This window comes from Dendropsophus ebraccatus, chromosome 1 (assembly GCF_027789765.1).
Source record: "Dendropsophus ebraccatus isolate aDenEbr1 chromosome 1, aDenEbr1.pat, whole genome shotgun sequence".
NCBI lineage: Eukaryota > Metazoa > Chordata > Amphibia > Anura > Hylidae > Dendropsophus > Dendropsophus ebraccatus.
In genome coordinates, this window is record NC_091454.1 from 73604515 (window position 1) to 73748693 (window position 144179).

At 42.9% G+C, this 144179-nt stretch overlaps 3 protein-coding genes across 13 annotated transcripts; 2 read left to right on the forward strand and 1 right to left on the reverse strand.

The window, feature by feature from the left end:
• The first annotated feature begins 7745 nt into the window (after positions 1-7745).
• KDM3B (lysine demethylase 3B) lies at positions 7746-55176 on the forward strand. Its single transcript, XM_069973010.1, has 24 exons — positions 7746-8142; positions 14088-14255; positions 14765-14878; positions 14971-15079; positions 17955-18079; positions 19186-19260; positions 20018-20587; positions 22831-24025; positions 26883-27084; positions 27171-27385; positions 28305-28457; positions 29475-29588; positions 31101-31228; positions 37392-37650; positions 38481-38728; positions 40834-41097; positions 41204-41375; positions 41803-41893; positions 42778-42908; positions 44265-44384; positions 45121-45260; positions 45341-45517; positions 45855-45989; positions 53938-55176. The coding sequence occupies exons 1-24, from the start codon at positions 7978-7980 to the stop codon at positions 54016-54018; spliced, it is 5151 nt and encodes a 1716-aa protein (XP_069829111.1). The 5' UTR covers positions 7746-7977; the 3' UTR covers positions 54019-55176.
• Positions 55177-61621: 6445 nt separating this feature from the next.
• Positions 61622-87110, forward strand: REEP2 (receptor accessory protein 2). 11 transcript variants are annotated; one of them, XM_069973012.1, is made up of 10 exons: positions 61622-61882; positions 66908-66980; positions 70908-70984; positions 73791-73911; positions 75414-75527; positions 76282-76462; positions 78339-78496; positions 80183-80375; positions 83430-85055; positions 86416-87110. In XM_069973012.1, exons 1-8 carry the CDS (start codon positions 61851-61853, stop codon positions 80258-80260), a joined length of 834 nt encoding a protein of 277 aa, XP_069829113.1. In that variant the 5' UTR covers positions 61622-61850; the 3' UTR covers positions 80261-80375; positions 83430-85055; positions 86416-87110. The 11 variants fall into 11 exon arrangements, with proteins under 11 accessions (XP_069829113.1, XP_069829114.1, XP_069829115.1 ...); XM_069973013.1 differs by having other exon boundaries at positions 83430-85044; XM_069973014.1 differs by lacking the exon at positions 86416-87110 and having other exon boundaries at positions 83430-83503; positions 84959-85888.
• A 20476-nt stretch (positions 87111-107586) lies between these two features.
• On the reverse strand, positions 107587-125288 carry LOC138774499 (uncharacterized). Its single transcript, XM_069955423.1, has 5 exons — positions 125191-125288; positions 113372-113457; positions 109043-109336; positions 108620-108737; positions 107587-108530 (listed from the first exon to the last, which is right to left on the reverse strand). The coding sequence occupies exons 3-5, from the start codon at positions 109149-109151 to the stop codon at positions 108059-108061; spliced, it is 699 nt and encodes a 232-aa protein (XP_069811524.1). The 5' UTR covers positions 109152-109336; positions 113372-113457; positions 125191-125288; the 3' UTR covers positions 107587-108058.
• Positions 125289-144179: the final 18891 nt, after the last annotated feature.

Sequence of the window (144179 nt, forward strand, 5' to 3'; positions counted from 1 at the left end):
CTGACAGAAAAATAAGTGTGAACCCAGCCTTACACTGAGAGTGTTTTGTTGCCCAAAGCAACCAGCCACAGCTAAACTTTTAAATATTCATAAGCTCTGGTAGGGCTCTATTACATGGAGCTATAATCTGCTGAATCAGGCCGGTCTGGCACATTATCACTTTGTGTAATAAAGACAACGATCATCGTATAATATGGCCCTAAGACTGCTTGATAAATCTCAGAGTTTTTCCTTATCAAAACTCCTGACCAAAATAATGGACTGACAAAATAATTTGCCTTATTAAGGGGTCTGCCTATGCAGTGCCTGCAACTTCATAATAATTTTTTACCCAAAGATGTACTTAAGACCATTTAAATTATTTCATGGTATAACCCCTTTAATAGTCTGGAATGAGTACATTGGGGCAGATTTATCACACTGGTGTAAAGTAGAATTTTCTTAGTTGCCCCTAGCAACCAATCAGATTCCACCGTTCATTTTTCGAAGAATCTGTGAGGAATGAAAAGTGGAATCTGGTTGCTAGGGGCAACTAAGAAAATTCTACTTTACACCAGTTTGATTAATCTCCCCCATTGAGCTGTATGCTGGCACACAGTCCCAAAGTTTAAAAATTGGGAAAAGGCTTTTTTTTTTTTTCCTTTTTATAAAGCAATGTTACCTCCTGTCCCTGTACTTTACATATATTTGCAGTTGAGTGTTTGGTGCTAAGTTTCTTTATAATGTTGTATTTAATTGAAAATGGTTAGTTAAAATAAATGAAGCCTTTAATTTGCCAGGGCCCAGTTTGTGAGGGCATAGTTGTCGCTCAGTTTAGCCTATGGGCTACTAGACTTTAGTCTTGTCAGCCCAGGAAATATGGATTCTGATTGTCTTCCCCATAAACTTTCGAGTCTTAAAACACATACTTGCAAGGGCTGATACACACAAGTCAATAATAGCTCTATGCATTTGCTCATATGTACGGCCAAGCATGGGCTTAGATCCTCCCATCTTTTGGGGTTTTGCTAAAGCCTGTTACCAAAGGCTTGTCTTATGGGTGTGCACAATGTTACCATTAGGATTGTACAGATTACTACAGGTCAAAGAAATCCATTTCTCAGGTTGTATGACAGGGGGATACTCGAGGTGGGACCACAAACCGCACTTGCATCAAAGCACCATTAAAGCGTGTCTATCAGCATTAATATTTTCTTCATGATTTGTATTATTTGCTGCCATAAATGCATACATGTCTCAGGTAGAGGCCTGGTTTTTGCAATAAAAATTGTGACATATTTTTTTTAAATAATAAAAGCGAGCCATTTATTAAACTCATAGTAGGATATTGAGTAAGCAAGGCTCAGAAACTGGCTTCCCAGACTATTCTTGCATGCATCTATTAACAAGTGAGAGGGGTTGTCTGGACAGAACATTTTAGATTTTATGCCCTGAAAGGCATTAAAAATGCACATACTTGCCTTCATGGATCCCATGCTGCTGCCAGTACTAATGTGCTCCATTCAATGCTGTGCAGCCAGCTCCAGGCATGTGACATAACCGTCCCACTTGACGGGAGGTCCACCAGCAGGGTCAGGAGCAGCATAATAACGGTGTTAATGCAGGAGCCCGGAAGGTAAATGTATGTTTAGTGTCCTGCCCAGACAAAACCTTTCAATTTCTTAGTACAGTCATTTAGTCCAAGGGCTCATATATGGTTCTGTACAACTTCATACAGAGCCATAATAAGATATCTATAGACTTCTATGGGCCCTACTGTATCTCCTTACTTTCTGTTTCATTCAGAAGCTTGCATAAGTGGTGTATTTTTTTTGGTCCGATTCCACACAAAAAAATAGCTTCGAAAAAAAAACTGCAAATAAAGTAGCTTTATGATGTGTACAATACGTTTTACATTCTAATTGAGCAGAACTTGCAGTAACTTTTTTTTATATCACTAACGTATATATAAATACATCAGACAGAATTGTCCATATGTAAACCTTTTTGATTGGCATCTCTATCCAATACTTTTAAGATTTTTTTTTTTTTCTAGCATAAAATGTAACGCATGTATGTGAAGACTATGGCAGAATAACTTTTCCCTTAATCGTTATTTTAGCCCTTTAGGTTGAAGTTTAGTGTAATTGTTCATTTTGCCTTTTGCTTTAATTCTTACATAAGGAAAGCCTAACCTCTGTTTATGTGATAGTGATCACAACTTATGGGCAGTAAACTGTTGATTCTCCTGGTGTATGGTGCTTGTAGCAATACTTTTTCTATAAGGGAAATAGGAAGATGTGGTGATGGTTACTGCAGAAACAAAGGTCCTTCTGGGCAGTGGGTGGCTGCTGGAACCATGTGTGTCCATTTTTATTTTTTTTAGGGCTGCACCATTTGACTTTACTAATGGATGACTACAGCAATAGGTTTTGTGGCAAGTTTACAAGACGAGCTATAACCGTAGCAAGGGTCTTTATTGGCTTAGACACTGGTGGTTTAATTCATGTTGAGGAAGAAGATGGATTCCTATTGCCAAGGACATAAGCGGGTAGTTTTACATTAGTAATTAAGTTGATGTTACAGTGCAGAGCACAATATCCAAGTTTAGCGCTGTTTGGTAGTGCGGACACTTCTGACTGGGATGTCTTGGAAGCAACTCACCAAAGTCTTAAGATTTATTTTTTTTGTGGATTTTTATGTTGAACAGCAACCCAGCACACAGAAAATAATCGCATCCTATGAACTGACATATTTTATCCGCTCTCCTTTAAAAGGAGCCTTTTTTTATACTGTTTAAAATAAAACCAGCTTCATGAATCAGCTGAATGCAAAAGTTTTCTGCGCCTCGGTATGACATGCACATAGCAGGTTTCTTTTATTTTCATGAACCATATTTGTGGATAATTAGGGGTTCAGGTTACTACAGTGGAGTATGTGTAGATAGACTGAGGGCCCGTGGGATAATCAGTAAAAACCGAGAACAGGCCATGCATTCAATATCGGCTCGTAGCTTTAATTCGAGGATTTTGTTCCCGGTTCATGTGGGATTCCGTTATTTGCATTATTTCCCTGTACATCCCAAAATACATGGGTTGTGTTGGAGATTCCCTTACTTAACCCTCAGCAAGGACTCCTAGATTGGGGTCCTGTCTGGTTTATTTTCCTGTACTGGTGATGTCCCAATCTGCATGGAGAAGATATTAGAGCGTTTCTTTCCCTGTACAGTGGCCCCACATCTGCAATTGGGTGATCTTGTATTAACCCTGCATGGACTGAGCTGAGATGTGACCCTGTGTCCTAAAGGTGCAGTGTTGTGTGGTCAATCTTGTGTTGGTTTGTTACAGGTTATGCACAGCTGACCAGCTTTTTATAAATTACTCGGAGTGTCAGAAATATATTTTTGTAGACAATAAACAATATGCCTTTTTTCAGCTGGATAGCTAAAACTGTGAAACATTGAAAAGCTGTCTGTAAACAAGTGTTCTGTATTTTCATTGTTTTTTTTTTTTCCTTTTCATTTTTTTTAATTTGACTGCAAATACTTTAATTTTTCACTTGTAGTACTTAGAAAACAATGTTAGGATAGTTTTCTGTCTCCTAATCATTTCTCTATAATATTTTAATAAAGTCCTACAACCAATGTTTTGCTTCTGTCAGCTGATGTGTTCTTTAAGGCATTGTTCATTTTGAACAGAATGTTAAGGGCACAGTCACTTTGCCATCTTTTTTACTGTCCTGGTCTGGTATTCAAAAATGCAATCAAAGAGGAAAGTAGATATTTATGAAAAGATATCCACAAATGTACGTATTGGCGGCAACAGATTATTTCCGAATGTCAAGTAGTTCTTTGTTCCCATATTTATGATAGGGCAATATGACCTCTCCCGTGAATTACCATACTGCAACTTCAATGAAGAGACATAGGGGCAGATTTATCAAACATGGTGTAAAGTGTAACTGGCTCAGTTGCCCCTAGCAACCAATCAGATTCCACCTTTCATTCCTCACAGATTCTTTGAAAAATGGAAGGTGGAATCTGGTTGCTAAGGGCAACTGAGCCAATTCTACTTTACACCAGTTTGATAAATCTGCCCCATGGTGACTATTGCATTTGCATTGCATTTTAAATCCTCTGTATTTAAAGGGGTTGTCAGGGGTGCAGAAAGGGTCTTGCCTGTTCTGCTTCCCAGTGTTCAGTCATCATCTGTGAGACTTGGCAGGAGCCAGTCACAATATTGGCGTGCGGGCAAAAACAACGTCTGCACAGGATCAGTAGCTGCAGGACATCGCTGCATCATTGTGCAGCTGTTTTTGTATGAAAGAGTGGTTTTGTCCACCCACAATGATCACAACTGCCGACCATCAAAGGGAGCAGAACAGGGAAGGCCGGCTGCCCAGATAACTGCTTTTGAGCAGATCTCTAGCTCCTAATGTGTTAGCATTAACTGGCCATGCTGGTAACTTACCTGCCAAGCAGCTTTAGGGTAGGAGTTCAGATGGTCTTACTGTTACATGAGATGACCACAAATTAGACTTGCCAAATCGCACAGGGTCTGCCATGTTGTACTGGAAATTACTTCACTATTCACTGCTTTGGGGCTGGCATTAAACGTCCCATAGGAATGAACAGTTAAAGTGACTTCCAGTCCAGGGAGCAAATGTCGGATTTGCTAAGGCCAATGTGTGGTCTCAAGATGTAATGGCTGGTCTGACAGCCATCACTAAGACCTGAAGGAGAATGAGATAACTGCTACCCTTATAAGTACTGTACAGCAGACTTAAACCTTTGGGTACACTTTTTTTTTTTACTAGTCTGCTCTACAATTGTACAAACTGAAAAACTTCAAGCGAACCTGGTGCATTCACTAGTGGGTGGATTTTACCCTCTGATGTCTCCTATACACTGCACACACCAACGAGGGGGATCCTGCACTCTTATGTCTCTATACACCCTAAGGAACAGCAGCAGCATGGAAAACATTAGAGGGGTGATGAGGGGGATGAGATCTAATGTTTTACGCGCCTTTAGTTTATTTGCCTCTTCTCTCCAGCCACTCCTACCCATAGACTTTGTATGGGCAGCATGCTATCATATACCTTAGTGAGCTGATAGTCCGTCTCTACTCTCAAGACAGACTTGAGCTGTTTTTCAGAGTGAATGATGAGTTTAGAAGGGAGATGAATAAAAGGAGCCTGGTAAGTGGAGGAAGGGGTACCTGATAAGAAGCATTACAAGGTATCTTATATTCCCTTGTACTAGTGATTTATTCAGTTTGTTAAAACAATAGTGACTATTTTATTTGGCTGCCCTTTTATTCTTTCTTTATAATTACTATAGTGTAAATAAAAGCCTTTAAACATTTTCGCCACAGGTCTTTATTATAAATTTAGTCTTCATTAGGGATGGTCCGAACCTGCCGAGGTTCGGGTTCGTACGAACCTAAACTCTCGGCAATGATTCCCGCTGTCTTCCACCTCCGTGGAGAGGGTGGATACAGCCAGGGGACCGCCTGGAAAACTGGGATACAGCCTATGGCTATGGCTGTATCCCAGTTTTCCAGGCGGTCCTCCGGCTGTATCCACCCTCTTCATGGAGGTGGAAGACAGCGGGAATCATTGCCGAGAGTTCAGGTTTGTACGAACCCGAACCTCGGCAGGTTCGGACCATCCCTAGTCTTTGTACTACAGCCTCTTTTTCACAGACCTGTCCCAGAATGCACCAGATTTACTTTGGATTGTTTTTTGTTTAACTCCTAGATGACCTAGGATGTACCTGTACACCCTGGCTACCTGTCACCAGAAGACCCTGAGCGTACAGGTACATCCTCGGTTATGAAGCGTGCTCTGGAGTGGAAAGCGCTTCATAGCAGGTGGGGGCCGGCTGCATTCAGCAGCAGGGCCCTAACTGTTAATGACAGGCTGCAGCGATCGTGCTGCAGCCTGTCATTAACACCTTAAACGCAGCTCCTGTCACTTACCGATCGGGATCCCCCCAGGGTAACTGTGTCGGACCTTAGGAGGTCTCTTACCTTCCTCAGTGCGGTCCAATCGGCGCTCTGCTCATTAAAGGGAACCTGTCACCCCCCGTGCCGGGGTGACAGGCTCCCGACCCCCCGTTAGAGCCCCCTATACTTACCTAATCCCGCCGGGTCCCGCTTCTGGAGGTGGTCGGGTGACGGAGATCTCAGCCGCTGCAGCCCGGCGCGCGCGCTGAGAGATGAGTCCAACACCCATAGAGAATGACAGGAGAGTCCAGCGCTCCGTCATTCTCTATGGGTGTTGGACTCATCTCTCAGCGCGCGCGCCGGGCTGCAGCGGCTGAGATCTCCGTCACCCGACCACCTCCAGAAGCGGGACCCGGCGGGATTAGGTAAGTATAGGGGGCTCTAACGGGGGGTCGGGAGCCTGTCACCCCGGCACGGGGGGTGACAGGTTCCCTTTAAGTCTGCCACAGGCAGGCTCAAAGAGCAGAGCGCCTATTACACTGATCAATGCTGTGCCTATGGCATAGCAATGAACAGTGTATGCAATCTAAAGATGCGTAAAAAAAAGAAAAACAAATGTTTAAAATACCCCTAAGCCCCTCCCTCAATAAAGATTAAAATCACCCCCCCATCCCATTTTATAAAACATAAAAATAAACATATTATATACCCTAGTGTGAAATTGTCCGATCCATTAAAATATAACAATCGTCATTCTGTACGGCATAAACAAAGAGGGAAAAAAGTGTCGGGATTACCGATTTTTTTTTTTGTCACATTATAGATATATATATAAAAAATTAATAAGTGATCAAAACGTCTGAGCTACACAAAAACGGTATGAATAAAAACTAGAGATCATGGTGCAAAAAGTGACACCACTTACAGCCCGTAGGTGAAAAACTAAAACCGTTATCGGAGTCACAATAGGACCATTTTATTAATAATAAATTGCAACAAAAAAAAAAAATTAAAAAAATTAAAACATTAGAAAATCTGTGTAAACCTGCATATGGTTGTGTTCGGACTGACCTATAGAATAATAGTATAATGTCGCTGTTACCATATAGTGCATTACGTAGACACAGGAACCCCCCAAACGTTACCATATTGCATTCTTTTTTATGATTTCACCTATTTATATCTTCATAAATAATATATTTGGGGTTCCGTCATACATGTTATGGTAGAATGAAAGACGCCATTACAAAGTACACCTACTCCTGTAACAAACAAGCCCTTACATGGCCTGTAGATAGAAAACTGAGAGTGCTAGAGCTCTTAGAAGGGGGGGAGGGAAAAACGAAAACTGGCGCGGTCCCCAAAGGGTTTAAAAAAAGTATTTTCTTTATTTAAAAAAAACAAAACAAAGTGGTGGCATGTAACTGTGTGTCCATTCCTCAGCTCCTCCCACCCCCGGGCCCTCCCCATCCCCCAGCTTATTGTGCTCCAGGCACCGCCCATTAGGTATCCATCAGCCGGTTTAACAGATCGCTACATTCTGCGCATGCGCACACTTCCCAGGTGTGCAGACAACCTATGAGGGTAATACATGCCGCTCTCATAGGGTTAACGCAGTTCCGGAACGTGAATCCTCCCCGGACTCCTCCCTAGCTATATAGTATCCGGTAGAATCGTTACTGTTTTCTAGAAGAAGCAAGCACCATGCACGCCACACCACTAGGGGCGCTATGCAGTATAGCTCCGGTTTCACTACACAGTTAAAGGGGTGGGTTGCTTGGCATTTTACTGCGTGAGATCCCCGTCGAAAGGGGGCGCCAGAGCATAGATCGTAGAGTTCGGACGCCACTTGCCGTAGGGCGTTCTCAGTGCATTGTTTTGGTGGCTGTTCCCCTCCTTACCACACGGGGCGCTGTTGACTCCTCGCTATGCGCTCCCGACCGCACGGCGGCGTCGTTGTGTAACGCGCGTTGTCTCCGCGGGTGCTGCAAAGGCCACACTCTTCCCACGTCCGGTGATCGCGCTAAGCAGCCGGAGAGCGGTGCTGGCCATGGCGGCCCCGGTGTCCCCGGTAGGGAAGCGGATGAGGCTGCTGTTTGACGAGAGCTCTTCCGGACGGGAGGGAGTCCCAGATCCGTCTATCCCGTTGGGGAAGCGGGCCTGGGAGGGCGGAACTGTGCGGGGACTCAAGGGAGCGGCGCCCGAGGAGCTGGCGGTAAGTGGCCACTCCCCGCCTCCACCGGAACGCATCCTCCCGGCTCTGGAATCACTCGGGGCTCGGTGTTATGTCGGGGCCTAGTCCGGCCCACTCCCGGTGCTTACACTGCTGGCCCCGTGACTGCAGCCCCTCCCCCACATCAAGTGTAAACATCGGAGAGTGCGGCTCAAGGGCTGACGGCGTCCCCGTGCTGGGGCCACTACTGCTCGGGCAGCTGTCAGGACTGTACCATGTCCTTACCGGAGACGGGGGCCACACACTGCCTGCAAGCTGTCCCACCATGTAAACTTCTGCCATAGATTATAGAAGCGGCGGTCACATGGCAGCCAGGCACCTCATGTCCTCCCTGGTCAGGGCCCCCCAGAAGTGGTGCTGGCCGTCCTCCCTGGTCAGGGTCCCCCCAGAAGTTGTGCTAGCTGTCCTCCCTGGTCAGGGTCCCCCCAGAAGTGGTGCTGGCCGTCCTCCCTGGTCAGGGTCCCCCAAGATGTTGTGCTGGCCATTCTCCCTGTTCAGGGCCCCCCCAGAAGTGGTGCTGGCCGTCCTCCCTGGTCAGGGTCCCCCCAGATGTTGTGCTGGCCATTCTCCCTGTTCAGGGCCCCCCCAGAAGTGGTGCTGGCCGTCCTCCCTGGTCAGGGTCCCCCCAGATGTGGTGCTGGCCGTCCTCCCTGGTCAGGGTCCCCCCAGATGTTGTGCTGGCCATTCTCCCTGTTCAGGGCCCCCCAGAAGTGGTGCTAGCTGTCCTCCCTGGTCAGGGTCCCCCCAGAAGTGGTGCTGGCCGTCCTCCCTGGTCAGGGTCCCCCCAGAAGTTGTGCTGGCCATTCTCCCTGTTCAGGGCCCCCCCAGAAGTGGTGCTGGCCGTCCTCCCTGGTCAGGGCCCCCCCAGAAGTGGTGCTGGCCGTCCTCCCTGGTCAGGGTCCCCCCAGAAGTTGTGCTGGCCGTTCTCCCTGTTCAGGGCCCCCCCAGAAGTGGTGCTGGCCGTCCTCCCTGGTCAGGGTTCCCCCAGAAGTGGTGCTGGCCGTCCTCCCTGGTCAGGGTCCCCCCAGAAGTTGTGCTGGCCATTCTCCCTGTTCAGGGCCCCCCCAGAAGTTGTGCTGGCCGTCCTCCCTGGTCAGGGTTCCCCCAGAAGTGGTGCTGGCCGTCCTCCCTGGTCAGGGTCCCCCCAGAAGTTGTGCTGGCCATTCTCCCTGTTCAGGGCCCCCCCAGAAGTGGTGCTGGCCATCCTCCCTGGTCAGGGTCCCCTCAGAAGTGGTGCTGGCCGTCCTCCCTGGTCAGGGCCCCCCAGAAGTGGTGCTGGCCGTCCTCCCTGGTCAGGGCCCCCCAGAAGTTGTGCTGGCCATTCTCCCTGTTCAGGGCCCCCCCAGAAGTGGTGCTGGCCATCCTCCCTGGTCAGGGTCCCCTCAGAAGTGGTGCTGGCCGTCCTCCCTGGTCAGGGCCCCCCCAGAAGTGGTGCTAGCCGTCCTCCCTGGTCAGGGCCCCCCAGAAGTGGTGCTGGCCGTCCCTGAGTCAGGTTAGCAATATAAAAAAAGTCCAAATAGTCCTGAGAAGCCGCCAGAAATCTCATTGACACATTATCCTGATACGGTGCAGCCAGTGCTGTTCAGGAATAGAATATACACCAGGCAGGCAAATCCTTCAGGGCACCTGTAACAAATACTAATAAATGAAGAGTATCATTAGGATCTGCCATCACTCCCTGATCAGTACCGGGCTGATTTCTGCATTCCCTAACATCGGCTCAGAGCTTCATAAGGACACATGTGACCTTACCCTGATAGCTTGGTATAGGTCACTGAAGTCCAGGCTGTTTCGGCTACAGATAATTGCCTACACTGGATACAATTCTGAGAAGCAGTCTACTGTAAAAACTATTAAAGGGGTACTTCGGCACTTAAAAAGTTTTGATATGTTAACATTGTGAAGCTCTGAGCTGCAGGCAGCACAGCGGGCCCAGACTGAAGCTTCTATTTACGTATCGCTTCATTCGCCTCCCATTGAAGTCAATAAAAGTGGGTTTTTGACAGTGACACTGTGGTTTTTGATGATAATATTGGTGCAGTTTCCACATCAAAATCCATAGAGGTGAACAGACCCTAAGGGTTTGGCAAAAAAAACCCCTAAGAAACATGAACTGAAACCATGTGGTCTCAAAAACTCGCTGAAAAAACAAGTGATATGTCACTTAAAAAAAAACAAAAAAAAAACCCTACCTCAACTACATCAAAACGAGCACCAAAAGCCACAGGTTTTTTTGCCTATGTGACCATAACCTAGGAGAGAGTAGAGTTTTGTGATGCTGATACATCTAGCACAGACATTTTCCACTGATAAGTTGTTGCAAACTGTCAATAGAATGTAATAGTGAATGTTGCATTGTCTTTTTTTCTGGCGTCAGACAGTTATATAGAATTGTAATTGATCTTTATTAAAAAATACTTATCAGCTGCTGTATGTCCTGCAGGAAATGTTGTTTTATTTTCAGTCTGGCACAGTGCTCTCTGCTGGCTGAGACAGGAACTGTCCAGAGCAGGATAGATTTTCTATAGGAAGCCCCATAGAAAACCTCTCCTGCACTGGGCAGTTCCTGTCTCAGCCAGAGATATCAGCAGAGAGTTCTGTGTCAGACTGAAAATAAAAACACTTCCTGCAGGACATACAGCAGCTAATAAGTATGGGAAGATCTGAGTTTTGTTAATGGAAGTAAATCACAAATTTATATAGCTTTCTGACACCAGCTTATTTGAAAGAAAAAGATTTTCACTAGACAACACCGTTAAGCATCCATTACAGCCTCTGTTTAAAGTGGTTATCCAGCGCTACAAAAACATGGCCACTTTCCCCCTACTGTTGTATCCAGTTTGGGTGGGGTTCTGAAACTTATGGTGCGTTTACACAGGCAGATTTATCTGACCAATTTTGGAAGCCAAAGTCAGGAATGGACTTGAAAAGACAGGGAATCTCAGTCTTTCCTTTATGACCTGCACCCTGTTTATAGTCTGTTCCTGGTTTTGGCTTCAAAAATCTGTCAGATAAATCTGTCTGTGTAAACGCACCATTAGTTCCATTGAAGTAAATGGAGCTTAATTGCAAACTGCACCTGAACTGGAGACAACAGTAGGGGGAAAAGTGGCCATGTTTTTGTAGCGCTGGATAACCCCTTTAATGTTTATGTCAGGATGAAAACATCCATATCGTGTAAGCCGTTTGGAATATAAGGGAGGAGAGTACACATGCAGAGTCTTTGGAGGGAATCACATAGTCCTTAATATTCCAGTGTTAGGGACCATTTACACAGAAAGATTATCTTACAGATTATCTGCCAAAGATCTGAAGCCAAAGCCAGAAATAGACCATAAACAGATTAGGTCATAAAGGAAAGCCTGAGATTTCTCCTCTTTTCAAATCCATTCCTGTCTTTGGCTTCAAATCTTTGGCAGATAATCTGTCAGATAATCTTTCTGTGTAATTGGACCCTTAGAAAAACATGGCCACTTTCTTCCAACGACTCTTGTCTCTAGTTCAGGTGTGGTTTGCAATTAAAGCGATTGTACCATGAGGTATATCGCTATGGGTTTTTTACAAGAATGGATTGCCACAGGCGTGCCCAGTCCTTTTTTTGAACCGCCATCTGGTTCCTGCGCACAGCACTGGTCTGTTCCCAGGCAACGGGCTGGCATGAAAAAGACCCCTCCCCTCTGGACCACGCCACCAACATCCCTGCACCAATTCATTCATGTAAAAAACCCAAAGCGGTGTACCTGATGTTACATTCTTTTTAAAGGGGCACTCCGGCGGGGGGGGGGGGCTGAGGGAAACGACGTCCACTCACGGATCCCGCCTCTGTCACTGACTGGCTGAGCATACTCCCCCCCCCCCCCCCCCCCCCCCCCCCGCCAGAGTACCCCTTTAAGCTCCATTCACTTCAATGAAACAGTGTTGCAAAACCCCACCCAAACTGGAGACAAGAGTTGTGGATATAAAGGTAGTAACGGACTCCCTGTTTAATACCTAATTAGGAACCATTAGCAATTTTTTGCTGTCAATATGCCTTTAGGGTGCATTCACACATACAGGATCCGCAGTAGATTTGATGCTGTGTTCAGTTTAGATCGGATCTGCTGTGGATTCGCTGTGCATCCGCAGCAGAAGATCCGCTGCAGTACGGTGTGTGTTAAGCTACCCTTAAAAGGCATTTTTCAAAGACAAAAAGATTAACACATTACTATAACAGAAAGCAGTTCTATGCAGATGATATTCAGTTCAGGTTATTTGACTTGCTGGATCTATTTCCCTTAAAATTAAATTTTAAAGGGGTACTCAGACAGCAAAAAAAGGAAAGGAAGGAAATATGCTGCAATAATGTATAGTACTGTTTACCTGTCTGACCCCGTTTTGAAACCACCAATAGTCTCTAGTGATGTCAGATAATTACTGTACTTCCTGGTTGAGCAGTTGCACAGGACTACAATAGAACATCTCAGTTCACTGCGGAATCAGTCAGGTAGTAGCACCTGCTGGAAATCACTCTGTCTGCTCCTGTTTCTGTAGCTTCATTTAGCACAAGGCAGCATGCTGTATTCACACCTCATTTTGTTCCATTAAAGAGGATGTACCACACAGGGATAGAATGGCGCTGTCACGGGGAAGCCGATGCCGCGGTCCGTTTTTCGATCCGCGGCCCTGTTCCCCTGTACGGCGCCGTTCTTTCCACGGTTACCGGCCGGTGCTCAGGCACTGGAGGTAAGCCGGCCTGCCCCCAGTGGGAAGGAATTCCCTCCCCTCTATGACGCGGCTCCTTTGATTCTAAAGGAGCCTCGTCATACAGGGGAGGTAATTCCCTCCCACTGGGGGCAGGCCAGCCTACCTCCAGTGCTTGAGCACCGGCCGGTAACTGTGGAAAGAACGGCGCCGTACAGGGGAACCGGGCCGTGGATCAAATTACGGACCGCGGCATCGGCTTCCCCATGACGGCGCCGTTCTATCCCTGTGTCAGGTTAAAGAGGACGTACCTGGTGGTACATCCATTTTAAAGCTATGGATAGATAGATAGATATATGACAGGGACACAATTTCTGAGCTGTATGGTGCTGTAATATAGCCTATGCAGAAATATGTGGAGCCATGCATTACATGCCTCACGTTTCATACAGAGGCTTTTCTATGTCAGATTCGTAAGACATCCAACGGAAAAAAGAATGGTTGCATGCTCCATCAGATGACATATCCAGGAGCTATTTTTTAGAGGAATTGTTTTCAGGGGAGAATATCTTAGCAGCATGAAGCCATATGGCATCACATGGGAGTTCCTTTTCATATATCTAAGTGGGTCAGGTAAATTCTTACCCACCCAAATTATTATTTTACCATTTGCACCAATGTTTAATACTCTGGTTACGATAGAGAACAACTGCAACAGCACACATACGATTAAAGAAATCTTCTGGATGTGATGCTTCAGCTGCCTACCGAAGGTTTTTAGGCATTTTGACACATTTTTAGTGGGGATTTCCATGATTTTTTTCCATCCAAGACTCTGCAGCCAGAAGTCTTTAGTTGAAAATTAGGAGGTCTACATACACAGCATTTTAGTTTTCTCTGTTTTGTGCATGTCATTTTTTTTGGTGTTTTTTTTTCTTTCTTAGACTGAAATACCAGACAAAAAATACATACAAAAACATGACCAAAACCACTAACTGAAAATAAAAATAAAAAGAGCTATTAAAACACTTGCCATTTTTTCATGATTTTTAAACCACATGGACTTGGCCAATAAATCTGAACTGCTGTGTGAACAGAGCCCAATAAATGTATGGGCACCTGGGATGTGTCCAGCTCTTTAGTAAGCACAATATATATATAATATATATATACACACACTCCTATAGTAAGGAATGTCTACTTTATCTGCACCTTGAAAACTTCATTTCTCTTCCTTCCCCTATTAGGTGTATGTGGAATTTGATGAAAAAAGCTCTAGGCCCCATTCATGGGTGCAGGTCCATGGAAAAGATGTTCTGGTGATCTTGCTGGAAGGGCCACTTGTTTGGTCACCAAGAAAGGAGCCTATTATTATCCAGGGGACTCGTATTTGCCCCACACATTGGCCAGCACTGGTGAGTTTCCTGCTTGTTACATTGAATCGGATGTTTTGTAAGTTTTTTCTTCTTACATTAAACAGGATTATTCTTCAAGGACAAAATGTTTGTGTAAAATGGTCTTCTAGTAAAGTGACCTTGCAAAGACGAGGCTATATCACAGACCATGTGATATGCATATCACGGACAACTCAGACATACATCATTGTGGACATTAGTGGTATTTTACTGCTCTATGTTCACAGTATATAGTAGGTCTTCTCACCTGGGAGTATAACTTTTGCACCAGCCTTCACAGACAATCCCTCCTCTCTGCTTGTATGGTAATTGCACTTGCCAAAAACCTTGTTTTCCTGTTTTTTGTTTGTGTTTACAAGGGTGGAAGTTTCAGTAGTACTAGACTAGTAGTTTACAAAGATGGCTGGTTGATGGCAGTGCGGAAGATGGTGCATTAGGTTGTGCCTGTAAATAAGAACATCGATAATAAATCTGCACCTTTCTGTCTAACCAATATCTTTTATTTGCAGACTTTCACAACCTTGGTGGATAAGTTGGGCCTGGGAACCCTGGTTCCTATAGAGTTCCTGTTGGAAGAAATGTTACATTTCCTTCCTGATGCCAGCACTCTCCGTCTCTACCAGGTAGAACAGTTGTTTGGTCATTCAAGGCAAGGTTTCTGGCTTGCTTTTCAGTAACAAAGACATTGAATAAAAAGTTCTGTTTCCTATTGCAGCAGATGGGAGTTGACAGCCACAAATTGGTGTTAAAGGAACAGCCCATATTGCGAGATGCGGTTACTGACATTATTAACTCAAGGAAAATCCAAGAAATAATTTTAAGAGGTACATAGTATAGATGATTTTTTTATTCTTATTTTACTTTGCATAAAATGCATGAATTTATTTTCGCTTGTTCATAACTGAAATATATTTTTTACATAAAAAATGGTGCTGTTTTACCGCAGTTGTACAACTCCCAGCAAAATTGCTGGAAAATCATAACAAAAATGCCATGTGTGAACACAGCCTCAGTTTGGGTAAATTGCCCTTTCAGTCAGGTAAACGTCCACCCAAATTACAGCCTGTGTTTAAATGTCTTTAAATGTTTTTAATCTGAATTTTGTGCAATGCATCTGCACAAAATAGTCTTAAGTTGGTGAACTGAAAAGAATATCTATCTATCTATCTATCTATCTATCTATCTATCTATCTATATATATATATATATATATATATATATATAAAAATATAATTCCATAGCGGAACCCCAACTGCCTCTCTATTGGATGGCTCTCGCTCCTCTGCTTCTGCTGCTCTCTGCTTAAAGAATTGACATGTCAATTCATTGAGCGGAGAGCGACGGAAACGGAGGCACGCGAGCCATCCTATAGAGAGGCAGTTGGGGTTCCGCTACGGAATTATATTTATATATATATATATATATATATATATATATATATATATATATAGATATTCTTTTCAGTTCACCAACTTAACACTATTTTGTGCAGATGCATTGCACACAATTCAGATTAAAAACATTTAAAGACATTTAAACACAGGCTGTAATGAGGCAGGCGGGAATCTGTGGCGGGGAGCGCTGCCACGGAATTCCTCCTGTTTTACTCAGTGTGAATGGGCCCTTAGTGTCACATGGTCTGTCAGTATATACACACCTTTTCCGACAGGCCCCAGAGACTGCTAAACAATTAAGCAAGAAGCACCACTTACCAAACAACACACGAAGACCAAGAAGATCTCCAAACAAGTCAGGGACAAAGTTGTTGAGAAGTACAAGTCAGGGATGGGTTATAAAAAGATATCCACATCTGTGATGATTCCCTGTAGTACCATCATATCTTTTATCATCAAATGGAAAAAACATGGAACAGGCTAAGAGAGGGCTTCCTGGCAAAACTCTGGACAAGGAGGGCATTAATCAGGCAGCGCAGAGACCAAAGGTAACCCTGAAGGAACTGCAGAGTCCCCAAGCAGAGACTGGAAGATCTGTCCATATGACCACAATAAGCCCCTACACTATATAGAGCTGGGCTTTGTGGAAGAGTGGCCAGAAAAAAAACATTTATTTACAGCCAAAAGGCATGTGGGAAACTCCCCAGATGTACAGAGGATGGTGCTCTGGACAAAAGAGACCAACATTTACCTTGTTGGCCACAAGGAAAACTCTATGTGTGGTGCAAAATCAGCATATCTCAACACCCCAAGAGCACCATCCACACTGTGGGGAGGATTTTCATCAGCAGGGACTGGGAAACTGGTCCGAGTCAAGGAAGGATGGATGGTGCTAAATACAGGAATATTCTTAAGCAAAACCTGTTTGGGTTTGTCAGTGATTTAAGACTGGGTGGAGGTTCACCTTCCAACAGTACAATGACCCAAAGCTTATACTGCTACAGCAACACTTGAATGGATAAGGGCGCGTTCACATGTACAGGATCCGCAGCAGATTTGATGGCGCAGATATTAATGTAACTAAATAACTGAGCACAGCATCAAATCTGCTGCAGATCCTGTACTTGTAAACACAAGGGTGTGTTCACACGTACAGGATCTGCAGCAGATTTGATACGGTGTTCATTTATTTAGATCAAATCTGCTGCGGATCCGCATCATCAAATCCGCTGCGATACGGTACGTGTAAAGCAACCCCTTAAGGGGAAATGTGCAAATGGCCTAGTCAAAGTCCAGACCTTTAAAGCGACTCTGTACCCACAATCTGACCCCTCCAAACTTCTTGTACCTTCGGATATCTGCTTTTAATCCAAGATCTGTCCTGGGGTCCGTTCTGCAGGTGATGCAGTTATTGGCCTAAAAAACAACTTTTAAACTTGCAGCCCTGTGTCAAACGGCCGTGGCCCAGAGTTTGTATGCGTTAGGCTGGCACAACCTCTCTGATCCTCCTCCCCACCCTCTTCACCATTAGGAATGCTCCAGGCAGATTGTCTCCTATTCCCCACCTGTGTCAGCTCGGCACATGGGCTGGATCGTTAAGGCACCTGTGTAATGTTCAGACAGGAGAAAATGTTCCAGTGGCATTCCAAATGATAAAGAAGGTGGGGAGGAGGGGTGGTGCAAAGTTAGGGCACAGATATTCTAAGCCAAGTTTAAAAGTTGATTTTTAGGACAATAACTGCATCACCTGCCAAACGGACCCCAGAAAAGAACTTGGATTAAAAGCAGCTATCCGAAGGTACAAGTGGTTTTGGGGGGTCGGATTGTGGGTACAGAGTCGCTTTAATCCAATTGTGAATCTGTGGTCAGACTAATTTGAAGGAGCTGAAGCATTTTTGCTGTGAGGAATGGGCAAAAATCTTGGTGACAAGATGTGGCAAGCTCATAGAGGCTTATCTAAAGTGACTTGTACAAAATGTGGATGTACAAAGTACTGACTTTAGGGGGTGAATAGTTATGCAGTAAGAAGTTTTCTGGTATTTTGTCCTATTTGTTGTTAGCTTCACGATAAAAGAAAAACGAAATATTCAAAGTTTGTCAGCATGTTCTTTTCATGAAATGATGCAAACCCTCCAAAAAAAAATAATTTTAATTCCAGGTTGTGAGGTAGAAAAACATGAAAAATGCCAAGCCACTGTATATTACAAAGCTACTAGCTGGCTGCCGGAGTGGAAACCTTTACTTAATTCTCATCTGTTATATTTTTCCTTTACTGTATTCTTATGATATATGGTAATTGTTATAGGCATCTGCAGTATTCAAGGTCAAGAAGTCAGAGTATTCAGACCAGATGAGAATATAAGATGGATTTGTGGCATTGTATCCCATCAAGACCCTATTACTCGTATAATAAATGTTACAATGAATGAGGTAGGTATATAAGTTTTGATTTTGTATGTCTGTTTCGTTTTTTTAATGTCTGCCTGTAGTTCCTGAAACACAGGAGACCGCGGGTATAAGCTGCTGCCACTACAGGTGCTGACACAGGTGAAAAAAGGAAATGTCTCCTTGTAATTGCAAGCTATACCCATGGCCCCCTGATGAAGACAAGAAAGAGATTTTACAGTGACTACAAAACCCTCTTTGTATCTCTTTTGACAATATTAGTTTGTAATGGGAGGGGATCTTTTGTCATTGATGTAGGTGGTAATATTGATGCTCATCTTAAAGGAATTAAGTGGCAGATCATTATATAAAAAGAAAATAAATTATACTATTAGCCACCTGTAGACACATCCTTTATCCCCTTTGTGACATCTGCTTCATTTAAGTAATGATTCTGTGCAGTTAATGCCAAGTGCTGTAAGTGCATGGCTAAGGGGGTGGTGCAGGATTAGGAACTATGCTGCAATTACTGTATAATCCCTTAGGTGCCACAGTCATTAGCGATCACTGTATCTAAGTGATCAGAGTGGAGGGGGCTCCCTCTGTTATCCCATCAGTGCCCTTGCAATACAATTGAGATGCTTGTGGGTTTCCATGGCAGCCATGTACTGAATGCCAAAAGAGAAAAAAATGCCAGAAATGTGTTCCTTGATAGTACCTTCCCCAACAAAAAAGGGAATGAAAGTTAACAGGTCATATGTACCGCAAAAATGTGCCAATATGAACTACTGCGTGTCCTGCTAACTCAAAGCCCTGTCTGTGATAGAAATAACAAATGTCATGGCCCTCTGAATATGGCGGCCCAAAGAATAATGATAAAGAAAAAGTAGTGAACCTTGGAAAAAACTATTAATTTAGTATTTCTATGGTATTTGACCTACAGAATTTCTATAGTATCGACCTACAGAATAAATCTAAATAAAACTCCTACTGTTAGGCTTTACCCCTCCTGCAGACAGTAAGCCAGTTTGTGTTATAATAGGTCGATTGCACTATTATTATTTTGTCTGTATTTCTAGTATCTGTTAGAGATTTCTCTGTTTCAAATGCTCCCCAGTCTTGTACTATAACTACTTTCCCTTCGTCCGCAGGGAGGTGAAACTGTTATTATTGATCCTAAATTGGTACATGTGGTTCTAGTTGATGAGTCTGTCCTGGAGCCTGAGGTAATTGTATTCCAAGACTTATGGTTCTTTTAGACGGAGCAATAATTCGCCCGATCGCACGATTAACGATTTTGAATGAACAATGTGTTTTTTATAACGATCAGCGTTTAGACGGAACAATATATTGTACGGAAAAATCGTTTTGCGATCGCTTAAGCCTATGTCACACAGGTGAAATGGTTGAAAGACTGTTTACATGGAACGATCTGTGAATTTTTTGCAAACAATCAACGACTATTTAAGAACATGTTGAAAGATCAAAATGAACAATTTCTCGCTCATCGTTTGATTGTTCGCTGTGTTTACATGGAACGATTATCGTTTGAATTCGATCGTTATTGTGCAAATTCAAACGATAATCGTTCCGTGTAAAAGGACCATAACAAATATATTACTCTGATTGAGGGACAGAATAGAAATCAATGATGATAAAATAATGCCTTGTTCTTCCCAAACTACTAAAATATTATCTACATTTATACTAAAATATAGTTGAGGGGGAGGTAACTAGGCAAAGTGGGTGGCATTCTGCACTTGCACTCTGTGTTTTGACGTGTACATTATATTTCGGTCTTATTTTTCTATAAGCTGTAAATGTGTTTACAGTATAGGACACACTCATTACTTCACACACTTTTTGGCTTAATTTGTTCCAACATTTCTAACATATGTTTATTAGTAAATGTGTATACAGTGACATGCATTACTGTGAGTTCTGCAGCGTCTCCAACTTTTCACGTCTATAATTATTTTTCAGGACTCATTGTTAAAAGTTTCAAAAGCAACAAAAGGAAAGAAGAAGAAAGAAAATGCAGATGGAAGAGATGGTCGCAGAAGAAAACTACCAACAGATGCAGAAGGTGATACTTCAGGAAAAAAACAAAAAGCAGAAAAAAAGGAGTTGGATAGCAATGGCGGTGACTCAAGTGAACATAACCGAAGTTCTTGGAATAGTGGCAGTGCTGAGCCTGCGCTAGATTCTCGATCCAAACAGATGCTACATTTTGTTCCACAAATTAATCGCAATATTCGCTTTGCAACTTACACCAAAGAAAATGGACGCACACTAGTGGTTCAGGACCAGCCTGTTGGCGAAGGGGCACCTTTAGCTTTCCCAACCTTTTCGACAGTGGCTAGCCAAGGCTCACTACCGCCTGAAACAGTAAGACCTGTGAACAAAAGTACATTGCCAGCTGATATTCCTGTAAGCACAACTGAGAGTTTAACATCAAGTGGAGTAACACCAACTACAGTAAGAATCTCCGACACCAGTCTTTCCAATGTAGCAGCGGAGGATAGCAAAAAACCTAGCTGGACCTCTGGAGAGGTAATTATATACTCTGTGCATAGGTTTTCAAGCCATGCTGGGCAACTTGTGAAAAGACACAAGTAAGCTGGGAACAATTCGTACTGTGTTATCCCAAAATGTATAGGATAACTAGCTGAGCAGTGTGGATCTAAATACTGGGTCCCCATTTGTTAGAATAGAGATCCCTTGACTCTCTTGCTCAGCCAGTAAATTCATTGTTAGCACCAATTAGTCGTGCCTTTTAGAGGTACTATAAAGGAGTGCCGTCCTTGCTGATCTAATATCAGGCTGCCTAAAAGGAGTCTGTCTTGGTGCACAGAGCTGGGAAGAGAAGGCATGATCTCCTTGACGCCTTCTAGCAATCCAAGACCTTGACCGATCAAAACTTTTTGATTCTCTTTGTCATTTCTAATGTTTTTAAATTGACATTTAACCCCTTAAAGGGGTAGTCCACCCAAAAAAATTTTCTTTCAAATCAACTGGTGCCATAAAGTGCCAGAGATTTGTAATTCACTTCTATTAAAAAATCTTAAGTCTTCCAGTACTTATCAGCTGCTGTGTGTCCAGCAGGAAGTGGTGTTTTCTTTCCAGTCTGACACAGTGCTCGCTACTGCCACCTCTGTCCATGTCAGGAACTGTCCAGAGCAGTAGCAAATCCCCATAGAAAACCTCTGTTGCTCTCTAGACTGGAAATAATACAACTTCCTGTTGGGCATACAGCAGCTGATAAGTACTGGAAGGCTTGAGATTTTTTAATAGAAGTAAATTACAAATCTCTGGCACTTCATGGCAGCAGTTGATTTGAAAGAAAATTTTTTTGGGTGGACTACCCCTTTAAGGTCAAAGCCTATTTTGCGCTTTTGCTTATTCCATTTTAAGTTTAAAAGTCCATAGCGCTTGCATTTTTTCACCTAGAGACGTATATGAGCGCTTATTTTTTGCGAAACCAATTGTACTTTGCAATGACCGGCATTATTTTTCCATAACATATGCTGCGAAACCGGAAAAAAATCATTTGCGCTGTCAAATTGAAAAAAAAAACGAATTTGTTTTGATTTCGATGAGTTTTGCATTTAGGCCGTCCGTCCTATGGTAAAACTGACTTGTTATGCATGTTCAAGTTGTTACGATTACTATGATATATAACATGTATAACTTATATTGTATCTGATGGCCTGTAAAAAATTCAAACCATTGTTAACAAATATACGTTCCTTAAAATCGCTCCATTCCCAGGCTTATAGCGCTTTTATCCTTTGGTCTATGGGGCTGTGTCAGGTGTCAGTTTTTGCGCCATGATGTGTTCTTTCTATCGGTACCTTGATTGCGCATATACGACTTTTTGATCGTTTTTTATTACATTTTTTCTGGATTTGATGCGACCAAAAATGCGCAATTTTGCACTTTGGAATTTTTTTGCGCTGACGCCGTTTACCGTGCGAGATCAGGAATGTGATTAATAGTTCGGGCGATTACGCGCGCGGCGATACTAAATATGTTTATTTATTTATTTATTAATTTATATTTATAAAATGGGAAAAGGGGGGTGATTTGGACTTTTATTAGGGGAGGGGATTTTTTATTAATAAAAACACTTTTTTACTTTTTTTACATGGACTAGAAGCCCCCCTGGGGGGCTTGTATATACATAGCACTGATCTCTCATAGAGATCAATGCTGTGTATATACACAGCAAAGATCCATGAGATCGGTCATAGATTGCTATGGCCTACTGCAGGCCATAGCAATCTACTGCCGAGCCGGGATCAGCGTCATTCCGACGCTGAGGCCCGCCACGGGCAGAAGAGCGGATCTCCCCCCCGCGATCGCATCGCGGGGGGGAGATCCGACCCACTAGACACCAGGGATGTTGTGCATAAAGCACTTCAATGCAGCTGTCAGGTTTGACAGCTGCATTGAAGTGCTTAATTAGCCGTCGCGGCAACGGGACCCGCGCCGGCTAACAGAGGCACTGCCCGGCTGCACATGTCAGCCGGGATCAGCGCCGTTCAGAGCGGGGTCCCGGCGGGACCCCGCTCTGAACACCCCCCGCGGCGCCATGACGTATCAGATACGTCATGGGTCGCTAAGGGGTTAAGGGCATTGTATGTATCAACCTCATTGTGATGGTTTTTGGCTCTTTGGTTTCATTTCCTGTGAACTTTGTATACCAGCCTGATTTAAGTTCCCCTTTACAACAAATTACCAAATTACAATTTTGCCCATTACTGTTTACCTTTACCCATGTTCTTGTTTTCCAGAATTTCAGAAAAAGTATGCCTGTCAAAAGTGGTTTTGGCATGTCTGTTCATCAGCCAACATTTGGAGAGGAGAGAAAGCAATCCAATGGCACAGTTCAAGGAAACAAACCTGTTGGTTTCCAGTTTGGAACTAGTAGTATTCAGGAAGAGGCAAAAGAGACTGATCTGTCTAAAAACCTGTTTTTCCAGTGTATGTCACAAAACGTTCCACCTAGCAACTATTTTACTGCTATTTCAGAAAGTACTGTGGAGGATCCTTCAATCAAGGAACCAGGGATGTTATGCAAGGATGGTCTTTCTTCCACACTTTTTAAACCAAAGGCTCTTAGCCCGCAGGAGACAAAAGTAAATGTTAAACCACCCTTTTCTGAGGCCATGCCAAAACTGACCCCTGCATTTCCTGGCAAAGTGTTAACTACTCGACCACCTGAGAGCCATGAAAACCTTTTTTTGCAACCCCCAAAGCTGTCCCGAGAGGAACCATCCAACCCATTCTTAGCTTTTTCTGAAAAAAAGGACATTTCACCATTTGGCTTTGCAACCCCACCAATCCACAGTTCATTACCTGGAAACATTTCATCTTCTATGTGGCAGGACCAGCACAGAGTTGATGAACCCGGCTCTTTGTTGAAAACAAAACCCCTGTTTTCAACAGATACATTAAAAAGATTACCTATAACTTCAGGGACATCAATAAATGAAACTCTTCCGAGTTCTACATTTTTGGGAAATGGACGTTCAAACTCTCCAGCAAATAGCTTAAATCAACCAATTGAAATGCCAACGTTGTCTTCGAGCCCCACTGAAGATAAGCCTGCAATTGGATCTGGACAAATGGACAATCCATTGCTAAGAACATTTACTGCTTTGTCAAGTAAACTCCAGCCAGGTGTCCTCTGCTCTTCAGATTTTTCTCATGATGGTAAAGCTGCCTTTGAATCTGTTAACAGGTTCACGCTGGATGAACGAAGTCGGATGTCAAAACAGGACTCTGATTCCAGTACGAACAGTGACCTGAGTGATCTGAGCGATTCAGAAGAGCAGTTGAGCTCCAGGCCTGGCTTTAAAGGGATTCCGGAGCACCTTGTTGGGAGACTGGGTCCTAATGGAGAGCATGTTGTTGACTTGTTATTGGCAAAAGGTAGAGGAAAACCAGTACCAAAAGCAAGACCAAGAACAACTGCTCCAATGAAAGGTAATAGAAAGGAAAATGAAAGGGGTTATCCAGCCTGATAAGTCCTCAGACTATATATCAGTATTAGATCATAGTCTGTTCCACTCCCGGTAAATCCAGCATTCTGACTTCAAGGAGATCTAACAGATAAGATGAACCTTGATGACCCGGGAGAGGGCTGCCATGATTGATAACTATCCCCCTGTATTGTCTGATCTGACATTGGGTGTGGAGAAAGCTGCTGCCCACTGGGTGGGTCAGTCGCAGAGGCAACAATCAAACACCTAGTAAGTATTGTACATGGGTCCTATTCTAGCGAATGGGTACAATGCTTGCTAGGTCCTTGGTAACTATCTCTTTCAGCAGAAGCATCTCTCCACAGTCATTATCAAATTAGGCAGGAGAATATGCCTCAACCCCTTTAATGTTCATTTGTAGGTTCAGCAGTCTTTGTTGATTAAAGGAGTTGGCCACTTTATAGTAAAATAGTTTTATTTGTAATATAAGTAAGTGTACTCATGTTACTTACTGACAGCAGCTCCCTGTGTACCTCATAGAGCTAAAAACAGACTCTCCTCCTCCAGGCTGTGCTGCCCTGCTTTGTGGTGATTCTGTCCATAAGATGGCCGAGATGGAGGAGCATGTAATCATGCCCTGCTCCCAGACATATAGGTTGTGGACATGGTGGCGGAGCATGGTTAACCTGCTCCTCCATGTCGGATATCTTATAGACAGACTCACCACAGAGCAGGGCAGTACAGCCTGGAGAAGGGGAGTCTGATTTTAGTTCTATGAGGTACACAGGGAGCTGCTGTCATATATACAGTGAGTACACTTTCTAAAACTGTACACTGAACTATTTTACTATAAAGAGGCCAACCCCTTTAAGTTATTAAACGAAACCTGTCACCAGCCGTGACCTCTCTGTTTTAGTAAATCATTGTCTTCCCCATTATATAACACTACTGGATCACCTACTTGTATAGATCTCTACCTAACTTGGTGTTACCAGTTAGGGACATGTCCCTACAAAATTTGGCAATGTCAGCTCGGATTTGATAGTGCCAGACAGTGTACAGACACACCCCAGTTAGTAACACCCAGTTGGCTATTGAGTCATTTCTAGCAAGAATAACAGGGCATTTACACAACACAAAGCTATAAGGATAGGTGAGTCAGAATTTTCATTTCATGTGCCTTGTATGTATTTGCTAAAACAGACAGTCCAAGAGTGGACTGTATATACTTTAATAATGATAACAGCTTTAAATTTATTGCATAGTGTTATATTCAAATGATGCAATTCTGGGTGCATATAGCCATTACCACTGGACCATTTATGAGCTTACTGTGTACAGTTTTGTTACTGTTCAGTTTATGGACAGTATCGAAGTACCCCCTCATGCTTATTACAGGTAGCCACAATGTTATTACTTAAAGGGGTAGTTAAACAAAAAAAAATTATTTCAAATCAACTGGTGCTAGAAAGTGCCAGAGATTTCTAATTTACTTATAACAAAAAAATCTCAAATTTTCCAGTACTTATCAGCTGCTGTATATCCTGCAGGAAGTGGTGTATTATTTCCAGTTTGGAGAGCAGGACAGGTTTTCTATGGGGAATTTCTACTACTATACAGTCATGGCCAAAAGTTTTGAGAATGACACAAATATGTTTTCACATGATCTGCTGCCTTCTGGTTTTTATGTGTGTTTGTCCGATGTTTTTATCACATACAGAAATATAATTGCAATCATATTATGAGTAACAAAAGCTTATATTGACAGTTAGAATGAGTTAGTGCAGCAAGTCTATTTGCAGTGTTGAGCCTTCTTCTCCAGGACCTCTGCAATTCTCCCTGGCATGCTCTCAATCAACTTCTGGGCCAAATCCTGACTGATAGCAGTCCATTCTTGCACAATCAGAATTTGTTGGTTTTTGTTTGTCCACCGGTCATGATTGACCACAAATTCTCAATGGGATTAAGATCTGAAGCAATCACTGAAACAATGTTAGCTGGTCTTTTAAGGCAGGGCTGCAATGATGTTGAAATGTGTTTTGGGGGATAAAGTTTATTTTCTAGGCAAATATTAACTTTGCAAGTAATTGCTGTTAAGTTGATCACTCTTTATAACATTCTGGAGTATATGATAATTGCCATTTTAAAAACTGAAGCAGTAGACTTTGTAAAAATTAATATTTGTATCATTCTCAAAACTTTTGGCCATGACTGTAGACAGTTGCTGTGGCAAAGAGCACTGTGTCAAACTAGAAAGAATACACCACTTTCTGCAGGACATACAGCAGCTGATTAGTACTGGACGACTTGAGTTTTTTTAATAGAAGTAAATTATAAATTTCTGGCACCAGTTGGTTTGAAAGAGATTTATTTTAGCTGAACTATACCTTTTAAAGGGATATTTTCTTCTGGACATTTATGGTATATTCCTAGGATATGTTATAAATGTCTGATAGACTGAGAACTCCCTATTCCCTACTTGCTTGGTTGTGGCCTCTGAAGGTGCTTTGGAAACCAAAAACATATGAATAAGCTGTTTAATTAGTTTATTCAACTCCCATAGAGGTTATTGGAATTTTCATAAGTAGTGTAGCACCAAGAAGGGTGTCCTTTTCCTAGCCGATCCACACAATAGGAATGATGTGTGGCCATACTGGCTGCTTTCATTGTAGTCAGCTTGAATTTTTCTTCAGCAGACAAAGATTGAATTGCTGCAGCAGGTTATGGTTATAGAGCTCAGAGTATCTGTTCCTCTTATTATAGACAGTTTTTCAAGTCTTGATGATAAATCCAGTAAGATATAAATAATTATTTTACATCCAAATATAATGCTAATGGTTGGTCTTTTCCTCTTCTTTCAGTTGGACAGTCTGTTCTCAAAGACGTGAGCAAAGTAAGAAAGCTGAAGCAGTCTGGAGAACCTTTTCTCCAAGATGGATCCTGTATTAACGTTGCTCCACATTTACATAAATGTCGGGAGTGCAGATTAGAGCGGTATCGGAAGTTTAAAGAGCCAGATCAGGATGACTCCACCGTGGCATGCAGATTTTTCCACTTCCGCAGGTATAAATTCAGTATTTGTGGATTCTTGAGTGTAGGAAGTCAACACTGTTTTGGTTTTATATGATGGTTTTGTGGTTGCTTCTCAGGCTGGTTTTCACCAGAAAAGGAATACTTCGTGTGGAAGGCTTTTTGAGTCCCCAGCAGAGTGATTCTGAAGCCATGCGCCTCTGGGTTCCAAATGCAGTACCAGCTGAGGGCATTGACTTGGAGACCTCTAAATATATTCTTGCTAACGTGGGAGATCAGTTCTGTCAATTAGTTATGTCTGAGAAAGAAGCTATGATGATGGTGGAGCCACAACGTAAGTCTGTTATATATATGGTTTCTTGTCTGTACACACACAAAAAATACACCCATCAAATATGACCATTAAAGGCCGTATCCATGTTATCCCGGCCTCCCTAGGGCTGCATCCATTTTCTTCAGCCACTGGTATTCAAATGCTGAATGATCAAACTTGAGCATGCTCAAGTTGTGCTCTTCTCTAATGACGTATAGACCATATGGTAGAACATAAGTCATCATTCATAATCCTTGTTACCATTTTTTTCAATACAATCCCTTTAAAGTTTTTAACCTTAGTCACTAGTCACTTTGTAGCATGGGAGGTTGTTCTTCTATCCATTTTTTAACCATTAAGATTTTTACACTATTCTTTGACTAATTTAAAGTGACACTGTCACCCCCTATTTGCATTTTGACTGCTCTCCACAGGTGTAAAGGGTAAATGTTACAGCTTTCATTACTTATTTTATATCACACCTCATGGTGCTTGTTCTGGTAAAAAGTAGTTTTTATCACCTGTGGATTGGTATATGTGGACGGGGCCTTGCGGCCTATGTGCCTCATCGCTCCGCCCCTAGCACCACTTAGCCCCGCCCCATCCGTGCAGTCATCACCGCATAGGCCCTGCCCCCAGTGACAGTGTCACTTTAAGGAGGAGTTTATTCCCCCATCTTCCACCAGTACTCCAAGCACCATCTCTACCATCTGAGGCAGATTTTATTTTTGTGACCTCCACCTTATACTGCCAGACCCTATGATAGCTTGATAATCTTACCGCAAGACCATATTAAATTATCAAGATCCACTTCTCTCTCTTGGCATTTTCTACACCATAGATATTCTTTACCCCTGAACATTGGGGAGCTTGAGTCTCCCCAATTGCTGCATCCCAATAACTTACATTTTTAATATGAGCATTTCTTTTTTTTACACAGAAAAAGTTGCTTGGAAGAGAGCAGTCAGAGGTGTGAGGGAGATGTGTGATGTCTGTGAGACTACACTCTTCAATATACACTGGGTTTGTCGCAAGTGTGGATTCTGTGTCTGTCTTGACTGTTATCGGCTCAGAAAGAGCAGGCAACTAAGAGGTAAATATCTATGTACGTTTTCCGGTCTTTTAGTTCTTGCTCTGTATAAATGCTTATAAAACTATGAAGTAAAATTCCAGAGCCCTACTTATAATAGTAGTTATTATATGAGTTAAAGTAAGGGATGTAAGTGATCTTTCTACTTCAACATGAAGTATTGTCATTTTCATCTTCTCAGGCTTATAGATGTGTCACCATACCAAACAAACTGCTGTAATTGGCCCCGTTCACACTGAGCAAGAACGTCGGAATTCCATGTCTGACCTCTCGGAATCACGGAATCCCGCCTTGCTCAGTGTCTCACTGTGACTGAAGTAGAGGGCGTGCGCGCATCCTCTTTCTCCCCTCTCTGCTCATGTCATTTCTTCGAGCGGAGAGCGGCGGCAGCGGAGGAGTGCGTGCCCTCTCCTTCACTCACAGTGAGACACTGAGCAAGGCGGGATTCCATGGCGGAAAGGTCAGACACGGAATTCCGACTATCTTGCTCAGTGTGAACGGGACACTGAGCAAGGCGGGATTCCGTTGCAGACCTCCGACATTCTTGCTCAGTGTGAACGGGGCCAAACATTGGAAGTCAGTTGCATCTCACAGGATGGCAGTCGGATTTTTTTATTACTGTCATCAGACTACAGTTCGAGGATTATAGTAATATGTTTTGTTTTGGCATGTTTGAAGTTTTCTTTTTTTTATTCCCAAAAATTCTAAGAACTTCTAAAGAAAAATAGTAGTGCAAGTTTCCTTTATATAATGTTTTTGTGAAGACTAAAGAAGAAAATGATTTAGGGGTAGTGATTTTGAGTTACTAGAGGTATAACCAGTAGGAAGAGGGAGATTGTGATCGCTATATAGAGCTAAAGGACTAAATAAACTTCAGAAGGGAAGTGTTTAAAAAAAAAAAAAAGAGGGGGGGGAGCACAATCTGAGATGGACCAGGTGGTCTTATTATGCCGACAATCTTCTGTGTTTCTACACAAAAAGGAGGTGTTGCTTATTTTTTATTTTTTAACTTTGTTTTAGCTGCCCCAGAAGATGAAACAGGGGATGAAGAGGTATTTGCTTGGTTAAAATGTGCTAAAGGACAATCCCATGAACCGGAGAACCTCATGCCAACTCAGATTATCCCCGGCACAGGTAAGCATTTGCCATTTTCTCTTCTGTACTGTTACTCAAGGACCGTAAAAATGTAGCATTTTTAGTAAATGAGTATATAGATTAACCCTTAGACGACCCAGGGCGTATAGTTACGCCATGGAAGTCTGTCCCCAGACGACCTAGGGCGTAACTGTACGCCCTGGGTGTTTCTCCCGCTATGAAGCGTGCTCCGGAGCGGAGCGCGCTTCATAGCAGGTGGGGGCCGGCTGCAATCAGCAGCCGGGACCTCACCGGCAATGACACGCTGCAGCGATCGCGCTGCCGCGTGTCATTAACTCCTTAAACGTCGCGACCGCGGCGTTTAAGTGTAAGTGACGGGGGAGTCCCCTGTCACTTACCGATCGGGACCCCCGCAGTGTGACTGCGGGGGTCCCGATCGGTAAAACGGGCCGCCGGAGGTCTCTCACCTGCCTCCGTGCGGTCCGATCGGTGATCTGCTACACTGAGCCTGCACAGGCAGGCTCAATGAGCAGATCGCCGATAACACTGATCAATGCTATGCCTATGGCATAGCATTCATCAGTGTAAAAATCCAAGTAGTGAATGTAAAAGTCCCCCAAAGGGACTTCAAATGTGTAAAAAAAAAAAAGTTAAAAACACTATTACACTACCCCAAAACCCCTCCCCCCAATAAAAGTCTAAATCACCCCCCTTTCCCATTATATAAATAAAACATATAAAAATAAATAAATAGATAAACATATAATATACCGTAGCGTGCGTAATTGTCCGATCTATTAAAATATAACAAGCGTCATTGCGAACGGTAAACGGCGTACACGAAAAGAGGGAAAAAAGTGCGCGGATTACCGATTTTATGTTACATTATATATATAAAAAAATTAATAAAAAGTGATCAAAACGTCCGATCTTCACAAATATGGTATTAATAAAAACTAGAGATCATGGCGGAAAAAATTACACCCCATACAGCCCCGTAGGTGAAAAAATAAAACCGTTATAAGCGTCACAATAGTCCCATTTTATTTATAATTAATTGCCAAAAAAAAGGATTTCATTTAAAAAAAAATATATAACATTAGAGAATCTGCGTAAACCTGCATATGGTTGTGTTCTTACTGACCAATAGAGTAATAGTATCATGTCGCTTTTACCATATAGTGCATTACGTAGACACAGGAACCCCCCAAACGTTACCATATTGCATTCTTTTTTGCGATTTCACCAATTTATATCTTCATAAATAATATATTTGGGATTCCATCATACATGTTATGGTAAAATGAATGACGCCATTACAAAGTACAACTATTCCTGTAAAAAACAAGCACTTACATGGCCTGTAGATAAAAAACTGAAAGTGCTGGAGCTCTTAGAAGGGGAGGAGGGGAAAACGGAAACACTAAGATCAAAATTTGCGCGGTCCACTGGGTCATTTTGGGCCTGGTCCTCAAAGGGTTAAACATACCTTGCTATGTTGTTATAGACATTCTTCTTTGTTTACTGCTTCAATTATATTTTTATCTCCAGCCCTTTACAACATTGGGGACATGGTCCACGCAGCTAGAGGAAAATGGGGAATCAAGGCGAACTGTCCATGTATTAACAGAAACAACAAAACTGTATTAAGACCGGCAGTCACCAACGGCATATCCCAGGTAGTCTTTACCTTCCGCCATTTTTATCACTTGATTTTTTTTGTGTATATCTTTATACATACTGCTGTGGATCTTTGCTTTTGGCTTTCTATTAAAGCAGCTTCAGGTTCATAGAATATGTTATTACAGGATGCAAAAATGGCTGATTTTGACTCCTGGGCAAGAGGTGTCAGTATTTTTGAAACTGCACAGTTTTTGAACTGTTCGTGTGCTGCATTGGTGAAAGTGTATTTCGAGTGGACAAACCACTCTATTGCAAATAATAATATCAGCTAAGTTTACCACAAAAGTTTACCGCAAAAATAAAACCAGGGGGCTATGAGACGTGATTCTAAAACAGGGAGGGGGAAACCTGCAGCCCTCCGGCTGAACTATAATTTCTTTCATGTCTTAACAACCAAAACTTTGGGTTTGTTTGTCCTGGCATAATGTGAATTGCAGTTTTGCAACAGCTGGAGGGATGCAGATTCCCCTTTCCTGGTCCAAAACAATAGTCCAATGAAGCCTACTGCATATGGGGCTAAAAGCAGTCTGATGGTCACTGCACCTCTACTAATGAAGTTGCATCAGCAGAAAATGCTATCATTTTTACAATAATATAACAACATCATATTAAGAAATGTCAAAACATTAGTCATGGTTCATAAGCCTTGTTTTTATTAGGTATTTTTATCTCACTATGTTCATCCTCATATGAAGTAGGGGATATTATTGACCATGTAATGTAGACTTATAATCAGGTCTGTGGAGAAGGAGTTAGTTTAGTCAGAAAAACTGTTCTGACTCCAGCTTTAAAAAACAATTAATATTAATTTTATAAATGTTCCTCATTAATATTGTTTATGTTGTATGTTTATTAAAATCAGAAAAATCCTTTCTCCCATACATTTAGTTTCCTCCATATATCAGTAATAAAGCACTTGCCCTATTAGATAAGGGTGGTCGGGGAAATGTTGTTGGTCATTATTTGGCAGTTTGTTTCTATGTTGTTGTGCTATGTCTGCAGCAGGTTGTGTGTGTGCTATTGCTGCAGCAGACTGTGTGTGTGTGTGTGTGTGTCTGTGTATGCTATGGCTGCAGCAGGCTGTGTGTGTGTGTGTGTGTGTGTGTGTGTCTGTGCTATGGCTGCAGCAGGCTGTGTGTGTGCTATGGCTGCAGCAGGCTGTGTGTGTGCTATGGCTGCAGCAGACTGTGTGTGTGTGTATGCTATGGCTGCTGCAGGCTGTGTGTGTGTGCGCTATGGCTGCAGCAGGCTGTGTGTGTGTATGCTATGGCTGCAGCAGGCTGTTTGTGTGTGTATGCTATGGCTGCAGCAGGCTGTGTGTGTGTGTGTGTGTGTGTGTCTGTGCTATGGCTGCAGCAGGCTGTGTGTGTGCTATGGCTGCAGCAGGCTGTGTGTGTGTATGCTATGGCTGCAGCAGGCTGTGTTTGTGTGTGTATGCTATGGCTGCAGCAGGCTGTGTGTGTGTGTCTCTGTGCTATGGCTGCAGCAGGCTGTGTGTGTGCTATGGCTGCAGCAGGCTGTGTGTGTGCTATTGCTGCAGCAGACTGTGTGTGTGTGTATGCTATGGCTGCAGCAGGCTGTGTGTGTGTATGCTATGGCTGCAGCAGGCTGTGTTTGTGTGTGTATGCTATGGCTGCAGCAGGCTGTGCGTGCGCTATGGCTGCAGCAGACTGTGAGTGTGCTATGGCTGCAGCAGACTGTGTGTGTGCGCTATGGGTGCGTTGTTAGCGCTATTGCTGCAGCAGGCTGCGTTGGTGTATGCTATGGCTGCAGCAGGCTGCGTGTGTGTGCTATGGCTGCAAAAGGGTCACGAAGTGCCGAAGGGCAGGAAACAGCTGTCGCTGTTGGAGCTGATTGCGTCCTCTTACCGTGTTTGTGTCTTGTCTGTAATCCCATGTGGAAAAAATAAAGTATCCTTTTTTTACGAAGAGATTAATTGTTAAGTGCCATATCTCTTCATATCTTTAACGGAGATTATTGCTACAGTCTATTTTATGATATAGAGCACCACCGATGTCATTCAGATTTATGCATGTTTAAAGCCCGTGTTCCCAGTGTCTATAAATCAGAGCCATAGTTCTGAATTCCCTTATCTTTCTCTACCCCGTCTGTTAGGGTGGGTGTGCTATGGCTGAAGCAGGCTGTGTGTGTGCGCGCTATGCCTGCAGCAGGCTGTGTGTGCACGTGCTATGGCTGCAGCAGGCTGTGTGTGTGCGTGCTATGGCTGCAGCAGGCTGTGTGTGCTCGTGCTATGGCTGCAGCAGGCTGTGTGTGCGCGTGCTATGGCTGCAGCAGGCTGTGTGTGCGCGTGCTATGGCTGCAGCAGGCTGTGTGTGCGCGTGCTATGGCTGCAGCAGGCTGTGTGTGCGCGTGCTATGGCTGCAGCAGGCTGTGTGTGCACGTGCTATGGCTGCAGCAGGCTGTGTGTGCGCGTGCTATGGCTACAGCAGGCTGTGTGTGCGCGTGCTATGGTTGCAGCAGGCTGTTTGTGCGCGTGCTATGGCTGCAGCAGGCTGTGTGTGTGCGTGCTATGGCTGCAGCAGGCTGTGTGTGCGCGTGCTATGGCTGCAGCAGGCTGTGTGTGCGCGTGCTATGGCTGCAGCCGGCTGTGTGTGCGCGTGCTATGGCTGCAGCAGGCTGTGTGTGCGCGTGCTATGGCTGCAGCAGGCTGTGTGTGCGCGTGCTATGGCTGCAGCAGGCTGTGCGCATATGCTATGGCTGCAGCAGGCTGTGTACATATGCTATGGCTGCAGCAGGCCGTATGTGTGTGTTATGGCTGCAGCATGCTGTGTGTGTGTGTGCGCGCGTGCTATGGCTGCAGCAGGATGTGTGTGTGTGTTTGTGCTATGGCTGCAGCAGGCTGTGTGTGTGCTATGGCCGCAGCAGGCTGTGTGTGTGTGTGCTGTGGCTGCAACAGGCTGTGGTTGTGTATGTGCTATGGCTGCAGAAGGTTTTGTGTGTGCTATGGCTGCAGCAGGCTGCGTGTATGTGTGCTATGGCTGCTGCAGGTTGTGTGGCTATGGCTGCAGTAGGCTGTGTGTGCTATGGCTGCTGCAGGTTGTGTGTGTGTGTTTGAGAAAGAGGCAGAGTCAGAAATTGAAGGGGTATTCTGGGCCACACTGAAAAGTCCAGGGGGGACAGGAGATGGTGGGATCATAATAAAGAAGTCCTATTTACCTTTCCCTGCAGTTCAGTGTCATGGCTCATGGTTCCTCCGTCTAGCTCCTGATCCCGTGATGTCACGGCCCCACTCAGAAATGCCCACTCAGCCAATCAGTGACTGAGGCAGGACACAGGTGCAGTCACTGACTGGCTGAGCAGGTAGTTCCTGTGGGGTGCAATGATTCAGGAGAGTGGATGCTGACAGAGAGCTGATAAATCTGTGCCTGTGTCTGATCTCTATATTGCTATGTCTAACCATTTTTAACAGTGTTCCTGTGTGTATGGTGAATATTTAGTTAGAAACATAGAAGTATGTGTGCAGAAAAGACCACCTGCTCAATCTAGTCTAGTTCTGAGTAGTTCAGGACATGGAGGCTGGAGACTGGCTGCATCCGCTGCACACACAGGAGAATCTGCTTTATATCTTTCCTTATTCCCTCAGAAGTTGCCCCAGGATCATGAAAGACATTAGGGAGAAGCTGCTGAGCCCGATCTACTTTACACCAGTGTGATTAAATAACTTTCCTGGTGTCTGACTGTCCATTTATGAAGGAGTCTGAGTCGGTGCCTGATAAAATTCGGTAGTCGGAGCTGCGGCTTATCGAATCCACAGCCCTGCATATAATGACATAGCACCTTTTTGTAGTATTCAAAATGTTGCACAGCCCCAATTATATTGAATGATGCCAACATAATCAGATTATAGTAAGACAGGATAAATATTTCTATAGTTTTAGGCTGGGTTCACACTATGTATATTTGAGGCTGTATTTGGTCCTCATGTCAGGTCCTCATAGCAACCAAAACCAGGAGTGGATTGAAAACACAGAAAGGATCTGATCACACAATGTTGTAATTGAGTGAATGGCCGCCATATAACGGTAAATAACTTCCATTATTTCAATATAACAGCCGTTGTTTTAAAATAACAGCAAATATTTGCCATTAAATGGCGGCCATCCACTCAATTACAACATTATATGAACAGAGCCTTTCTGTGTTTTCAATCCACTCCTGGTTTTGGTTGCTAGACAGCCTCAAACATACAGCCTCAAATATACGTAGTGTGAACATAGCCCCAAACAGATACCTGAGAACGAATTACAGTGTGTGCAAAATGATGAAGCACCTCACCCTCTAAGGAGGGCATAGTAATAAAGAAAGCCCTTTGGTTGAAAGACATGGCCAAGGCTTATTCTGGTCTCCTTATTCCCAAAGACTTGAACCAAATTGAGCATCTGTTGTGTTGCTTTGCTTTGTTGTGTCGCTTCGTGGATTCTCCACACAGCCTTGAGCAGCTGTGGGAAGCATTGCAGGCAGCATGGCTACAGATACCTGTGACAATCTACCTGTACTTTATTGTGTAACTCCCAGCCCATGCTACACATGGCAGTTACTTTGAATGTTAGCTGGTGGTCGTCAAAATGTTACTGTGTTAGGTATCCTCCTACCAGGTATACCCCTCCTGCAGACTATGAACTAAACCAGTATTAAATTGAAGGGGTTGTCTGGGAATTTAAATATAAATAATATTTGACATAGGATGGCATAAAATAAAAAATATATACTCACCTCTCCTGAGCCCCCTGCAGCTGCAGCTCCGATGTCTCCTCTTGTCACCGCTACTTTCTTGTAGCTGATGACATGTTGCCCCCGCAGGAACTGCTCGCACGGCCAATCACTGACACTGTGACACTGTTAGATCAAAACAATGAAGGCCAACTTATTGTAAAAATGTTATAAAAATCTTGTATGGGCAGAGTACACTTCTGTTATAGTTAAGTCAGTCTGTGGACCCCCACCATGGTAAGGCCCCATTCACACGTCCGTGCCAGTTTTTACTGTCAGGAAATCCTGATCAGGAGGCCTCAAAAGCCATTAGGAAAGTATCAGGATTTCCTGACAGTAATCCGTTTTTACCGTCAGGAAAAACCTTCAGGATTTCCTGATGAAAAAAAAAAAAAAAAAGGGAGATGTCGTTCTGCAAACTGGATGGTCACAGCTTGCAGAACTACAACTCCCACCATGTCCTGCTGACAGGTCATAATAGGAGTTGTACTTCTGCAACCAGGATGGCCACAGGCTGCAGAAGTACAACTCCCATCATGACCTGTCAGCAGGACATGGTGGGAGCTTTACTTCGCCGGGGGGGGGGGGGGGGGGGGGGGGGTTGATCTCACCTGTCCTGGTTCCTGGTCTTCTGAACTGGAACCGGGGGTGAGGATACAGCGGTGCTGCGGCGGAGGGAAGAGGGTGGTTGGTGCGGCAAGGGGTCCGCTGATCCGAGGTCCGGGGGGGTGTGGGGTATCCGGCTGCTGGGCGAGGGGTCTGGGTGGGTGGTGGTAATCTGAGGTCTGGGGGGGAGGGGGGGTGTTGGGTGCCGCTGTGTTTGCGATCCGGCCGCGGGGCGCTAAGCAGGTCCAGGGGGGCGGGGGAGGGCGGCGGGGGGGGGGGGCACTTGGTGAGGGGTCCGAGCGCGGGCCGCTAATCTGAGGTCCGGGGGGGTTGTTTGCTGGGTGAGGGGTCCGGGCGCGGCACAAGGAAGCAGGAGGCCGGGGGAGCAGACGTGGACGGCAGCAGTAGTTGAACACCAGGGAGGCCGGTGAGTTATGCGCGTGGTGGGGGGTGCGCAGCTAATGCGAAATCACGGGCACTTTCCTGATGTACATCAGAAAAAGTGCCCGTGATTCCGGCGTTCTAATAGACTTCTATGGGGGCGTCTGGGCCGGAATTCCGGACAAAAATAGGACATGTCCTATTTTTTCCGGAACGGACACCCTTCCGGACACCCAGTCCGTGACCAATTAAAGTCTATGGGTCTGGAAATCCGTCCGGATTTCCTGATAGGAAATCCGGATGGTTTTTCCGGACGTGTGAAGGGGGCCTTAATCTTTTTTATTTTTTTGTTTCCTCTTTACAGTAAATGGTTTTTGTGCATAGTACAATAATTGTAACATTAATGTTTCTTTTTGTTTGTTTTTTGTTTTCTTTTTAAAGCTTCCAACTCTAAATCCTCCTGTCAGTGATGCAGCAACAACATCAACTACTGGACAAACAAATGAAGATAGCTTTAAAACAGAAGAAGATCTGAAACAAGAAACTGCTGACAATGTTGTGGATGTCACTATGGCTGAACAAAATATTCTGAATAACACAGAGAATAAAAATAAACAGCAGTGCCCCGAATCTACTCCCTCATCTGCCTTGCACTGGCTGGCAGACCTAGCAACACAAAAAGCTAAAGAAGAAACAAAAGGTATGTGTTTTTTTTTCATTTCTATTCAGCCTGTTCATTCATTCATTCATTCATTCTTTCTTAGGGTGCGTTCACACGTACAGGATCCTCAGCAGATTTGATGCTGTGTTCAGTGATATAGTTACATTGATATCTGCAGCTTCAGATCTGCGCCATCAAATCTGCTGTGTATCCTGTGTGTGTGTGTGAATGTACCCTTATGCAAAAAAAAATATTTAAAGGGAACCAGTAATCAAGATCGCGGTGCCCTAACTGCATGGTGTATTGACTTGTCTGATGATTATAATCCGATATGGTTAACTTTCTGCCACATTTGTGGTAAATAAAAGCAAAAACAAATGAAGCATTGCTTTAACACTCCAGAAAGAAAACATCCAGCAGCACATCACATAAGCATAAGCTGGAATGGTATGTGAATCTATGTGTGTGCTGAACACCATCTGAATTGCTAAATTGTACACTAAATGTTATCCAGGATTAGGAAAACACGACTATTTCTTGCAAAAACAGCGCCACCCCTGTCCTCATGGGGTGTAAGCTCTTACAATTTAGGTCCATTCACTTTAATGGAACTGATCTGCAAAACCGCCCCCAAACTGAAGAAAGGATTGGTGCTGTTTCTGGAAGAAAGCCATGCCTTTCTAAGTTTGAATAACCCTTTACAGTTTTTTTCACATCTACATCAGAGGATCTGCTTAGTGCACCCATTGCAGACTCCGTCACAGGCCATCAGGGTTGTGGAATGGGTTGAGCAAAGAGTTGTGGCTTCTTTTACATTTTGGCTGCTACATAATTTCATTTCACTCTAATTGGAACTTTTTAAATTTCAGATCCTAGCTCACAGAATCCTGTACAACAAAAAGAGTCACATTCTTCGTTAGCTTTGGATTCCCTTAATTCAAGTATGAAGACAACCTCACCTCCAAAGCTGTTCAACAGCCTTTTATTAGGCCCAGCCGCCTCCAACATAAAAGCCGAAGGTTCCAGTTTAAGAGATTTGCTTCATTCCGGTCCTGGGAAGCTTTCACAAGGAGCACTGGACACAGGAGTTCCTTTCCCTCCAGTCTTTAATGCCACAGTGGGTAGTTTTGTTTGACTCAGGGGTTTCTTACACAGCTTTTTGTCTGAGTTTTCTGTTTAGTTTTTTTGAGTTAAATTCAAAAGTGGATTCAAAAGGAAGAGGAAATATAAAAATACTTCTACTTTTTCTTCCTGCTGGATCCACCCCAGACCTTCACTTGAAAAACTATATTAAAAACTGCCACAACTATACTTTTTTTCTTGCTAGGCTGTTAAGGTTAAGAAAATGGTACACCAACACTCTCCAGGAAAGAATGGGACAGTCAGGGGAATTTGATTAAGTATGAATTGCTAGCCGTTAAGGGGAGTAGAGAGGGTGATAATAGGGTTAGGAGAATACGGAGTAAGTGGGGGATTCCTGATTAGTTCTCCTCTTTTCTCTTGTTTTTTTTCTTCCACCTGGCCCACAAGGGTGGGGGATGAGGGTGAAAAGTGATAGTGGTGGTTATGAATATTATGTACAATAATATTGGTTGTGGCTGGGATCATGCATTGTGTATGTTTTTATAAAAGATAAAGAATTAAAAAGAACTCTCCAAAATGCTGTTTAACCCCTTAAGGTCAAAGCCAATTTTCGTTTTTGCACTTTTGCTTATTCCACTTTATGTTTAAAAGGCCATAGCAGTTGCATTTTTTCACCTAGAGACCCACATGAGCCCTTATTTTTTGCGACACCAATTGTACTTTGCAATGACAGACTTTATTTTCCCATAAAATATGCTGCAAAACCGGAAACAAATCATTTCCTCTGTCAAATTGGAAAAAAAAAAGGAATTTGTTTTTATTTCAGGGAGTTTCATGTTTACGCTGTTCACCCTGGGGTAAAACTGACTTGTTATGCATGTTCCTCAAGTCATTATGATTACAATATGTTACATGTATAACTTTTATTTTATTTGATGGCTTGTAAAAAATTCAAACCATTGTTAACAAATATATGTTCCTTAAAACCGCTCTATTCCCATGCTTATAACGCTTTTGTCCTTTGGTCTTTCTTTGCACAATGACATGTACTTTCTATCGGTAGCTTGATTGCGCATATGCGACTTTTTGATCGCTTTTTATTAAATTTTTTCTGTATTTGATGCGACCAAAAATGTGCAATTTTGCACTTAGGATTTTTTTGCGCTGACGCCGTTTACCGTGCGAGATCAGGAATGTGATAATTTAATAGTTCGGGTGATTATGCGCGCGGCGATACTAAATATGTTTATTTATTTATATTTATAAAATGGGAAAAGGGGTGATTTGGACTTTTATTAGGGGAGGGGATTTTTTATTAATAAAAAAAACATTTTTACATGTATATACACAGCACTGATCTCTCATAGAGCTGCAGCAGGCCAGTGCAATGTATTGCCGGCCAACAGAACAGATCTCCCCCCACCCCCGCGATCGCATCATGGGGGGAGATCCGTTCCACTAGACACCAGGGACGTGTGAGCAAAGCCTCTAATTGCAGCTGTATTTTGATTAACAGTTTTTCAAATAAAAATAGAACAGAAACAACCCCAAAAGCATGCATCCTGGAAGTCCTGGAAAACATTGATACAACCATAGTCTGTATCCATCTCTCCTGGCAACCTCAGGGCTGCATCCAACTTCTCCAACCTAAATGATTCGGCAAGTTAGCTCAACACTAAGGGTATGTTCACACTATGAAATACGTGCGGAAATATCAATCAGAGGCCACGCGGCGGACTCCGCTTGAATTTCCCCCTGTCCCATTGAATGCATTTCTCAAGTTCAATCCGCCATCCCCCTCAAAGAATTGACATGTCAATTTTTTGGGCGGATGAATGATTATGCTTGGGAAATCCCATGAAATCAAAGGGACAGGCAGAATTTCAAGCGGAATTCAGGGCATAAACTACACTTTAAATTCTTCGCAAATTTCTTAGTGTGAACATACCCTAACGCATACATCAAACTTACGACAAATGCCTGGTGTGAAAAAGAGAGAAAAGAGTTTTGAGCTTGTCCATTAATATGGCTGTAATGCAAAGGACAGCCATTGTTTTTCCTCCAGTGCATTTATTAACATGTCTTTGGATTGCACTTGGTCCTTTAAACAAATCCACAAATTAATTTTGTATTTTTCAGGCAAAGGGAAAATCCACCTTACCAAACTTTTTGGACCACATTATTGCATCTGTTGTTGAAAACAAAAAGACATCTGATGCTGCCAAGAGAGCCAGTAGCTCTACTGAGAGTCTGAAGGAGGGGAAGGAGATGGTAATGGGTTTACATGTGCTTGACCCACACACCTCACATTCCTGGCTTTGTGACGGAAGGCTTCTCTGTCTACATGACCCAAGCAACAAAAATAATTGGAAAATATTTAGGGAATGTTGGAAGCAAGGCCAGGTAAGAATAAATTCCTTGTTAGGTGGTAGGTTGGGGAAGATGTAAAATCTTGGTAATGTAGATCCATGTTGAATCTGCAATAATTTGACTTCCTTGCTCTTTCCAGCCTGTGCTTGTCTCTGGGGTTCAGAAAAAGCTAAAGGGGGAGTTATGGAAACCAGACGCATTCAGTGTGGAATTCGGAGATCAAGATGTGGATTTGGTAAATTGTCGGAACTGTGCTATCATTTCGGATGTGAAAGTTCGGGATTTTTGGGATGGTTTTGAAGTTATTGAAAGTAAGTACAGTTACACTTTGTTTAATGTGTATGCTTTAACTCTTTCAGAACCCTGATATTTCGGGCTTTGCTTTATAAGCAAGCAAACTTGGCAGATACAGGTGCCTCTGATAGATTCCCTGCTGCCATAGTAATCCATTGGTGCCTCCTAGGGTGCCAAATGGATAAAAGAGAGAGCCCCCTTTGTCTAACTACCTAGATGCTGTGGTCAGTACTGGCTATTACAGTGGGGGCCCAGCTGTGTATTGCTGCCAGCTCCTGCTGCAGATGGCAAATGCAATGCTCCTGAGCCCATTTTACATTGTATTGTGGGAAGGGGTTTAATAGTACTAACCCATAGCTAGAATTCCTGATATCTAAAGTCTTAATTGTCTCTAGATGAATGTACAGCTTTTACATCCATTATAAACATTTTTTTTTTCTGCAGAAAGACTGAGAGCGGAGGATGGCTCTCCTATGGTTCTTAAACTAAAAGACTGGCCTCCGGGGGAGGATTTCAGGGACATGATGCCAACACGGTAAAGTGCTATCTTATTACTTGTTTTATGGGTCATCTGCCATCTTGGCACCTTCTTCCCCTTTTAACTGGTTCTACAAATGCATCTTACATTTCTTTGGATGCCTCTAGCTCTTCAGGGGTGAAGGAAGTGAAGTCTCAACACTGCCCCTGGTCTTTCTGAAAGCAGCAAATGATAGATCAGTGTCATAGACGCTTTGCACTTTAGTTATAAATCTTCATGAACTTCCAATGTCTTCCCTTGTGATGCAGTGTCACTTTGCTATCACCTGCTTCCTGTTTGTCATAGGTTTCTCACTGCTAACTCTTTTAAACATGAGGAGGTAGAGAAGAACGGTGTAAAGCTGTGTCTCCTAGGGCACACTAGAGAATCAGCCCAGAGACAGCTGAGACAGGGAGTGTAAATCAGGAGTTTAATAACTGCAGATAATTGTTGTTTGAACTCACCTACTGTATTACTACTGTCACATAGGGCATATTCTTGTCTACACAGACTCTGGGCTGATTTTCAGACTGGTCACATGACACAGCTTCCATATTGAAATAATTTAAATGCGTAGAGCTGGTTGGGTGGTAGGATATTAATGGTGGCCTAACAAGGTATGTTCAAAAATTTGCTCGAGTGCTAAGTTAAATGGCCAAATGGTTTTCAAATTTCTTACAGACACCAGCTGTACTCTCTCAGTACCAGCATTTGGAAATACCTTTATTAAGTGTACCATGTGTAATTTCCTCAGATGATAAGAATCCAGGGAAGCAATTCTAATAATGTGATTGTGATATTTCTGGTGAAAGCAAGGCTTACCTGTTAGATTCATGAATAGATTTACTGGTGTCTTAACACTTTGACATTACTGAAATATTTTGTTTTCACTTTTGTTGTAGATTTGATGACTTGATGGAGAACCTTCCTCTGCCAGAATATACAAAGCGAGATGGGAGGCTAAATTTAGCATCGAGATTGCCCAGTTACTTTGTGCGACCAGATCTTGGGCCAAAAATGTATAATGCTTATGGTATGTTGTCATAAAAAGGTCAAAAGATGGCCTTTCACTATGCATTTTTATATTAAAGCAAAACTTGACCTTCCCCGTACATTTAAAGGTGTTATCCAGTTAGGTAAAATGAATACGTTGAATCACCCCCCCCTCCTGGAGACTAACAATTCATTCCATACATGTCATTACATTTCCTGTCTACTTCCCTCAGTTCTGAGCCTGTTGTTTTCTCTGAAGACACATAAATCTGTATCTGAGCTGTTTATTCTGTCCCTGCTCTCAATCCCCTCCTCTCCTCTCCCTTCTGAGACAACTTTTCTCTATACAGCAGGGAGGGTTAATCACAGTAAGGTCACAAGTAACTTCAGGTTACCCCCTCACTTCACATTGAAACAGCCAATGTTGTTTACATTAGCCGTCTCAGAAGGGAGGGGGGAAGAGGGGGTTTAGAGCAAAGACTGACTGAACAAATGGATAACCCCTTTAACTATAGCAACAAGTGTCATAGCCAAGGCAAATGAAATCGTAGGGAGACTCAAAAGGGTCATTTATACACATGACATTTCTTTACTGTCTGCCAGAAGAAGTTGTCACGCTGAACTCCAAAAAAAAGAGTTCAAAAGGGTCCTGGACGCATTTCTGGAGAGAAATATTATTACAAGTTATAGTCACTAGATTCTGGAGGAGTTAAACCAGGGATTTATTCTAATTGACATAAGATGAGGAAAATTGGCTTCTATGGTTTTTTTTTTTTTTTTTTTTTTGCGTTCCTCAGGATAAACACCATAGGGTAATGGGTTTAACTGGATGAATGTATGCCTTCCAGCCTTACAAACTACCTACCTATGTGTCAGATGACGAGTACTGGATTGTGACAGGGTAGTCAACATGTAGAGGTCTGACAAAATGTTCTTCAGAATTGTCTTCTTCTGGGGAATTGACATTGTCATCAAAACAGACAGGCCAGAGCTGATCTATTTCCAAGGTCTTACATGAATCCTGCACCCTAAATACTGCTCTCCTACATCTTTGTGACCTGATACCATAAGCAGACTTATAGCCCTTACTTTTCTAGCAGTGGTAGTCATGTATGTATTGCGTGACCTTAGCAAAGATAGCGCAAAGTTCTGCCTCCACCCTTGAATGCCATTTTTTTTGTTTTGATATTTGAAATTCTGTGGTGATGAATTTCCATATATCTTGTATTTTTTTACATTTGCCAGATTTTTTGCCAATTTTTTTTGTTAAAACTCAATTGAATGCATGTGTGTGGAGTTCTTCAAGCCTCAATAGTTTAATTGGAGATTTTCTGAATTTTATGCAAAAGATCTGTTGCCATATTAATTGTATTTTGTTTTTTTTGTTTTATTTAAGGGTTAATTACAGCTGAGGACAGACGAGTTGGAACAACAAATTTGCATTTGGATGTGTCCGATGCAGTTAATGTCATGGTGTATGTCGGTATTCCAATAGGAGAGAGTGCACATGATGAAGGTAATCATTTTAGGAAACATCTAAAAGACATTCTGTCACAATGCTGTGTAATATGACTTAGGGCAGCATTGGATGGCTCACACCGTGCTGTAAGCAGAAGCCTTTTACAAGGCTCAACTGTTCTGTGGGAAGGGACCCATGAACTATTACTAGATTGTTTGTGCAGCCTATTGCTGCCATCCCTCATCATCTTCATATGCCCTATTACACACAGAGATACGCGGACTCTTCTTTTGAAGGGTAATTTTTAGCATTAGCTTATTCATCGGCTGTCCCCGGCCCTATTACACACGGCAATATTGGTCTGTTCAGCCAATAATCCCCCTGTTTAATAGGGCCCTTACACAATAACACTAGTGCATGTCAGCATTAAAATAGACAATAGATTTGGGGAGGACCCGTTAGTGGTCTCTCTGCCTGTCAATCATCCCCACAGAGGGCACTGACAGGCAGAGAGCCATGACTAGCTCTCTCTCCTTTTATTAAACAATGCAAAGCTACTGCTGCAGACGTGGCTGGTGGTATCGGTGGGAGCTGCACAGTATACTCTGCAGCTAGGAACCATATCAGCGCAGTCATGCTGACTGGTTCTCTTTGACTTACAAAGGAGCAGAGTTTGGTGTAGAAAAGTTTTCTCGAGTTTACTAAACTATCATGTACAATAGAAGTTAGAACACAAATATAAAGCTGGTGTTTGGGGACGTTAATGTATATTGACACTTTGGACATTTTTCAGAGGTGCTCAGGACTATTGAGGAAGGTGACGCTGATGAAGTGACAAAAAAACGTATTCATGAGGGAAAAGAGAAGCCTGGAGCTTTATGGCATATTTACGCTGCTAAGGATGCAGAAAAGATCCGTGAGCTTCTTAGAAAGGTATGAGTTTTGAATCCAGCAGCGTATTAGTCCCATGTAAATACAACAGTGATGTGGAATTAACTGCCTTATCTTTATAGTTTGGGGATGAACAAGGGCAAGAAAATCCAGCAGATCACGATCCAATACATGATCAAAGTTGGTATTTGGATCAGGCATTACGTAAGCGTCTCTATGATGAATATGGAGTGCAAGGCTGGGCAATTGTACAATTCCTGGGAGATGCTGTCTTCATTCCTGCTGGAGCACCACATCAGGTACAAACAATTCTGTTTGTAAATCGTTACCGTAAAAAAAAATACAATGACTGCTCAGAGATTTGCACTGTGCAGTGAATTTGATAATATTGAACAGCTTGTAGCCCAGTAAAGCAGGCCACTAACAATATTCAGTACCACATACTGCTATTGCAGTGAGTCTACTTATTGTATTTGTTTGTTTCGAGTATTATACCATATTGACTTATGGATACTTTGTTCCTTCAAGTCTACTACACTGCATCTTATCTGCTCTTGTCTAAACAAAGGTTTAACGGTTTAATCTGTTCCACACACTTAGTCTTTTTACATGATATTTATTTCCTTTTATGTGAAGGTCCACAACTTATACAGTTGCATAAAAGTAGCAGAAGACTTTGTCTCTCCAGAACATGTGAAACATTGCTTCCGCCTGACCCAGGAATTTAGGCACTTGTCAAATACGCATACAAACCATGAGGACAAATTACAGGTATAGTATACTTTTGTGTATAAGAAAACACTATTGCATTGTCTGTCATTAAACAGATGTTAAAACTATTTCTTTATTGTTCTCCTACGCTATGTTCTGTATGAATATAGGCATTTAAAGGGAACCTGTCACCCCCCGTGCCGGGTCACAGCCCGGCCGACCCCCTGCTAGAGCCCCTTATACTCACCTCGTTCCTGGAGCAGGTCCGGGGACGGAGATATCACCACGGGAAGTCCGGCGCGCACGCTGCTGAGTTGAGTCCGACACTCATAGAGAATGAATGGAGCCGTCATTTTCTTTGGGTGTTGGACTCATCTCAGCAGCGTCTGACTCACCTCAGCAGCGTGCGCGCCGGACTTCCCACGGTGATATCTCGATCCCGGGACCGGCTGAAGAAGCAAGACTTTGGGAACGAGGTGAGTATAAGGGGCTCTAGAGGGGGATCGGCTGGGCTCTGACCCGGCACGGGGGGTGACAGGTCCTCTTTAAAATACAATTATTGTTTTAAAAACCAGCACACTGTGTTAATGAACATGCAGTGAAGTGAACAGGCTGTACAATACACTTCTATAGATATACTGCTATGAAGGGTCAGACCTCATGCACATGTCCGTTTATTTTGTCCAGTTTGCGGACAGAATAAGGATCCATTCGTTTTTATGGCCCCAGGCAATTACTCGTAGGTGTTACAGGTCCACATTGGGGCCATGATCCGTCCCTAAAAAAAAAAAAAAAAGCCAATCCATTTTGTGGCCCATTGTTGCAGTATAGATCACTAAGGCTGCATTCACGTGTGCCGCACAGAACACGGACGTGGAATGCCTGTAACGGACTCTCCCCCACCCGGGCAGCATCTGTGATAAAATGCTGGGGAGCGGGGTAACTGTACAGATATGCGCCGCCCTGTAATGAATCAGCCGAGCAGTGCTGTCATTACAGCGCTGTGCATATCTGTACAGTTCCCACGCTCCCAGCATCTTATCACAGATGCTGCCCAGCCGGGGGAGAAGTCCGTTACAGGCATTCCACGTCCGTGTTCCGTGCAGAACACAGAACGTGTGAATTCATCCATATTCTCAATGAATATTTCCATGCTAATGCAGACAGTTATGGATGCAAATTCATCGCTGCAGGTCCATGGCTGCTGACAGCTCTACAGATGTGGGAATCTGGCCTTACTGATATACTGGCTTTGCAATGTGCTGAGTGAGCAAAAATGAAAGAAACAGCAGCTGCACAGCAATGAAGAAGTTACACTAAGAACTGAACTGCTAGCTACAGTGAAGAGCAGAAAACACTGCAGCACTGTACTTACACAAGGGAGAGTGTGACCTGGCCCCAATACCTTACAGCTGCCAAACACGGCTCACTGACACTGCGCCCCACAGTCATTGTGGCCCCAATACCCTACAGCTGCCAGATACAGCTCTGACGCTGTGCCCCGCAGTCATTGTGGCCCCAATACCTTACAGCTGCCAGACACATCTCTGACGCTGTGCCCCGCAGTCATTGTGGCCCCAATACCTTACAGCTGCCAAACACAGCTCTCTGACGCTGTGCCCCGCAATCATTGTGGCCCCAATACCTTACAGCTGCCAAACACAGCTCCCTGACTCTGTGCCCCACAGTCATTGTGGCCCCAATACCTTACAGCTGCCAAACACAGCTCTCTGACGCTGTGCCCCGCAGTCATTGTGGCCCCAATACCTTACAGCTGCCAGACACAGCTCCCTGACGCTGTGCCCCACAGTCATTGTGGCCCCAATACCTTACAGGTGCCAAACACAGCTCTCTGACGCTGTGCCCCGCAATCATTGTGGCCCCAATACCTTACAGCTGCCAAACACAGCTCTCTGACGCTGTGCCCCGCAGTCTTTGTGGCCCCAATACCTTACAGGTGCCAGACACAGCTCCCTGACGCTGTGCCCCGCAGTCATTGTGGCCCCAATACCTTACAGCTGCCAGACACAGCTCTCTGACGCTGTGCCAAGCATTCATTTTGGCCCCAATACCTTACAGCTGCCAGACACAGCTCCCTGACTCTGTGCCCCACAGTCATAGAATCAGCTCTCTGTTTTTGATCTTTAAAGTGACTTTGTACCCACAATCTGACCCCCCAAACCGCTTGTACCTTCAGATAGCTGCTTTTAATCCAAGATCTGTCCTGGGGTCCGTTCGGCAGGTGATGCAGTTATTGTGCTAAAAAACAACTTTTAATCCTACAGTGCTGTGTCTAACGGCCGGGGCTTACATTTGTATATGCATTAGGCTGGCACCACCTCTCCGTCCTTCCTCCCCACCCTCCTCATTATTAGGAATGCTCCAGGAACATTAACTGCTGTTTGAGCTTTGCACAGGTGTCTTAACGATCCAGCCCATGTTCAGGTGGGGAATAGGAAGCAATCTGCCTGGAGCATTCCTAATCATGAGGAGGGCGGGGATGAGGGACGGAGAGGTGGTGCCAGCCTAATGCATATACAAATAAAAGCCCCGGCCGTTAGACACAGCGCTGCAAGTTTAAAAGTTGTTTTTAAAACAATAACTGCATCACTTGCTGAACGGACCCCAGGACAGATCTTGGATTAAAAGCAGCTATCTGAAGGTACAAGTGGTTTGGGGAGACAGATTGTGGGTACAGAGTCACTTTAATCCCTGGCACCTTGCAAGTAGGAATGGCGGCAGAGAGGCAACACCATGTTTATGAATATGATATTGGAAAATAGTGTATAGTCCTCAAGACCAAGATCAGCCCTGTTTCATACAGTAAATAAATTTAATGTGGTTCAATGATAGACATAATTATGTGATATAAAAAAGAGTAAAATCAACACATAGAATACATGATCAATATCATAAAAATGGTCAATGTTATATAAGTAAGAGGATGCAAGAAAAAGAAAAAATAAAGAAGAAAAAAAAGGAGGAGATAAAACACAATATAGTCTCTAATATTGCGGTACCGCTAGATGCTGGCCAGGTAATGGGCCCTTCAATTAATCTCTCATAAGCCACTGTGTAATTTATGTTCATTCAGACCAAATAAATAGATAAAAATGGAGGATTGACGGATAGTCTGGGACTTGTAGTCCTACCACGTTCCGGATATGTAATCCTCTTAGTTGGGCTTATAGTGTTATTGCAACTGATTCTGTGTTGCATATATGTTACAACTCCACATCAGTTCGTTGATAAAAGTTCATAAACAGACGATATACATGCTACGATGTAGCGGCGTTTGTAACGCCTCTCACCCGTCCAGGAGCGGCTGGTAGTGGGGCGCTTCCTCTGCTAGTCTCCCTTGTGCAGAAGCCTGTCGGTGATCACGGCTTTAGGTTAGAGCGGTCCTGCAGCGCGTCCTCGTGTCTCTTGCAGTTAGATTCGCGCGCAGTATCACAGCCTCGCTCTCATTTCAAGCTTCTCCGTCCAAGGTGATGGAGATAGGGATGCAGATTGTGTATAGTGGCTAAGAATATAGGAGATATTGGTGGTAGTTTTGCAATGCACTAGGGGGGCCCCCTCAAAAAAGGACGATATTGCACAATAGAAAATGAATAATAAAACCAAAAATGAAAAATGAGAAGTGAAAATACCAAATGAAAAATGAATAAAAAATAGCAGTCTCAGTCTCAAGTGGCTAATCCTGTATGGTATTAGTCCACAATAGTGTGTGCCAAACGCGTTTCAAGGTTCTTTAAAAATTAACCCCTTCATCAGTGGCAATGGTAATTGTTTTTTTTATTAAATAGACCATATTTTTTGACTGGCAGCGGAAAGAAATGACACTGCCCTCTCTGCTGTCACCAACGTTTGTGTCCGGATCTGCAGTGCAGCCTAATCCCTGCAGTTCCAGATTCTATGCTCTGCTCAAGCACTGCCGCACAGTACTATACAGAGCAGGGTCCTGTTCCTCCCATCCCCCCCAATATGCTGTGTACCCTCAAAGGGAATCTGTCATTTGTAGTTCAAGTTCCAAACTGCTGACACTATTAGATAATGTTAGGACAAGGAGACATGTTACCTTTCATATATCCTGCTGTGCTTGCAGAATGTAGTGACAAGCAAAACTACATTTATTTATTTTTTTCAAATTTAATTTTTATTAAGAGATTTTACGAAGTACAGAATAAAATGAGAAAACACAGCAGCATATGTTTATGCAATAGGTGTGTGAACAGAGGTTAAAACTTATAACAGCTTAAGAGTATATAGAAGGTCACCTTTGACAATAAAAAAATGCAATCCAAAGGGCATACTAGAAAGACCAAATTGGAAAACCACTAATGGAGAAAATTGTTACAGACATGGTTTGCAATCGCAACAGAGATCAAGTTAAAACTACATTTATTTTAATGAAGTTATATTACAAAGTAATATAACTCTCTTAAAACAGTTTATCAGCTAATGAATATATAATTATTTTATTTAGTCTCTGGAATACCCCTTTAATTACAGAAAAGAAAAACATTTTGTAGAGATTTAGAAAGTTGCTTCATTTAGCATTTATTGACTCTCCTGCAGGGCCGGACTGGGGCTGAAAAGCAGCCCTGGCACACAAACCCCACCAGCCCACATATATATTCCCCACACACCTATTTCACTATGTTGAGCAGAAATTTTTTTAGCTTTACTACTGTCACATTATTTTCTTACATATGTGAAGTATTACTCCCTGCAGACTATAGAAGAGTATACAGCAGTGATATCCCATAGCAGGTGTACACAGATGCTGAGAGTATACAGCAGTGGTCAGACAGTCACAGGTAGAATACAGAGCCATTACAGAGGATCTTTCCCCACTCCTGTCATTGTGCTGTTCCCCTATCCGACGCCTAAATAAATTATCTCAGACTGCTGACTAAATGGAGTTCACAGACGCTGAAATAAATTCATAACCTGGACCCCAAAAAAATGTATGACACAGGCCTAAAATGCATACCCCAACATGTAACTTCAGACCCCAGGCCACATTAACTTATACTGCAAACACCAAAGGAAACACAGATCCAAGACTGCCTCTCCCCACACAGCTCAATCCCCTCAACCTCCAATCTCTCGAGTGCAACTCCTCCGTACTCCTCCATTCTCTATAGTGTGCACCACCTCCGTACTCCTCCATTCTCTATAGTGTGCACCCCCTCTGTAGTCCTCCATTCTCTATAGTGTGCACCCCCTCGTACTCCTCCATTCTCTATAGTGTGCACCCCCTCCGTACTCCTCCATTCTCTATAGTGTGCAGCCCCTCCGTACTCCTCCATTCTCTATAGTGTGCACCTCCTCCAGGTAACACAGAGGGGACACAACCAGAGTGACACTGCCAGGAGCCACACTGTGTGACAATGTGAGTGCGATGTGCTGCATCACCGGCTCTCACACACACCTGTCCTAGCTGATCTGCCTCTTTCTTGCACAGTAAACGCTTAGGGGAAGATTTATGAAAGGGTGTAAATATACACCTGGTGTAAACTGCCCACAGCAACCAATCACAGCTCAGCTTTCAGCTCTGGTAAAATATAAGAGGAGCTGTGATTGGTTGCTGTGGGCAGTTTACACCACGTGTATATTTACATCCTTCTTCTATGCCCCATATTTTTCACTTCAAGTCCGATCTGTGCCCCATATATTTGATTAAAGCCCCTCTATGCTCCAATTACTAGTGTCCCCCCCCACAGTGCCCCCACCAGAGAAAAAAAACAAACAAACAACTCTCCTGTGACCCGTTCCTGCAGCTCCTCTCCCGGCAGCGCATGTCTTTTCTCTATCAGGCATCAGTGTGACTTCTGGTGCTGCATGGTTTTGCTGATGGCTTTGTAGTCCTAGTCCTACACACTACTTACCCCACCTGACCCCCCCCCCCCCCTACACACACACTAGAATCCCCTGCTGTGCTCCGATATAATAATAAGGCCACCTGTGCAGTGCCCCAATAGTAATAATCCCCCCTGTGCTCTGTCCCATAGTAGTTATCCCCCCTGTGCTGTCCCCATAGTACTCCCCCTGTTCTGCACCCCCATAGTAATCCCCCCGTGCTGCACCCCCATAGTAATCCCCCCGTGCTGCACCCCCACAGTAATCCCCCTGTGCTCTGCTCCATAATACGGCCCCCATTCCCCACCCCCACCCCGCATTGCCAAATACAAACAAAAACATTATACTCACCTTATTCTGAAATACAGCGGGTCCTTCTCTCTCTCGCAGGCCGTATCCTCCCAATAAACTTGCGGTCCCGTGGGCTGTGGGTGGGCGGCACTATCGTCAGTCTGAGCATGATGTTTCGGAGGGGCGGCCGCTGACAGGGGCACACTAATTAAGATCCCCCCCACACTTACACACTACCCTACCTGACCCCCCCCCACACACACACACACACACACACACATTAGCCCACCTGACAAATCCCCCCCACACTCACTACCCCACCTGACACTCCACACACACTCACACACTACCCCACATGACCCACCACACTCACACACTACCCCACCTGACAAATCCCCTACACACGCTCACACTACCCCACCTGACAAATCCCCCACACACACTCACACTACCCCACCTGACAAATCCCCCCCACACACTCACACTATCCCACCTGACAAATCCCCCACACACACACTCACACTACCCCACCTGACAAATCCCCCACACACACTCACACTATCCCACCTGACAAATCCCCCCCACACACTCACACTATCCCACCTGCCAAATCCCCCCCCACACACACTATGCCACCTGCCAAATCCCCCCCCACACACTCACACTCTCCCACCTGACAAATCCCCCCCTCCCCTCTCCACTCCTCCACCTGACAATCCCGCCCCTGCCACCGCCTCCCCCCGCCTGTCCGAATCGGCGCTTCTGCCACCTCACCCCTCCGTGGCCTGCTCCTTCCACCGCAGCCCGCTTTTTTCCGTGCGGCCCGCTCCTCCCACCGCAGCCCGCTTTTTTCCGTGAGGCCCGCTCTTTCCACCGCAGCTTGTCCCGTCCTGGCCCGCTCCTTTCACCGCAGCCCGCCCCTGCTCCTGGCGTGCTCAACCAATCAATGTGGAACAGGAGCGTGGGGCCGCTGCGACTGGCTGTTGTGCATGTACAACGCGTGCGCCACAGCCAGCCACAGCGGCCCCACGCTCCTGCTCCAAGTTGATTGGATGAGCACGCCAGGAGCAGGGGCGGGCTGCGGTGGAAGGAGTGGGCCAGAACGGGACGGGCTGCGGTGGAAGGAGCGGGCCGGGAGGAGAGGAGCGGGCCGCATCGGTGATTTTTTTTTATTGTGCAACCCGGGCGGCCCACGGACTGGTAATCCGGCCAGCCCAGCGGGCATTTGCCCGGCTTGCCAGATTACCAGTCTGGGCCTGCTCTCCTGCTGCGTCAGATAAAGATCAGACAGCACACTGCAATCAGCAGTGCCACCCCTGTCTGCTGTCCCCCTCCTTCTCAGTGTTTGAGTTGGCAGCTGTGTTTTCAATAAGGGCAGAGAGCAAGTTTTATCCAATCGCAGTGTAGATAGAGGGAGACAAACAAACTGCATTGTATGGAGGGAGGGTTAAAATCTCAAAGGCTGTCTATGAGTATACAGAGAGCGGGGATGGCAAATCACGAATTCCTCAGCATCAGTATATATGGGGAGAAGATAACCTCATTGGCTGTCAGTACAGGAATAAAGCTTTGCTGATACATAGGAGTGAGTGCTGACAGCAGCAGCATTGACACATAGATCTCACATCTAGCATGTAGTTCTGGAAGAGATATGCCAACATGAAAAAGTGAATGATAGAATGGAGATTGCAGCCTGAGTGCAACATTTTAAACTCAAAGTAACCAGTAAGACCTGAAAAAGAAAAAAAAAAATCTATACTTTGATTTAAGTAAAAGTAAAAAAAAAATAATGCATTTGATGCCTCAGAAAGTAAATTATTTTGTGTACCCTTACTGTTTGCTTTTATTTCAGGTGAAGAACATTATCTACCATGCAGTCAAAGACGCTGTTGGCACGCTCCGAGCTCATGAGTCTAAACTGGCGAGATCATAGAAAACGTTTGTGTTACAGTCCTGGGAAATTGTAACAGGAGCCTCCTTCATGTTTTGGATTTGTCACTTTGACTAGAGGCAAACATCTAAACCGTGTGGATCCATTGTACAATCCAGCCACTGTTTTCTCCTACAATCCAGCCTCCTAATCACACGTGCTATAGACATGTCTCACTTATGCACTTGACTGAAAGGCATCGATTTTCTGTTCCTGCCTTCAGCTTTAACCACGTGAGCTCTGGAAAACTGTGCTTCTGGTACAATTCTAGACTAAAACTATAGAAGAGCATGTTTGGCTTCTCGGGCATAGTTTTCCAGTCTTGGAGAAATCTACAAAACCAATTTAAGATGAACTAACATAGTTATTACATGAAAATGAACCTCTTCACATTGCACCCAAATGTCTAACACAATGGATAATTTAATCCTTGTCCTTGTAGTTATTTGCAATACAAATCAACTTGTTAAAACCTTTTTAATAGCATAGTTCAATATGCTAGCTCCAAATAAAGTGGAGGGTGCTGAAGTCATGCTTTTACTGGGCAAAGCAAGGGATCGGAAATGTATTTATTAAGAACAGTAGGTTTGTAGCAGAGCAGTTACTCTTTCATGGAATTAGACGTTTTTAGATCTTTTGAAGACATCTGTTTTCCTGCATTTACAACAAGGCACATTGCATTTAGTCTTCCTTTGCAATTGAATTTTGTCTGTAGAGTCATTCACAGAAAATGGTAAGTAGTGGGGTAGGGTCAGAGAACCCTAAAATTGGCCAAGTGTTCATGTTGACAATATTGGGCATCCTTTAAGTGTATATAGTTGCTTTAGCAACGGTCATGCAAAATGTTTGGCACATTATCCATTTCATTCAGCAGTTTTACCCACCCAGTGAAAAGCATTTTTTTCGCCAGTGAAATATTTTGAGAGTAATGTTAGAGGCAAGTGAACTGGAGTCAGATCTCATTGTTTCAAGGAGCTTTCCATATGGACTTATGGAAGGTGATGGTTTCTCTACCTGTATTGTGCCACTTTGCAGGTCTGTTTATATATTCAGTTACACAAGTTTTTTAAGTGAATAACTGTAGATTACTTTTAATTTGACTTCCTGTAATTTGATTTTGTGAAGGGCTGACTAGGGTTTCCATGTTCTTAATAAAGTACAATGAATCTCTAGCTTGAGTTGTCTTTTTTCCCAACGTTGCTTAATGAGTTACAAAAGTTTTTTAAAGTGTTTAAAACATTTTTTAAGTAATATACACCAGTATGACAGTGACCTATTCACTTATTTGGAAGGTTCTTTATTTCCATTTACTTTCTCTGCCAGGAATGATGACCCTCACCAACACATGTTTATGTCGTGTTTAGTTGATATGCCACAAGTGTTTCGTGTGAAAACACTTTTAGAGCCCACAAAGTTGCACACCTATTAGGCACCTGTAGCTACTCCATAAGAATCCTACAATTTGTTTTGTTATGGATTTAGTATAAAATCAAAGGTACAATTTGGTCTATAGCAAGATATGACCCCCAACGTATTGGGGATCTGTACAACACACATCTTTTTACAGCTGTATTTATGTGGGCAAGAGTCAGTGAGAATCAGATTTGCCACTTTGCGCAAGTTGGTGTTTGCCAGGGAGAAGAATATTGGTGTTACATATCTCTCAGAATACACTTTATGGACAAAACTATTTGTTCTTCACTGCTTTATCATTACATTGCCACAGGTGTATAAAACCAGCCCCTTGAATGCAGTCTGCCTTTACAAACCTTTGTGACGGAATTGGTCGGTCAGCAGGGCTTACTGAATTCCAGCATGGTACATAAGAAGCCACCACTGCAGCAAGTCAGTTCCTTAAATGTATTCCCTCCTACATCAACTGTAAGCGGCATTATTGAAAAGTGGAATTGTTTAGGAACCACAGCAACAGCTAATAAAAGAAGGATCACTTTTGTGCAGAGGTGGATAAAAGTCACCATCTCTCTCCTGACTTCCTACAGGGTTCCAGACCTCAACTGCACAAAACTTGAGCCCTGCAAAGATCTTCATAGCTTGGGAATCCACGGCCCAGCAGCTGCATGCAAGCCTTACCATTACCAAGCACTGGATGGAGTGTTGTAAAGCATGCTGTCACTGGACAAATCACCAATATATACTTATTACGGGAAATGCTTAGAAGATGTTTTTCTTTGCACTTCTGCATCAAGGCTTCACTTCCTGGATAAAATGGTGATGTCACGACCAGACTCCCAGAGCTGTGCGGGCTGTGGATGCTGGAGAAGATGATGGCAGGGGGATGCTGAGGGACACTGGGCACTGGATATGCAAAAGAAGAGCATATTCATGTTTCCCAGGGGGCAATGCACCTAGGTTTCACTGCATTGAGCGCTTTCACTAGCAGCCGCCAGTGTTATTGTTATCTGCCATAATCCTCTCCAGCAGCCACAGCCCGCACAGCTCTGGGAGTTGGGTTGTGACATCCACATTTTATCCAGGAAGTGAAGCCTTGATGCAGTAGTAAGTGCAGGGGGGAAAAAAAGCACTTTATGTGCGTTTCCCGTAATAAGTGTATATTGGTGATTTGTATAACTTTTGGGGGGCAATGCAATACTTTTTAATAAACTTTTTTGCCAGACTTATTTAATAGATCTCTCCCTATACCAAATGAAAAAGAGATCAATCAAGGCTGGTGGAGTGAGGAAAAAACATTTCAAAATCTGCCATACTATACATTTATTATGGTTTTTGACTTTCAAAAGTCAATAAATTTGCAGTGATGTGGATCTTTATCACATGGCAGTTCCCACATGGCGTATTAGGGGAAATAAATTAAAACAGAAGTTTTTGGAACCTGAATTTGAAGTAAATGTAAAATTTTAGTGTAGTAATTGGTGAAATGGCTCGTGTAATGCTCTGCATGATCGCTGGTGGTATTAAGCATTTTGTAATGCATTTTCTCATGCCACAAAAAAAAAAAGATTAAAAAAAACATGTCATACTCTTGCACATTTTTTTTTACTCACTCCTGAAAAGTTTTTACTATAAATAACATGAGTTTTTGTGTTATACATGATCAAATCCTTGGCATAAAGGTGGTTTTAGGACTGCATCCTACAAGGAATCTGAGGATGGTAGAAATAGAATACTTGAGAAGAGAGGGAATACTTGTGCCTGTGTTTTGACTCTTTGGTCTTTGCACCACCTATTGCCCACCAGTGTCGAGTGACCTGTCCTAGAGGGTGACACAAGCCCAGACCTTGTTACCTGGGATGAGCGGAATGCTGAGGGTTCCCTGCTTACACCCGTGCTGCGAGATAAGAGTTCATAGACTTCTAGCAACTTTGCTATCCGGATCAGTTCCTTACTTTCTATATGGATACTGTCCTGCACTGTGTCTCTCCTTGTCCATGGCGTGGGTTGAGATGATCCCTCTCTAGTGAAGGTTTAACACTGCATAGTGTTGGTTGAGGTTGTTTGAGAAGAAAATGTAGGGAGTTGCATGTGCTCTAGTCTACGTCTAGACTGCACAATTTAGACTGGGGACCTGGCAGGGGCCAGGGCCCAACTGGACCGCTGTGGGGAGCATTCTGGCTTGTGTCCTTCCTCTACAGCAGGGATGGGGAACCTTTGGCCCCCCAGCTGTTGCAAAACTACATTTCCCATCATGCCTGGACAGCCAATGCTAAAGCTTTGGCTGCCCCAACATGATGGAAATTGTAGTTTTGCAACAGCTGGAGGGCCGAAGGTTCCCCATCCCTGCTCTACAGAGTCTAGCGGCAAAAGACACTACACTTCCTCTACCCATGTGACTTCCTTCCTACAGCCCCTGTAAGGTATGCTATGAGTGGGTGAGGAGTACATAAGTGAGAAGTAAAGAGAGAGATGATAGGTGAGAAGAGGAAAAAACTCATTGGCGTACAGATCCATGTGACACACCAACAATAACCCCTTAAAGGAGAAGTCCGGCCAAAAGTATTTTTTTTATATGTTATTACTTATGGAAAGTTAGACAAATTTCTAATGTACATTAATTATGGGAAAAGCACATATACTGCTATTTCCCTTAATTTATTAGATCATGGAGTGTTAGAATTCTCTCAGAAACCGTGACGTCACGACGAAGGGTGTAATTCATATGGAGTGTCCAGCAGGGGCCGCACTATATATAGAAGTCAATGAGTACTATTGACTTCTATATATAGTGCGCCCCTGCTGGACACTCTATTGAATCAATGGATGTGTATGTAAAAATGTTATGTACGGTACGTTTTGATTGAATACATTTATGGAATACTTTGGGGAGCAAGTGTCCTTGCTCCCCAAAGTATCCCATAAATGTATTCAATGAATACATTTGGAGGGCACCGAGCAGGGAGGGAGATCTACCTCCCCCCTCCCTCCCTGCTTGGTGCTGGCCACATATACACAGTACTACTCCTCCCATCATCTGCTCATAGTATGAGCAGAGGATAGGGGAGTAGTACCTGTGCAATCCCCATTACGCCGCCGCCGCACAGCTGCTCATCACAAGGGCTTCATCATGACCCCTCCTCTGCTCCCTCTCCTCCTTCCATCATGCAGTGTGGACCGGGAGCCAGTATGTAGGAGCAGAGAGTGACGGGATAGTGTGAGGAGCGGCGCGGGTGGCGGCGATGTGATGGGGATAGCACATGTACTACTCCCCCATTATCTGCTCTGGGAGGGGGGGAGGTAGATGCACAGGCACCTCTCTCCCACCCTGCTTGGTGCCCTCCAAATGTTTTCATTGAATACATTTATGGGATACTTTGGGGAGCAAGGACACTTGCTCCCCAAAGTATTCCATAAATGTATTCAATCAAAAGGTACTGTACATAACATTTTTACATACACATCCATTGATTCAATAGAGTGTCCAGCAGGGGCGCACTATATATAGAAGTCAATGGTACTCATTGACTTCTATATATAGTGCGCCCCCTGCTGGACACTCCATATAAATTACACCCTTCGTCTTGACGTCACGGTTTCTGAGAGAATTCTAACACTCCATGATCTTATAAATTAAGGGGAATAGCAGTATATGTGCATTTCCCATAATTAATGTACATTAGAAATTTGTCTAACTTTCCATAAGTAATATATTAAAAACTACTTTTGGCCGGACTTCTCCTTTAAGTACTACAGCCGTGCAATAACTGAATACACATACTTGCAATAGCGACATCTTGTGGCGAAACTCTGGCACTACTACATCACCACTTACACTCAAAAAGTACAGGCTTTTACGAAGGGTGTAACCAATAGCAACACCCGTGGTGGGACACCACAGTTGCATTTCAGTGCATGCAGTGTTTTGTATTTTTCCTTTGGTTTTCTCTGGTGGGTGGAAGCCACTTTCTACTGCAGGGGTGCAGATCCAGCATGCCTTCCAGCTGTTGCAAAAGGAGCTCTAATACTGTATCTAACAATGGGTTACACTTGGGGGGATCTTATATGGGGGGCACTATTAGAGAGTTATCTACTGCTAACTAATGTGTGAGCCTTGTGTAGGGAAGCCTAACCACTGTGTGTAGGCACTATTAGAGGGGGTAATGTCTTTATGGGGGCACTATTGAGTGGGTATCTTATGCATTGGAACTCTAACATGAGGGCAACTACTGTGTCTAGGCACTATTGGCGGAGTTAACCATTGTGTGTGGGCACTATTAGAGGACTAATGTGTTGGGACACATTTAAAGGGGTACCCAGGAGACTAAAAATTAATTTTTAATACACTTCCTTAATAAATATATTACTTTGTAATATAACTATTTAAAAGAAATGTATAGTTTTTTTAATTCAGATTTTTACTTTTGTTGACTGGCAGCTGTAGCAGGCGACATGGCTCCCTCTGCTGCCACCAACGTTTGTGTTAGGAATTGCAGGGCTATTGGTGTCTGCTCTGTTTCTTGGTCTAAGGAATTGCAGGGCTATCTAAGCCTTGTAGTTCCCCTTGCTCTGTTCTAGTGCTGCCACAGAGCGCTGTACAGTACCTGGTGGAATGGGACCCATGCTCTGTATGGCGATGTGCCACAGCCCTATATTAGAGTAGGGGATCAGTAACTGCAGTGCTTAGTTAGTTCTACAGTTTGCAACACAGACTTCTCACCCTTAACATAAGTAAAAATCTGAATTAAAGACTATACTCTCTTTTTTAAGTTATATTACAAAGTATAACTTCATTAAAGCAGTGTATTAAATAACAAATGTTTAGCCTTTAAGGGGGGACTAATATTGGGGGGAGGGGGGGGTCGCTGGATACCCTTTGCCAAGAAGGAGGAAAACTCAGTCCTCATAAGGTAGGGGTCCGCAACTGGCAAGCTGCAGTCCAAACCGTTTCTGTGATGGATTTTTACTATGGGCAGCCAAACTGTATACTACTGAGGAGGGTGCTAGAAATGTGCAGAGCCTTATGGTGTGTTCACACAGAGAGATTTATCTGACAGATTTTTGAAGCCAAAGCCAGAAACAGACTATAAACAGAGGAGAGGTCATAGGGGAAAGATTGAGGTTTCTCCTCCTCTCAAATCCATTCCTGGCTTTGGCTTTAAAGATCTGTCAGATAAATCTCTGTGTGTGAAGGCACACTAAGATGTTTGGCAGATTTTGAAAAGATGACTCCTGGCTGAAAAAAAATCACCTGACAACAGACCCACGTAAGGGTGCGTTTACACAGAAAGATTTATCTGACAGATTTTGGAAGCCAAAGCCAGGAATGGATTTGAAAAGAGGAAAATCTCTGGTTTGCTTTATGACCTGACCCCTTTTTATAGTCTGTTCCTGGCTTTGGCTTCAAAGATCTGTCAGATAAATCTGTCTGTGTAAACGCACCGTAAGTGTGGACGCTTGCTACAAGTAATTGAGTCACCTGACCAAAAGATTCCTGTAATCTGTAACAAATTTCCCTTTACAAAATAAAATAAAATATATTATAACATGATATATTATAACATGAGGTCAACATGATAAAAAAAAATGTCACTATTACCCAGGCCTAAATGATACTAAAATATAATCTCACTGCAGCTTGGTAATATGTAAAATTATTAAAAAAAAGGTTTTGTTTTGTTCTGAACAAAGTAGTAAATACTAAATAATAATAATTGGTATCACTTTAACTATACTGACCCTAAAAGAGCGACGTACTGTCATTCATTAAAAAAAACTTAATTATTGTTTCCTTCCATTCTCACCCTAAAAATAAAGAAAACATTTAATACCTTATAAGATACTACTGAAAAAAAAACTATTGCCATATAAAACTATATCCATGTAAAAGCTAGAAAATTTCTCCCGAAGGGGTTAACAATGTCCCTACCAAGATGCTCCCACAACAAGTGGCTCTCCAGATGTTGCAAAACTCCCATAGTGGTATATGTACTGGATTTGCAACAGCTGGAAAGTGGAGAGGCACAGGTTGGAAAACATTGCTGTACAATATGTATACTGGCGTGTAAGAAAGGGTTAAGAGCAGGAGTAAGCAGCCCTGTGTGTTGTGTGTAGTGCTCCCCCTCCCCCTGTATTACACAGCGCAGTGTCCGTCCTGTCCTGTCGTCCTATCACACGAGCTGGTCCTGCTCACAGCCGGCGCTCAGCAGCATCCGTTTTTTTTGCCCTCCGACAAGAAGTATCTCATCGCTCGGCGGCCTTTAAGACACGGCCACACCTCCCGGATTGCTGCAGAGACTTTGCCTTTACGGATTTTAACCGGGTCCGGGATTGTAACCTCAGCATCCACGAAAGGGAGACGTAGGTCCCCGGCATCCTGTGCTGTGGTCTCCGCCCGGGGAGCCCCCGCTGGGACAGGCATCAGGATGGTGTCTTGGATCATCTCCAGACTGGTGGTGTAAGTCGCCTGTGTGTATTTACATGTGTGCGGGGGTGGGGGCAGCGCTGACAGCTCACGTCCAGCCCATGGATGGGGGCAGCACTGACAGCTCACATCCAGCCCAGGGATAGCCCAGGGATGGGGGCAATGCTGACAGCTCACATCCAGCCCAGGGATAGCCCATGGATGGGGGCAGCACTGACAGCTCACATCCAGCCCAGGGATAGCCCATGGATGGGGGCAGCACTGACAGCTCACATCCAGCCCAGGGATAGCCCATGGAAGGGGGCAGCACTGACAGCTCACATCCAGCCCAGGGATGGGGGCAGCGCTGACAGCTCACATCCAGCCCAGGGATAGCCCAGGGATGGGGGCAGTGCTGACAGCTCACATCCAGCCCAGGGATAGCCAGTAATGGGGGCAGTGCTGACAGCTCACATCCAGCCCAGGGATAGCCCAGGGATGGGGGCAGTGCTGACAGCTCACATCCAGCCCAGGGATAGCCAGTAATGGGGGCAGTGCTGACAGCTCACATCCAGCCCAGGGATAGCCCAGGGATGGGGGCAGCGCTGACAGCTCACATCCAGCCCAGGGATAGCCCATGGATGGGGGCAGCACTGACAGCTCACATCCAGCCCAGGGATAGCCAGGGATAGGGGCTCTGCGAGGTCTGCTGCCTGCACGCTGCCTACATTTGGGCCTGCTCACCAGTGGGGACACATCTATCTCATCATCATGTATCTAATGTATTATTTATTTATTATTGTATGTTATTCTATATGTCACCCTTCCTTGTCTTTGAACTTCCTTCCACTTTATGACCCCAGCTGTACATTCAGCCTACACCCCCATTATTCACCATAAATAATCTACCATCATGTTATCAGTTTGTTAATAGTAAAGAATGCTCTTAGGACAAATGCAGCAGTAGCTTGGCCCAGAAAGGGACAGGATATACATGTGATCAGGCAGGACATTGCAGGCCCTGATGTCTGCTCCTAGAGGACCTCCTTATGCTGCTTTATCTTGGCTTCCAGGGTTAATTGTAAAAAACTAAATTACCATCTACAGATAGAAATCTGCCTTGAATGACTTTTTGTGCAGTTGCAGCCACTTGTGGGTTGCAGTGTCACCCACTTACTTTGCTTAGCTGCAATGCAGCATGATCCATGCAGAGTTAGGCCATGTTCACAAGGCATATGAGACCGGCCGTTCTGTGACCCGGCTAGGTCACAGAATGGCCCATGTCAGAGAAGATCACCCTAGCCGGTACTGCAGTATCGGCCGGATGATCTTCAATTCTGGTGAATTCAAATGCCAATTCCCCGCTGCATACAATGGAGCGTGCGGCCGGACTGACAGGTTCTCTGCGGCTACTATTCAATGAACAGCGGCCGCAGAAAACTGACACGCCAGTTTTTCGTGCGGCCGGATGAAATCCCGGCTGGAGCTTATAACTATGCAAATTGCAACAACGGCCATGATTTATGTAAAACGTACGTTGTGTGAACATGGCCTTAGGCTGGGTTCACACACAGCATTTTTGCTCAGTATTTTGGTCCTCATATTGCAACCAAAACCAGGAGTGGTTGGAAAAGGTAGATAGGCTATGTTCACACACTGTTGAAATTTAGTGGATGGCCATAATTTTACAACAAATAGTTGGCGTTATTTCATAACAATGGTCATTGTTTTAAAATAATGACAGCCATCCACTTCAGTGGTGCATGAACATAGCCTTTCTGTGTTTTCAGTCCACTCCTGGTTTTGGTTGCAATATGAGGACCAAAATACTAAACAAAAATACTGTGTGTGAACATAGCCCATAGCAGTTTTCTGTTGTGCATCCCTTGTCATGGCCAAAATCAGTGTGGCACTAGGTTTAGACAAAGCTTTACAGTGGCTCAGACTTTTTGATAAATTTGCTGCATCTGTAGATTCTCTAGTGTAACTTTAGACCAACTATAGGTCGTCCCACTTTACACCAGAATTGTGCGCCAATTGTGCACTTACACCACATCCCCTTTCCCTTAAAAATTGTCCAAAACTCACAATAAATGTCGCAAGTCATGTAAGCCAATATTTGTTTTGTTGATTTTAGTGGTAGGCATATTTTGTGCTCCGTGTTCACTTCCTGTGCACGTGTATTACATATAAAGGAGTTAAGCTGATGTGTTAATAGCCGCTTCTCTGTAGTAATGCGTTTGTCTGCTCAGCAGAAATTTTTCTGGATCCCAGAGGCTAATCTATTTATTATTCCAGTAACAGAAGAAAGATTAAGCCCGGTACTTCCTTGTCTATGACAGTCTTCCTTTATACATCTTTTACTGAATATGATCTGCTAGCTTGTATTACAGGTTTTTATGGGACACCTGGGCTAGTAAATAACTTTAACATGTATACTGTACAGAATGCAATGTTAATAAAATAAAAAAGACATTGTTTTATTTATTTATTTTAATCAGGATAGTCACAATAATATTTGTATACTTTATTACCCTCGGTACTAAGGTTTAGTAAAGGTCCATTTACGTGAGGTCTGACAATTAGTAAAGATATCATCTTGTAAAGGTTTCACATACTTTGTAGAACTATGTGCATCAATATTTACTATTATTTTCATTATTATTATTATTTGTGAAAAAAACATACCAGACCCCAAAATGAACTAAAATGACTCCAAAACTCATTTAAAATCTAGATCAGATTTTAAACTTTAAAAGCCTAAGCTCGTTGAGACCCCTGGTCATACCCCTAGACTGAGTGAGGCAGTCCACCTCATTAGCATATGGATTAAACAAGAAGTACACAAAAATGCCAAACCTACCTTCATCCTCATCACCCAGTGCACTATAGGGACATACACTCACCTGCCACTTTATTAGGTACACCTGTCCAACTGCACGTTACCACTTAATTTCTAATCAGCCAATCACATGGCGGCAACTCAGTGCATTTAGGCATGTAGACATGGTCAAGACAATCTCCTGCAGTTCAAACCGAGCATCAGTATGGGGAAGAAAGGTGATTTGAGTGCCTTTGAACGTGGCATGCTTGTTGGTGCCAGAAGGGCTGGTCTGAGTATTTCAGAAACTGCTGATCTACTGGGATTTTCACGCACAAACATCTCTGGGGTTTACAGAGAATGGTCCGAAAAAGAAAAAACATCCAGTGAGCGGCAGTTCTGTGGGCGGAAATGCCTTGTTGATGCCAGAGGTCAGAGGAGAATGGGCAGACTGGTTCGAGCTGATAGAAAGGCAACAGTGACTCAAATAGCCAACCGTTACAACCAAGGTAGGCAGAAGAGCATCTCTGAACGCACAGTACCTCCAACTTTGAGGCAGATGGGCTACAGCAGCAGAAGACCACACCGGGTGCCACTCCTTTCAGCTAAGAACAGGAAACTGAGGCTACAATTTGCACAAGCTCATCGAAATTGGACAGTAGAAGATTGGAAAAACGTTGCCTGGTCTGAGGAGTCTCGATTTCTGCTGCGACATTTGGATGGTAGGGTCAGAATTTGGCGTCAACAACATGAAAGCATAGATCCATCCTGCCTTGTATCAACGGTTCAGGCTGGTGGTGGTGGTGTCATGGTGTGGGGAATATTTTCTTGGCACTCTTTGGGCCCCTTTTAAGCATCGTTGCAACGCCACAGCCTACCTGAGTATTGTTGCTGACCATGTCCATCCCTTTATGACCTCAATGTACCCAACATCTGATGGCTACTTTCAGCAGGATAATGCGCCATGTCATAAAGCTAGAATCATCTCAGACTGGTTTCTTGAACATGACAATGAGCTCACTGTACTCAAATGGCCTCCACAGTCACCAGATCTCAATCCAATAGAGCATCTTTGGGATGTGGTGGAACGGGAGATTCGCATCATGGATGTGCAGCTGACAAATCTGCGGCAACTGTGTGATGCCATCATGTCAATATGGACCAAAATCTCTGAGGAATGCTTCCAGCACCTTGTTGAATCTATGCCACGAAGAATTGAGGCAGTTCTGAAAGCAAAAGGGGATCCAACCCGTTACTAGCATGGTGTACCTAATAAAGTGGCCGGTGAGTGTATATACAGGTTGTATGCTTCTAACCTGCAGATAGTTTCCCTTTAAAGAGAAAAAGCTGCAGCATTAGCTTTATAAGGCTGCGTTCACACTACGTATATTTCAGTCAGTATATGTATATTTCAGTCAGTATATTTTAGTCAGTATTGCAACCAAAACCAGGAGTGGATTAAAAACACAGAAAGGATCTGTTCACACAATGTTGAAATTGAGTGAATGGCCGCCATATAAAGGGAAATATTTGCTGTTATTTTAGAACAACGGCTGTTATATTGAAATAATGGCAGTTATTTACTGTTATATGGCGGCCATCCACTCAATTACAACATTGTGTGAACAGATCCTTTCTGTGTTTTTATTCCACTCCTGGTTTTGGTTGCAATACTGACTGAAATATACTGACTAAAATATACATATACTGACTGAAATATACGTAGTGTGAACGCAGCCTTAAGGTGAAAAAGAAGTTTTATTATCCCTTGCAAGGCAGGGAGAGGGGCAGCAACTAGTCATCTGGGTGGGGGACTAGTCATGGGTCTCTGCCTCTTAATGAGCAGTGCTGGGATGATTGACAAGCCACTAATGGGTCTCTCTGCCTGTCAATCATCCCTGCACTGCAATACTTCCATTGTATGTTGAAAGTATTGTCACCTGAGGCCATTGTAACTCGAAGGACTACTACATGCATCATAACATCAACTTCATGTTAGTAATGTTAGTAATTATTTTTAATGAAAATATTTTAGTCATTTTAGTAATTTGTTAATTTTAAATAGAAATATAATATCAGTATAATTGTATAATTGTGGTTTCTTTTTTCTTTAACAAAATTAACTTTTCTTTTTGGTATACTCTCAATGGGTTTTGCTTTAAAAATATGTATCTGGATAGCTAGCAGTCACAAACCATTCTGATCAATTGTGATTCATTATATTGCATTAATTATAATGTGTAATATTTGTTTTGTAGGTTACTATTTGGCACTTTATATCCAGCATACTCATCATATAAGGCTGTCAAAACAAAAAATGTTAAAGAATATGTAAGTTTTTATGTGTCCTATTACTTGTCCTTGGTAACATATGAATAAATATAGAGTCTATATTGCTGTTATTTGTATGTAACTAATTAGCCAGCTGTTCGGTGTCTGCACTCCAGTAAGAACGCTGCCAAAAAGCAGTGGTCTGGCTGGTGTATATATATATACCATAGCTATAATGTAGATGTATAGAGATATCATGTATATATTCTGTGTAATATGTATAAAATTTTTTACTATAGCTAAATATACACCAGTCAGACCACTGCTTTTAGTGCAGAGAGGCGGTCTGTAGCCTAGACAACGAGCAGTTAACAAGAGGAAGAAAAGAGCGGACATACCAGGAGAAGGAAGCAAGTTTGCTAAATGAATGTATTTGCAAAAATATTTAAAGAAGTATTCCACTCAAACATAACTTTTCAGATGTTGCTCCCCATGGTGAGACTAACAATTTATTCCATACTTCCCTTTCGAGATGGCTAATGTAAACAAGTGGCAGGCTTTATCTGCAACATTGTAACTTCTTTGTATGCTGGGAGGGTTACTCTGAGGTCAAGTTGCTAATGAACTAACTGTGATTATCCCTCCTGGCATTACAAAGTTGCTGCAAAGTTGCAGGTAGGGACTTGTTTACATCAGCCGTCTCAGGAGAGGGAGACAGAGAGAAAAGCTCACACACACAGACTGAATAGATAATAACAAGTGTGGAAAGGGTTGTTAGTCTCATCATGGGCAGCAACATATGAAAGGTTATGTTTAAATGAAATATCCCTTTAACTTGATGAGCCCTTTGGGTTTATTTTTTTTAATTATGCTTTAAAACAAAGCTATCCTTGTATCCATGTCCAGTATCCTGAAGGCAGCTTTTTAGTCTTTTGCTGGTTGAAAAGAAGAGATCAAATGCAAGAAGTACTGGACTTCTGCATGCTCACAGATTGACTGACACATTGAGCTGTGACACTCTGTACAGGCCGGGACTTCCTGTGTGTAGTTTCTGGTTTTTAACCAACACATGACTAAAAAGCTGCCTTCAGGGGACTGAACCTAGATTTCTGGGAGGTATAGATTTGTTTTACAGCATGATAACTAAAAAATATTAATTTATGTAAATTGCAGACATACCTAGATTTATTAGATTTTGAAAGTTATAATGACAGTGACCATTTAACTGTGTCAGTTGAGATTGGAATCTCAAACCCTTTAACTCAATATGTTGTGTCTTCATCAGCTGCAGTAGGAAGGCGGTACATTGTGCAGAGGTGTTTCAGTTCACTGCTTTTCCCTGGTTTGGCAGACCAGCTGTGATTTGAACAAGTGGTTAAAGTAAACCAGTGTAAAATTGTCTGAATCCCACCCCTGGACTGGGTATATACTGTTACAGTTAGGTTAAATACTGTACATGCAGTGTTCATGGTTACATAGTTACATGGTTAGCAGTGTTTGTGGATGTATAAGTTGGGCGACTCGCCAATATATACCTTTGATGTATACCTATGACCAATACCATTTAGGCACTTGGAAGAAAAAGAAAAGAAATGTGCACACCAGTAATTTATAAGACAGCTTCATACATATGGCTGAACATTTAAAACAACATAGCACTGTAGCATCCTTATGGAGTACATCCTTGTTATGGAGTACAATAGACTCACCTCTTGTGCCGGGTACTGTTATATGTTTAAATAAACAACCATATATACATAACAACCAGATGATAGATCAAAAAGGGTTATATGTAAAATTACAACCTAAGACCACCATGCCCAGCATAACAGTGGGATAGCATTACACTGCTGCTTTGCAGCTTTATCAGGAGCTGAATAGATCTGTAATATTTCATATTTATATGTAATGTAAGTACTTACACAGATGTGGTGGACATGGAAGCGTGGAGAAAGCAGACGGAAATGGAGTCTGCGGCTGTATGCGAGGCATGGAGGAAGATAACATTATTCAAATGCACAAAAATCACCCTGTCACATGAATGTTTGGTGGCCATGATATTGGAGTCAAATTATAAGTAATCTTGGCAGCCATATTCATGTGGTGAACCAGCTAGAATACATTTGTGTGCCTGGTCCAAAGCAGCTATAATACATGCCAAAGTCCACAGGTACTCCACTTCCAAATGTCTGTGAATAATGCAAAAAATATTCCCTTGCATGTGCATTTTGCTATTGGCCATACTTATAGTTCAATACCCGGTATATTTCTTTACTTAGTCACACTTTACATGTACATTATACATCTAGCCGGTTGACCACATCAATATGCCTGTTGACATTACTTACAATTTGAGTCCAGTATCATGACCACTGGCCATTCACGTGACTTGTTACGGGACTCTGTTGGTTGTCAGGTTGATTTTTGCATGTCTGTATTTTTGCTATGTTGTTTAAAATGTCTGTAAATGTTTAGCGATATGTATAAAGGTGTTTTATAAATTATTGGTGTGCACAAGTCTATATATGCTAGAGCCTCTTTTTTTCTTCCAAATATTCAATCTACACGTAGAGCATTTGTAGACTCCATTATTCATCTTAACATATTGATAGGGGTGCTCACCTTTCTTTCTCTTTTCCACAATGCCATTTAGTGGCATCTGTTGTACTCCTTGGACCCTCGTTACAAAAAACGTATATCATGCTATATATATATATATATATATTGAATTCAGCTTAGTGGAAATGTACATACATCTGTGCTATTCCAGCAAACCCAGACCACTTCCTTCCGACTAGTGGCCAGAATGACACTTTTGGCCTTCCTTGGGTGATGGCCATCTATGAATCTGTTTCATTTGAATGCTAGGACCTATGTTTTGGCACATGGAAAACACAAATATTTGCTGTTATTTTAAAACAACGGCTGTTTTATTGAAATAATGGCAGTTATTTACTGTTATATGGCGGCCATCCACTCAATTTCAACATTGTGTGGACAGAGCCTTTCTGTGTTTTTAATCCACTCCTGGTTTTGGTTGCAATATGAGGACCACAACACTGACTGAAATATACGTAGTGTGAACCCAGCCTAAAGCTATGAAGTTTCTTTGTTTCCATTTAAAAAATAAATTAAAAGTACCCTAGTATGTTTGAACCAGGGGGCATTATTAATGATTGACATTATACACATGGGGGAGATTTATCAAACATGGTATAAAGTGAAACTGGCTCAGTTGCCCCTAGCAACCAATCAGATTTCACTTTTCATTCCTTACAGACTCTTTGGGAATTGAAAGGTGGAATCTGATTGGTTGCTAGGGGCGACTGAGCCAGTTTCACTTTACACCATGTTTGTTAAATCTTCCCCCATTGTTCTTTGGCTGAAGCTCAGTGGAATATTGAAATGTGTGGTTAGAGTTCTGCCAATTTATGTTTTAATTTGAAAGCCTGCTGGGCATTAAAGGGGTAAACCAGAGACAGAAAATAATATTTTTTTTGCTAATTAAATTGCTTTTATAAAAGTTTATTATTTTGTAATTACTTCATTAAAATAAATATATAGGGGTAGATTTATGAAAGGGTGTAAATATATACCTGGTGTAAACTGCCCACAGCAACCAATCACAACTCCTCTTATGTTTTACCAGAGCTGAAAGCTGAGCTGTGATTGGTTGCTGTGGGCAGTTTACACCAGGTGTATATTTACACCCTTTCATAAATCTCCCCCATAGTGTTTTTGTTATATAGCCACTTCTGTTAACTGGCAGCAGTAAGGGGTGACACAGGGGCCCATTTTGTTACTTACTGCTGCCAGTCACTGGAAGTCCATATGTAATTAAAAAAAAACTATACATTTATATTAATGAAGTTATTTTACAAAGTAATAAATCTTTATTAAAGCAATGTATTAGCAAAAAAATAGTTTTATATTGTCCAGAATACCCTTTTACATAGAGGTTGGTGAATAATGTATGGCTTCTTGCAGGTAAAATGGATGATGTACTGGATCGTGTTTGCCTTTTTTACCACTGCGGAAACTTTAACTGACATCATCCTCTCATGGTAAGTAACATAAAACCTTACACCTACAATGTCAGCATTGCCATGATGGTACACAATTCATTTACTTATGTTTATCAAAGCTGGCCAATGCTTGAAGCTAATCTTATTTATAGATATTCTGTTATATGCGTTATGCAATAAATCTGTTACATCACCGTACTTTTATAGTGGCTAAAAACACTGCGCTTTTTATTTCTTGTTCTGTGTAGCATAGAGATGTATCTTTTTCTCATTCGCAACTTCTTAAAAATGTCTTATTTTAATAATACGTCAAGGAGTAGCCATGCACACATTCACCAAACTTTTACAAATTAGTGTGTATGGTGCAAATGGCTGCGATTAGGCATCACCCAAATTAGACACCAATGCATTGATAAATATGGCCCCTTGTCCTTTCACTTTGCTGTTTTTCTCACTGCATCGCTTGCCTTGCTCTTGTACTGAGTTTTGAGAAACAGACAGATCGATATGTTGCATTATCGTAACTGGAAAGTGCACTATTTGTGACTGCATAAATGAGTGTTACAGGCTGAAATTTTCCAAGTGCAGGTGGAAAATGAATTCTCAAGGGTAAGATATGTACACAGGGTCGTGTTACCTCTTCATGGATCACTGGAGATGCTTTTACTAAGTACTGGAAAAGAGAAGCAAACAGCTAAAGACGTCTCAGAAAATTCTGCAGCCAAAGTATTAACTATGTCAGTACATAAGGCCTAATGTGTGAATATATGTAGGTTACCATGCTATATCCGCATCAGAACAGTACACTATTTCTCCATGTTACCAACTGCAGTGGTTGTAACTAACTCCTTATGGGTGCGTTCACACCTACCGCATCCGCAGCTTATTTTTCCGCGGAAATACGCAGGTCTGGTAGTGCAGATTTCAACCTGCGAGAAATCCGCATATGTGTGCGTTTTGCGGTTTTTCTGCAGCAAGTTTATTGCAACTGAAATGTCCGTTTAGAATGAGAGACATTTTAAACTGACATTTCAGTTGCGATAAACTTGCTGCAGAAAAAACGCAAAAGGCACACATATGCGGATTTCTCGCAGGTTGAAATCTGCACTACCAGACCTGCGGATTTCCGCGGAAAAATAAGCTGCGGATGCGGTAGGTGTGAACGCACCCTATGACTGTATTCATAGTGTTTTTTCACTTGTTAAACTATTTAGTAGAAACATAGAAGATTGTCGACAGAAAAAGACCACTGGGTCCATCTAGTCTGCCCTTTTAGTATTTTATTTCTTATTATCTTAGGATATGTTTATCCCAGGCATGTTTAATTTCTGTTATTGTAGATTTACCAACCACCTCTGCTGGAAGTTTGTTCCAGGTATCTACTACTCTTTCAGTAAAATAATATTTTCTCACATTGCTTCTGATCTTTCCCCCAACTAACCTCTCACTGTGTCCTCTTGTTCTTGAGCTCAGTTTTTTACTAAAAACACTCCCCTCTTGAACCTTATTTGGTGTATTGACATATGATGCTCAAATAGTCAGTAAGGTGGAAACAAACTCTTTATGGCTATACAGTTGTATGTGTCTTCTACTTTTTTTTTGCACTGCGTCTGTGCTCCTTAAAGTGTGCCTGTTGTTTGTAAAAACTTTTGCCATGTCGGGCTCATAATGTAAGTCTATGGAGCCTGACTCTTTTTTTTTTTTTTTTTTTTTTTTTTTTTTTTTTTTTTTTAACACAGAGCGGGCAGTGCGTCCTCTCCTACTTATTCCAGACCTGGACTGATCAAACTTTTGACATGTCTTAATAATATGTCAAAGGTTTTTCCAGAGACAGGTAAACTTTAAAGTGACTCCGTAACCACAATCTGACCCCCCCAAACCGCTTGTACCTTCGGATAGCTGCTTTTAATCCAAGATCTGTCGTGGGGTCCGTTCGGTAGATGATGCAATGTCATAAAAACAACTTTTAAACTGGCCATGGCTTACATGGTGTATGCATTAGGTTAGCACAACCTCTCTGTCCCTCCTCCCCACCCTCCTCATCATTAGGAATGCTCCAGGCAGATTGTCTCCTATTCATCAGCTGTGAGAGGACTGCACATGGGCTGGATCGTTAAGGCACCTGTGTAGTTTTCACTGAGGAATAGGAAAAATGGTGAAGAGGGTGGGGAGGAGGGACGGAGAGGTTGTGCTAGCCTAATGCATACACAAACTAAGCCACGGCCAAAGGGCACAGGGCTGCCAGTTTAAAAGTAGTTTTTTTTTATGACAATAACTGCATCACCTGCCGAACAGACCCCAAGACAGATCTTGGATTAAAAGCAGCTATCTGAAGGTACAAGCGGTTCAGGGGGAGGGAGGGAGGGAGGGAGGGGGGGGGGGGGGGGGGGTCAGATTGTGGGTACAGAGTCGCTTTAGTGTTGCCCCTTTCTTTATGCTTCTTTGAAAGAGCTTGAAAAGCATGCCTTGAATCCCAGTCTGCTTTGAAATCTTTGTCTGGGAGAGACCTTACTGATACAGTATAACTACCTTGTGTCTTGTGTCTCTGCTCAGTCTTGCCAAGGTGTATGACATTCCACAGTCTTACCTTTGTAGCAGAGTTTGGATCTTCCTCACCCAGTTTTAAGACTCTTAAATACTTTGTTGAATTTCCACCAGTCCCATAGGCTCCATTCTATGGTCAGGCCGGTTCCAGGGTCCCCCTGAAAAATAAACCTGTTCATTATTTGGGCGGACGTCAGAATGGAGTCTTTAGCCAGCTCTTTTATTATGAAGCCCTTTTCTCTCACTAAGTCACAAAGTTGTGGTTGTACAGCTTTATATATTTTTATTTTTTTTCTTTCAGGTTTCCGTTTTATTTTGAGCTTAAAATTGCTTTTGTGATTTGGCTCCTTTCACCCTACACTAAAGGCTCAAGTGTGTTGTATAGGAAGTTTGTACATCCAACTCTGTCTAGTAAGGAAAAGGTATGCTTACCTACAATGGTATTATATTTATTTAATTTCTTTTTTTTTGGCTGACACTAATGCACTAGGTGAGACCTAATTTACAGTAGCTCTTGTGTAGTTTGCTGTCTCTCTGCAGTTTCTGGTCTCCTTGGTCGCATCCGCTCCAATCTCCCTCCTCCGCCCCTCACCATAGACTTGTATGGGCAGCTGGGATGGAAATGAGTGAGCTGCAATGAAATTAAGTTGATTTTTTCAAAGTGGGTGACAGTTAAGCAGGGGCCAGGTGGAGGAGGAGTAACTTGATAACAAAATATAGAAGCTTTTTTTGTTTCATAAGCTACAGTATATTATGTTTCTTATATTTGCTTGTCCATAAGAGAAAAGAAGAACAAAAGAGTGCACTCACCCAGTAAAACTTGTCCATTATTAGATTATTTCATGCAGTCCATAAAAACAGTGATAGCTGGAACTCTGGCACCTTCCACATGCGTGACAGCTGTTTCGTGTAATTAGTACACTTCTTTGGACGTCAGAGGAAGTGTATTGATTACACGAAACAGCTGTCACACTCGTGGAAGGTGCCAGCGTTCCAGCTATCACTGTTTTTATAAACTTCATGATATAATCTAATAAAGGACACGTTTTACTGGGTGAGTGCACTCTCATGTTCTTCTTTTCTCTCATGGATATGCATGGACTTGACTGTTCTAGATGGTAGCACCCCTATAGATACCCCAAGGGTTCTCTGCACCCCCATTATCACTCCACATATTGTCAGTGCCCACCGCTTTTTGCCTTGGTTAAGAGACTTATATTTGCCTGTACTATTGATCTAGGACAATGCCTACTTAAAGGCTGCATACTAGGACACATACTGGAAATAAACAAAGACCTTTTGAGGTCTCTGAAGCTCCATCTATAGTCTGTCCTGGTATAGATAAAATTATTCCTATAACATAACCTCAGTGGCTCATCAGCTGTTAGTTGTATATAATAATTATAATACATTTTATTTATATAGCGCTAACAGATTCCACAGCACTTTTCTGGGGGTACATATATAGAGAAAAGTCAGACATTACAGAGATACATGTGTAATTATAAACCATACTTGAGGAGTGAGGGCCCTGGTCGCAGGAGCAAAAAGGCAGAGGGACAAAAATACTTCGCTGTTACTATGGTCTGGGGGGTTTTCACCAATGTACACCTAACTGGTTGACTGTAGGTTGCATTTCTATATATCTTAACTCATAAATGTGAATGCCATGAGAAGATCCCCATCTCTATTCACCTTTTGGGGGTAGTAAGTTACTGGTCCCAAAGGGTGGCATCATGACCATCATTTTGAGGATCCTTCCATTTTAATATGTATAGTTTAATATGTTAGATTTTACTGAATAGAGAAAAACAGATGCAATGTACCATATGAAATAAAGCCCTAAAGAGCCTCATCTATGAACCAGTTCTTTTTTGGTTTATTTGCCTTCAAATGACTAAAGTTCTAAAATTTGTGCCTGCAGGAGATTGATGAGTACATCGCTCAGGCAAGAGACAAGAGCTATGAGACCATGATGCGTGTTGGCAAAAGGGGCTTAAATATTGCTGCGAACGCTGCCGTGACGGCAGCCACAAAGGTACACTAAAAATTTAGCCTAAATAGAATGTATGTTATTCTATGGTTTTGCCTTTTCCATAATAACATTATTATCCACATTCTAGTGTACTAGCTACATTCTCTTTGTTACTTTGGTGGACTGGAAGATTTGTGGTAAATATACTCTAGCAGATAATTATAAAATAAACTTGATAAAGCTATTGCTCAACTCTACAGTTGATCTATAGGTGTATAAAAGTATTTTGTAAAATGAACCGTTTATATAATGTAAAATAATTACTATATAAGTATAGTTAAAGAGGATCTGTCAGCTCAGGTATTGTTCATGGAAAAATTGGGTAAAACAGATGGGTGAGATGTTCTTGGCTTTCCGACTACCTCAAGCAGCCGCAAACAGGCTGTAAGGGGCATTGTAGTTATCCAACCAAGATGGGAAATAACCCCTTAATTTAAATTGACATGTTGTTTTGTTTCATAAGTTGCTCACAGTGCTGTGCTATGTGCACAACTCCTATTAAAATCAATGAATGTTATTCAGATTGGGCAGCACAGCTGGCTCAACTGTTTTCAGCTTTCAGATCTCCTCCAGCAGCCACAAACAGGCCAGAGAGTGCTAGGAAGCCTTCTAACCAAGATGAGAATACCAGTGTAATGTAGATGTGCTAATTCTTTGTCATATTTAAGTTTGCCGTTTACCTGTTGAGATAACCCCATAGCTATGTATTTTATCTTTATGAAATGTTAAAGTTGGTTGTTTTGACCTGTATTTTCAGAACATGTTTATTTCTCAGGGTCAAGGAGTGTTGTCAGAGAAGTTGAGGAGTTTCAGCATGCAGGATTTAACTTTGATACAAGATGATGAGGCAGTGCACTTGCAGAGCCCAGAGCCCCGGTTACGCAGTGCTTCCAGCGGACTAGTCGAGACTGTTGTAGATCAAGGAAAAAACTTAACAGGTAAATAAAAAACAGTGTAGATGAGTAGAATATGCTGAATTAATTTTTATAAAAGTTCACCTATACCTAGATTAATGTTTATTATATGAAGACCAGTTTAGGGAATCATGCGGATTTTTGGACATATGATTTGTTGCGGAAATTTCTGTGATTGTTGCATTTACCTGCATGAAGGCATGCAAAAAAACATGCTCATGCTGCAGAAACAACCCAATTTCAAAGTAGAAATTTAGATAATAAATCTTTTGAGTGTGGAAAGATGTTGCATTAGGATATATTATCATCTTGATTTTAGATAAATGCTTAATTCCTCATTATTATTTTGCTGGGGAAAAGAAGGGAAATGTACTGGGTATCATGAAGTAGCATTGCGCGTAGTTGTCACTTTCATCAGCCTTGCAACATGAAAGAAGCTTTCAGATTATGCAGTGTGAATATCACATGATGGTGAATTGCTTAAAATAAAAATGGTGCAGTGTTGCTCCAATAATAGTGGTAAAGGTTAGTGCTGTAGTATATTACATGATTGATGAATGTGTATATATAATACATAGACATCACACAGTGAGACTTGATGTGTTAGCCTTTATGCGCTCCATTTTTCAGAACGGAAGGTCAAATAAAGAACTTTCTTATAGTCTATATAAAAAAGATGCTGCAAGGATAACCACTGATTGTAGAATTCAGTATCATTGCCCTTTGCAGGACATTGACTATTGATTTTGTGTGTTAAGCTTCTGAAGCTGTCAAATCTTTTTTTCTGCTGATATTTGGAACAGTCCTCTTTACTAAGTATAGTCTTCATGGATTGGGAAAGTATCATAATATTATTCATTTTGTAGCATCTAGCGAGCCACTGGTTGAGAAACACTGGTCTAACATAAGAAGTCATTGTGAAAAGAGCACAGTTAGATATACCATATGAACTTATTTATTGAGCAGATAGAACATTACACTTTCTTGTCTCCTCTGCCTCCATGGATTTTGTGTAAGTTTTTGATGTAGAATACACATTTTAATGGTTATTCTGTACAATCTGATTTATTCTCTATTACACGGCAGCAAGCAGCTAAGTGCAGGGGGGGCTGTGGGGTGCTACGGAGGGGCTGCCCGGGTGATCACTAGTTTGTCCGGGCAGCCCATAGAATATAGCAGCAGTCTGTTGCCACCGCTCCTATTCCAAGGGGTGACGGCAGTAGATCGCTGTTATCATAGTCGTTTGTCTTTCAACATGTTGAAAGACAAAAGACAGACAATGATCAGCCGACATCGCTCATCGATCATTTTCTTCTATTACAGGAGATTATTATCGGACGATAATAGTTTCTTGTAATAAGGCTTTTATATGAGATATACATTGCCAGGTCTTTTTAGGGAACGGACATGTCCCCCTGATATGTTACTGCAATTGAAATACCTTGATAACAGGGCATACCTGTCAGACAATTCCCTATATTACTCCCTTAGCATAGGGGACTCGTGATATTGCTCTTCTGGTAAAACAGTTTTGCTTTACTGACATGTTCATTTTTTCCATTGAAACTTCTGTTACACAGTTATGTTTTGGCACTTCACAGCTGTCTATATATCCCACACAATAGTGGTGTCACAGACTGAACAGTGACGTAAGTTAGATAAAGCCTTTCTTGCTGTCTATAGCATAACACTTAGTCATGTATAGTACATTGTGACTGTCACATAAGGTCTGTAAACCTGGTTTAGAGACCAAGTGATTTCCATTTACAGTTCTGTCATTTCCCCTTTGTTTCCTTCAAGGCTCAGCAGATGTGTTCCATGTAGTTTCACCCTTGAAGTCATTCATATGTTCAGAGTTGGTTGTGTTTCACACCATCTGACTTTTCCTGTTTGTGCGCAGCCTCACCCACTATCTTAGCTGCTGAGGAACAACGACAGGGGAAGCCAGAGGTAGACCAGTCAGATGTGAAATCTGAACCGTCAGATGAAGATGCTGTAGAGAAAGCACCAAAACGTACAGCAAGTGTCAAGAGTGTCAAGAAAGTTACAAAAGTTGAGGTATGTTTTGTAATATTTGCTACTATATATTCCTATATATGTTTTAGAGATTAAGATTTAACCCCATTTCGCTGTATGAACATTTTATTTTTCCATGAACAGAGCCACATGAGGAGCTGTACCCTATAATGGCCCCCTTTTTTTACCATAAATGTCATAAAAAATAGGGTGAAATTGAGTTCACCTTGCAGTAAAATTGATGTGTTAACTTTACACTGCAGGAGGAATAAATTGGTACCCAGTTTAAATAGTTTTTTTTTTCAACTACAAAAAAATTTAAAACTTGCTTTGCATTCCCAGATTCTGATCAATTTAAATAAATGTTAGGGTAAATTTAGTTTCTTAATTTACTTATTAAAAAAAAATATATATTTGTCATAAACACTTTTTTTTAACTTTCTTGTAGTTCTCCTAGGGCACTAGTGCAAGCAATCAATCACTTGTACAGTAAACTGCTACACCATTGTATCACAGTGTACTGTGATTTGTGCAATTTAATATTACTGCCTGCCTATGGCAAGCTGTACTAAGTAGATCTAATGTGGCAGCTACAGAGGCCTAGTAACAGTCCCTGTCTGCTGGTACACTGCATTTGTGTCACTACTGACTGTGAAATCTAAGAGGTAAAATGACCATCATCAGAGTAAACACTGATGCTGGTCACTGACGGCATGTGTCAACTGCAGAGAGCAGCCAACAACTTCTAGGTAAGGGGGGGGCTGATGCGAAGGAGTTAACTGTTCAACAGTCCCTTTGCATCTCTCATCACAGTAAAGAAGTATTAGACTGTGTGCTTTCTGGTGCCAGAAATGTATGGTAGCTGCATATCTCCTTTTCTGTTTGACAGTAAGGCACACTTTGTAAAACCAATGGCCATATTTCATAACAACGGCCGTTGTTGTGCAGTTAACATCCATTGTTTAAAAAATAACAGCCATTGTTTTTACATAGTGTGAACATAGCTTACAGATGCATGCTATGCCAAACTGTTTTTATGTCAGAGAAGTCATAGAAGATTGTTGTTACATTGCTGACTGCTATTAAAAGTATACGGGCCTTTTATGAAGTCCTTCAAAATAAGGATAATTTTCCTGCAATACACAGGTGTGAAATAAACAGTCTATAGGAAAAGATAAGAGGGCTGATGTAAACTGGTGGTGCAAAAAGTGAAGGTGAAGAGATCAGTAGGCTGACGTATCAGACTACAGCTGCCCATAGAATTGTATGGAAAGGGGGAAAATAGGGTGAAGGTGGAGAGAGACATAGAAAAAGACACACAGAAAAGCTGTTTAATGTATAAAGTGGTGTTATATCTTATCCAGTGCTAGACAGCTTACATTGTTTAGTACTGCCCTATAATGTCCTCCATGCTGCTACTGCTTCATTAAGAGAACCTGTCACCACATTATTCACTTGCTCCTGGTTTTTAGCAATGCTTATCCCCCAGTCATACACTTAATGTAATGACATGTCCTCTTTAAGGTGTACTATAGAGACATAGGAGAGCAGGGTCCCCTCTGGCACAATAATGTCATATAAGTTACATAATGGACAGAAATAGATCTACTTCTCATGTACATACTGAACAGCTTATACTGAAAAGTTATCTGAAACAACTTCTGATTGTGTCATATATGGATGAAAATGAAATAATCTGTCATATGTCCAACATCTGTGTTTTCAAAGCAGCCACAAGCCAAGAATTTAAAGGCGCGTCCCAAGAAGAAAACTACAGGAACCACTGTGCCTGGGGAGTCAGCATGAAAACATGTCTTTCTGTCCAGATTTTACCTTATACGCTGCTGATTTAAAACTCTTTGGAGGACTGTGTGCTTCAATAGCAACAACTACTACTTTTAGGATCACCCCACATCCAGGGGTTAGTATTTGCGAGGGAACATGTTTATTAAAGTTGTAAAATTATATATTCGACAATGTGCGATACCTGTGCTCTTCAGATGGTGCTGAGATCCACATCCAGTACTTGCTGTTCTCAGTTTACAAAAAAAAAACTGTTTGCAAAATTAAGAAAAAAAACTATAAAAATAGTAAAAATGAATCCTAAAAGACAAACATACAGTTATGTCAGCTGTGTCTCCCCAGGCTGCTGCAGATCTATTATCAATGAGACTTATGTGAACTACTGCAATAGGTGCTCAGTATTCTGCTAACAGTTATAGTTTACAGTGGCCTCAATAGTGCAAATAATATGTATTCACTTTTTTATAGTTAGTTTTTTTTCTTCTAGAAATGACAGCCATTATTGTGTAAACCTTACCTATCTTAAAAGCTTTTAGTGTGCATAGACACTGGATATAGTATAGATGAGGCAGTCATTTATACGGTATAGCAATGCACATAAATACTTGATAGTTTTCAATGAACTGGAATGCTTTTATGTGGAATTATAGCAAATCACACAAGTGGGATCTATTTCCTATCAAAATGACAGGTAACCACAGGATGGAAGATGTGTGCAAGAGACTTGATATTGAGGTCAGAAATGAAACTAGACGTTTGTAGATGGATTAATTGTAGGTTAACATGGAGGGCAAAGTTACCACCCAAGGTACATGTGTTATGATGGGGAGTGTTGAAAATATAGGTTAATACCGTCAGCCATGTGTGCTGGAAAGTCTATGAGATGCCTTGGTTTTAGATGGATGGAAACCTATGAATGTTGACTAAAGAAGTGTAAATATTTTTACTGTTTTTAGATTGGACTCTTCATAACATCCTTAAATAAGTTGATTTTTAAGGCTATGAACAGTTGTTTGGGAGCTGTACTGTTCATATGGTTATTCTTCAGATTTTACCAGAAATCATGGAGGACCGCACTTGATATGTCATTCACTGATTCATGGCAATGTACAAGTGCTGGATTTCAGATAATGCTGTCCAGTTAGTGTTTACATTCACTTTTACTGTGTATGAAATGGCGGGCACCTCTCCAATTTACACATTGCTTCTTATAATGCTGCCACAAACAGTAAGATTGCCTTTGTGAAGCAGAACCAACACTACTGTTCTTAAAATAGTTGCTAGATTATAGGTATGCGTGGTTAAAAATTACAGATTGCCACTGCTTTGATAGTCTTTCTATTCAGCCTGTTTGCAAGCAAGCTCTATATTTATAAATAAAAGTATAGCAAAAATAAACCTCAGTATGCAGTGTGGTTAAAGAGACAGGATCAATAGTTACAAGCCATATTTTGCTTTTAGTTTCTGCAAGAGAAAGAGAATAGTCTTAGATACGACTTAGCATCACCAACGTGGGAACCTGTCATGTTGAACATGCAGTCCAATCTGTAGGAGGCATGTTATAGAGCAGGAAGAGCTGAGCAGACTGATATACATGCTAATATCTGTGAGAAAAGAATCACTATAACACAAAATTTTTTCATGTAATCCATTGCTCATTCTAGACCAGTGATGGCTACCCTTGACACTCCAGCTGCTGCAAAACTACAATTCCCATCATGCCTGAACAACCAAAACCATATCTTTGGCTGCCCAGGTATGATGGGAATTGTAGTCTTGCAACAGCTGGAGTGTCAAGGTTAGCCATCACTCGTCTAGACATAGGCATCCGGTGAGCAGTCCTACTCAGTGACTGACAGTAATCTTTGTATGCATAGTCAGGGTATGTGCACACTAGCGTGGTATATGCACTTCAAGCGGATTTCGCTGTGCGCCCCTGGGAACAGCGGAATCTGTCTGAGCATAGAATTGAGCCTATGGGACATGCGGAACTTTAAGCGAGGGTGTGCAGCGGTATCCATAGTGTGCACATACCCTAAGACGGCTTTCAGTCACTACGTAGGACCACCCACTGGAAAAAAATAAAGAAGTTTAGATGAATAAAGAAGTGTAGTTGAATCTTAAAACTTTTCCCATGAATATGCTTATAAATTCCTCAGTTCTTCCTGCTCTGTAACATGCTGCCTATAACTACTTCTAACTTCTACTAACTATTACACGGGGCGATTATCATTCGAAAAATTGTTGATTGTTTTGATTTGAACGATAATCCTTTAGTGTAATAGCAGACAACGATTAAACGTCCAACGAGAAATCGTTGGCCGTTTGATAGAATTTGGACCTATTTTTATCATTGATCGCTTGCAAATCGTTTGCATGTCATAAGACGTCGTTCGCAGTAGCGTCAAAATGACCACAAGAACAATCATAAGTAACGATCATTACGCGTAATTGGGTGAACGATTTCAGGTCGGTTATTTGAGATCGATTATCGTTAATTGTCGAAAAATCGCTTTGTGTAATAGTACCCTTAATGTGACAGGTTCCCTTTAAGTACTTACCTGTTCCTGTGTACAGAAAGCATTGTCATCTTTGCATTGTCTTGATTTCGTGGCAGAGGAGGACAAACATTAGACAGAAAGCACTCCTGTGAAAGACATGTGGAGCAGATGACTGGCCCACATTGAATACAGGTGCACCAGTCATCCATGGTGTGCTCTTTCTTGCCTACACTATTCAGCTGCAGAAAGAAAAGTGTTTATCCATAAATGTCAATGACCACCTTAATAGAAACGTTTATGCCCACTTATCACCGATCTCTAATCAGAAAAGAAGATGGAGATGGGGTGACAGTCCTTACCACACTGTTTGCACATGCTCATCACCTAACACACTCATAGTACATTTATGAAAAGCCTTAATACATGATATAGCCAGGTGATATAAACCATTACCACTGACAGTATGGCTTACTTGCATTTCAGTTGCTGCTGGATGTTTTAGTTGAGTACATTGTACAATCCACAGACCACAGAGACGCGGAGTATGGTCACTTCTCTTCTTACACAGATTGCACAATCACACATGTAGTCTTTAATCAGTGAGAAGGGCCCGGAAGCCCATTGATTGTTGATTCTGTGCCAGGCCTGCTGACGATTCCTCCGCTCTGCAGATTCCCTGGTGTGATGTTTACTTGATTCAGTAACTGGAATGACTCGACGGGAGATGAGGGGAGGACCACATTAGGTCAGTCATGACTTTTAGTTGGACTTGCACTTTTGATTGTATGAAATAATTTTCTGGTGTGTTTATTGTGAATGATTTTTTAACACTTTATTTTTACTTGGATTTGAATTATAAATATGTAGTCACTTTATATATTCATTAACATTGGCAGATGGGAATTCTCATAATAATTTGTATTTGTAGACTAGCTTCACCAAGGACACTTTTTTTAACATTCCAGAGAGATTTCTTCCTGTTATGTAGAAATTATTTAATAAAACAGATCACAATTTGCTGCTGTGTTGAATACATTTTGATAGTATAGGGCAGGGATGGGGAACCTTCAGGCCTCCAGCTGTTGCAAAACTACAATTTAGGCATGATGGGAATTGTAGTTTTGCAACAGGTGAAGGGACGAAGGTTCCGTAGTTATTGGGGTTTAGGCATTGCGGTGGGGAGCCCTTGTAACCCTAGCTAGTTTCTTTCATCTGAAAAATGAGTCAGGAATGAGTGAAACAGTGCCACTCTTGTCCATAGGCTGTTTGTGGTAATGCAACTCCCTATTGTAATGTCTTTGTAATTTACAAACAATTTTTCTATTGTAATTATATATAACATTGCCCCTTGGGCACCCAGTTAAATATTTTATTGCTATGTGACCCAGATATGCTTTGTAACATGCACTGCAGCCATATTGTAACTCCAGCCATGATAAAAAACAATAGTTATTATTCTGCATAATGACACATACTACCAGCACTACCACTCTTAGAGTCCAGAAGGAAGATAGCCTTCAGTGCCTGGGGCTGAAACAAGTATTTAAATAATAAAATTAGTCATGTATCTCCTGAACAAGAAATCACATAACATTGCGCTATACTGCAGATATGTTGCTGCTATATAGCTATAGGAGTCCCATACTCCTATGTGTATATATGAAAACTTTTATATAATAGTATACAGCGCTACAGCGAGTTGCAGTGAACCGATCCCTATAGTGCTAGCACAATAGCATATCCTATGGTCGTACTCTGTTACCTTAGTATTTTTCATGAAGTCAAAGGCTTGTTTGTACAATGTCCTCTCTGTCCCCAGAGATCTGGGGTAGGTTAGAAGTGTGTTGGGGTGGGTCCCGGCCAACGGCTTCAGTATAACCAACAGTCAGCATTTCGAGTCTGACGAAGGCGGCCAAGGCCGAAGAAACGCGTTAGACACTTGACCCTTACCAGCCACCATAGCCACAAAAAGAGTGATCACTTTGTGGACTCCATAAAACACTCTGATTGTTGGTTGCAGTGGAGCCACTGGCCGGGGGCCCGCTCCCAATACACTTCTACTCAAACCTACTCCAGATTTGAGGAGCAAGTATTTTTGATGAAATCAAAGGCTTCTTTGTACAATGTCCTCTCTAAAGCATCGGACTATGACCACAGGTTTTTCAGTAAGCTTTTATTAACATTGTGATTTACTTTGCAGGTGTTATAGGGCCTTCCTTGTTTGTATATTCCTTTTTTGCCACATTTAAAATTATTCAGCATATAGGCACGATAACACAGATCTATGTAAGTATCAGGTATGTAGATATAAGACCTTTTAGTTTCAATCTACATGTATTATGCAATTGTTGCCTATTCACAGTGATCACTACACACTGTGAATAGCTAAACTAGACTGCAAAAATAGCAATGATGCAACCTGGGCTTCTTTGTACCACTTTGTTTTTGCGAAAAACGGTTTTGATCCGGTTTTTTTGACAGACACAAAAGTAGTGTCAGCTAAGTTTTTGTGTCCGTAAAAAAAAACAGATCAGTTTTTTTTTGGAAAAACAGATCAAAACAGATGCACACAAATGCATCCCTTTTTTTCATCCGTTTTTTTTGCAAAAAACGGATGAAAAAAAAAAACGGATTGCAAAAACCTAGTGTGAACCTAGCCTTACCCATGGAGTCAACTTTTTCTAACACAACACTAAAAGATATGACTGGCTGCAATTAGTTAATGCATGTCGCTACTGAGAGACCCCCTTAAGGCTAAGTTCACACTATGTAAAAACAACGGCCGTATTTAATAACAATGGCCGTTGTGCAAACAGACGTTATTTTTGAAACAATAGTGGTTGTTATGAAATACGGCCATTGTTTTTAGCGTGAAACTGGAACTTTATTCCCTCTGCCACTAATGCTGAGCTGGTTACATTGTAATCTTTGAATACATATATGTTTATTCCAGGCATGTTTAAATTCAGTTTTACCAACCACATCTGCTGGAAGTTTGTTCCAAGCATCTACAGCAAACTAAATGAGAGTTCATGTATTATAGTAACATTAAGTGAAATCACTCCCAACTAGGGATGGTCCGAACCTGCTTCGGTTCGGATTCGTATGAACCCGAACGCTCGGCATCAGATTCCCGCTGTCTGCCCGCTCAGTGCAGCGGGTGGATACAGTGGGAGGACCACCTGGAAAACTGGGATACAGCCTATGGTTATGGCTGTATCCAAGTTTTCCAGGCAGTCCTCCCGTTGTATCCACCCTCTCCACAGAGCGGGCAGACAGCCGGAATCATTTCCAAGAGTTCAGGTTCGTACGAACCCGAACCGAAGCAGGTTCGGACCATCCCTACTCCCAACCATAGGTTTACTGAATAAATTCCTGGCTTTTAGATGGCCAGATCATAACCCTTAACATCCATTGTTGTTTTTTCTACCATTGCCACAAGAGCAAATAAAGAAGTACTCTATGATTTGTACTTCTTTTATTGTGCAGCATAGCCTATTATTAGAGAATAATTTAGAGATTCTTCTGTGTGCCTTGTGTATACCTCTATAGGCTGATGTGGCATGCATGGGTTTTTAGCCACCTTGATTTCTATTTACCAACTGATATGGTTTCCTAATGCTATATACATTTCCCAAATGGCTTCTGTCTTTGCAGAGAGAAGGAGTAAAGTATCACCACTGCACTTGCTCTGAGTCTTATCTAAGTGCACTAAGTGATAGAACTGTGACATAGAATTTTTGTTTTCTCACTCACACAGCCATGCTGGTGATGGGTGTGCAATATATGGTGGAAGAACAAACAACAATGGAGTGCTTCTTTAAAAAAAACAACATATGAACAAGAGTGACAATGTGGCTTCATGAGCAACGCAATACAAGTCAGCAAGTCATTTGAATCTGTCCTTAAGAAACTGGATATTTTCCCAGCAGCTTTTGTCATTTTGGGTATTGTGCCAATACTAGGGTATACTATGGGGTCAATCTCTCAATTGTTACTGAGTATTTTATGGTTCCCAAAAGCTTCTCACTGTATGTGTTGTATTTTTAAAGTTATATTACACAATCATAACTTCAGTATTACTGGAGAAATGACAGTATTTCACATATTGTTGATGCATGTATGGAAGAGATGGTTCTGCTGGGTGGAATATATACAGTATATATGGTGACACTGTTATCACTATGGCTGCAGTCACTGAAGCGATATAAATACAGAGCTCTCTTGATGCACTGATATTACTGTGAAAATGATACTTTTTCCTTTGTGATTCAAATAATCTCTTTGTATAATAAAATAATAAAGGAACTTGTGCATATTGAATGCATTACAAGCAATGGGAAGTTGAACGGAATTGAAGAATGTAAACAATAAAACAATGAACTGTTACCTTTTTGTATTGGTGTGTTTCTTAGTTGTATCTACTTGCTATATGTTTGTTGAGCACTAAATCTTCATATGAATGCTGAGAACATGGCAAATGGACAGGACTGTTGTATTCCGCCAGTGATATTGAGCTCATTCTCATTACTCTAGTTATAGATTTTTTCCTGCGGGCTCTTCTTTGGAACAGGCCTCCCACTACCACAATGTCACAGCTGCCTTCAACCATGAGGCCCAGTATTTCTAGTTTTGCCCACCATGAATCTTGCCTCTCACACCAATACAGATAAAATGTAACTGACCACAGTAAGGCGCTGCCTGTAACAATACTCCAAAAGAATCTTTAAAGTAACAATGTACTTCAAAGGCAGTTTATTGTATAAAAAGTGGCATTAAGAGGATAACACATTTGGGGGAACACCCCTTAATTAGATCCATAACATGAAAAATACATACAATGTATCAGATTGCAGAGAATAAATACATGTGTAGATGGCTTAAAAAACAAACAAACAGAAATTGGCGCCAAACACGCACCTAAAGGGAGGGGGCTTAACACAGTGTGACATCATTGCATTGGGTGAATAGGTAGATAAAGACAAGATGTATAGAGTATACATAAAACTATAATATTATATGCTAAAATTATACAGGGATAGTTTTACGAGATGTTCAGAAAAGAGAAACAATGTTTCTAGAAAGTAAATACATAGTTCAAGTGTGAACTATGTATTTTTCATTTTATGGATCTGATGAAGGGGTGTTCCCCCAAAACGTTATCCTTTTAATGCCACTTTTTATACAATAAACTGCCTTTGAAGTACACTTACCTTGGAGATTCTTCTGGAGAATTGTTACAGGCAGCGCCTTACTGTGGTCAGTTACTTTATATACTGTTCCATACGGGCCGCATCATCCTGTGGGAACATCCCGGACACCTGACCACTGTCCAGCAGCCCTTCTCCAAGTAGGGGAACCATGGCACACTCTACTTCAAGGTGAAGATCATTTTTATTTATTCAAAATGCAAGTTGAGGAGACAAACTTTGTTCCAACCAGAATGTATATGAAAAAAGGTTGGCAACGTAAGGTAACATTTCAGTCCTCCCGGACCTTCTTCAGGCCATAGGGTCTCTTGGCATACTGGACAGAGGATCTGGTCTGGTGGAGCCCTTCTCCAAGACCTACAGTACCCCAATATATGGGGGGGGGGTATGTGTCAAGCTCAAGGGACTACAAGGTGAGCGTTTATACCCTGCACGATACTTCCACTGCCTATTGCACAAGGTGCTACTTCTTGATGTGTGAGTGATATAAATATTTCCATGAGTTATTCCTCCTGTTTTAGAGCCTTTACAGCATAGTATTGCCAGTTACCTCCCCGTGATCTGAACACTTCATATTCTTATTGATCTCATGCTTTAGAGGCCAGCCAGTTAGGTAGGAGCCTAACTAGGGTAACCCCTAACTAGCCTAATGCCCCTGCTGTTGCATATTAAAGAATGGCCCATTATAATCAGAAGGTCTTTTGTTCAGTGTTACTAGAAAGATAGATTTAGAATAAACTGTGCCAGAGTGATATAATAGTAATATCATAGCATTAGATGTTATGTTTTATGTTTCAGCACCATGGACAGGTAGGAATCCTTCCCACAGCACATGGTAAGGCCGATTGGATAGACTATTCTGAGTAACCTGGTGAGGTGGAGTCCTACTAATGCTATTACTTAGGTCCTATTCACATGTCCGTAGTTCCTGTCACATTTGCAGACAGAACAGAGGACCAATGTATTAAAGTAGCCCAGCTCACATGTATGTGTGTACTAGGCTGCAATCCATGTCGCAAAAAAAAGCACAGTGCGGACCTGCATTTGCAGCACAAATCACTATCTTCTATGTAGCAATACGCGAATTGCAGCACACTACTGATGCACATTCGTAGTGTGGGCCGTACTACGGACGTGTGAATGAGGCCCTATTGTTAGTAGGGGAAGATATGGGTCTTATTACTTGTAGAGATGAGCGAACTGTTCGGACTATTGGTCCGAAAGCAGTTTGCTCGATCGTGATGCCTGTGATCCCGGGTGCATAGTTGCGATCGCCGGAATATGCGGCCAGGATATTCCAGGGAATCGATCTAGAATTCCCTGGAATATCCTGGCCGCATATTCCCGGGATCCCAACTATGCACTCGGTATCACAGGCATCACGATCGAGCACAGATGCCGTCGGACCAAAAGTCCGACCGTCCGCACAACTCTAATTACTTTGGGTCAACTTTGATTCTGCCCTGTCTTTTAAACCACATATTCAGGCCCTGACCACCTCCTGTCACCTTCAACTCAAAAACATTATGTTTTGAAGGGGTACTCCAGCTTTGGAAAACTTTTCATTATTATATTGCAGCAGTTATATAGAAAATAATAAAGAGCCTATTCCTACCTCACCACACTCCTGTGAAGTCTTGTGGCGCTGTGATTGGCTAAATGGGCTGTCACTGTCTGTCTGTAGGTAAGAATAGCATCTTTATTATTTTCTATATTACTGCAGCAATATAAAAAAAAGTTTTCTAACACCAAAGTACCCCTTTGATATCTTTTCCATTATTACTGCATTTATTTAACCCCTTCTAGACCAAACCCATTGATGCCCGGATGTCCAGGTCAAATTAAAGGGGTTATCCAGTGCTACAAAAACATGGCCACTTTTCCCCTATTGTTGTCTCCAGTTCAGGTGCAGTTTGCAATTAAGCTCCATTTACTTTAATGGAACTGAGTTTCAAAACCCCACCCAAACTGGAGACAACAGTAGGGGGAAAGTGGCCATGTTTTTGTAGTGCTGGATAACCCATTTAACACAATTTTCCTCCCTGCTTTCTAAGAGACATAGTGCTTTTATTTGTCCACCTACAGGGCTGCTTGCTTTTTCTGATATATAATTTTAAAAAATCATCAATCCTGGTGTTTTTTTTTTTTTTCCATTTACGCAGTTCACCATGTGGGAACAATAATGTTATATTTTAATAGATTGGATAATTCTGCATTAATATTTTTAAAAACTTTTTATTACACTTTTTTTTACACTTACTTTCACTTTAAAACATGCGATTAATAGATTGCATATACTGATCTATGCTATGCCATTGCATAACATAGATCAGTGTTATCTGCAGTCTATGCATAGAGCCTGCCCGAGAGCAGACTTTATACATAGATGGCTGAACCAACAGGACGGAGGTAAGTGGATTACCCCCGCCCCACAAGCACAGCACAAGTCTTGATCACATTATATGTGTGATCCCACATACTGTATAATAATATGTCACATGTCACATACACGCCCACCTACTGGTGGTATGTATGATTCATTTGTAAAGTTATGAATTTTTAGCATGTTTGTATGCGCGAAACTATTTGTAAAAAAGTGTATGGATTTTATATTCTAGTATTGTCCAGCATTTCCTGTATGTAGGTGTCTATATGTGTATATATGTATATGCACTACCGTTCAAAAGTTTGGGGTCACATTGAAATGTCCTTATTTTTGAAGGAAAAGCACTGTACTTTTCAATGAAGATAACTTTAAACTAGTCCTAACTTTAAAGAAATACACTCTATTCATTGCTAATGTGGTAACTATTGGTGACTATTCTAGCTGCAAATGTCTGGTTTTTGGTACAATATCTACATAGGTGTATACAGGGGCGTAACTAGAAATGGCTGGGCCCCATAGCAAACTTTTGATTGGGGCCCCCCCCCCTCCCTCGATCGATCGACCACTACGCCATCAACACACTCAGCTCTACACAGGTTCTGTACACCAAATACATTACAGTGCAGTTATATCAGGTATATCACTGGGGACGTCTTCTCTGATCAGAGTTCTTCCCTTTTCATTTTCTTCTCCATCTGTCCTGGGCCATTATGAGAACTTCTCCGAGCCACGAATCCACAGAATCTGCCAGACAAACATATTAGGCTCCTTATACTGGCACCATCCTCATCTCTATACACACTGCACATCTGTATTGGCCCCTTTACACCCTCATTTAGTTGGTAGCCCTAACACTATGTGAGCCCCTTATAGTATATGCCCCTCTGTGTATTCTCCCTTACAGATGCCCCCGTGTTAGCCCCTTATAAATGACCGCCCTGTGCTTTCCATCCCCCTCATAGATGGTCCCCCATGTTGCCCCCCCCTTAAAGGTTCCCCTCATGTTGTCCCCCTATAGATGCCCCTTATGTTCTCTCCCTAGAGATGGCCCCCTGTATAATCCCCCTATAGATGGCCCCTTGTAATATCCCCCATAGATGCCCCCCTTTATTATCCCCCATAGATGCCCCCCCCTGTATTATCCCCCCATAGATGCCACCCCCTGTATTATCCCCCATAGATGCCCCCCCTGTATTATCCCCCATAGATGCCACCCCCCTGTATTATCCCCCATAGATGCCCCCCCTGTATTATCCCCCATAGATGCCCCCCCGCTGTATTATCCCCCATAGATGCCACCCCCTCTGTATTATCCCCCAGAGATGCCACCCCCCTGTATTATCCCCCATAGATGGCCCCCTGTATTATCCCCCATAGATGCCACCCCCCTGTATATCCCCATAGATGCCCCCCCCTGTATATCCCCCATAGATACTCCCCCTGTATATCCCCATAGATGCCCCCCTGTATATCCCCCATAGATGGCCCCCTGTATTATCCCCCATAGATGCCACCCCCTGTATTATCCCCCATAGATGCCCCCCTGTATTATCCCCCAAAGATGCCACCCCCCTGTATATCCCCCATAGATGGCCCCCTGTATTATCCCCCATAGATGCCACCCCCCATATATCCCCATAGATGCCCCCCCTGTATATCCCCCATAGATACCCCCCTGTATATCCCCATAGATGCCCCCCCGTATATCCCCCATAGATGCCCCCCTTTATTATCCCCCATAGATGGCCCCCTGTATTATCCCCCATAGATGCCCCCCCCCTCCTGTATATCCCCCATAGATGATACATAGATGTATCATCCCCCTTTGCAAAGCAGATTAAAAAAAACAAAAAAACAACACAACTCACCTAACTCCCCCGTCGGCTGTCTTCTCCGCTTCTCCCCAGGGGGCTTCCTGGGGGGTGTCCCGGGGATTCCAAAGCAGCACTGGTACCAGAGTCGGCGTCCGCCCGGGCTGGTACTTCCGGGTCATGGAGCGTCTGTGCCGGAAGTACAGGCCGGGGGGCGGACTCTGAACTCTCTGGTACCTGTGCTGCCGGGGATAGGACTGGATGACAAGGGGGGGCCCCTCGCGCGTCCAGTCCTATTTCCGGCAGCACAGGTACCAGAGAGCTCAGAGTCTGCCCCGGCACAGACGCTCCGTGACCCGGAAGTACTAGCCCGGGCGGATGCTGAGTCCGTTACCAGTGCTGCCCCCAGGTACCAGGACACCCCCGGACCCCAAACAGCTGCAGCACCCGGGAGGCCTGCTCGGCCGCCGGGTGCTGCAGACTATGTCAGCTCCGGGGGCCCGCGCCACGGGCCCCCTGATGCGGCGGGGCCCCGTAGCAGCCGCTACGGCTGCTACGGCGGTAGTTCCGCCCCTGGGTGTATAGAGGCCCATTTCCAGCAACTATCACTCCAGTGTTCTAATGGTACAATGTGTTTGCTCATTGGCTCAGAAGGCTAATTGATGATTAGAAAACCCTTGTGCAATCATGTTCACACATCTGAAAACAGTCTAGCTCGTTACAGAAGCTACAAAACTGACCTTCCTTTGAGCAGATTGAGTTTCTGGAGCATCACATTTGTGGGGTCAATTAAACGCTCAAAATGGCCAGAAAAAGAGAACTTTCATCTAAAACTCGACAGTCTATTCTTGTTCTTAGAAATGACGGCTATTCCATGCAAGAAATTGAAGATTTCCTACAATGGTGTGTACTACTACCTTCAGAGGACAGCACAAACAGGCTCTAACCAGAGTAGAAAAAGAAGTGGGAGGCCGCGTTGCACAACTAAGCAAGAAGATAAGCACATTAGAGTCTCTAGTTTGGGAAACAGATGCCTCACAGGTCCCCAAGTGGCATCTTCATTAAAAAGTACCCGCAAAACACCAGTGTCAACATCTACAGTGAAGAGGCGGCTGCGGGATTTTGGGCTTCAGGGCAGAGTCGCAAAGAAAAAGCCATATCTGAGACTGGCCGATAAAAGAAAAAGATTAAGATGGGCAAAAGAACACAGACATTGGACAGAGGAAGACTGGAAAAAAGTGTTGTGGACAGATGAATCCAAGTTTGAGGTGTTTGGATCACAAAGAAGAACGTTTGTGAGACGCAGAACAAATGAAAAGATGCTAGAAGAATGCCTGACGCCATCTGTTAAGCATGGTGGAGGTAATGTGATGGTCTGGGGTTGCTTTGGTGCTGGTAAGGTGGGAGATTTGTACAGGGTAAAAGGGATTCTGAATAAGGAAGGCTATCACTCAATTTTGCAACGCCACGCAATACCCAGTGGACAGCGCTTGATTGGAGCCAATTTCATCCTACAACAGGACAATGACCCTAAACACACCTCCAAATTGTGCAAGAACTATTTACAGCAGAAGCAGGCAGCTGGTATTCTATCGGTAATGGAGTGGCCAGCGCAGTCACCAGATCTGAACCCCATTGAGCTGTTGTGGGAGCAGCTTGACCGTATGGTACGCCAGAAGTGCCCATCCAACCAATCCAACTTGTGGGAGCTGCTTCTAGAAGCGTGGGGTGCAATTTCTCCAGCTTACCTGAACAGATTAATAGCTAGAATGCCAAAGGTGTGCAATGCTGTAATTGCTGCAATAGGAGGATTCTTTGACGAAAGCAAAGTTTGATGTAAAAACAATGTTATTTCAAATACAAATCATTATTTCTAGCCTTGTCAATGTCTTGACTCTATTTTCTATTCATTTCACAACGTATAGTGGTGAAGAAGTGTGACTTTTCATGGAAAACACATTATTTGGTTGCCCTGTATACTATAATAAGAAGTGGTTAAATACCTAGTGGGTAACATTGTATAAACAGTTGTTTTATTTTTTTTTATACTGGATATTTGCCTACTCTTTTTTTTCTGCTTTCTTTAGGTACCTGTTAGTTGGTGCACTTGTGATTGTTTTTATTGTTAGTATTTTTGCAGCCACTAGATGGCAGGAGCAGCACACATCGTAAATGATAGGATTTTGTTTTTATTCCCACATATTCTGTGCCTCAGAAATATCAGCTGTGTAAAGACATGCTACAAATGCCACTTTAACTAGTTTGTCTATGTATGTATGTCAAAGGTTTAAATCAGATGGGGTCTGGGTGTTTAGACCCCCACTGATCAGTAGAATGAGCTAGCAGTAGGTGTACTTACTCTTTTCAGTCTTTCTTACTGCAGAAGCTCCATAGGCTTACAATGTAGCCCATATCCTTCAGTGAGACAGAGACTGCGGGGTGTCAGGGAGTGAAGCACACAGCTGTGCGCTTCTTCTGGCTCATTATAAAGATTTGTAGGGGTCTGAACACCCAGACAGGGACAGATCAAAGCTTGTCATGTGTCCATGTGAGTTTTAGCAAATGACTGGGGCAGTTTAAAATCATTTTTGTAGAGTGGTGTAGCCATAATATAAGACCTACAAAAAATAAAAACTGGTCAGTTCTGACATAAGTGAAGAAGACAAAGTCAACCAATTACTAAATTTCTAGAGCAGTAGTTATTATTAAAATATAACATTTTTCTCACCTGTTCACATATAGTTTTATTTTGATGCCTATACAATGTAAAAACAACAGCCCTATTTCTACCAGTAAAAAACTGAATAAAATGCAATGCATTGCAATATATACACAGCTTACACAGCTGATACCGATATTAAATCAAGACATCCAATCAGCACAGCACCTCACTGAGATGCTCAGGCCGTTTCAACATGTTGACATGTCCTATTACACCAAGCAGTTATCAGCCGGTACGGTCAACAATAGGCCAATAAAAGTACAGACAATAATTGTTTTGTGTAATAGACCCTTTATTAACTATTAATAATATAGTAGCACTATTCAAATGGAGAGTTGGGCCACATTTACACAGTATGTTGCATCAGTATTTCTAAGCCAAAACCAGGACTTGAACCTAGATACAAAAGAGCTGCACATATTTCTGTCATACACATATTACACATTCTAGTCCAGGATTTGACTTGCAAATACTGGTCCACAATACTGCCATGTAAACATAGCCTTTAGCCTTTTTAATTAAAAGGTGCACAAAAATAATTTAAAGGAGTAGTTCACCAAAATTAGTTTTCTTTTTTAGTATCAGCTGCTGCATGTCCTGCAGGGAGTGGTGTAATTTCCAGTCCGGACAGCAGGAAAGGTTTTGTATACGAATTTGCTACTGCTCTGGACAGTTCCTGACATGGACAGAGGTGGCAGCAGAGAGCACTGTGTCCTATAGGATGTGGTGTATTCTCTCCAGTCTGTCATACAGCAGCTGTTAAGATTTGAGATTTTTATTTAATAGAAGTAAATTAAAAATCTCTGGCACCAGTTGATTTGAAAGAAAAAAAATTGGGGTGAACAACCCCTTTAATGTCAGTGTATATTATTACTGTTTAATCCAGAGCGGCCCCAGTAATGTGAGACTTTATTCCATAGCATTACATATGTTATTAAACATTACATGAAGCAGCATTCCTTGTTGTGGTGGTGATGCTAATATTCTAAGCACATAGGATGATAATGCATCATAATCATGTAAAAGCACAAAGATGAAAAGGCTCAAAAGCATGAAATTTATTATATGCATTTTCTTCTCTCGGGGTCTTATAACCCCTTGTGCACATTAGTTCCACCTGAAATCCTGTTGTCAATCATATTGCAGTGCACAACATTTATCTATAGGACAAATTGTTCACCTTTATAATACGCTATTTTTCCTTCTGTAGAAGATAGCAATTTTAATTTTCCTTCAGCATATAGACCTATAATCATTGTGCCATATATATGTATTACATATTTAACTACTGATCTTCTGTTAGACACATCTTGGCAGTGGTTACCATAGAAACAATGTAGGGTTTTTTCCCTTTTATATTTGAAATATATAAGATGTGGCTGTATCTGCTAGAGCTCTGATAATCGTTCCTTGCAGCATGATGGTGGAAAACAATTCTCTAGAATAAAATAGACTTTGCTTTAAATTCAAGTAGCCATGCAGCAACTTTCATCTTGCATTCATGAATCTGCAAAGAATTACACACTAAATTTCAGTGCATCCAGCTTCTACCCGGCTCTAAAGCTCAAGCCCAATGGATTAATAGTTATAGCTATTTTCATGTTTTTGCATGTATGGATCAGAGTTACACAAAACACAGCACCCGTAGAAATAGATGGAGCTATTATGTACCTTCTAGAAATCGGTGAGAAAATCAGTTTTACCAAATGTCTCATTACCAAGTCATTTTCCCATATAAATACTGCCTCAAGTGGACAATATGGAGCAATGCACGCACAAAGCACAGCAGTATACAGAGTACTGAAGGTCTGTAATACAGAAGGAATCGGTGTCCTATCTAGAGGATCAGTGCACATGGCTCTGCTAAGGGCATGAGGTCATAGAGATGTATTACAGTTTCAACAAATAAAGGTTATTCACTATACTCTAAAGGTCTGTTTCACTCAGTTTATATATTGGTGGTGCTTATCAGCAGCTGTATTTCCTGCAGAAAGTGGTGTATTTTTTCCATTCTGACACAATATTCTCTGCTGCCACCTCTGTCCATGTCAGGAACTGTCCAGAGCAGTAGCAATCCCCAAAGAAAACCTCCCCTGTTTTTGGACAGTTCCTAACATGGACAGAGGTGGCAGCAGAGAGCACTATGTCAGGCTGGAAAGAAAACACCACTTCTCGCAGGGCATACAGCAGCTGATAAGTACTAGAATACTTGACATTTAAATAGAAGTAAATTACAAATCTATATAACGTCCTGATACCAGTTGATCTGGAGTACCCCTTTAAGTTTGTACATTGATTAACTATTCTGGCGCATTGTCTGTGTTAAATTTTGTCACAACAAAGCAAAAAAAGATTTCAGCTCACCCAAATCCTCAAACCTGTGTGTATCAATCCTCGGTGGAGCACGGATAGCAATGGGCCGACTCCCATCCACAGATACAGGTGCAATGTGCCAAATGGCAAATAGTGTGAATCAAGCTCCAGCCAGTGCAGTAAAAAATCCAAATTTATTATAAATGCATGTTAAAAATTACATGGACGTCCATATGAAAAAGAAAGAACTGACGCGTTTCAGAGCCTAAGCTCCTTAGTCATGGCCATGACTAAGGAGCTTAGGCTCTGAAACGCGTCGGTTCTTTCTTTTTCATATGGACGTCCATGTAATTTTTAACATGCATTTATAATAAATTTGGATTTTTTACTGCACTGGCTGGAGCTTGATTCACACTTTTTGCCATTTGGCACATTGCACTTAAATTTTGTCATGCTTTGTGATCCAGCAACTAGGTTGTGTGATGGCAGAGGAAAAAAATCAGCATACAAAAACACCTAAACCAGAAAAGAGATAATTTACACATACAGTCAAAAATGCCAGAAAAGACGCATTGGCAGTTTTTCTGGCTTTTTTTGGAATGGATGTGTACCCTAAATTTTTTTTAACCCCTTAAAGAACAAGCCAATTTTCGTTTTTTCCCACCTTGTGTTTAAAAGATCATAGTGCTTTTATTTTATTTTTTTTACCTACAGACCCATATGAGGTCTTTTTTTGCAACACTAATCGTATTTTGTAATGGTATGCTGACTTTCTCCATAAAATATGCTGTAAACTAAAAAACAAAAATTGGAAGTTAAAATTGAAAAAAAGCTATTTTCCACATTTTTGAAGGTTTTCTTTTTTTTTTGCTTTTTGTCATGTGGTAAAACTGACATGTTATATACGTTCTTAAAGTCAGTTCTATTAAAACAATAACCAATTTATATAACTTTTATTTTACTACTTTAAAAAATATAAAAAGAAATTAAAATAAAATAAATGCTCTTAAAATTGCTCTGGCTTTTATAACGCTCTTATCTTTCGGGCTGTTGAGCTGTGTGAGCTGATTTTTTTTCGTCTGTTCATATGTACTCTTTGTTGGAATAGTTTCTAAGAGCCCAATCTTGTCTTAAAATCTCAGAACAGTTAAAGGCTATTTGATGTTTGTGTGCATCACGTATACTGTACCTCTAATGATTGTGTGCATTTGTATCATATGTTTGCAATCTTAATGTTTTTTTTATTCCTTCTTGATATCACAGCTTGCTATTTTTTCTGCATAAACTAGTGTGGATATCCTGTGAAAAAGCAACAAGGAGGGCATGAATCCACAGGTGCAGAATGGATTAGAAATTTACAATTGACATCAAAATAGGGTGTCAGCTTTTCCATTCTATTCACCCACCAAGGGTGGGTTCACACTACGGAATTTTCGTGGATAAACTCAGCGGAATTCCGCCGGCTGTCCACGCGCACGGCCGCGCGCCTTTCTGCCGACTCCATAGACACCATTCTATGGGCCGGCGTATTCCGCTATCCGACGAAAGAAGTGACATGTTAGACATGCTGTACTTTGTTCGCCTGTGAACACTGCCTACATTTCTATGGAATCCCGGCCGGAACATCGTATACGCTCCAGCCGGAATCCCATGCGGACCCGTAAATAACTGACATGTCAGTTCACACAATGTCAATTCACACAATGAAGCGAGCGTCTCCAGCCGCTTGCTTCATTGTGTGCTGTGGGAGGTTCTGATGCGCCCGCATCAGAACACTGCGGCCAGAAAGATCATCCGTCCGGTACTGCAGTAGCAGCCAGAATGATCTTTGCAGAGAACGGGGTCATGAAACAGCCCTAAACTGCGTTGATAGTGTGTACGCTCGCTGAGATATCACCAGTTGTTTGGCTGAGAAGAATAAATGAATTTTTCTTCTGGCTGAGACAAAGTGGGCGTGGCCTATCCCTCATCTCCCTGGCTGCGTCCCTTCATTCACTGACCAGCACCTTAGAAGATGAATCACACATAGCAGGATTAGATAGAGCCCCAGCAGGTGGTATCACACACAGTGGGATTAGATACAGCCACAGCATACAGTATCACAATGTAAGATGAGATACAGAGCTCCAGCAGATGGTATCAAACACATTGGGATTAGATACAGTCATCTGCTCTCATAACACTGTAAGATAATGTCAGCCATGGAGGTGGGGGCACCTGCTGCAGAATGTTATATGTACTATGGAAGGACTACAGCTGTGCTGTGCTGGGACTTGTAGTCCTCCCCTCACCCACTCACCCACTCTCCCTCATGCAGTACATTGGAGTGATGTTGGCACTGGATACACTTGTCCCTCCATCAAGCTCTTCCCCTGCGCTGCTCCTCACACACAACACCCTCAGCTCTGCTATGTGATCTCTGTGAGGGGAGGGAGGAGAACCTGCTGCTAGGAGGTGGTGGTGGGGGGGTGTTTATGTTTCTCTCTGTGTCAGGGCTGTTATCTGATCCTCCTGTCACAGTCTGTACTCTTAGTACGGATCTGCAGGGAGGGGGCGTGTCCAGCAGGAATGCAGAAATAAGTCAGAGCCAGAGAGGGCTATAAGGGCTTAATCAGCCTTATGTATTTAAAAAACTGTTCATTTTAGGTTATTAATGTATATTGCAAAAATTCTTATCATGACCTAAGCTAACTAAAACTGAAAGGTCAAAATATTTTATAGTTACGCTTTAAATTCTTTTAACCCTTTAAGGACATGGCCCATTTTCGTTTTTACGTTTTCGGTTTTTCCTCCTTGTGTTTAAAAGGTCATAGCACTTGCATTTTTCCACCTAGAAACCCACATGACCCCTTATTTTTTGCGTCACTAATTGTACTTTGCAATTACAGGCTGAATTTTTGCATAAAGTACACTGCGAAACCAGAAAAAAATTCGAAGTGTGGTGAAATTGAAAAAAAAAAAACGCATTTCTTTTATTTGGGGGAAATGTGTTTTTACGCCATTCACCCTGGGGTAAAACTGACTTGTTATGCATGTTCCTCAAGTCGTTACGATTAAAACGATATATAACATGTATAACTTATATTGTATCTGATGGCCTGTAAAAAATTCAAACCGTTGTTAACCAATATACGTTCCTTAAAATCGCTCCATTCCCAGGCTTATAACGCTTTTATCCTTTGGTCTATGGGGCTGTGCGAGGTGTCATTTTTTGCGCCATGATTTGATCTTTCTATCGGTACCTTGATTGCCCATATACGTCTTTTTGATCGCTTTTTATTACATTTTTTCTGGATTTGATGCGACCAAAAATGCGCAATTTTGCACTTTGGGATTTTTTTGCGCTGACGCCGTTTACCGTACGAGATCAGGAATGTGATTAATTAATAGTTCGGGCGATTACGCACGCGGCGATAGCAAACATGTTTATTTATTTATTTATTTGTTTACTTTTATTTAAAACCTGGGAAAAGGGGGGTGATTCAGACTTTTATTAGGGGAGGGGGCTTTTTACTATTAACAACACTTTTTTTTTTTTTTTACACATATACTAGAAGCCCCCCTGGGGGACTTCTAGTATATACACTGTGATCTCTCATTGAGATCTCTGCAGCATAGATATGCTGCAGAGATCCATGAGATCGGCACTCGTTTGCTTTCGGCTGCTGCAGCCGGAAGTAAACGAGTGCCGAGCCGAGGACGGCGCCATCTTGGACGCGTCCCCGGCCGGCATCAGTAACGGAGATCGCTCCTCCGGGACAAGGTCCCGGAGGAGCGATCTCCCCCACTAGACACCAGGGAAACGTTGCCTCCGGTAATCGGAGGCAGCTGTCAACTTTGACAGCTGCCTCCGATTAGCTAATTAGCGGGCACGGCGATCAGACCGTGCCCGCTAATAGCGGCGGTCCCGGGCTACACGCGGCACCCGGGATCGCGGCACTTCAAAGCGGGGCCGCCGCGCGGCCCCGCTTTGAAGTGCAAGTGAGGACATAGGACGTACCGGTACGTCCTATGTCCTTAAGAGGTTAACAGATGTTATTGCTAATAATACTGTCTAAGGCTGGGTTCACACACAGTATATTTCAGGCTGTATTTGGTCCTCATGTCAGGTCCTCATAGCAACCAAAACCTGGAGTGGATTAAAAACACAGAAAGGATCTGTTCACACAATGGTGAAATTGAGTGGATGGCCGTCATATAACGGTAAATAACGGCCATTATTTCAATACAGAAGCCATTGTATTAAGATAACAGAAAATATTTGCCATTAAATGGCGGCCATCCACTTGATTACAACAGTGTGTGAACAGAGCCTTTCTGTGTTTTCAATCCACTCCTGGTTTTGGTTGCTATACAGCCTCAAATATACAGCCTGAAATATACTGTGTGTGAACCCAGCCTTAAAGCGTAACTGTCATGTTTTTTTTTTATTGCAGAAATCAGTAGTATAAGCGATTTTAAGTTTTTATCAGCCAAAAAAGCCTCCTTTTGTACTCAAGAAGCAATCTCCCAGCCTCCCCCCCTGACTTCTTATCTGTGCATTATCAGGCAAACACGTCTTCATTACAGAGAAGCCAGTGAAGACGGGTTCTGCTCTCTCCATTGTAAGCCTATGAAGGGGGGAGGGGCAGAGGGAGATGAGGGAGCAGGAAGAGATGACATGAAGGTCAGCTGTTTGTAGACTCTCTGGGCACCTAAAACGCAGGATTCTGGGGTCAGAAAAGTCAGTGCTTATCTATGAACTTACTGAGAGAAGATTGCAGGGTGTTGTGCTTTGCAGAAATCCTCCGTGCTCAGTCACTCCTAACAGCCCCTCCCCTCTCCATAGCCACATAATGGAGACAGAAATCCTGCTTCATTTGATGTGAGGGGGGAGGCTGGGAGATTGCTTTTTTAGTACAGAAGGAAACTCTTTTAGTACATAAAACCTATTACAGAGTTTCTTAAAATCGCTTGTACTGTTGATATTTAATGTTTTCAGAAAAATGACCCTGAAATGACAGTTACGCTTTAAGTAATAATAATTTTGAGGAGATGTCTGGTAGAGGCTCAAATGGCTCATCTGCAATGGTCTTCAAAACCTGAGATAGATCCCATGGGTTAACAGGTCTACAGATACAAGGATGAAGACAAATAACAGCTCTAATATATTCTTTCACTTCAGGAATCTGTAATAATCTTGTACGAAGAAACACAGATAGAGCTGCTAGTTGGACTCTCAGAGTTTCAGGAGTTAACCCTTTATCAAACTCTTCTTGAGGGAAATCCAGAATCTGTGGTACTGAAGGGTTTTCAGGAACAATTTGCCTAGAAGAGCACCAAGATCGGAACACTTTTCTGATTCTGGAATAGGACCTGTTGGTAGCTTCACTTCTGGTGTGAGAGAGCATATCCAACACCCTATTTGAAAAACCTTTGGCTTTCAGTAGGGACCGGTCAACTTCCAAGCTGTCAAGTTGAAGGCTTGTAGGTAGGGATAGTCCGAACCGAGTTCGGTTCGGGTTCGTGCGAACCCGAACTCTCGGTAATGATTCCCGCTGTCTGCCCACTCCGTGGAGCGGGCAGATCCAGCGGGAGGACCGCCTGGAAAACTGGGATACAGCCATAGCCATAGGCTGTATCCCAGTTTTCCAGGCGGTCCTCCCGCTGGATCTGCCCGCTCCACGGAGCGGGCAGACAGTGGGAATCTGATGCCAGGCGTTCGGGTTCATACGAACCTGAACCTCGGAGTGTTCGGACCATCCCTACTTGTAGGTTGTGGCAGAGCTGCATGCCCTGAGACACTAGGTTCTGCATTAATGGAAGTTTCCATTAGACTCCCTGACACATAGACATGTGTTTGGCAAACCATGATCTCTTTGGCCAAATGGTATGACCGCTATTACTGAGACCTGGTCCCGTCTGATCTTCAGTAATATCTTGGGGATCATGGCAGTTGGCGGAAATATATATGCTAGATTAAAATTCCAGGGGATTGACATTGCATCTGTGAATTTCGGGTTGTCCGACTGATAAAGGGAACAAAATCTTGTTACCTTGGCACTCTGGCAGGTCGCCATCCAGTCGATTTTCGGGGTCCCCCAATTTTTGATAACTGTGGGATTCAATAACCATTCCTCGGATGTTTCATGTTGCGACTCAGCTGATCTGCCAGTATGTTGTGGGTCCCCTTGATGTGGACGGCCATAATTCTCGGTACATGAATTTCCGCCCATCTCATGACTTTCCCCACTTCTGATAGAAGTGCCTTTGATCGGATGCCCCCCTGTTTGTTGATATAGAAGACTGCTGCTATATTGTCCGTCTTTACCTTCACTGCCTGATTCTGAAGCTGTGGAGTAAAATGTTGTAGGGCTCTGAAGATAGCTCTCAATTCTCTTTTGTTTTAAGAGAGGGTTCTTTCGAATTTAGACCAACGTCCTTGGGCTGTTCCCTCTTCTAGGTGAGCACCCCGACATCTGTTGTAAGGCATCTGTTGTAAGGATTCTCCACCGTGGTTCTTCTAGGTTGGCCCCGTCGTTTACTCCTGACCATCATCGGAGAGAATTTCTTACAGTAGAAGAGAGTCTGACTTTTCTGTCCAAATGTGTCACACGTCTGTTCCAGGTTTGTAGGACTTTGGCTTGTAACAGTCTCATGTGTCATATAGCCCATGGAACTGCCTCCGCTGCTGAGAACAGAAGACCAAAAAATTGCATCAAGACCCTGAGGGAGACTAGTGGATCTGGCAATGATAAGTCACTCATCTAGATATGGGATTACATTGATGGTCTGTAGTCTGAGGATAGACACTACAGAAGCCACCACCTTTGTGAACACAAATGGGGCAGAGGTTATCCCGAATGGTAGTACCTTGAACTGAAGATAATGTAGTTGCTCCTTGATGTAGACTGCAACCCGAAGGAACTTCCTGTGATTCTTGTAGATCGGAATGTGAAAGTAGGCATCTTTTAGATCCAGAGATGCCATAAGATCTCCTCTGTTCAGAATCATCTTCACAGACTTGATGGTCTCCATCCGAAACTGATCCTTTGTCATGAACTTGTTGAGAAATCTGAGGTCTATTATCAAGCGCCATTTGCCTGAGGGCTTTGGAACCAAGAATACCAGGCAGTATACTCCCATACCTGTCTGAGAGAGAGGCATCGGCTCTAGCGCTGACATACGAATGAAGTCTAGAATAGATTGCTCCAAAATCTCTTGTTTGAGATAGACAAGATAATATCACAAATCTTTCGGGCGGAATCGGATGAAGGGGCAACATGAAGCTTCTCCTTACAATACTCACTACCCATTTGTCTGGGATAGACTTCTCCCAGGCAGGTAGAAAGAGGCTTAGGCGACTACCGACGGGAGGGTTGGCGTCCGAAGCAGGGGCGTAACTAGAAATGGCTGGGCCCCATAGCAAACTTTTGATTGGGCCCCCCCCGCCCGCCCCCTCTCGATCCACCACTACGCCATCAACACACTCAGCTCTACACAGGTCCTGTACACCATATAAATTACAGTACAGTTATATCAGGTGACTTACAGGGGACGTCTTCTCTGATCGGAGTTCTTCCCTTTTCATTTTCTTCTCCATCTCCTTCTCCAAGCCACAAATCCACAGAATCTGCCAGAAAAACATATTAGTCTCCTCACACTGGCACCATCCTCATCTCTCTATACTGCACATCTGCATTGGCCCCTTTACACCCTCATTTAGTGGGAAGGCTGACTCTATGTGATCCCATTTTATTATATGGCCCTCTTCTCTGTCGCCCCTCCTTATAAATAGCCCCCTTATGTTGCCCCCCTTATAGAAGCCCCCATGCTGTCCCCCTTATAGATGCCCCCCATGTTGTCCCCTAATAGATGGTCCCCTATGTTGCCCCCCCTATAGATGGCCCCTCCTATGTTTTCCTCTTATAGATGGCCCCCTCTCCCCCTATATTGTCCCTTTATAGATGTTCCCCTCTCCCCCAATGTTGTCCCTTTATAATATCCCTCTCCCCTATGTTGTGCTCCTCTCCCCTATGTTGTCCCCTTATAGATGGCCCCCTCTCCCCCTATGTTGCCCCCCCTTATAGATGTCCCTCTCCCCCCTTCCTTATAGATGTCCCCCTCCCCCCCCTTCCTTATAGATGGCCCTCCCCCCCCCTTCCTTATAGATGTCTCCCTCTCCCCCCCTTTCTTATAGATGTCCCCCTCTCCCCCCTTCCTTATAGATGGCCCTCTCTCCCCCCCTTCCTTATAGATGTCCCCCTCTCCCCCCTTCCTTATAGATGCCCCCTTCTCCCTCCCTTATAGATGCCCCCTTCTCCCGCCCTTATAGATGTCCCCCTCTCCCCCCTTCCTTATAGATGTCTCCCTCTCCCCCCTTCCTTATAGATGCCCTCCTCTCCCCTCTCCCTTATAGATGCCCCCTTCTCCCTCCCTTATAGATGTCCCCCTCTCCCCCCCTTCCTTATAGATGGCCCTCTCTCCCCCCTCCCTTATAGATGCCCCCTTCTCCCTCCCTTATAGATGTCCCCCTCTCCCCCCTTCCTTATAGATGTCTCCCTCTCCCCTCTTCCTTATAGATGTCTCCCTCTCCCCGCTTCCTTATAGATGTCTCCCTCTCCCCCCTTCCTTATAGATGTCCCCCTCTCCCCCCTTCCTTATAGATGTCTCCCTCTCCCCCCTTCCTTATAGATGTCCCCCTCTCCCCCCTTCCTTATAGATGTCTCCCTCTCCCCCCCTTCCTTATAGATGCCCTCCTCTCCCCCCTTCCTTATAGATGTCTCCCTCTCCCCCCTTCCTTATAGATGTCTCCCTCTCCCCCCCTTCCTTATAGATGCCCTCCTCTCCCCCCCTTCCTTATAGATGTCCCCCTCTCCCCCCTTCCTTCTAGATGTCCCCCTCTCCCCCCTTCCTTATAGATGCCCTCCTCTCCCCCCCTCCTTATAGATGTCCCCCTCTCCCCCCCTTCCTTATGGATGCCCTCTTCTCCCCATCCCCCTTATAGATGCCCTCTTCTCCCCATCCCCCTTATAGATGCCCCCTTCTCCCTCCCCCCCCCCCCCCCCCCCCCCGGAAAGCAGGTTTAAAAAAAACAAACAAACTCACCTTACAACGCGCTCCCCCGTCGAGCCTTTTTCCTGTCAGTCCCCCGTCTGATGCGCGGCTGCCTGGGGTGTCGCGTCCTATCCCCGACAGCGCACGTATCATAGAGCTCTCTGTGGGCTTGTGCTGCGGCCGCGTCTTCCGGAACACAGAGAGCTCTATGATACGCGCGCTGCCGGGGATAGGACGTGACACCCCCGGCAGCCGCGCATCAGACGGGGGACTGACAGGAGCGCTGTCGGTCGGTCCCGTGCTCCTCCTGGCCCAGTGACTCCTTTTCCCTATGGTTGGGGAAAGGAGTCGCCGGGTCAGGAGGAGCACGGGACCCGCGTCACGGGCCCCCTGATGTGGCGGGGCCCCGTAGCAGCCGCTATGGCTGCTACGGCGGTAGTTCCGCCAGTGGTCAGAAGTCCTTTCTCTTGGGGGAGGACTTCTCATTCTTAGAGACACCACCCTTCCTGGAGTAGCCTCCTCTACCTCTGCCACAAAATCTATATTGTTTTCCTCTTTGAGGAGACCTCTCCTGCTTTCTGTAATGAAAGGAACGACGATTCTGGGGTAAGGATTTACCCTTTTTGTTAGAAATGTCTAACATAATTTCATCCAATTCTGACCCAAAGAGTCTACCAGGGATAAACTCCAGATTACATAAATGATATTTAGATGGAATATCCCCATTCCAGGGATGCAACCATAAGGCCCTTTTAGCTGCTGATGACAGGGCTAAAGCTCTAGAAGCTAGTCTGGCCTGGTGAGAGGCTGAATCACACAAATAATCAACAGCAAGACCTGCTTGTTTAAATGCAGTCAGAATACTATCCCTGCTAATGCCAGAGTCAATATAATTTTGAATCTTAGATAACCATTTTTAAGAGATTTAGAAACTTCATGGTGATCTAGCGCAATGGAGGTCTGAGCAGCAGCAGTAGTATAATCCTTGAAGGACCGAACAAATTTAAATTTTACCGGTTTCGTTTTTTCCTTCTTGTGCTTAAAAGGCCATAGCACTTGCATTTTTTCACCTAGAAACCCACATGAGCCCATATTTTTGGCGCCACTAATTGTACTTTGTAATCACAGGCTGAATTTTTGCATAAAGTACACTGCAAAAGCAGGAAAAAATTAAATGTGTGGTGAAATTGAAAAAAAAACCAAATTTTTTTTATTTGGAGGGTTTTTGTTTTTATGCCGTTCGCCCTAGGGTAAAACTGTCTTGCTTCCTCAAGTCGTTACAATTACATCAATATGAAACATGTATAACTTTTATTTTATTTGATGGCTTGTAAAAAATTTGAACCATTGTTAACAAATATACAGTATGTTCCTTAAAATCACTCTATTGCCATGCTTATAGCGCTTTTATCCTTTGGTCTATAGGACTATGTGTGAGGTGTCATTTTTTGTAACATGGGAAAAGGGGGGTGATTAAAACTTTTTTTAGGGGAGGGGGCTTTTTATTAATAAAACCCCTTTTTTTTTTTTTACACCCCTGGGGGAATTCTAGTTTAAGTACACTGATCTCTCATTGAGATCCATGCTGTATAGTTATACTGCATAGATTAATGAGATCGGCACCCGATTGCTTTCGGCTGCTGCAGCCAAAAACAACCGAGTGCTGAGCTGGCATCAGCGCTGTTACGGTAGGTAACGGACACAGGGATCGCCCCTCCGCGATCACGTCGCTGGGGGGGCGATCCCCCCACTCTCACCAGGGAAGTGCTGCAATGAAGTCTTCAGATGCAGCTGTCAACTTTGCGGGTACCCCCAGGGTCGTCTAGGGGTTAAGGGAGACTTCCATTCTTCGATCCATAGGATCTTTCAGACTGGATCCATCGTCCGCAGGGACAATGGTTCTATGGGATAATTTGGCTATAGCTCTATTAACGTTAGGAGGATTTATCCATGGACTAGACTTCTCCTCTTTGACAGGAAATAGTGACCAAAATCTCTTACTTACAGCTGGAGCTTTTTCAGGCCTATTCCATTCAGATTTTATAAGATCTGAAATAAAATCATCCATAGGAAAAGTTTTAGCTTTAGTAGAAGTCCCTGCCACCTCATTAGCATCAGAAGGCTGAGAATCTGCCAGAACAAGTCTAATCAATCTAGAAATCTTATCTGGGTTAAACAGAAACGTCTCTTTTTCATCGTCCTTATCCTCGGATAGGTCTGAGTTGACTTCATCGATTACTCTGTAATCCTTCTCCGAAACAGAAGGTGAATGCAAGCTTCTCCTGGGCCTCTTACTAGGATGAGACAGGGACTCCTTAAGAGACTTCATGGAAGATCAAAGAAAAAGAAAGAGAGTGTAACACTGTCATTAAAGATATCTTACTCCAGCTTATCGTTGAGCCAGATAACAACATCCTGTATAGTTGGTTCTTCCTTGTTCTGAATCTTGGAACGGCAGGACAGACATGTAGTGAATTCACTATCATCAGGAAGAGGAGTATCTAAGGAGGAAGTAAAACATAAGAATATGGTACTAAACCACCTGAGAGGAGGGGGGGGGGGGAGACCCATCACATTTCCTGCAGCATAAATAATGCCTCTTGGAAGAGCTCTTGCGTCCTGAGGATTCTCTGGTGGACATGTTCACAGCAAAGTTAACGGGATAAGATAGGTGACACACTTCAAGCTGAGCAAACAGCAAGAGTATGGGGGTAGGAGCGCAATAAATACCTGTTTAGGTGCCAAAAACATAAAGATCTGTCCCCCCACAGACAAACAATAAACCCAGGACTGGCCCATAGCTTACCCGGTCCACAGAACGGTGGAAGAGCCTGCTTCCGGCTCCTTTCCAGATTGGGGAGCTCCAGAGGCCAGAAGACACGAATCGTGTCACTAACAGAGCACCAGTATGTCATTTCCAGTGCCCCGGGTAAGGTTGGACTTCACTTCCGGAACGCCAGCATAATGCAGGACGTCACTTCCCGTTCACGGCATGTGGAACGCAACTTGCGTTCCACGCATAAATAAGCAAAAATCGGACCTCCAAGGCAGCTGAAAACGGAGCTGGAGACAGAGGCACCATTAGAAAAGGCCAAGCATGCTGTAAGTAAAAAGAAGAATTAATTATACATGAATAGAAGACAAGAGAACAAGGGAGGGGGATGGGTGGAGGAGGTCCTGCCACTACTCTCAAGGACAAAAAATAAAAACTCAATGCCTGCCGGGGGATGGGCTTATCTTATTCTCTAGGGGGTGGAGTTAAGGAGTTCTTTATTTTGATATACTATTAAATATTCCTTTTTTTGTCCTGCCCAGCTCGCAGGGGCTATCACACCCCGTTATTGTGCCGCTGTGGGACATAAGGGAAGGCCAATTTCTTTAAGTGATGTAAATGAAATGTAACTGCAATACCGCACACAACCTGTGAACAGGGGTGATGCTGTTTTTGCAAGAAAGTAGCTGTGTTTTTAATAATCATGGATAATTGCTTTAAATACTAAATACTGAAGCACATAGGGGGAGATTTATCAAACTGGTGTTAAGTAGAATTGTCTTAGTTGCCCCTAGCAACCAATCAGATTCTACTTTTCATTCCTCACAGATTCTTTACAAAATGAAAGGTGGAACGTGATTGGTTGCCGGGGGCAACTAAGACAATTTCTACTTTACACCAGTTTGATAAATCTCTCCCATAGTGTATAAAGGTCACCAACATTCCAGTAACTCAATATCATTGGAGACCAAACCTCATGTGGCATTAAAGTCTGTACCAGCAACTTCATATTATGGGTTTCCATAGCCAAGCAGCTGCATGCACACCTTATACAAAGCACAATGTCAAGCCTTAGGTGGAGTGGTTTAAAGTACTCGGCCACTGGTCTCTGGAGCAGTGGATAAATATTTTGTGGAATGATATATCACACTTCTCTATCTGGTAGTATGATGGGCAAGTCTGGATTTGGCAAATGTTAGCATAACGTTAACTGCCTAACTGCACTGTGCCAACTATTTGATGGAGGAGGGATAATGCTGAGGTTGTTTTTCAGGGGTTGGAGTAGACCCTTTAGTTCCAGGAAAAAAAAGAAGTCTTAAAGGGATTGTCTGGCAAGTAGAAGATGGCTGACGCTTTCTGCTAGATAGGGTTCACTGACTTAGATCCCATTTCTTGGAACTAAGCCCTTCAGGATGTGGGGTGAGTGGTGCTAAATTGCCATCATCGTGGCTGGCATGTGTGGGAGATGAACATGACTTACTGTAGCCCTGCCCTCGGAAGGGAGGGGGTAGGAAAATGTTTTGGTGTCAGCAAGCAGAAGGCTTTAGCCGTATTCTGCTCACGGACAACCCCTTTAATGTTTAATCATATCAGGACATTTTGGACAACTGTATGATTCCATCTTCAATCTAAGGCTATCTTCACATGCCATCTTTTTTTGGAATTTGACTGCTGTCTTTGAGGTCAAAACATCCGTGATTGTACGAATAACCTGCATCATTATGAAATAACTGGCCATTATTTGGCCTCAGAATGACTTCCATCTAAAAAGACAGCTGTCAAACAGCCAAAAAAGGATGGTGGGTGAGCAGAGCCCAAGGGCCGTATTAGACAGCCCCATCACTATAGTAAATGAGTAGTAAGTGCTAGATTGGTTTACTGAGCCTATTACACGGTTGCAGGGACATTGTTAACACTCCCTGGTGTTCACTCCACACTCTCTGGTGTTTTTTTCGCATCTGTCCGTGAGGATCCTGTCCCTGACCGTGATTGGCTGAGCAGCCTGTCCCTTCAGAGAGCTGCTCTGAAGTTGCATCAGCAGAAGCAAAAAAAAAAAAAAAAAACACCAGGGAGCTTTGAGGGGTAATGTATGAACTTATCATTCCGTGCAGAGCCCTGACCTCAACCCAATAAAACACATTTCAAAGAAACCAGAACAGAGATTGTGACCTAACACACCGCCACCACAACTAGTTTCACCCCTATACGGGGCGCCCTACACCTGAGGACGCCCCGTATAGGGGTGAAACTAGTTGTGGTGGCGGTGTGTTAGGTTTTAATCAGCTACTCCCACGGTTCATAGGTTGGGTAGTCTGCAGCTACTCAGTTATAGTACACAGTACCACTGGTCGGTGGACTGAAAATACTAAAATATCAGTTTACTGTGGGAGAGTGTTTTTAACGAGATCACGGTGTTCATATTTTTTAAATATATATTAGCACATTAAAAGTTACGTTTTACTTGATCTACCAAGGGTGATTCAGGGCCCTTTGGGCTCATGGCCCTTTCCCCCAAAAAAACAAACACAGACACACACAGACACCATACTCACCATCCCTCCGGTGACGATCGCCACTCGATTCGCCCGCCGTCCGCCTCACCGTCACCTGCGTCCGCCGTCCAGCGATGTCTCTCACTTCCGGGTCCATGGGAGAGAAAAGGCTGCCAGTGCGCTTGCGCACCGGCAGCCTTTTCATTGGCTGGAGCGCATCACATGGCTTCCAGCAAGCTCAGCCAATCAGGGCTGAGCAAGCTGGAAGCCATGTGATGCGCTCCAGCCAATGAAAAGGCTGCTGGTGCGCATGTGCACCAGCAGCCTTTTCTTTCCCATTCACTTTCCATGAAGACGCCGAGGAGGAAGAAGACCCGGACCGCTCCCCGGCTCTCGTCGTCACCAGATTGCGCCCGGGAGAAGAGGACCGTGACGACCGTAATTGGTGGTCGGAAAGTGGAGGAAGGGGGCCAGACTGGTTATTTAACCAGTTATATAACTTTGTAATGTGTGTTAAATAAGCCAAAAAAATGTTTTCGTGGGAGTTGTCCTTTAATTGTTACAGTGTTACTGTCATAAAAAATAGCTGGCAATATTACAGCTATTGAAGTGTGTGGGGAATAAAAGTTAGCTCCTCAGACCTGATCCTACAAAAGAGCTTCTGTGCTACAAATTGCTAAAAAAAAAAGAAGTTACTGCTGACTATGACAAAAAGATGTCAGAACAAACAGTTCAATACAGCCTAGAGCACAGAGGTATGTATAGCTGTAGACTTATCATAGTGTTTATGCTGACCCTTGTTTACTGCTGTGTAGGGGCGGATTAACTTTACCATAGGCCCGGGGCTGTTCACCAAGCCCGGCCCCCCCCCCCACCCCACTGTAACTGGCCGCACTAGCGTGGTGTTCATAGTACAGGATAGATGTCATGATGCCCTGATTTGTGCAAAATTTCTGTGATTTTCTGCAAATCATGGCAGAACTATAGCCAGGAAACAATACACCACTGAAATTATAATTCTTTTTGGGTGGCCATGGGCCCCCCAGGAGCTCAGGGCCCCGGGCTACTGCCCGAAACGGACCTATTATAATCCGCTATTGCTGCTGTGAGCGCCTGTAGTAGGCATGAGACTGTAGGTATATGCAGGGCCGGCTCCAGATTTTTGCGGGCCCTTAAGCGTCAGAGCCTCAGCGCGCCCCTCATCCATCCACTATGCACCCATCATCCACACACTATGTACAATCACTTTAAACACCACTAACATACACAAAAACACATTGTTGACACAGAGACTAACTGACACTGACTGACTGACACAGACACTGACTGACTGACTCACACACACACTGGCTGACTGACACACTCAGACACTGACACACAGCACTTACAGCTCAGTCGTCTTCTTCCTCTTCCTCTCTGTCAGGCTGCACTCCACACTGTGAGATTAAGGACCTTCCAGCCATGTGATCAGGTACTTCACCCTTTTTTTCTGTCTGTGCATGTCCTGCTTCAGTGTCTTCTGATGTTAAATGCTCACCCTGCACTACAGTGAGAGGGCTGAACATTACAACACTGGTTCCCTCTCCCTCTCTGGGCCCCTAGAGGCACTGTGGGCCCTGGACCTTGCCCAGGTAATCCCTGTGCTGCTGCCGGCCCTGGGTATATGATTACAAAGCATATAAGGTCAGATGAATCACATTTTCTCTTATGTCATGTGGACTGATGTGTACATTGCTTACCTCAGGAAAGATGGTACCACAATGCAATATGGAAACATATAAGAGGCAGGGTGATGCTCTGGGCAATGTTCTGCTGGAAAACCTTGGGTGTTTGCATTTATGTAAATGCTACTTTGAGGTACACCACTCACCTAAACATGGTTGTAGACCAAGTGCACTTCTTCATGGCAACATTATTCCTTAAAGGCAGTGGTCTTCTTCAGCAGCATAATGTACCCTGTACACAGCAAAAAAAGGAATGATTGGAGGAATAAAAACTTGTTCGATGCATACCTTTCAGTTTAAGTGGCTTTGTAGGATGAGCTGCCCTGTGTGTACATCCCGCTGTGCAAATTGTCTTCTAGCTGTTTTTCTCCCTCTCTGTAGCGTATGTGTTCCCCTTCCCATTACTTCCTGCCCCAAGACTTGTATTGCTTATAATCTGGTCCCCGAGCTAGCTACAAGTCGTAACCAGTAAACAAAAGTTGTTGCTAAGCTGATTAGATGACAATTTAGCAGATAAGGTGGAGAGGGAAGATGCTTATTAACAGGAGAAGGAAACATTTTTGTCTGATAAGATATACTACAAAGTTTATTGTATTTACTTGTACAATTGGTGTATGCAAAGTGCCTCTTTAAGTTGTTGACTTTCCCCAGAAGTAAATCTGAACAGGCAGCTATACAATATTCAGTGTCCCACTGGGGTCTTTTCAAGGTCTGTGGTTGGGTAACAACCACTATACACTATGTTTTATACAGTTCATGTTGTTGAAATTGGACAGTACCAGATATAGCTTAGGGCATAAATGGTAACATACACATACCATGAACCCTCTAGAAGGAAGGAGCTTTGGTCCAGGCTTTGTACTGAAAGGGGGAAATTAAAGCCGGCTTTATGTAGACTCTCTATGTGAGGGTGTGGTGTGAGCCCCCGGTGATGTTGTGTCGGAGGATTGGCCGGTCACTTGCTAGATGGTGAAGTGTGACTCTACTCGTGGTTGGCCAAGATACAGCTGGACCTTGAGGTGTTACTTCGTGACTCCAGTGCCAGTGGGGCACACAGATGTGGTGACATACCTGCTTTTATTTTAGGAGGCCAATTGTACCTTTTTTCCCTGTGCACGGTATCCTGCCGGGCTGCTACGGGGTCCCTTGGCTTAGTGTAATCACGGATGGCCAGACGGGGGAACCACCCTCTGAACCTCCACCCAGAGAAAGGGGAAATGTCCCAAGCATGTAGTGTATACTGTGTCGGTGTAGGGCGAAGAATCACAGAGTCTCTTTATCATAAAAAATCCTGTTTTTACTGGAAGAGTACGTGCTTGCAGCAGGTTACAAAATTATGAGGTTTCTCTTGAAAAAGCACTTGGTGACACACTTGATAACACTTGTAGACAAATACTTGACAATACAGCAACCAGATCTGCGATAGGAATGTAGTGTAGAATACAGTCGTGCTGACCGAGTAGTGTGCTGGGTGATACAAAGAAACAGAGTAGCAGAGAGGAGGATGTAGTGAGAGTCTCAACCCAAGTAGTACTGTGCTCGCTAGGGATGTTGGAGGATGAGGTAGAAGAATACTTAGAAGAAGAACAACACCTGTGCCCATGTATTGACCTTTTGTTAGTCTTCACACCACCTTATACCCACTAGATTTGGACGAACCGTCCTAGAGGGTGACACAAGGCCCAGACCTTGTTACCTGGGATGAGCGGAATGCTGACAACTGCACTGCAAGATAGAGTTCCTAGGCTTACTGCAACTTTACTCTGTCTGTATCAGTTCCTAGCTTATTGCTGTCTGTGGATACTATCCTGCTCTGTGATTCTCCTAATCCATGGCGTAGGTTAAGGTTCTCATTGACTTGTCCTCTCTTGAAAGGGGTTTAACACTGCATAGTGTTGTGTAGCGTTACTGAGAAGAAACTGTGAGCACTAAAGACCCGTGCACTTCCTCCACCCATGTGACTTCCTTCCGCAGGGCATCTAAATTCGTTGTGAGTGGGTGAAGAGTGCAAACAGAAGAAGTAAAGAGAGAGATGATAGGAGAGAAGAACAGATTCCTATTGGTTTGCAGATCCATGTGTACAAATATACAATAACCCTTCATACACTTCATCTGTGCAGCATCTGAATACACATATCTAATACAGCGACATCTAGTGGTGAAACTTTATCACTACCTTCATCACCACTTCTATACAATAAGTACAGACTTTTCTGAAGGGTGTAACCAATAGTAACACCCGTGGTATGACACCATAAGAGGGTGAATTGGAGTGTAATTTCTCTCCTGGGGAGAGCTAGCCTCCCTGAAGAGAAGAAAGAGAGCCAGGGACAAAACTCCACTGAAAGTATAAGTCTGTTTGGGTGGCCATGGGCCCCCCAGGAACTCAGGGCCCCAGGCTACTGCCGGAAAAAGGACCTATTTTTATCCGCTACTCCTCTACCCCTGGGCTGTTACAGATGTGCTGGGAAAATATGTCTGATATATAGTGACCCCAACTCACAACCTATTAGGCAAAAGGTTTTAATATTATGGCTGATAAGTGTTCATCTCCTAACTGTATGACATCACTTCTCTACTGTACAGAGTGTGAATTGTTATTGCTCAGTTATGAAGAAAGTGTAAGTAAGTTCAGTCTGCTGTTTGCACACACGGGTAGTGCGCTGTTCCACACCTCTGCATGCACATCTGCCAGAAACAGATGTAACATCCAATAAAAACATCAGTGGCTGAGTGTGGGCTTATGAAGCACTGGCCAAGGCCCCAAGTATTTAAAGAGACACAGTATGTTTCTCATCTGTACAGCACTAAGAGCAGGGCTCATGTTTTCCTCATTATACTGGAGTCACTAACAGGCACATGGAAATTACTCAGACTAATATCCTATCTCTCTCTCTCTCTTTTCTATCTGAATTTCGATTGGGCCGGAATCCCACTCCTTTGAAATACAGCCTGTTTTCTTTGCAGCGTGGGTTTCCCTTGGGACGTCTTGCGTAGGTGGAAGTCTACCTCTCTGGCTGCCCAGAGGAGATGTTATTAATGTCAGAGATGTGCCATCCCTGCGCCCACACAAATATCTAGCTAAAGAGGCGGGATTACCACTGCAGTAACATAGCGAGGATCCCCATCAGTGTTGGTAATATAGAAGGAGGTCTCCCATCACTGTATGTGTATTGGAATGCAGCATCTGAGATTATCCATCTCTGGTTCATTTCACTTCATTTATTTCAAACTGCCTGAGAAAAGCATTGGAAAACAACATGCTTTGTCTACAACCTGGAGCTTGTGGGGTTAACTGCATAATGAGGATATATATGTCCATATAAGGGTATACTGCACATTATTTTTAGGAGCTGTCTGCATTTTAATTGGGTTTGTGGGAGGAAGGATGAGTCAGTGCAGATAAGGAGGAAGACATCTGAATGAAACTTAGAAAAATAGATAAAGATGAGTAATCAGGGATACTTAAGTAAGATTCAGATGGCAATAATACACAGCCTGCAAGATACAGCATGGTCATGAGGAACAGGCTGAAGTATAAACCCTGGGGCAAATTATCCAGGCCAAGAAAGAATCAGGCAATACAGAGGATCTCATGCTTGGTAGAACTATAAAATATGTAAATCATGTGCCCAATAAACAAAGTTCTTACAGAACTTTAGAACTTTGATACAAAGTAAGTAAGGTCATTTTTTTTAAAATTAAGGGTTATGGACGCCTATGTGTTTTTTGTTTTGTTTTTCTGTTAATTTATTTCTTGAATACAAAATGAAGCGAATTTCTAACAAGTTTTTTCCTCTGACATTTCCTTAGTGTTAAAGATAACAGGAATAAAGTTACAAACTAGGCTCAGATAGTAGACAAGGGAGAGAGAAACCTGGGAGGACAGCTCACATAGGCTAGAAGTAGAGGGGTAAGCAGATACAAGGCAAAATCATATAGTCTGTGAACAAGTATAGAGAGAAAACAGAGCTCATATGGCACACGGTAGATGATGTAAAAGCAGAATTTTTTGCAGCATAACCTAACAGCATCAGCTTTGTGAATTTAGCACTGGCTAAAGTCGCTGAACGGGCACAGGCTTCCCCCTCCACCGGCACTAGGCATGAGTCTAGCGGATGAGTAGGACCAGTAACACATATCCTCTGGCTGCCTCTGCTGCCTCTCCATGCTGTGGTAGAACACTGCCACCACTTTCCCCAAGCTCTGGGGACCCCTTTCCAGACTGCCATCTCTGCTCCTGCCTTTCCCTGCCACCTTGGCTGCCAACTCCCTGCCACTCCTGGGGCTGCTCCATGTCTGCTCTGCCGGCTCCAGCGCCCAGCTCGCCCCTCCTCCTGCGGCCTCTGTGGCCCTGGCTGCTGATGCTGTTGGGATGATGCCTGGCCCGGAAGGATGCCACTCCACGTACATCTCCACCACCATACCCTCCTTCTCTATCCAATCTTCCTCAGCCTAGCTGCCTCAGCTCTGCTACATCACACGCGCATCAGCTCTGCTATATCATGCGTGCGTCAGCTCTGCTACATCACATCATGTACGCGCTGGCTCTACTACATCATCAGCTAGTATGTAATACATACTGGGATGATGTGATACAAAACCAGTGGAAAAAGTTTACTGTGCAATAGTAATGACCGCAATGGGAAGGAAAGAAAGCTAAGGGGCTGGGTAAACAAACATACCAATCACGGAGAAGCCCTGCACGATGGGAAATGTAGTTTACTGGCCGATGCCATCTTGGATATAGACAGGCTTTTAGAAAATCTGGTAATTCAGGAATAGCAGCAGCTAGAAATACTCAGGGGCCTTGGTAAGTAAAACCAGCTAGGTTTGGGCGCATTTCCTTTTTTAGCTCGTGGGTGAAATACACACTTGGGTGAAAGTTACACTCAGTTGTGAGTATTAGGTCACAAGTAGAGAAATACCAGGGTGGCCCCTTTTGTGTCAAAGTCTAACTCAGTTGCGAGTATTGCGACATGACAGGGGAAATACCAAAGCCAGGCATCTATTCACAGACAGCTGTTTCGGGTTATTGCCCCATATCCCTGTGGAGTAAGATTCTGGCTTTTGGAAGCAATGAATAATAGTGTTTTGCATGTAATAGCACAGGCAGAAAGCGGGGAACGAGGAGGAAGTGAGTGCTGATCTGACAGGTCAATGCTCGCTTTCTCCCATAGATTGTGCCGTGTAATATGGCCCTTACTAAGATATAGAGAGAATATGACAGCCAAGTACTTCTTTTGGCTCATCCTACCAATCAGTGGGGATGTGAGCACCCAGACCCCAACTGATCAAACTTTTTTTTTATGACAGTGTAACTTTAGAAAATATAACTTTGTCTTATAGTTTTTCCAATGAATAGTTACCTGTTCATCTAAATTCCCATTTTTTATTTAAAGTACACTTCTTAGACTATGTTCACACACAGTCGTTTTGCATTCATCATTTTGATTATTATTTGCGTCGTAATTATCAAGATACATTTGCCCAAAAAGACAGCTGCAAGAAAAATTCATCTTTTAATCTCTTAGCTTATCAGAAATGTTCTTGCTTTGTCTGTGACTACATTACTTTGTAACTATTAAATTTACCATCAAATTAAACTGACACCCATAGGTAGGTTTATACAAGATGCAATATACTACTAAAAAGATGATACAGAGTTCACGGTTGAGGAAGCAATAAGTGCGGCGGTGTTCCTGTTCCCACCTGACCCCTTAATCACACATGGCGAACTCTGTATCATTTTTAAGTTGCATACTGCATTATTCAACTTCTATTATACCTTTATACTTGTGGATTATGTATAATGATTCCATGTGGCATCATTTAGGGTCATGATTATTGGGGTATCCCACCTCGGACGCAAGAGGGACATGTCGTGAGCCCCCGCTGTAATGCTATATCGGACGAGCCGCCGGTCACTTGCTAGGTGGTGAGATGTGACTCCACTTCTGTGGTGGTTGGCTGAGGTACAGCCGGACCTTGGAGTGTTACTTTGTGATGCCAGTGCCGGTTGGGCACACAGGTGTGATGGCACGCCTGCTTTTAGTTTATAAGGCAGTTGTACCTTTTTCCCCTGTGGTCAGTGTCCTGCAGGGATGCTACTGGGTCCCTTGGGTTAGAGTGATCACGGATGGCCAGAGTGGTGCAGTGATCCTCCCAGACTATCGGAACTGCCACCCACAGAAAGGGGAAGTGTCCCAAGGTTATGGTGTGTGCTATGTCGGTAGAAAATGGTAAACATCCCAGAGTCTCTTTAACCTAAATAAGCTTGGGTTTACTAGAAAGTGCTTGCTTGCAGTAGGGTCCAAGATTATGATGTTTCTCTTGATAAAGTACCAGATAACACACTTGACAATAGTTCCAGACAAATACTTGATAATACAGCAACCTTATCTGTAGTAGAAGCGCAGTGTAGGATATAGTCGCGCCGACTGGGTGGTGTGCTGAGTAATACAAAGAAGCAGAGTAGCAGAGAGGAGGATGCTGTGAGAGTCTCAACCCAGGTAGTACTGTGCTCTGCCGGGATGTTGGAGGATGAGGTAGAATACTTAGAAGAAGAAGAAGAACACTTGTGCCCGTGTATTGACCTTGAATTAGTCTTCACACCACCTTATGTCCACTAGACTTGGCTGATCCTTCCTAGAGGGTGATACAGGCCCCAGACCTTGTTACCTGGGATGAGCAGAATGCTGAGGATTTCCTGCTGATACCTGTGCTGCGAGACAGAGTTCATAGACTCACTGCAAATTTGCTCTATGTAGATCAGTTCCTAGATCTTTGGCTTTTGTGGATACTGTCCTGCTCTGTTACTCTCCTTGTCCACGGCGTGGGTTGAGGTTGTCTCTGGCTTGTCCTCTCTTAACAAGGGTTTTAGCTGTGTAGGATAATGCTGTGTAGGATAGGTTGAAGAGAAGCTGCAGGTTGCATCCTGTCTCTGCAGAGTCTAGCTACAAAAGTCTCTCTGGACTGGCTCAGCTGTCCCTGACAGGGGACCTGGCAGGAGCCAGGGCCCAGCTTGACTGCAGCAGGGAGTGTCCTGTCTTGTGACCTCTCTGCAAAGGAATCTGACTAAGACTGAGCTACACTTCCTGTACCCATGTGACTTCCTATCTCCCAGCATATCTAATGTGTGCTGGGAGTGGGTGAGAGGAGAGTGTGAGAAAAGAGAAAGAAAGGGATAGGTAGAAAAGAAAGGATTCCTATTGGCTCACAGATCCATGTGGTACAAGAGGAAAAAACAGTAACCCATTAGTAACTTTGGCTGTGCAATACTCAGATATGTACAATACTTACATCTAGTGGCAGACAAAAAAATAACTTCTAAATACTCCGGCATTACTTAAGCTGACGACAGAACATTTTGGACAGGTGTAAAAGAAAACAAAAAGAACCACCGTGGTGGGACACCACACATGTATGTGACATTTTAATTGTTTTTAAAGTTTGGTAATTCTAAAGGCTTGTCTAAAGCATGTTGAGTATCGTTGGTAATTTATACGTATTGGTTTAGCACTCAGTTATTGATAAGTGGTGCCCGCTTTTCTGGGTTGGTTCCATCTGTTAATTTTCTAACCCCTTGATGCACTGTGCTATAGATGTATGGCACAGGAGCAGTATAATGTGAGCCAAGGAGACAAGCTTGTGCCATAGCAATTTATTACTGGCTAGCACTCCCGACTAATGACTGACGTAGTCATTATACCATTTAACCCTTTAAATTCTTTGATCAACAGTGATCATGGCATTTAAATGGCTTACTGACCTGTCATCCTTAAGGGTCCTATTCCACGGGCCGAGGAGGGCCTGATCAACGATGTAAACGAGCAGCGATCTGCTAGATCGCCGCTCGTTTACTGGGCCTATTCCACGGCCCGATGGTCGTTGAGTGAGGGCTGCAAGGACATTGTTACCAATGTCCTTGCAGCCCTTGCAGCAGCATACATTACCTGTCAGGTCTTCTCCGCGCTGTCTTCCTCCCCGGGTCCCGCGTGCTCTATCTTCAAAATGGCCGGTCAGCTGACCGGCCAAACTCAGCCAATCACAGGCCACGGCGGTCCCGGCCTGTGATTGGCTGAGCGCTCCATCAGCTGACCGGCCATTCTGAAGATAGAGCGCGCAGTACCCGGGAATGAAGACAGTGCGGAGAAGACCTGACAGTTAATGTATGATGCTGCAGCCTGTCAAATTGTCGTCCGCCCGCCGCGCACCGCTATTCAACCGTAGCGATGCGTGGTGGGGGAACGATGATTTTAGGTTTGGCCCTAAATGAACGATCAGCCGATGCCACGATCATCGGCTGATCGTTCTGTTTATTTCACCAAACGATAATCGGCTGAATCGGGCCAAATGGGGCCGATCCGGCCGATTATCGTTACTGTGGAATAGGGCCCTAAGTTCAATGCCCAATCAGCACCTCCACAACACAATCACAGCATGCCAATAGGTTGCTATTGCTGCTGCAGTCATAGTTATAGCAGTCATAGTTCTATTGCTGATTAGAGGGGATCTGTCACTAGCTTTACACTGCTTCAAATGAGGGCAGCATAACCTAGTGACAGAAATGCTGTAAAGAACTGTGTATTACCTACATCATTCTGTTCAGCTGTTGTCATAATTTGCTGAAGAATGGGCATTTTACCACTACACTCACTCCACCCTCTGGCTGCTGATTGACAGCTGTCTGCTTATACACAATATATATACACAGTATAGATAGACAACTGACAATCAACAGCTGGTGGGCAGAGGGAGCTGATGCTCATGAATATCAAGAACTACTGTGCACATGCACATAATAGAGCGGACTCGTGTGCAATGCTCAATTTAAACATATATATTTATTGTATTTTATTTAAATATCTAAAAAAAACTACCCCCCCCCCCCCCCCCCAAAAAAAAAAAAAAAATAATAATTTTTTTTTTATCCAAACAGCAGCAGGGGAGCCTAGTGGTCACTTCTCTAAAAGTATATTGTCGTTGCCAAGCATACACTCACTTCAGCAATTCCTAAACTCTACACATAGTATGAATGTGTCTTGTGGATATATGTTGGCTTACATCAAGAACTAAGTTCACTTAAATTAGAAAATGATGATAGATTATCTTTGTGCAATATTGCAGAATGCTATTGATAAAGTATATCACCTGTTTTCATGCGTGCATCTTCTGCCAATACTATCAGTTCATATTATTCAATTATAAATGCAGGATTCAGTTCTGTCATTATTCATAGCAGTAATTGCTTTTCACTTGAAGTAAATACATACAACACAAATAGATGGCAGAACAACGAAGGATGTGTGGCCTGGAGCAGAACAGCATGGCTGTGCACTAAATTAGCCCTGTCCTCATCAAGACAAATTTACCAACAATAACCTGACAAACTCCGCCATAGGCTAAGGAAATACACAGAAGAGACAGAGAAAACACGAACATGCACACAATAGGAGAAGAATAATTTAGTCTACACTATAATGATTACCCAGTTAACCAATGATCAGCGCAGCAGAATATCCCTTATGTATTAGGATATTGAAAACATAAGTAATATGATAAAGCAGATATAATTGAAAAAAGACCAATAACCTCCTATAATGCCTTAGTCTAAAGAAATGTGAAAAGTTAGGAATCACCTCTGGGACCCTCATATATTAGGAAAACAGGGTCCAGTGATCCCTGGTTCTACATAATAAACAACAATTAAAGGGCCTTCCACACAAGGGGATGATCGGCCACGTCCCCAGGCATTACCCAACAGCTGTGCAATGTTTCCGATCAATCCCAACAATATTGTACAGCTAGTATTGGATACAAAATGAGGGCATAAAAAAGTATAAAAGTCTTCTTCTCTTTTTGAAATCCATTCCTGGCTTTGTATTTAATAATTTCAATTAAAAACCTAAACATACGATCACATCCATAAAATCATTGGTGAGCATCAGTACATATTCCTGTGTAAACAGGGGATGTGTGGCCAGCAATGATGTAAGTGAAGGGCCACATCAGCAATCCAATGATTGTTCACAAGGCCCAAGGAATACTCATAGACTAAGACTCGGCTCATGTTGAGCATAGTTCTTCCCATATAAAAAGACCCTGCGGATGTTTAAATCTACAACCCATTTTGCTGTATAATTGTTGCTGAACCATTTGCTATTTAAAAGGCTGAAATCTGGGGCAAAGTTTTTATGTATGATTTTGTCAGCACAGACGCATAGATCCAAGTGGCACTGTCCATTTTTCAAACCACTGCCCAGTTTCCGCCATCTGTGCCATTTATTAGATGCAAATAGGTCCACTTGGTGCACTGGAGGCAGGCCCAGCTCCCTCAGTGCATCGATATCTCCTCCCCTGGGTGATGTGCCTCCTTTAGAATCAAGTCTGGCTGCATCACCGAGGGAAGGGGATATCGATCCACTGGGGGTGCTGGGTCCAACTCCAGTGCACCAAGCACCCCTATTTGCATCTCGAGAAACCAGTGAAGATGGTGGGAACCAGAAAAACTTTGTACAGGAAGTGCTACATTTGCTTTAAATAATGCTTTCATTTATCACTGCTGCATTAACATATTTTAAGCATAGTTGGTAAGGTGAGGGTAAATAGTAAGCTCAAATACCCAACAAACAAACAGCTGTTGACATATCACTGGATCATTGTTTCTATGTCAGCCGTTTTAAGTTAATGGGGTTATCCAGCGCTACAAAAACAACACCGCTCTTGTCTCCAGTTTGTGGTGGGGTTTGACACTTAGTTCCAATGAAGTAAATGGAGCTTAATTGCAAACCACACCTAACCTGGAGACAAGATTCGTGTTGTCTCTGGAAGCAAGTGGCCATGTTTTTGTAGCGCTGGATAACCCCTTTAATCTGTCACCTGGAATTCACTTTCTAAACTGCTGACACTGTTAAGGCGAGGAGACACAAGGTACCCTTCATCTATCCTTTTCCAATTCCCTGAAGGGCTGACAGCTGTAACGCCTGCACGTTTCCCCTTTCACCACTATCCCTGCTTGCTTGACAGATTCCAGAGCTGACCGCTGCTTTCAAATCTTGTTCCTGGCTGTGCATTCAAATTGTGTGCAGGTACAGGATTTGGAAGCAGTGCTGAGCTTCCAGTTGACTAAAAAGCAAGCAGGAATAGGGGTAGGAGGGGGAGTGAGGAGATATTCCAGCCTACAGCACTTCAGGAGCTTGGGAACACTTCTTTGACACTTTGTGTGGTGACCAGGGGTTGCCAGGTTGTGTTATATAGCTGGGCAAGATGGTGGTGTACCCTGAGCCACTTGTCACGGTTGCCAGGAGTGGTATGCACCCACCCATATAACTGTGAAGAATATAATTGAATGCAGCTTCTTCCTGGAGGAATAATAGTTTTTAGATTTTAGCTTCTCGCTGGAGGAATAATAGTTTTTAGATCTTAGCTTCTCGCTGGAGGAATAATAGTTTATTTACTTAAAAAGTCTCCGTTATTTAGCTTAGTTATTTAACTTAGTTTGGTAGGCTGGTTTTAGGAGAAGAGAGGAGTGGACTGAGAGATACTTCAGGGTTATTAGGGGGCCTACCTAGACCCTAAGGTACTCAGCTGTGGGGGCTTTTAAATAAAGAGAACCTACGCCCATGGATATCAACTAGAGATGAGCGGACCCCCGGACTTTTGGTCTGACGGCATCAGCCCTCTCTTATTATGCCTGAGATCCCATGGATTCCCTGGAATATCCTGGCCGCATATTCCCGGGAGCACAACTATGCTGCCGGGATTGCAGGCATAATGAGAGAGCGAACTGCTTTCGGACCACAAGTCCGAACAGTTCGCTCATCTCTAGTATCAACTTTCACCTATTGCTGTCTATGGGCATGGAGTGACATAGGCCCCATCTTGTGGGTAGAGCTAGCAGTTGGGGGGGACCCCAAAGGAAACCTAGTGATAGCAGTGGAGCCTTTTGGCTTTACGTGCTTACCTAGCCACTGACTTGAGATTCTGTCATAGTTATCAGGATGAAGAGAGAGTAGCCACCCAGCCTAGGTAGGGTTGTCCCTTTTTAGTCCTGTTCACCTCAGTCTTAAAGGGGTAGTCCACCCAAAAAATTTTTCTTTCAAATCAACTGCTGCCATGAAGTGCCAGAGATTTGTAATTTACTTCTATTAAAAAATCTAAAGCCTTCCAGTACTTATCAGCTGCTGTATGCCCAACAGGAAGTTGTATTATTTCCAGTCTAGAGAGCAGGAGAGGTTTTCTATGGGGATTTGCTCCTGCTCTGGACAGTTCCTGACATGGACAGAGGTGGCAGCAGAGAGCACTGTGTCAGACTGGAAAGAAAACACCACTTCCTGCTGGACACACAGCAGCTGATAAGTACTGGAAGACTTAAGATTTTTTAATAGAAGTGAATTACAAATCTCTGGCACTTAATGGCACCAGTTGATTTGAAAGAAAAATTTTTTGGGTGGACTACCCCTTTAACCTCTGTGTGCTTTCAGCCAAACATGGACAAAATGAAAATGTTGGAAAAAATATAGAAAATAATTCTTTGGCTCATAGTCCTATGCAGGGGACTGAAAGAAATCCTCAGGCTCCCTCTGGCAGGAACCTTTGTCAGTGAAATCCTGACTGGAACTAACTGACTCTCCCTAATCTCCCTTTTGGGAATAAACTGCTCTCTGATTGAGCAGAAACAAACTGGAAGACCTTAACACTGGCCTAAGATTGGTGGGATGACATGAGGTACCAAGCTCAGGGATTGGTCAGGGGAAATCACTTCAAACAACAGTGGCATAGACACAGTTAGACAGGCAGTTAGACAGTTAACCCTTTGTAAACAGTGCATACAGTACCCAAATACAGTGGTAGAAAATAGGAAGTGCAGCCCAAAATAGGAAATACAGGTAGAAATAAGGAATGTAGGTAGAGTGCATATACCCTTCACCCAGAGGGTCCTATACAAAGGTACCCTACTACAGGTGGTCAAGAACATAGCAGGGGCCACATCCGCTCTGGGACACTGCATTTTCATCTGAGAATAAAATACAATATGAAAGCCCAGACTGATATATAATATGTCTCCTTGAGCAAAGAGCTATCTGTGTCAGCAGTCTGGAACATGAATTGCAGATGACAGATTTACTGTAATGTACAAGTGTGAGGCCATAAGCAGCGGTTTAGCAGTTTTCGGCCGCACTTTGACCACTACATGTGACCTTGCTATTATACATGGCTAGATCCCAATCAGTATATATAAACACTGGTAAACATAGCATCACATTGTATTAGCATATACAATGCATTAGAACTGATATAATGCAGCCAGTTGAATATATATTTCATATGTCTGTGGATCCATTTGAAGTTTACATGACCTACTTATTCAATTTACACCAGAGGGAAGAAAAATTTAAAATTTCTTCCATGCTTGTTGCACGATTTTAAACACTGCAATGGTAGTGCTTGGTAGTGTAGTGAATACTGTCTATTCCTGAAGAACACTTATTGTATTTGTCATTCATTATACAGTCTTTACAGAGTTAATTACGAGCCTCTCATTGATGTTGGAAATGAATAAAGGAAATATAAGGGCACAATTGTGACAATGAATGCTGGACATTCCTCTACATATTAGAGTATTTATAGATTCCACATTTAATCAATATAACTAGTAACTGAAACAGTTCCCGTTGCCATGCGCTCAGAAAACGTGTTGTTGCCATGGAGATTCTGCCATCCCATATAACCTTATAATCAAAGAATTCAGCAAACATCTAAACTCAGCTAATCCATTATCAATTATATTGGCTAAAAGTTAGAAGAGATGTACTGGAATTTAGACCAGATGACTCTGTTCTTGCTCAGCAAATTATGGTGTTTTGTGTTGTTTCGTATCAGTTGTGCGGGCAGGTTTAATTTGCCTCTTGTCATTATATTGTTCCAATGAAGCTTCACAGTCAATCACATACTTCCTATGGTCACTGCGCTGTCATCACTTGTCAATTAGTGTCTCTACTGCAGAGCAGAATATGTAGGCGCCACTCAATGTTTCCTGTTATACATGGAAAAACTGGCTAAAATAATGCTCACTACACAGTAACCACAAATACTCTGCAGGTTTCTGTATAGGAAATCAGGTTATTAAACAATGAAATATTAGGCCAGGCTGAAATATTACACATAGAAGAATAAAAGATCCACTCTTTCTTTATAATGTTTGCGGTGGAACTTAATAGTTTTTATACAGAGTCAAGAACCCTTGGATTTGCACTCTTTATTTGGCTACTTTTTAAAGATACAGTATAAAAATGGACAAGGAAAAATGGGCAAGTGTAAGGATCTGAACAAGGGCGAAATTGTTTTGGCTAGTTTACTGGTTCAGAGCATCTGCAAAATGGCAGGTCTTGAAAAATGAAGGCTAGCAGCTAGCCAAATTGGTCTGGAGATAAACTATGGCACAAATTGCTGGAAAAACCTAATACAGGCTCTGACACAAAGGTGTAAGACCACATGTTCAGGAATAGAGTGAGAAACATGACAAAGCCTTTAAAGCGAATGTACCACTGGTTACATGACTTCGGAGGACATTCATTGAGTCTGGCCTTTTCTGCGCCGGACTTAAAAATTTCTCGCAGCTCCGGCACTACGGAGATTTATGTAGAGGCGGACTGCCTCTACATAAATCCCGTGCGCGCCAGTGCGCGCTACAGGAAACCTACGCCAGCTCAGAGCTGGAGTAGGTTTACTGCTTATTTTTACGAAAAAAAAAAATTATGAATCGCGTGGACTCTGAGTCCACACCCCCTGTACAGCCCCCTCCACCCCCCCCCCCCGGCGTACCGGGCAGAAAGTGGCCATTTGCGGATATTTTATTCGCAAAATGGCCATTTGCGAATAAATGTATTCACAAATGGCCCCTTTCCGCCAAAAAATACGATTTTGCTCCTTGATATCCCTTTGTGTTTTTCACATGAACAGACATAAACATTCCTGCACTAGTGTGTTGATGTACCTAGTGGTACATTCGCTTTAAGCTGTTGACCTCCAAATTCTCTACTTATCAATCTTATTAAAGATCTGTGGGATGTGTGACAAAAAAAAACAAAAAAACAAGTCTGATCCATGAAGGTCCCGCCTCATAGCTCACAGGAGGTATTTACACCTCATAAAAGCCATCTTCATGCTGAAATGTGGGTGTTTCAATTTGCGTGACTCCCATTGATTGTAATTGGCTTTGTGCAGTTGGCATAGTCCTGTGAGCTACGCTGTTTACTTGACTTTCGAAGTTAAATAGTGCCATTGGCGCAACTATTCATATCAATGGGAGAGGCAGCCAGGATTACCCCTTTAAGGAGTTGGACGGACCCCTTTGGTCGTCGAAGCGTCATATATTTGCATAACAAGGCTATATGTATTAAATGGCATTGAGTAAGTGACCTATTACACTTATTAATACATATTTTATTATAAAACATTAGATGCAGCCAACTTTTATAGGTTTTGCTGCAGTCACCTGGCAGTAAGAAAGAAGCCCTACAGAATAGGCGGAGGTAATTGTGTAGCTGATCAGTATGTGCGTGTCTACACCAACCAAAATAAAAAGGAAAGTTTGATTATAGGAAGCACAACTTTTTTGGTGTTTCGATTGTACAATGAGAACCACACATGCAGATTTTCCATTGTAAGTGACAAAAAGCCCCAGAATTTTATTTATTTAAGAAAACAGTGAGAATCTCTTAAACGTGTTTATATAGGCACTGGCGCCGTCAGACGGATGAGGTTGAGTATACAGCATCAGGCAGAGAGCCTTCTAATCAGTACCAGCAAACGTGAGGCGGCAGTAGCATATCACTGGAATGATGGTTGATTTACTCCCTGTGGCTTCCAAGTTTTCTGGTAGTTGTCATGGAGACTGAGCCTCAAGAACTCCATGACAAATGTGGGGGGGCAGAGGTTTTTATGGGACAAAGGTCCTCCTGCTGTCGGAATTCAAAGCTTAAAATAAAACATTGTGACAGCATTGTTTTAGCTCAGGTAATCATTTCTGCTTTACCTTAAGTCTCAAACACTTGAATTATCACTTTGCTTTCACAAATGAATGTATTTATAAAGCTCCGGATGCTGCTATAATTCATGTTCTTGGTATCATGGTAGTTATAATTTAGGCTATTTTGTGCATTTACTTCTTTCACATGAATTGTATGTAGTTGTCATGGTTATGTTCCGCTGCTTAGATAAACCAAGCTATTGACTCTCCTTTGTTCTATAATAGTTAACCTCTTCCCTGCTGCCGCTCCGCCTCTCCTCTCTTGACAGATGTAATATGGGCATATTTAGCCAGGCATAGGGTTAATGGCGGCTTTTATTTAAACATGAACAGTGGGGCTCATGTCACCCAGCTGATTTCCTGCACATACTAATATACTTGAACACCTTTCCCGAAATAATTGTTTAGCCTTTGATTGTGAGTGGTGCTAAGAATAAATGCAAGTACTAATTCCCTGATGCATTTACTTCCAACAAGACAACACTATTCTTTGCTTCACTAAAAATACCCAAATAATGTGACTCCCCACACAATATGCTTTCTTCTATGTACTTGCCCTTTCCAAGTACATATGTAAAGTACAAAGCTAGAATTGATTGAAAGAATGTGAGTGGTTTCTAAATCAAATATATTCATTCTATTAGAATTAAGCCAGGTGTCTGAATGCGCAAAACATCAGAAAGAAAGTCTGAAATGAATGTACAATGACCTTTGTGTGTCATCTTTATTTGTATATATCTGACAAAATGTTTTAATGAACAAAAGAAACATAAAAAGCTGAAATACAGAATGAAGATGGATTCGTCTGAATTCTTTCATTGGTGTAACTTAGTCTCAAAAAGTTCTCAGTTTACCAGACACATAGTTATAATTACATTAGTTATAGTTACATTAGTTATAATTTTCTTTAAAGAGGACCTGTCATATACTTTTTTCTGGTACATGTTGATTTGGAAGCTACAAAGTCCAATCAGAAATAAAGTTGAAATTATTTTTATGTTGTTTTTTTTCCCCTGAGATCTATGGATTTACTTTTATGCCATTTTATATTAATAGTAAGTTTTGTGATATTTGGCAAAAAGGTAAAAATACCTTTTTGTTAAAGTTGCTTTTATATAGGGGATATATGGGTGTGGCCTTTATTTATTTAAATTCAACTTTACAAATTTACTGTCATGTTACATATTGTGCCCCATTAGAATATTTTTTTTATTGCAGATTTCTCCTGTAACCAGGGCTAACATACTGTACTAGCCATAGTTACAGGTAAAATACTACAGCTAGAAATCGTGCATCTAGAAATTACATGGTTGCCTGGACAGGAAGCAGGTAACATTATGGCTACCTGCTGAGCTGTGTATACAGGGCTCATTGAGTGCTGGGTATACAGTGATCAAGAATATGTATTGATGGTAATTTATGGTAATAACCTATTTCTGCCTTCTGTCTGAAAAGTTAGGCTACTGGTTCTGTGCAGCTGCAGACTTTTTAAGGAAATTCGGGTTTGTCCTTGCATAGTCATGTCACTTGTAGGCTGGGTTCACACAACGTTTTTTTCCTCTCTGTTTTTGAAAAGAAAAAATGACGTTCGTCATTTCGCTTTTTGGCCACCCTTCAGTGCAATGACTACTGTTGGTACATTATTCTAGTTTAGGTGGCGTAATTGGCTTTTGAATGTGTCTTTAATTGAAAAGTCCATTGAATTTAATAGTAAACACAGTGAAAGGACAGTGAAAAAAGAAAAATCATGTGTGAGCAACTAAAAATAATGTCTGCTGTTAGCAAAAGATGTCCAAAAATAATAATCGTCATGATCATTATTTTTGACGTCTGTGCAGGCAACGTCTGTCATTTTATACATTGTGTGCATTGCTTTGAAGTCAATTGCATTGCATCAATAACAGACGTGTTTTTAAATAGAAAAAGCGGACGACTTTTCTCTTTTTTGGACGTTGGGTGAACATAGCTGTAGACTGGCTGAATGTTTTACGTTATTTGTTGTTTTTCAAGTGGTTGAACTTTCCGAGGTCCAGAATTGAAAGCATTGTCAGAGCCAATCAGGTATCCTTTGACACTGAATCTTTTCCAATAATTAGAATATCTGGTGGCAAAACTAAATAAAACATGGAAGGAAATGAATAATAAGTTGCAAAAGTGTCAATATCCTTAATGTACTGAACGGAAAAAAAATATAAAGAATTTTTGTAACTGTGTCCTTATTTGTTAATATAAAAATTAAAATCGCTGTAATGTAGCCTATTTAAAAGATGCAAAGAAACTACTCAAAACTCCTCCCAAAAAAAAAACAATATTTTAAAATTATTTCTAGTAGTGGCATAACATTGTGGGTTATTAGCCAATACAAATGTTTCTGCATAGTTGTATACTAAATATTTCCAATCACTTGAGTGTGCACCAATCAATAAGCATCACAAGTATAGCTGGATTCAGAACTTATGTTGTTATAGTCAAATCAACTGGAACCATGTGTCACAACCCAAGATGTAATCTTTAATGTAAAGTCTTAGGGACTATTGTTAGGGAACTATCAAAATAAATACAGGAGCTGCATCTGTATAGTATAGATAAAAGTCTTTGCTTTAGAAGTCCTCCACTAAGCCAATCCAAGCCTGTTGCTAAGCAAATCATACGTCATGTGATAATGTGTATAGAAGCAGTAGACAGAAAATCCACTTCTCTGCTGCACTTGCCTGTGGCATTTGTTAAGAAGATTTCTCATTACTGGGTGTTATTAGATATGTTTGTAGAACAAGATGAAATAGGGATGTCTGACCAGATATTTTGTTATGAGATATAAGGAACCCAAATACTTAATACCATACTCAGCTTCACCTTGTGTTCATTTCATATCGTGCACTATTTACCTCTGCACCTAAAGCCCAATTTATATCATGCATCAGAACTCCATTATTAATATACGTCAGCCTTAGATCTACTGTCTATATTTTGTCTGTTTCACAAACATATTGTATATGTTTTGTTGCATGAAACAAAAGCATAGTCCAAAAGGTACCTGTCATTTGAGAAAACTTTTGACATGTCATAGAGACATGTCAAAAATTTTGATAGTCCTGGGTCTCAGTGTTCAAACCGGTACTGGTCAGGAGAACGAGCAGGACCGTACTACAGCATGTCTGCTCCGCGCTCTGTGTGAGAAAAAAAGAGTTGGGCTCCATAGACGTATACTATGAGCCCAACTTGTGACACAGAACCAGAGGGGACTGCGCTGCAGTGCAGTCCTCTCGAGGCTCATTGTCCCAATCAGTATGGGTTTGATCAATCAGACCCGGACTGATCATAACTTTTGACATGTCTCTACAACAGTGACACTTTAAAATCTAATTTCTACAGAAAAACTTTCCTTTGTCATTCTCACTCTACTCATAGCCCATACTACCACATAGCCCTTTTCCTATTCATACTGTATGTATTCTGTTTTCTACTTCAGGCACAGATCCTACCAACTTATTCCAGAACTTTGCATATTTTGACTGAGGCATCGATATCTAACATATTTATTATTCCCTTTATTTAAAAAAAAATGTTTTCTCTGTCTAATTAAAAGTTCTAACATTGGACACTAGGTGTCACTGTTTCTGCTCCTCTGCCTGCTGTCAATACACGTCCATCTATGATAATTGCAAGGCTTTGACAGGAAGTATAAGAAGTGTGGGCAGGACATTCAGAGCTGTCAATCACAACAAAGGATGGACATTCATCTGAACATCTACTGTTAAGTGTCACTGGTGCACACTGCACACTGGACAGTGGAGAGGGACAGATTGGGGGAGACTGGTCATGTTAGGGGCCATGTAACTAGCTGACTTTTATAAGACTGATCTGTACAGGACACAGATGACACGCATAGGATTGGCAAGGAGCTGTGTTACATAATAGCTGCTAGGTAAGGTGACATTTATATAGACGTTTATATAGAAATCCACACATCCTGGATTTATAACTAGATACAACATCTTGGATTGGGCAGGCCTGGACTGGAAAGGGCTCCCCGGAGGATCTGTGTTAGAGAGATGGGGCAGGCCTGGGTTGGGAAGGGTGCTGGGAAAGTTTGCGTTAGGGTACTGTGGAAGGCCTCAGCTGGGACGGTTGCCAGGAGGGTCTGCGTTAGGGGGCTAAAAACCGTGCCTGGGAGTGTCTGCGTTAGGGGACTGGCCTGGGCTGGGCACTGGGATGGTCTGTGATAGGTGGCTGGAGCAGCCCTGGACTGGGAAGGGCACATAGAGCATGTTAGGAGGCTGGGAAGGGCACAAGAAGGAACCACATTAGAAGGCTTGGGCAGGCTTTGGCAGGCCTGGGCTGGGAAGGGCACCTGGAGGGTCCGTTTTAGGGGGCTTGGATGGGCTTGGGCTAGAAGGACCTTTGGAGAGGAAATATTAGAGGACTAGGGCGGGCTGGAGCTGGGAAGGGGGCCGGAAATGTCCATACTAGGGGGCTGGGGTGGGCCTGGGTTGGGAAGGGCGCCAAGAGGGTGTGCAGTAGGGGGCTGGGGCATGCCTGGACTGGAAAAGGTGTCAGGAGGGTCCATTTAACCCCTTAACGACAAAGGGCTCTTAACTGCGGCGGTCTCGGGTGCCGCGTGTAGCGATCGCCGTGCCCGCTAATACAGTAATCAGATGCAGCTGTCAAACATGACAGCTGCATCCGATTACCGGATCCAGCATCTCCCTGGTGTCTAGTGGCGGAGATCGCTCCTCCGGGATGTTATCCCGGAGAAGCGATCTCCGTTTCTGAAGCCGGCCGGGGACCGCTCCAAGATGGCGCCGTCCCCACCTCGGCACTCGTCTGTTTCCGGCTGCAGCAGCCGAAAGCAAACGAGTGCCGATCTCATGGATCTCTGCAGCATATCTATGCTGCAGAGATCTCAATGAAAGATCAAAGTGTATATACTAGAAGTCCCCCAGGGGGGCTTCTAGTATATGTGTAAAAAAAATAAGAAAAGTGTTGTTGTGAATAAAAAGCCCCCTCCCCTAATAAAAGTCTGAATCACCCCCCTTTTCCCAGGTTATAAATAAAAGTAAATAAATAAATAAATAAACAAATATGTTTGCTATCGCCGCGTGCGTAATCGCCCGAACTATTAATTAATCACATTCCTGATCTCGTACGGTAAACGGCGTAAGCGCAAAAAAATCCCAAAGTGCAAAATTGCGCATTTTTGGTCGCATCAAATCCAGAATAATTGTAATAAAAAGTGATCAAAAAGTCGTATATGCGCAATCAAGGTACCGATAGAAAGAACACATCATGGCGCAAAGAATGACACCTGACACAGCCCCATAGACCAAAGGATAAAAGCGCTATAAGCCTGGGAATGGAGCGGTTTTAAGTGACGTATATTTGTTGACAATGGTTTGAATTTTTTACAGGCCATCCGATACAATATAAGTTATACATGTTACATATCGTTTTAATCGTAACGACTTGAGGAACGTGCATAACAAGTCAGTTTTACCCCAGGGCGAATGGCGTAAAAACACATTTCCCCCAAATAAACTAAATGCGTTTTTTTTTTCAATTTCACCACACTTTGAATTTTTTTCTGGTTTCGCAGTGTACTTTATGCAAAAATTCAGCCTTTCATTGCAAAGTACAATTAGTGACGCAAAAAATAAGGGCTCATGTGGGTTTCTAGGTGGAAAAATGCAACTGCTATGGCCTTTTATGCACAAGGAGGAAAAAACGAAAACGCAAAAATCGAAATTGGCTCTGTCCTTAAGGGGTTAAGTGGGCTGGGGCAGGAGTGGGCTAGGTGCCAAGAGGGTAGGCATTAGGGGGCTTGGATGGGCCTGGGCTAGGAAGGGCCCTGAGAGAGGATGCATTAGGGTGGGCTGGGGTGGGCTAGGGCTGGGAAGGGGGCAGAGAGAGTCCACATTAGGGGTCTGAGGTTGGGAAGTGTGCTGAGAGACTCCACATTAGGGGGGCTGGGCGGGCCTGGGTTGGGAAGGGCGTCAGGAGAGCACACATTAGGGGATTCAGACAGGCCTGGGCTTGGAAGGTGCTAAGAGGGTCTGGGTCAGGCCTGAGCTGGGAAGGGCGCCAGGAGGGAATGTGTTAGTTGGTAGGGAAGGGGCCTGAGCTGGGAAGAGCACCAGGAGGGGCTGAGGAGGAGGGTATCAGGATTGTCAACCCTGCCTGGACCAGTACTGATAAGGAGCCTACTTTTCCTTCAAGGTCAGACCTGCAGCACCCATAAAGAGGTTGGGCCTTCTGGGGACTTCTAGATGAAGGACATGGGGCTGGCTGGATACAGAACTCCATTCCGATGGCTTCTCCTCTGCACAGTGCTGTTTTAGCAATATAACTTTCTATAACCAATTACTATGTTGTGAAGTGCAGGGAGGGTGCTGTGCTGGGGCAAAGCCAGCTGTCAGGGTGTTCATGGACTTGCCCAATTAGCACACCAACCCATCTGGCATTTGTCTGAATTGCCAGGTGGGCAGTCCAGGTAAAGGATTTTCCACATCTCAAACTCACAACATCCGTTTATAAGGTATCTGTGAAAACAACAATGCATCCACAGCAACTCATACAACCAGCAGCAAGATGACGCTCTAGATGATAAGGCTATGTTCTGTAGAATTTTCCTGGAGATTGCTTGTGTTCTGTGCTTGTATCTCAAAAGAAGCACTTTGGCTGCACCTGTACAAAGACAACAGCATTGTTGTAATTGAAACATAAATATATTATAACTCTGTGTTAAAACTGTCTATAATTATTTCATAAAGGGATTAGATCAACAAGAAAGAAGCATATTACTTATTTAGAGGCTCAGCTGGTACCAACAAAAGTGGAGCTGTAATTATTTTGCAGCCTGGTTATCTCTGTCTGACATGAAACAATATGGTTGAAATGACAGTGTTTGCTTCACCAGAATATTTCCCATGATCTTTACATAGGCATGTAGTGCAGCTGCTGATGTATCACATATATCTATCTCACTTAGTTAATCCTCCCCACTTTTAGATGTTTCCTATCTTTACTGAATGGCTTTTCATCGACAACAATGCAGAGAGCACCCGGCTATGTGTGAATTGTTATGTTAGGGCCAGCTATACCTTTTAGTACTTGTGGTCACCAAAATTAGCATCACATAATCAGCAGGTAGGGCCTCTGGCCCTGGGGCACTTCCCTGATTGGCACAGTAAAAGAATTAGGGGGTAATAAGGGGAAGGCACTGGTACTGTGATGGTAGACTTACCACGTGTAATGGGTATGGTCGTTGGTAAATGAGACCCTTAAAGTATTCAGTGTGCAATGATGTAGACACACACAAGTTTATTAAAACAGATAAAGTTTTTTACTTGTCAGAAGAAATTCTTTACAGAGTTTGCTAAGAACAGTCTCCTACTCACAGTCAGGGATTGGTGCATGCAAGGGGGTACACCCGGAGTGCAGGCATGTGTGTGTTTGTGTGTGTGTGTGTGTGTGTGTGTGTGTGTGTGTGTGTGTGTGTGTCGGGGTGGGGGGTGGGGGGTGCATATTAAGAAGACAAATCTCTGCTTTAGTTTTTGTTAAGGAAACAGTTATGAAAGGCTCCACTGAGATGGATCTTCATTGTTGGGCTCACAGTGGGTAAGATTTGTGTAGTAAAGTAATACTTATGAAGGTAGAGCTCAGTTTCCTATCACAGGTTGCAGGTCTGAATAAAGAAGTGGCATGACACCCACAGAACATTGGTACTGACCTGAAGTCCTTGCTGGTACCTATTGAAAGCAAACAAGTTATTTTAATGCTTCTTCTCTGACTTGGTCGATCAATCCCTTTCAGATGTAGCAGGATATATTGCTGTATATGTTGGTATATATGTATAATTTTTTATGTGTATATACATATATGTTCTAATATAGTAGTTAAAAAAACTCTGTTCCCCCTTATAGTAGTTAGGTCCCCTCTGGCTACCATATAGTAATTAGCCCCCTCTGTGTTCCCATAGAGTAGTTATGCCTCTTTGTGCAGAAGGGCCCTCAGTAGAGAGTATTTCCATGTAGCACCCTCCCCCAGTACTTAGTACCCCCAGTATACAAACAGATGCTGAATGGCACTGTGTGGCCAACAGGCTCAGGTGGTTGCACAGCCTCACGGCAACCAGACCCAGGTTCCCAACTTCTGAACAGCAACCAACGAAGAGGGTGGCACTCCAATATATGTGAATAAAGTGAAATAGTTGTTTACTTAACATCTGCAACGTTTCAATCTTCTCAATGAAATCTTCATTAAAGGGGTAGTGCAGCGTTTTTCTTTTTCTCCTGAATTAACACACATTACAAAGTTATATAACTTTGTAATGTGTGTTAATAAGCTATCTGGCCCCGTTTCCCGCCTCTTCTCCCAGGCGCCATCTTGAGTTGATGTCGTCACAGCAGGGGGCGGCAGTGTCGGACTGGGCCCCTCCCCCACTCCTACTTACAGTCCACAGAGTGAGGCTGCCTGTCCTCAGTGGGCCCCAGTATCTGACGCTGCAACAGCTGTCAGGTCTCCAGCAGCCCTGGGAGGATACCTGGACTCAAGACCGGGCTAAACCATGTCCCCGGTATTACCCGGGAAGCTCCGCCCCCCGCTGCGGGAAGCCCCTGATGGCATGACTGATCTCTCTCATGCAGAGCAGGGAGAGGAATCGCTGGGAGACTAGAGGAACCATACAGGTGAGGTAAGTATAGCTGTTTTTTTATTTTAAATAGAGATGGAGGGGCAGGAGAATGATGAAGAAGGCAGTAGTATGGTGATGAGGGGCAAAAGGATAAGAGGGGAACTACTATGATGATGGAGGGGCAGGAGGATGAAGGGGGTAGTAGTATGATGGAGGGGTAGTTATATGATGGAGGGGCAGGAGGATTAAGGGGGTAGTAGTATGATGATAAAGGGGGTGGTAGTATTATAATGAAGGGGTAGTGGTATGATCTTGGAGGTGCAGGAGGATGAAGGGGGGAGTACTATGATGATGGCAGGGCAGGAGTATGAAGGGGTAGTAGTATTATGGGGTAGGAGGATGATGGAGGGGTAGTATTATGATGGAGGGGCAGGAGGATAAAGGGGGTAGTAGTATGATGATAAAGGGGGTGGTAGTATTATGATGAAGGGGTAGGAGTATGATCTTGGAGGTGCAGGAGGATGAAGGGGGAGTAGTATGATGATGGCAGGGTAGGAGGATGAAGGGGCTATAGCCTGCTCTGAGTGGGGTACAAGGGAGTTGTCTCAGATCCAGATGAATCCAGGATAGGGCCGGGTCAGTATGTCGCTTACCGATTCTTCTTTGGTGGGTCCCAAGGATCATTTCCTCTGGTGGGCCCCAGGTATCCCAGTCCAACACTGGGGTGGCAGTTTTGGTCTCCTTCCTCTTCTTTGTCTTCCACAGCAGTGAATGGGAGAGAAAAGGCTGAGCTTGCTGGAAGCCATGTGATGCGCTCCAGTCAATGAAAAGGCTGCCAGTGCACTTGCATACCAGCAGCCTTTTCTTCCCCATTCACTGGACCCAGACCCTGAAGTGAGGACGGCGGCCGAAGATGGCGGGGACACAGCTGGTGGGAAATTCAAATGGTGGTCGTCACCAGTGAGATGGTAAGTACATTTTCGGTGTATGTCTATGGGTTTTTTTTGGGGAGTAGGGAGCGCCGGAGTACTCTTTTAAGCAAAAGTTGCTTGATAAAGATCTCATTTAAAAGATTGAAACATTGCACATGTTGGGTGAATAAACTATTTCACTTTATTCACGTATATTGGAGTGCCATCCTTTTCGTTTGTACCCCCAGTAGGTACACAAAGGGGGAGATTTATCAAAGGGTGTAAAATTTAGACTGGTGCAAACTGCCCACAGCAACCAATCCCAGCTCAGCTTTCCTTTCAGCACTGCCTAAAGCTGAGCTGTGATTGGTTGCTGTGGGTAGTTTGCACCAGTCTAAATTTTTTACACCCTTTGATAAATCTCCCCCAAAGTGTTGAAGAGCATCTATCAGATTGTTGATGTGAACTGACAACAGCCAAGAAATTATTATTCTTATATATTTTATTTAATTATTTTATTTTGATTTCTTGGAAAAGAGCTGAAACTATTATAGATGCACTTTTAAATGTTTACATTCTTATGGCCTATCAAAGGCATATTAACCCCCTCCCTCACCAACAACATAGGGTTCAGGCTTTACATCTGATAGAGCCAGTGTCATTGGGTTAGGGAAATCTCTAGAGTTGCCAAATCACTAAAAGAAAGTTTGAACAGAATGCAGTCATAATCTGGCATTAAAGAGTCACTGTCGTATTTTTTTTTTTTTGCAGAAATCAATAGTCCAGGCGATTTTAAGAAACTTTGTAATTGGGTTTATTAGCCAAATCTGCCATTATCTGCATGTAAAAAGCCTTTTCCCAGGTCCCCCCCTCCTTCCTCTTTTTCATCCACTCTGAAAAATCTGAAAATTGTGACTTGTTGCAGGAGACGTACCCTGTCTGCTCTAGGGAGAGGGGAGGGGGGAGGAGGAAGGAGGGAGTTAGCCGGCAGCAGAAAGCAGATAACAGAGGATTACAGGCACAGAGCTGGGTGACAGCTGTAATCCGAGCTCAGACAGGTCAGTGGTGACTGTCACAGGAGATATCCCGTGAGGGATTTGTAGATTAACTCTTTGTTGTCCTGTTTTGGTCTTTTCTTTAGCTCTCTCCATAGGAGAACAATGAAGACAGGGGGGAGAGCTTCAAACTGCTTTTTCATGATAAAAATGCATTTTTCGGATAATAAACCCAATTACAAAGTTTCTTAAAATCGCCTGGACTATTGATTTCTGCAAAAAAAAAAATCACGATAGTGACACTTTAAGACCAGAAATCACAGCACTCAAAGATAGTTGTAAATGAACAAAATTCTTTATTCCAGTGTTTTGTACAACATAATCCAGCAAGACCAAGAATGAAATATTGTGTAATAAATAGAACATATAAGGCTACTGGCAACATTTCCGTCGTCCCTTCAACACTTTTTCAAGCCTCTGTAGCTCTGTATGCTCAGTAGGAATGCATGCTGTGTCTGGTAGCTGGCTATATTACAGGATATGTCATTATTGGTGTGGCTGGACTATGTATGGAGAGAGTGCAGTACGGTTTGTGATATAAACATTATCTGGCATTAAATCACAAATTAGAACTGGCAGTTCATGACACTATTGTAGCTATGAACACAACATGCCACACAACCCGACAAAAAAGCCGACAAACCCTTCATTTTTGTCCAAAAATCTGCCAAATGGACGTGTCATAGGTGTGTGCTTTAAAAGCCACCACAACATACATATTTATTAAGAAAACCGTAATTTTTTTAACAGGTTTTCTATTCTAAAAAACTTCTAGTGTGGCGGGAGGGTGGGATTTTAGTTTTCTCCTGTAAAAAACCTTCCAGTTTTACTAAGGGTGTGCACTACATTAATAAATTTGATGCGAAAAAAAAACCAGCATCACAACAGCTAACTGTTCAAAACAATCATTGCTTTTGTGAGCATTTAGACAGTCAATGGGTACTGAGCGGCTTTAAAGCAGTACACACCGTAAGAAATAGTTAAAGATGGCCAAGAAGACAAATGGCATGATAGAATAAAATTCTCTGGCCTTTATGAAGGCCTGTGGTCAATAGAAAAGATCTTGCCGCAATGTATGATGTTATTGAAGAACTGTCCATCCTTTCTTTACAGCTACAAGATAGAACTTGCATAATTACTTGAGCAAACAAATGCTCAAGGCGATCTATTTGCATACTACTCACTATAAAAGACAAACCCTGTTAAAGGAAATGTGAAACTGTACTGATATTGAGTTTAAGATGGAATTTTAAAGTATTACATGCAGCTTGAAGGGTTGCGTGGTGGGATAAAAAGAAACAAACTAGATTATAAAAAAAAATCTTTCCCTTTCCTGCTGATCTTAATTTCCTGGTCCCAATTTATTAGTTTAGAAAATGTTTCCCTATAGAGTTATATCATGAAATTAATCAGAACACAGAGATCGAGACCTAAAATTTGAACAGTGGGCATTAGCTTTAAGGCTAGGTTAAAAAAGGGCCGGCTCCAGGTTTTTGTAGGGCCTTGGGTGACAGAGCCTCAACAGGCAACTCATCCATCCACACACTATGCACCTATCATCCGCACATTATGCGCAATGACTTGAGACACCACTGACATACACAAACACATTGACACAGAAACATTTCTGACACAGACACACACACTTACACACATAGAACACATCTTGTCAGGCTGATCTCCACACTGTAAGGTTTAGGACCTATAAGTCATATGATCAGGTCCTTCACTCACTCTCTCTCTCACTCACTCTCTCTCTCTCTCTCTCTCTCTCTCTCTGCAGGACACATGTCCTGCTCTTCTGTCTTCAGCCTGCTCACCCTGCATTACAGTGAGTGGGCTGAACATTAAAGCACCCAGCCTCTTTCCCTTTCTGGGCCCCCAGAGGCACTGTGGGCCCCGAAACCTGTCCTGGTAAGCTAGGTGCTGATGCTGGCCCTCCTTGGGGGGGAAGGGGATGCTGCCAGACCTGTTTCCATTCGAGAAAATGGCAAGCCAGAACAGAGAAAGGCTCAGTAAAGACTTTTCCTGCAACACTTAACTCTTTGTAGGCTTCTGGTCAGAGTTAGTACCTAGTGGATTCCTAATGTACTCTGACATTAGGTAAAAATATGCTGCAGAAACAATGTCCATAAAACCAAGGGCACCCATACTGCAGAAAAAGATACTAGATTATAAAGATTGTGGAATATAAAATAAATATAGCACGCACTGTAATAACACAATATTGTATGACTATAATAATTATGTCGGTATGGTTGCTTGCATGGTTTCTGAAATTCCCACTTTTTTGTAGTACTACAAACGTTCTTACTTTTCCCTATAGAGCAATGAACTTTGGTACCATGGAAATGATGCCATGTAAAGGCACTTTCTGTAACTAACTATAATTGATAGTGAATGGCTGCAGCAGCCCAAGCACAGTGTACAGTAAACTTTCTGTACACCTCCACCCAGCAGTGTAGTTCTGTGGTGGCATGTAGCTGTTTTTCTTTTTGTTGTTTTGTTTTGTTGTCTTTATTTTTTATTTTTGTGTGTGTGGGGGTCATGAAATAAAGAATAATGCTTATGTAGCTTGAGCAGCGTCAAGTCGACATGACATGTGACCACTGCAGATAGCAGACAGAACAGCATTGTAAGATCATGGGACTGGACAACACCTGTAAATGCAATTTAGTGCAGTTGTACTGTTGCAAATTGTGCCCCTCCAGGCCATATGGTGGCTCGGTAATACATAGCATTTACCCCTAGAAGAAATGTATTAAGGAAAAGAGGGCTCCATAATATGGCATGTAAAAATTACAAGAAAAAAATATCTCTGTTTACCTCCTCAGTATGGGACCGTATGAGTCTATGTGCATAATATATCAGTGTATACAATACTAATCTGTGTAACTTCTTTATTGGTGATGTAAACATAACATTTAATGAGGCATACAGGAGAAGGCAGAGACACCATACACTTTGGTGAGTGCCCTCCTAATGTTTCTTCCTTTGGATGTATAACAACATAGACTGCACTCTAAGGAGAGAGCACCTGTCAGTAACTTTCACCATCACTGATATCCCTCCCGACCAGCCTCCACCCTGGCCGTGTAATGCTAGTGCATTATAGGGCAATTATAGGGCAATACTAATCTGTATTACAACAATGTGGATTAGCTATTCAGCTGAGATGGGCTTTGCTTAGGACGCCTCTACTGTTACAATGAGCATAATGGGGGAGAGTTATCAATTCTGATACAAAAGAAAAATTATTTCATTTTCAAAATTGCAACAGACCAAGACCTGAAAAGCAAAAGAGTTGCCTATAGCCCCCTTTGATAAATATCCCCCACAGTCTTCTCTATAGAGATCAACAGACTACCATAATTTTTAGGCATCTGGGGGCAAAGCAGCACTTGCAGATTAACAGCCATCATTGAGAATATTCCCTGTTGGGAGAGGGTCTGTTATGAGAAAAGTCTGTTTTCAGCTTTCTAATAAGCCTAGGTTCTACATCCAGGCTTAGAATATAGTCATCGTTATAAATCATATAGTCCCCCCCCCCATGTAATAAGAATAGAAGACAAGAAGAAGGCAAGCTTTATATAGTTCCCTCCTACACTACACAGTTACACAGTATGTCACAGAGCACAGCGCATAGAGCTCACTGGAATAATGAAAGAAATAAGGGATAAATAAAGAATATTTACAATGTATGTTTCCTTATCGTCACCGTTATTTGTTGAGGAAAGCAATTTATTGCAACCCTACCTTATAATGGAAGGCTAATGTCTGGCATCTAATTGGAGCATTAGTCAGGTCAGCTAACAAGATGCTAAACATGACTTGTCTATGGCTCAGTGGTGACAGTGCAAATAAGTTCCTCCTTTCTAATATGTGTGTATGCAAGATGACACACCATGCCCAGACTCACCTGCACCTGCCGAGACTCATCCCCCTCCTACTACATGACCAAAGTATTCATACTAAGATACAAGCTCGACAATTCTGTTGCTGCCAGCAACAGAGGAGACACTGCAATGATGGATGTGTTAGGATTCCCTTTGACGTCAGATGCTGGAAATCCCATTTTAATCAAGTTTGCTTGGATTATGTGTCCCTACAGGCCACTTAGAAAATAAAATAGGAGGTAGAGAGAAAAGCAAACACATTGCAGAAGAAAAAAAAGGCTAATCTAAGTAATATAAAATAAACACATGGGCTTGTGATGTGTGATCATTACCGCTGTTATCTGTAGCACTTCATTACCAGAATCTATGTTGGAGTATTGTAAAGAATCATTTCATTCAGCACTAAAAGGCAATATATTCACTGCTAAAT

Excerpts from the sequence above, each read along its gene's own strand:
- REEP2 (XM_069973012.1), top strand. The coding sequence starts at position 61,851 with ATGGTGTCTTGGATCATCTCCAGACTGGTGGT. Across the intron at positions 76,463-78,338 it reads TCAAGGAAAAAACTTAACAG|CCTCACCCACTATCTTAGCT; the intron begins GTAAATAAAAAA and ends GTTTGTGCGCAG. Across the intron at positions 78,497-80,182 it reads AGAAAGTTACAAAAGTTGAG|CAGCCACAAGCCAAGAATTT; the intron begins GTATGTTTTGTA and ends GTGTTTTCAAAG.
- LOC138774499 (XM_069955423.1), bottom strand. The coding sequence starts at position 109,151 with ATGACATACTGGTGCTCTGTTAGTGACACGATTCGTGTCTTCTGGCCT. Across the intron at positions 108,738-109,042 it reads TCCACCGTTCTGTGGACCGG|ATACTCCTCTTCCTGATGAT; the intron begins GTAAGCTATGGG and ends CTTCCTCCTTAG. Across the intron at positions 108,531-108,619 it reads TGGCTCAACGATAAGCTGGA|TAAGAGGCCCAGGAGAAGCT; the intron begins GTAAGATATCTT and ends GTCTCATCCTAG.
- KDM3B (XM_069973010.1), top strand. The coding sequence starts at position 7,978 with ATGGCGGCCCCGGTGTCCCCGGTAGGGAAGCGGATGAGGCTGCTGTTT. Across the intron at positions 14,879-14,970 it reads GCACTCTCCGTCTCTACCAG|CAGATGGGAGTTGACAGCCA; the intron begins GTAGAACAGTTG and ends TTCCTATTGCAG. Across the intron at positions 41,098-41,203 it reads AATGTTGGAAGCAAGGCCAG|CCTGTGCTTGTCTCTGGGGT; the intron begins GTAAGAATAAAT and ends TGCTCTTTCCAG.